This window comes from Agelaius tricolor, unplaced genomic scaffold (assembly GCF_023055355.1).
Source record: "Agelaius tricolor isolate 1412-34295 unplaced genomic scaffold, bAgeTri1.0.p SCAF_8, whole genome shotgun sequence".
NCBI classification, from domain to species: domain Eukaryota; kingdom Metazoa; phylum Chordata; class Aves; order Passeriformes; family Icteridae; genus Agelaius; species Agelaius tricolor.
The window spans coordinates 36,822,437-36,966,615 of record NW_027269268.1 but is presented as its reverse complement, the minus strand read 5'-3'; the positions used below and the strand labels follow the sequence as shown (position 1 = coordinate 36,966,615).

General features: G+C 41.5%; 1 protein-coding gene across 1 annotated transcript; it reads left to right on the top strand.

Moving 5' to 3' along the window:
• The first annotated feature begins 67,900 nt into the window (after nt 1-67,900).
• Nucleotides 67,901-124,489, top strand: KIT (KIT proto-oncogene, receptor tyrosine kinase). The gene is made up of 21 exons (XM_071432377.1): nt 67,901-68,042; nt 86,110-86,349; nt 89,862-90,140; nt 92,678-92,814; nt 95,490-95,649; nt 98,479-98,668; nt 99,348-99,463; nt 104,682-104,796; nt 105,975-106,168; nt 108,621-108,727; nt 108,820-108,946; nt 109,205-109,309; nt 109,397-109,507; nt 111,163-111,313; nt 113,114-113,202; nt 113,556-113,683; nt 116,407-116,529; nt 120,109-120,220; nt 120,314-120,413; nt 121,050-121,155; nt 122,238-124,489. Exons 1-21 carry the CDS (start codon nt 67,970-67,972, stop codon nt 122,361-122,363), a joined length of 2,889 nt encoding a protein of 962 aa, XP_071288478.1. The 5' UTR covers nt 67,901-67,969; the 3' UTR covers nt 122,364-124,489.
• Nucleotides 124,490-144,179: the final 19,690 nt, after the last annotated feature.

The following is a 144,179-nucleotide window of genomic DNA, read 5'->3' as shown; positions in this document are numbered from 1 at the left end:
TGCCAAGCTTGAAGCTCTGTGGAGCTCCCCTTTGGGTGTGGAAACTTCTCCAGTCTCTGAGCTGTGCAAAGGACCATGAAAAGTGCTCAAGAAGCCTGAGCCTGCAGGCAACATTTTAAATCCTTTGTACTAGCATCCTCACCTGGCAACTTTGGGGAAATTCAGCTAATCAGAAGAGCTGGAAACAAGTGGAGAGATGCTGAAGTAAAGGGCTGCCACACTCTGCAGAAGAATTAAACCAAGACTAGCTGCATTCTCTTTTGGCTTTTATCAGTTCAGGTGAGATGCATTCAAGTATTGCTGAGGTCTAAAAATTGCCCCACTCAACAACACAACTGCAGAACTGATTCTTTCCTTCAAAATTTCACAGGCCATAGTAGGTAAATATAGTTCAGACACAAATACGTTTTTAGATGAAGAGTGTTTCAAATCTTTTTTTCTCTCTTCTGAGAGTGCCAAGTAGCACCAGTTTTGAAGTAATTTCTGAAATGTGGACATCTGTCTTCCAGGATTTGTACTGAAAACACCATCCTTTTTCATATGGCTTACCAAACAAGTAATTCATTAGTAACTAGTTTCAATTTTAATGACTTTGGGTCTGAGTATTGGTTGTAACTCCTGAACTTTGTGACACTGTCAGTGAGGTCTGCATGAACATACATCTGGGTGTGGAATTGAATCTGTCCCTCTTTATGGTCAGACTAATTATGTTTATGTGATGTTTCACAGTTCTTCATTGATCTCCAGAGCACTTCTAATGTCTGAGAAAGAAAAAAGTTGCAGAAGAACAAATATGCCATTAAATTACTCTAAAAGTAACAGTTAATCTCCTGTTTGAGATGTTAATTTATAGAAGGAAATATTTTAGAATATACCCTGAATCTTGTAATTAAGTGACTTGCTGTTTTCTTGAGGTGCTTAAGCAATCTTCTTAGCTGAGAAAGTATGTGTTCTACACCCAGGTCTTTTTGCAGTAGTTGAAAGGTATTTCACATCAGTCCACATGTAAGAAAAAGTATTTCATCAGTCTGAAGTAAGGTATAAACAACCTCAGGAAGTTTGGAATATGTTATTAAAACTGTTCTCTAGTATCCTTCTTACAGTGTGTTTTGGCATCTCATCCTTTAATGTAAACTTATTATGTAAGTCACTTGTTGGCTTGCCTCTGGTCTGTCCCATGATCTCTCATTAGAAAATCACATTGTTTTGTAAGTGGGGTATGGAAAGAGAGACTGCTGTGTGCTGCTATTCATTTAATGATTCATCTGACTTGCTTTCCCCCTCTTCTAGACGCACTCTGTATCTGAATTTCAATCTATCTGTGTCCCAGGCATTTCTTGTGACTTTCTCTTTCCCACGTTTTGGGCACATCTGTACTCGAAGGTGTCCGACTTGCCTTTGGTCACTGCCCTGAGCAGGGTGCCAGGGATGTGCTGGCCCTCAGGCCCTGCTGCAGCCAGGGGAGAGACCTTTTGTGGCACCCAGTGCACACAAAAGCCAGCTTTAGAATGTAAAGGACACTGAGGAGGAGCCCCTTTGCTCCCCTGTTGTAGGGCTGGAGCTGAGCCTTCCCAGGAGATGGCTCTCTCTAAGCCCCGTACACCATCCCATAGCAGGCATGCTGCCACATTCAGGCTTTGCAAAGAGAGGTGATGGGATCCCTAAACCTCTGCAGAAACCAAGAGCTCTTTAAACCTCTTTAAAAAGGGAAATGGGGCACCCAGATGTTTGTGTTTCCCGCTTCCAGTCAGTGCCTTTGCCTCTTACCTCATATTTGATGTATTAAACTAAAGGATGCCACAGACAGATCCTGTACCTAGAGGATTTTGAAGATCAACCAAAATATCACTCTTTGAAAAAACTTTGAGGCCCTGTAGCTGTGCAACAAGAGCTGTTCATTAGTGTTAAGGAGTTATAACTATATGTGGTCACAGGAAAATATGAAACATGAATATGAAATATTTACAGCACTGAGCAAGGAAAAGCATCAGGTAGTTAATTTTCTTTGACAGCATCTCTTGAAATGAATAGGTCAATGTGTTCCTAGGATGACATCTGATACCTCAGAGTCTTCAGAAGTCTTCAGGGCTGTAATCATCTGTCTCTTTAAAAGACCCTTGACCCCATCCTTTTATTGGTCCAGCTCCTCATGCTGAATAAAGTTTTTAGATCACCCTGCAAATCAAGTAACAGACCTGAAAACAGCTGAGCAATGGGGGCTGCTGAGCACCACCAAAGAAAAGTCACCTCGAGCTTGTGGTGAGGTTATCTGAGCTGCCCAGAAGCCCCAGAATGAGTATGAGCCCCCCAGGGCTCCCTGCACTGCCTATCAGACCATCAGGAACCGCTGGCACCAGGGCCACAGGTGTCGCAGCTCACAGGGCACCGGGCGTGGAAGGAGGAGGAGGATGAAGGCAGGCATAAAGCAAACCTTCAGAAATATTTCTGCACTTTCTGAGGCATTACCAAAATTTGATTCCATGCAGGAATATCTGGAGGAAATACTTTGGTGGCAATGAGTCCAAAAAAAATCCCATTAAGTGAGCATTGCCAGGGTTTGCAGATACTTCTTCCAAAATTGCTTTGGAGGTGGAACCAACCCTGAATATTTCTTTGTTTATCTTTATACAAAGGTATCTTTAAGATACCATCTTGAAAAGGTTATCAAGTGGCTGCAAGTGATATATTCGGGATTTTTTTAACAGAGTTGTGAGGTGATGGATGAGCAGCAGGATCAGAGAAACCCAAACCTTGTGGTGGTAGGGTGGTGTGGCTGGGGAGCAGAGTGGGTGGCTGCAGTGGCCAGGAGGGAGGGCAGCAGCCTTCCTGTGGGAAGTGGAAAAAGCCTAGGAGAATGTGCTTGCAGAGGGAGAAAATACACAGCAGCTGGTTTCCTAGTCTGTCCTTGTGGCAAGTTGAAGCCCATCAGTAGAAGCTGCTATGGTTGTCATACACTATAGTTATGATATATAACAATAGTTACATCTATTGTCCCTCAGGAATTAATAATGTGTTAATAATACCTTATCTATTAATAAGTACTATAATGTAGGTAACACAGAATTCTTTTCATTCTCTGTCTCTACATTTTACTCCCTCTAAAAAAGGTAGGTCTGTATCTACTTATTTGCTTATCTGAATTGCTTTTGCTGCTTTTGCTACCACTGCTATAAATTTCCTAGGAAACCACCCTGCAAAGCCACAGTAGGAATTCAAAATTTCTTCAAGGTCACTCACATCAGAGGTTTTTGTTCAAAGCTTTTAAAATAGCTAGCCTGGTGCTGAGTCAAACATATTTTTCTTGACTTGGTTTGTATTAAAGTCCTGAGCTACAAACCTTACTCAGGCAAAACTTTATTTTCACCAGGTCTTTGGCTCCTGTTGTGTCCTGGCTTTGCTTGCTTTAGTAGAAATCAACTTGCATGACACCCTGACCCACACATATATTTGGACACTAACCTTCTTTGACCAAGGCATCCTTGGTCATCCTGTGCAGGCAGATATGTTATCACAACAGATATGGACATAACAGTGAGGGAGGGTTTGGACAAACCACTGGGACACAGCCATTTCCTGAACCTCAGGCACAGCTGGGTAAGGCCATCGTGGAGACCTGTCCATTCCTCTGGGACAGCAGTCAGATCTTTGCAAAATATTTCCCCTCAACTTGAAATGTTCTTTCAGGGGCCAGGAGAGTGAGGTGAGGCAGTAGTAACTGAGTAGGAAATGAAGGTGGCCTGTTCATGCAGCACAGATGTTCCCAGGAGTTCCACTGGCTCCTGGAGCTGCTCTGGGTGTGGGGCTGGCCTCTGCGACTGCATGGAAAGAGCAGAGTATCTGGCTTGACTCTCAGATTGGTGTTTACAAGGAAGGCAGAGGAAAAATGGATGTTTTACTTGAAATGTTATGGAAATCGTTCAGAAATAATGCCTGCAGAAGGCAGTTCTCAGAGTCTATTTCTGTTCGCGAAAGGCGTGCACCAGAATCAGAAATTCTGCAAATCCATTTCCTTTTGTTTTATCACTGCTAAGTTCATGAACTAAAAGAGGAGTCTGAGCAATTTGACTCAGTTTCCAAGGGGAATTATCAGGTTTAACTTTTTAAAAAATATATATATGCTCAGAACTATTGTTTTTTTAAGATAAGCTGGGATTTTTCCCTCCATACAACAATAGTTAAATGTGATACTCAGTTGCTTGACTAAGAGACTGATAGGATTAAAACCTAAAAATACAAAAGATAGAAACCAGATTGTGTTATCTAAAATATACATCCTCTCCTGTCGTGCTGGTAACTTAAGTTCACACAGTGTAAACAGAGAACTAACAAGCTCTGGTATTGTCATTTGGGCTAGGGATTTTTTTCTTTTTTTAACATAAACTAGATCCAAGCAGCTTACAGAGCTCTCTCAGAGAGCAGGTACATAGGTTTCAATGTGTCTTCAGTCCACAAATGTTTGATTGATATAGTACAGTACTCCTGTTCGCATAAATATTTGAAGTTTGGAAAACCTTCTGGTTTTAATTCTGTTAGAAAAACCCAAGAGTTTAAGCTAATTTCCCATGGCAGAACAGTACTTTCACATGTGCAGCTCTGTTTCTTGTGTGTAGATCCCCACCAAGAACAATGGGCTTCATGTAACCGCTTGGCTCTCGTTGTTTCTTACAAACCAGCAGGAAGGTACCAGGGGCCTGATCCAAAGCCAGCTGATTTTTCATATTCCTCATTGACTTTGGAGGACACTGGATTAAACAGAGTTTTAGGGCTACTTGCTTTCTGGGTTTCATGTGTTTCTGGGAATTCCAGCTGTTCTGCTCACCCCTCATGCAGGCTGCAGTCCCAGCACAGCAGTTACAGAGGTAACTGTCCTCACAATAAAAGGCTTGGACACCTCACACACAGATCTACTGGTCTGGATGTTCAATTCATATGGAAGCCTTTTTGTTCACAGCTTTCTGAAAACATAATGCTACATTTTTATTATGCTGTCATGAGAAAAAAAAATGTTACCAACTAGATAGATCCCTCATAAATGAGTATCTGAGAGAAGGGAAATGAGAACACTGCAGATTCTTGTCATCCTGGGACATGGGCAAAAACTGTGAGTAAGGAAACCTGGAAGAGAATGGTCAACAAAAAAGAAATTGCAACTGACATTAAAAAAGATTTCTGAGATGCTTTGCTTGACAAGTTCAGAGCTGGAAACCATGTGTAAGAATCCTCAAACAAGGAAAATAACAACTAAATGTCAGAAAAACCAAGAGGCTGATTCCATAATCAATGAAGGCAAAAGACACAGCAAAGTCAAAGGCACGAGACAAAACTAGACTCCTGTGCTCTGGGTTTGCCTGTTCTCAAGTTGTTTTTTTTTCCTTCTAGATTCTCAGTTTCTCTACTAGGACTTCTCCTTCCTTACAATCTAACACTGAAAATACCCTTCTCCGGGTTGCCAGTGTGGATCACGGCATTGACGAGCCCAGTTATCCCAGATGGGGAGGAGATGCCTGACATACTCCCGTTCCAGCCTTGGAAGGACTTTCAATCAACACTAATAAGCCCAAGCACCAGCAGAAGTCAGAAGCAATCTTTCAGATGCTGCTCATGTGTGCAGGGATGTCTGTGGCAGCTGGTGACGAGAGTGACTCACCGAGCACAACGCTGCTCCCAGCACAGCCGGGGAAGGCTCCGAGGGGCCTCCATCACGAGATGCACATCCTCCAGATCATGCCAAGTGTGTTGGGAGCCACAGTCTGGCTCCCAGTGAGGAGGGAGCTTCAAGGCTTTGCCACTTAACTAGCCTAGTTCCTCCATGAGTTGGTGTGGCTTTGCCCATAGTTCTTTCAGGGAATTAGAGATGCAGTGACAGTATTTTTAATTTTAGGCAGGATTGTTAACATTTTTGCACTGAGTATCTACCCAGCTGGGAAGTAGGAGCCTACAAGCACAGTCAAAATATTGAGAGCCATCTGCACTGGTTTCATTGTCAGGGTGGCCTTTGTCCTTCATCCTACATAGAATCATGGAATAGTTTGGTTTGGAAGGGACCTTAAATCTTCTAATCCAACTTCCTGCTGTGGACAGGAACACTTTCACAAGACCAGGTTGCTCAAAGCCCCATTCAGCCTGGCCTTGAACACTTACAGGAATAAGGCATCCACAATTTCTCTGAGCAATTTACTCCAGTGTCTCACCACCCTCATTGTCAAATTTTCTTCCTTATATCCAATCAAAACTTATCCTCTTTTAGTTTAAAACTGTTGTCCCTTGTCCTGTGACTGCAGACTCTGGCAAAAAGTTTTTTCTCTGCTTTCTTATCTGCTTGTGCCCACACAAAGTCTGTGATGCATGGAGGAGCTAACAAATGTGTGTCAGCAGGGGAAGAGGCAGAACCTTGTTGTGAAAACTGGGGTGAAGCAAGGTCACTTGTAGTGTTTATTCAAAGCTGTCCAGACCAGGTCAGCTCTATATCCCTGCAGGTTGCTTTCCTAGAGGAGCTGCCTGGAAACCTGCAATTAGCAGCTTCCCTGAGTCTTAAACCATTGTAAGAGACACCACTTTTCTGGGAGAAGTTATTTCAGAGTCAGGAAGCCTGTGGAAGGAATAAGAGGCTGCCTCTAATATGGTGTGAGCTCAAAAGCCTATACAGTGCATTGTCCTGTGCTTCTTGATACTTGGAATTGAATACAATTGCAATGTTTAAGAAGGTAGGCTGCCTGATTTAGTTTCACCTTTGTAACTTTTAATTTGTTTGCTGTGCTGGTGGTACTTTTTTCTTTTTCTTTTTTTCTTAATTCTGGCTTATACAGGTGGAGCCAATCTATGCATTAGCTTGTTCCTGTCTTCCTGTGGCTTAGCCATGTATTTTAAGACTGTTTTCCTTTACAGGAAATGGGAAGCTGTGGAATGCAAAGTATCATTTTAGTGAAAATAATACTGCCTAACAAACCCCAAATGATTTAGTGTATGCAAAAAAGCCAGATATACCAGAGAGACTCACTTGGAAAGTGTATTTTGTGTTTAACTTTTTTTTTCCACACTGCACTTTTTAAAGTTAGTTGGATACATCTAGAGAGGCTGACTTGAGTAGGTGGTTTGTTATTCATCACTTATTTTTCAGCTAATTCTGCAAGCATACACAAAATACAAACATATTCATTCTGCACCCGTGTCCCCAGCAACATTTCTGCCTCTAACACAGTCAATCTGAAGCCATTATCATATAGAATACAGAATTATCACTGACAACAGGAAGTCCAAGGAAAGTGGGCAGCTAGTTAACCTTTGGGATGAGTTACTGGTTAAGAAGCAAATATGAATGTATCAGAGATTCCTTATTCATTGATGAAAAATCTTCTAAAATAATAGAATGCTGCTACTTTTAGTGTTATACTTGGGACTGAGAACTTAATCAAAAAGGTGATAGTGAGTGTTTCTAATTACCTAAAAGACAGATGAGTGCTGGGGTGACCAGTGGCCTGCAGGACATGGCTAAGTGCAGAGCCTTGCAGGGAAAAATCTGCTTTAAATAATTTCACCTCCTCAATGACCTGGCTGCTATTCCTTTCCTCCCTGTTTCCTCACACATGCACATGTGAAGCAGATCAGCCAATTAAGTAGAAGATGAGCCAATTTGTGAATATTTTCCATGGGCAGAGGGGAAAATGAGGACAGCCCCTTCAGTTTGACCTCGGGTGTGGGGCATGGGTAGAGCCCCCGAGTCCTTTGCACTTGCAGGTGCTGAAGGCTCATGGCTCTCATTGCAATTTGCCATTTGCAGCCTTCACACTCCAGGCACCAGGAGCTGAGGTGTTGGTAGCTTGGCAGAGTTGGTGGGTGTTGGAAGGGGTCTGTGGCTTAGCTGCCCACCAGCCAAGACGCTGTGCCCAGCAAATCCTTATGTGCCAGAATGTCTTCAAGAATAGCAGGGAATCAGCTTGCAAGCTATTAATTTATTTAAGCTGGAATTTGTTGTACACACTAAATTTTTTTTGCACTGAATGGTTAGTTTTGTTTGTGGATGGACTGCAGGAATGAACACAGACTTTCCAGCATCTGTAACTCAGTTTTGACCATGAAGAGTAATTACAGAAAATATATTAAATGAAGTATGCTTTAGCTTGCATGTTGCAGAGGCGTCCCTTGGCAGCTCCAATTACTTTCAAATGCAGTGACAGGGTGCCATTGTTCTGGCAGAAACTCTCCACAGCAGTGTTACCAGAACAACTTTCAGCAGGCACACGTGGACAGGAAAGTCAGCCCAGGTTCCATGGAACTGGGACCATCCCTGAGAGCCCTAAGAGCTCTGTTTTGCTTGCCAGGGAAATGAGGGAGGATGTGCATGGTGCCACAGCCGAAAACAAATTAAAAAGAAGCTGTGAATCCACTGACAAGCAAGGTAACCATACCAAGCATATCTCTGCCATGCAGCTGTGTCAATTTGGTTAAAATATTTACATTTTATACATGTCAAAAATACAAAGCATGCTACTGTGTCTTTCTTAGAAAAAAGATAGGATGCTTAATAGTGTAAGTAAGAGAGAGAAGCCCTTATTTTATAAAAAAAATTTCTACAGGTATTTTTCTTCTTTTATATGACTGCTTATAATAAAACATAAGTGGGAAAACATAGGCCATTGCTTTAGCAGGTCATCCTTCATGCTGACCACAGCATCAGGCAAGTACAGCTTCCTGAGACACCATTTGGCATCATGATTTTGTTTCTCCTGGACATCATCCTTTTGTTTTGAAAGAGGGGAGAAGAAAACAACATTCACCTGCTGTTGTCTCATGGATGCCTCATGCCTATTCATTTCATTTAGTTGTTTTTCATATTCCAAAGTAAACACATTCTTCCTCACAATGTTTGGTGTTTGCCATGTGCTGGAAAACAGATTACTGCTGTCTGGTACCTTCTCTTCTGTTGAAAGGAGTCCAAACCAGCAAGGTCTCCAACCTGTGAGTAATACTTACTCAAATAATGGGACACTGCATAGAAATTGCTAACTTGAGCAAAGATTGGAAAGTCAGTTTTGCTCTTAAGAAAACACTACTGAACATGAACAGAAAAAGGCAGAATTAAAAGCTGAGAGAAGGAAAAGAAACAACAACAACAAGAAGAAAAAGACAAAAACCTGAAGGCCAGACCTTCAAGTCCTAGAATATACCTCCTGCACAGTATTTGCAGGTAAGCAAGTTGCAGGCAAAAAAGTTCTGTCCACAATTAAGTGTTAGGGAGTTAATTCCATTTAGGTTCTCCAGTGTTTGATATGTGGGTACCATCAGATGATTGATGGTTACTTATATCAATCACACCAGGTCATAAATACTGGCTGTGAAAATTGTATCTCAGTGCTTAAAAGCCCAAAAGCAAATCAGATGCTAACATCAGGGCAGCCCAAATAGCAGGCCTCATCTCTATCAAAGAATTACAAGTGAGAAAAACCCCATCAGTGCCAATGTTTCTGGCTTGCAGTGGACTTGGGTCAAATCATCACCAAGAGGATTAAACACTGTAAATGGAAGCATCCAAATGCAAGCTGGAGTTTTAAAGTGATATTTACTGCAAAAAACATCACATAAAGCCTGAAACTTCTCCTGTGATGTGGTTAAAACTCACACTAAGGTCACTGAGGAAAGGAACAACTCAAAAAAATGGGTCCACAGGTAGTGATGGCAATTTGAATGTTGTAAAGAGGGAGCTCTTAGATCTAGGGATGCTCTCCCAATCCTCCAAGTGCCCCCCACTCCCAGCTGGGAGCAGTGCCCTTGTTCAGGAGGGCTGGCTCTGATTATCAGGGAAGCCTTTGCTCATTTGCTGGGCTAGCCCTATTTTGATGAGACTGCCTGTGCCATGCTAGTTTGAATAACTGGCTTTCTATATAACTCACAAACAAAATGAGGCTTTTTAAAAACCAGAACCACAAGGGTAGATACAGGCTATCCAGTAGAATGTATTTGCACTATCAAACTATTCAGAGTTGATTCCCATCTCTCTGCAATGTCTTTCCAGTTATTAAATGCAAAATTTTTGTTTAAGGCAAAGTGGGAAAAACAAAAATTTGCTTCTGCCCTTTTGTTCCTCAGCTATTAGGCCATGGTGCCATTTCAGTGGTCCAGTGTGTTGGAAATAGGTGAAGATAAGGCCATTTCCAGAGTAACTCTGGGTTCCTCTCACCCTGTTACCTCATTGTGAGATTGATGAAGGTTTTTTTACTAAGTTGTAGGTCCAGCAGCTGAAATGCTGCTTTAAGATGTATTTCTGAGTTGTTCTGCTGGGCCCAGCTGTAGAACAGAGAACTGGGAATACTTTTTTGTTAGCTAGAAAAGGCCTTTAACAGATATTTTATTCAGTGCAGATCAGTCTAGCTTTGATATCCTAACTTTCAGTGTACTTTTTTCATGAAAAAATATATTTCTTTTATAATAATATCACACTTGCAATTGGTGATATTTATTCTTACTCTTGAAGGGACAAGTTTGCTGCCTTATTTGAGCAGTATAGTTGTAACAATGTAATTCTAAGATCATAGTGCAAAGGAGTTTTCCTTCTCTGTGTTCAATTTCACTTCTTGAAGTCTCTATACCTAATATATGTATGTATGAAAAGTGCTGCTATGGAAGATTCAATTTCTTGAGAAGCATAGCCATTGATTTGTCACTCTTTTCCTCTGCTGTAGTCTCATCTATTGAATTAATGCTAATCAAATAATTTTCTTTGTGAAACAATAGCTTTTATACGTGTGTGCAGCATTTTTATTACAGCTCCAGCTCATAAAAGGTATAGATTTACCTTAAAAATTCAACTTCTAGGCTTCTTCGATTTGTTTTTGTTTTTAATTTTAATTTTTTTTTTTTTTTTTTTAGTAATGAAGAGTTTAGCCCCAAACTAATATTTTTCCAGACTATTCTTGTTAGGCCTGGATACTTTTTAAGTTGCTTAAATGTTAGGTATTAGAAAAATTCAGTTCATGAGAACCCTTTTACCAGTGCTGGTAGCTTTGGTCCAGGTCTCCATTATTGCAATACTCCAAAAAAGATGATGTCAGTATATGAACTTGTGCATGTGCTGGGTGTTGCTCAAAAGAGATTTGTTTCTCTGTCTTCATGGAAGTCCAAAATTTTGAAGCCTTTGTTTTCAGCAAATATCCTGTGCACTATTTAATGATTGCCAGCCTTTGAATTGCTCTCCTTTTGGCTGACTCCAAAGTTTCCATGACACTGGATTAGGGAACCATAAGAAGCATGCCTTACAGATTCAATTACAGCCTGAGAGAAGAAAGGTGAATAAGATGGAAACTTGCAGCCAGAGCAAAAAGCTTCTCTCTCTAAAGGGAATCCAGAATAATATGCTTAGGAAAGGAGGGGGTTTACCTTAAATACTGTGAAAAAATGGAACAGCAGTTTCCTGAAAATAAAATGAGGCTGATGTGTATTCTCTTGTGTGTGTCACTCTTGTAAAGTGTATCTTTCTCACAAGCTGGTTGGAGTTGAGATGATAATTTGCATGTCAAGCAAACTGTCTTAATTTCCTTGTTCTTGCTTCCCTCCTAGGATGACACTGCCTGATATGTGTTCTAACAAACATGTTTGTCAATGAAGAAATCACAGCAAATGCACAAGGTAATGACAGTGTTAGCTGCTCTCTGACTTCATTGTCAAATCTTCTGGTAAAGATAGCCAGCAACACACTCAGGTACACACAAACCAGCTCAGGAAATCTGTAAAATACATTATAGTCCAATATTTCTCCTCACAGTCAAATAAACTTAGAATTTAAAGTGTTTTAGCAGTTCTGATGGGACTCTGTACCTGCATACACTCCTGGTCTGAAATGCATAAAAAGCCCAGTCATACAGCTCTAATTTAAATTAGCTTTATCCTTTGTAGCATTAGCATTAATTTTGTGAAACTAAATGCACTGTAATTACAATAAATCCATTGGGTTTTCTAGTCCATTAAAAACACGAATGAGGAAAAAGTTCTTTTTCCCCTCCCCAGAAAGCAATGGTTTTGAACTGGGAGACAAACAGACATTCCAGGAAGTCTAGGTGTTAATGTGAATGACTTTATTGTTTCTGCTTCAAAGCATCCTATTGTGACAAGTACAAAAATAGGAATGCAGACATTCAAAATCAATAATTCCACATTGATAAGGAAATACCTTTGTCAAGTACAGTGTTAATTACTGGCACAATGATATTACTAAAATGAGAAAAACCTTAGGGGGCAAAAAGGAAAAAGAAAAAGAAATTCAAAAGGAAAGGGAAAGTGTTATAAGGGAAAGCCATGCTACCATCTCAGAAAGAGATTGTAAACTAGGTAATATCTTCTCATTTCAGGGTTCACTGGAGTTAATAATCTTGCATGTTCTGCCCATTCCTGAATCTTCATGGTCAAGTAGCAAATATCTAGCCAGGGCCCTTTGATGTGGAGCAATATTAAAATGCATTCTATGCACCAATAATAATAATACCAGCTCTCACTTATGGCCAGGAAGCCTCGGTCACGTTTTCACACTGGACACTGCAATAAGAGCACACTGGCTGAACTGCTGCACTCTTTCAGCACAAAGCTTCTGGCTTATCAGAAATTATCTTTAGAGATCAGCTTTTGTGTTAATTAAAACAAATTCAACATTTGTGAATTTTGGTTGCTTGTCTTGACAATGACAATCTTCTGATAATAATATCTCACTGTCCTGGGATTTATGGCAAACACTCCTGCTTTTGGGTTGCTGGGCTGCTTCTTTGCCTTTTGTCCAACTGTGTGTACCCTTCCCAGGTACAGCAGGTTCCTCTTAACCTGGTGTGGTCAGCAGTGTGATCCAAGAAGGGCTGGTGGTGCCCCCACCTCTGCAGTGGGGTGTCCCTTTGCTCAATCCAAAACCTCCCTGCTGTGCCCCCTCCTAGGCAGGAAATGCAGCAGGGCCCTGCAGAGCCTGGGGGCCAGACCCTTCAAAGGGTGGGAGGCCAGGGCCTTGCAGGGCTCAGCAGGGCTGGGGAGGCTGGTTAATGGAGGCTCTGTATCTTCTCCTTTCTGAGCTACACCTCTTTGCAGGGTCACACCATAGGGCATGATCTACCACGAAATTGTGCACGGTAACAGCTCTGGTGCTTCATGCAGCATTCACCTCCTGGCAAAGCTTTCCCTTTGTGAGCAGAAGCCAAAGGATTTTGGAGGCTGTGTCATGTTGCACATGGCAAAACCACTCAATGTAAGCACTGAGGCTCCTGCACAGGATCTTAGCCTCAGTAGGCATCCACTAGAATACACCACATACTGCATGAATAGTCAGTGCCACTGAAAAGAGAGGTGCACCTTGAGTGGCTTTTGAGGCAGAGCTTGAAAGGGCCAGACTTACATAGAAAAAAAGCAAAGGCTGGCCTTCATGTATAGATGGCCTACACATGTAGTTTCAAAACATTCCTGTACTGGCAAATCTAACTCCTGCTTCCATGAGAACCACCCAGCTTAACTCAGCATCCAGGTCTACAGGTGACTGTTCTCAAAAATAGAAGGCATTAAAGGAATTAATTAGAGATGAAAAGGATATATATAGTATTGCCTGCTAAGCAAACCAGCTGTATTTTTTATTTACTTGAAATAGGAAGATCCTATATTCCTGAGAGTGATAATATTTTACCACACACACTTCAGGTAAAATTGAAATACTCTACTTGAAAGTCTCTGAGGACATTTTTATTGAAAATTCACCTTCCAAGAGAGTATCAGTGGCTTTTCATGGTGTCAGAAAGCAATTTTGTAATTTTATAATCCCACTGGTTACTTATTAACAAAAACCTGTCCTGCAGACAGTCAGCACCAAAATATTAATATTCTATACATCTGTCTTGGGGAGGAGGTACCTTAGCAATTACAGTCACTTGCAGATGTGTGTTCTATAGTGTGTTGTAAAGATTTTTTTTTCCTGAACATCCTTTTGCTCTGCAGCATGTGTCAACTGAACTGAATGAATTTCTCAGTGTTTTCCTGGGCTCAGCCATTGAGAGCAAAGGCTCTTCCTCTGTCTTCACTGATGCTTGTGCATTGAGCATTGTTGCTGCATTTCTATCGTTCACAGATGGATTGCTAGGAAATGTGTGAAACTGCCTTGGGCACCAAGAAAGCAGGGGCATCAAGCCAGGACGTTAAAAGACTATTTCCAACAACTGCAGCTGCAGTGTGCCTTACTCCACACTGAGCTCCACTCTCCTCCCCTGGCTGGTTGGCTTCCTCTTTATGAAAGAAAGAGGGCATGTTTCAAGTGCAAGCATGTTGGGGAATTACAGTAAAAATGAACAGATAATCTCCTTTAAAGCATGTGTAAATTCTTTCTTTGGTGCTCTAAATCTGCACATTCCCACATATGAGATGAGCTATGGAAGTGCTTTGACCTGAGCATCTTTCATCAGATCCCTCCCTGTTTGTGCAAAAGTGAAGACAATGCAAAGAGCAGTACATAAGCACTGTGATATGATTTAAAATTTTAATTTAAAGCCCTATTTTGTCACTTTTTTTTTTTCTCATCATTTGATGAGAGTGATGATCCCCAGAACAATTTGAGAGGAGAAACTGGGAGCAGGAGGGAAGGTGAGCAAGCTCAGCATCAAGCTGTAAGGAAAAGATAGGAATTACCCTCCCATCTCAGTGCCCAGCAGACCTGAGGCACATCACAAGCAGAAGAGAGCAGTTGAAATTTGGCTGTAAATTAGAAGTGTGGGAGGCTGCAAAATCAGCAAATAACAGGCTCGAAGAGGGGAACCTGTCCCTGGAGAACAACAGAACTCAGGGACAAAAGAAATCTTGCAAAATTTTGGCTAAGTGACAAAATTGCAGATACTACTTGAGCTTTTGAGGAGTGTCTAAGAGGAAAAAAAATCAAAAAGGATATATTTGATACCAATAAAAAGGACATAAATGTAACCTACACCAGTATAGATTATACTATGGCAAGTCCAGGGCATCATTTTTCTGTGTTACAATATCATCATAACTGTATTCTCTGCATATTGCAGTTCATTTCATCATTCTGCATCTGGAATGCAAAATACCCAAGGATACCAAACTGGAAACAGATGGCATTCCCTCCACCTAGATTAATATTTACATTTCTAGACACCTAATCTCAAAGAAAAACCAGAAATGGAAGGGACATAGGGAAGTGAAAAAAATGAGAAGAATACAGGGAAAGCTGCCCTGGTGAGAGAGCTGGATTGTAGAGGAAGGAAAAAAAAAAGGAAAATAAACTGATAAATCCTGTTTCATATTACAAGGACAAGAGAGGGAGCCAATGGAACTGGAAATCAGTAATCAGAAAACTAATTAAATCACCCTGCTTTGTCTTTACACAATGCATAATTAATCTATGTCACAGATGTTCTAGAGTCAAGAGAGATTAGATGATTGTATATATAATATGAACATCTGCAGCCATGTGATATAGGATGGAAGCCCTCATGTTGTACATATGACCCAGGTACTCACTGATGGAGTTTTGGATCAAACTTCTCTTACTAACAGGCCAGTTCCTATGGGCTGGCATTATATTTAAAGCAACTGGCAAGAGAGCTGTAACTCTGAGTTCCTGACATGTTAAACTATTTGGCCTTTTCTGACATGTGTCATTCATTCCACACTGAATTAAAGACAAATATGTGCCCATATATCAACCTCACATAATAAAAATCTCTCCTGAAAGAAAAATAAATATACCTTATTTCTTCACATGGCTTAAAGCAAAGATTGTGTCTTAAACACTTTGATTAAAAAATATATATTAATCCTGCATATATTATACAGAATTAATCATATGGATGCAGATCTCTTCCATCAGAAGGCTGGCTGCCTTTAAGCAGCTTTTCCCTTTGAAAACCCTGAACTCTGGATGTGACAAAATCATTAGTATTTTAAAAGAATTACAATGAGTGCTAAAGAGAGACCCCCACTTCCCACATACAAACTTTCTGGCAATAAAGAGCCTTTTCAGACTGTATAATCCTATTTACTGTTCTTAATTGGAGAACTGTGTTTGTCAAAAAGTACAGAAGTCTTCAGTTATTTGGAAGTGAGTCTGGCTCATCAGCTCCTAGGGGAAGAAAAGAACTATTTATTTTAACTGTTAAACCTAAATGCAAACCACACAATAAATTTGTCTATCCAAATACTGACCTATTTCATGTAATGTCAGGATGACGCTGGCCTTGCTCTATAAGGCTATTGTGGCAGGTAAAAAAAAATAAAACCCAAACCCTATTACTGAGCCCTGGAAGCAGCTTCTAGGAGGTGGCAGGGTGAATGACTGCCAACCCCACCGCCTCCCTCAGCCCCCCCAGACCCCTCTGCCTGCCGGGAGGCTGGCAATGAACCTCAATGACCCAGCTCCATCTAGTGTTTGGGAAACAGATCATTCCCTGCCACCCTCCCTGCCCGGCAAATGCCGCCGCGTTTCTGCTCCCTCGAGAAGGAAGCGTGTTGCAGATCCTGGGATTTATGGCGAACACTCCTGCTCTCCTGCTTTTGGGTTGCTGGGCTGCTTCTTTGCCTTTTGTCCAACTGTGTGTACTCTTGCCACAGCAGGTCCTTCTTAACCTGGTGTAGTCAGCAGTGTGATCCCAGAAGAGCTGGTGGTGCCCCCACCTCTGCAGTGGGGTGTCCCTTTGCTCAATCCAAAACCTCCCTCCTGAATGGCAGTGCTGCCATGGATATGGGTGCTCACACACCCATGAGCATGGCCACAACACCGAGTTTCTGTGCTGAGGAGCTTCTTCTATAGCCGTGGGTCTTGCTTGGATCTGTGCACTGCAGGATATTGGTAAACACTTCCAAGATGAGCAGGTAAAGGAGCAAACTGTACTGGGTATGCTTGGCTTGTTAATCTGAATTTCCCCTTGAAGATTTACCAGGGTCAACCACAGAAACCCACTGTTCCTCATCCAAAAGTGGTGGCCAGGAGGAGATGGTTTTGAAGCTCTTCAGGAATGCACCAAGGTGTGGCATTCAAAATGAAAATGCCTCTGGATTTCTAGACAGAAGCAAAAGCACCTAAGCCACTCTTATCTCCCTTTAAATGCCCTAAAATAGACAAGCCTGTAGAAAGCAGAACCCAAAGAAATTGCAAGAGAAAAGGTTGTCTTTGTGGCCTTCCAAAGATCCCCTTTCTGGAACTGCTGACAGTTGCCCTCTGCTCACTTTCTCTGGCTCACAGGTGACTTCTCTTTGGCAGCCAGTAACTGAGCTCCTAGGAAAACGTGCGACAGCTCAGCTGCCAGTCACATTTCTCAAGTCTGACATGTTTCAACTCTATTTCCTTAAGAAGGAAATAAATTTACAGCTCTGGAAATAGGAAACCATGGCACTTTACTTCCAGTACTTCAGTTTGAGCATTTTGAATAGTGCTGAGATAGAGCAGTTTAAATAAACAACATGACGGAGTTTTCAAGAATGAACCCACCATAAGGACTTTCCAGGAAATACTTGTAAAATTTCATTAAAGATCTCCATTTAAAGCCAGCTGGTTTTCTTTCTGGTCAGCTCAGAATCAAAGTTTCTTGCTTTTCTCTCTCCTTAATAATTTTAAGTGATTTGATTGGCAATGCACTCCAGCCAAATTTCCTGGGTGATTCACAGTTTGGTCCAAGAGAATGGGGATTATTCCTGCTCAGGCTCTGCAGATCAAAAAGCTATCAAGCTGCTTCTTCTGAACAGGCTGAATTATAAACTTCAATCAAACCTTGCCCTCATACTGCAATGGGGTTGCTTTACTGAATGTGCAGAAGGCTCTTTTCCTGAGCTGTAACAATAGTTGTAACTCTACAACAGCACTGTACTCTTTGCTTCGGGCTATCTGATTTGCATCATAACTAGAGAGATGGTTATTGTGGAAAAACATGGCTATATGCAAATTCTTACACTGTGGGAGGATGGCAGCCTTGGGAACCAGTTAGAGAGGAGAGATTTGAGCAACTCCTTCAGATTTGTTTTTGTAGGGGTATGTTGCCCGTGAGTTATTTTAAGGTGGTGCAGCTACAGGCCACCAATTCTCCAGCCCTCTGCTGCCTTCACAGCCTGCCTTGCTGGCCCTACCCTCACACTGTTGAGGGAATACCAAGGAATCTCAGATTGCTTGCCAGGGCACAGTTGGCTCCTGCACCAGGTGAGCCTGGGTGTCTCCTTGCCCCATGGAAGAGCATCTCAGCTGCAATTCCCAAACCCAAGCAGTGCCATGTACCTGCCACCTCCAGGTTTCCCCACAATATTGCAGGACTATCAATGCACAAGCCTTTTGCCACAGCAACATGTTACTCAGCTCTCCTGCAGCATGACTGGATCAGCAGCACCTCCTCCTCTACCTCATCCTAACTCCTGTTTCCTCCTTCTCTATAGTTTCCTTTAATCAGCCTGAAGCTAATCCCATCCATGCCTAAATAAATGAAAGGTAGTATAAGCTTCTTAGATTTACTTAATGGCCCATACCTCCTCCTCCCAGCTTCCTTCAAACTCTCTGAGCTAAAATATAATTCTCTTCAAGGTAATCCATAAAACAAAACACATTTGTAGTTCTTCAGCAGTCCATTTTGCAGATTTCCAGAGTGAACACTTTGCCTCTGAAGAGTGACAATCAAAAGGGAACATGCTTTAAAATCATAATTTTGCACTCCTTTTCTGCTTCTCTCTAGGACTAAAGTAGCAGACAATATTTGGTCTGATTAGAAAGTAGAATGGGACATTTTAGAAAGGAATTTTTTGGGGCAGAGAATGCAGAACAAATTGCAGATATTGGTAACTGGACTTGGATTTAGCTTTATAATGACCTGCAATGAGCTTAAGCAATGCAGAACTGAAGGAAAGTCAGCATTGCTAAGCCTTCCTACTATGCTATCTTTCTGCAGACATTAGCATCTGTATATTGCTTTATCTAGGGAGCTGCTGTAGGTATCATGAGACCTATTGACTCATGATTATTAGTAAAGTCATAAACCCACAGTTACATTTATCTACAGTAAAACATTTTGCCATCTATGCTATCAAAATAGAGCAGAAGTCAAAAGAAAACACATAAGTCTTTATCAGGATCTAAAATGTTTTGGAGTAATTACAGCTCAGTGAAATCCACACTGGAAAACAGCTCACACATCCTTAGGTTATTGGGATTTTACTTGCTTACACAGAAGATGTCGGTGCACCATTTTAACGTGGCATCTGATAATTTTTGAGGACAAGTTTTCTTGAGGACAACTTTCTGCAAATTTGTAAAACATAGCAAAAAACTAAATGCAGGAATAAATCTGAACCTCTGATGAGAATGTATCCAGAAGTTTACCTTTCACTGTCCCCACACTGCAATTTTCTCATTTCTGCACTTCTTGGGAAGAGAAGTGGTTTTTTTGGTATTTTGTTCAGAACAGACCAGGAAGTATCAGAATTCTAGATTTAAAAAAAAAAGTCTGAATATAAGAGATTTTCAGACAGATTTGTCAAGCTCAAAGTTTCAGATCAGTGTGGCTAAACTTGGGATAAGTATTTCAGCTTGTCTTAAAAGTTCCATACCTGTATCCTTTAAAATTTAATGAAGTGTTTTGGATTGGACTCTAGACTGGAGAATAATGAGTGGAAAAATCTCTTTGTTGTATAAATAATTATGATGGGGACATTTGTTGCTATTGTACAAATATTTCCTAAGATCTCTGCTTTTGTATAGAAGAATGTTGAAATAATTCAATTAGTTTCAAATGAAATGTTTAAGCAGAACATGTTATTGTCCTGTGAATGAGAAAAGTAAGACCATATTGTGGCTGCTCAGGTGCCAGCTGATCTCCTGGGGGGCTGCTGGCCCTCCCACCTGTCCCAGTAAGCCCCCAAGGCAGAGGCACAGCATCACTGTTGAGGCAGGGGCAACCTCCCAACCCCAGACTACCCAACACCCCAAGCACAGATCTCAAAGTAAAGCAGCTTTTGCAGCATTCAAAAGAAAACTGAGGTGTTTCTAGACACCCTGAGGGGCTTAGTCACACTCCCAGAATCCTCCAGGGAAATCCTTCCAATTCCGGCATATGGCACCATTTCCCAGGATATTTCTTTAAGCAGAGAGGAGGGGAGGGTTCTGTTCTTCTTTTCTCCTTGGCAGGATTGGTCATAGCTAGAGATGAGGAAAAGCATCACCAAACCATAGGAAACAGCATTGCAGTAACATCTGGAGAGTATGCCTATAAAGGAAAGAGCAATTGAAATCATGCAAGTAGGGGCAACCACTGAATGACATTTCCCTTCTGACACCTAAAAACTCTGGGTGCAGGTCTGATTATTAATATCCCCTGGGTGGGCACTAGAAACACTTGATGGGGTGAAGTTTTCTGCCATGTCAGTGAGAAGGATCAGCAGCTGATGCCAAAAGGCAGGAAGAGAGGTTACCACATTCCCAGATGGCTTAGCCCAGACCTTGTTTTACCCTCCTTCTCCCAGCATGCTGTTCTCCTGGCTACTCCAGGAAATTACTGAAGCAGTATGTGATGTGGAAGTCACCAATGAATGCTCTGCTGGCATCATGCATTAGCAAAAGCACTGCAGTTTTAGCTACTACCACTCCTAAGCTCTGTCAGAACAAAAACCTTCAGTGGAAATTGTGGGTGGTCTCTGAGTTTTCCCATTGCCAGCAGGTCTGGGAGATACTTGGCAGACTTTCCAATGCAAGACTGATTTCCATTGGACTGGCTGAATTGCACTGGCCATGAGAGGATGTTTTTCTGTAAACAATAATTTCAACCTTTTCAGGGCTCCTGTAATTCCTCCTCTTATACAGATGGCAGAGGGTCAAAATAACCCCCTGTGCACTTGAGGATCAACAGAAGTTATCCATTGTGTTGCATCATGTTCATTTTGTCCTCATTCCCCATACCCTCATAGCCCATGTGAGAAGCCAAATGAAATACTTGAGAACATTCAGAGCAGCAGCAGAATATGACTTTGAGAAGCTACAAGGAAACTGGAGGTGTCTGCTCCATGACTAATGTGCTGATTATAATATCTGCTGAATTTTGCATAGTACATGGGAGAGAACGACAGAAAAGGAAGTCAATAGCCTTGGATCACTCTGCATGCAAACATCTCTGCTGTGATCTGCTGCTGCTGCTGAACTCACACAGGATTGGTCAAGATGAGGGAGCTGTAGTGCTAAGCTGGGCTGGTTCTCTGCATGTGTTTTCAGATCAGTGCTGGAGAACTGGAAATAGATGAGTGAAATTAAGGTTATATTTGGTTTAAATGTAATTATATGTTGCTGGCTTGATCTGTGCTTTACAAATGTGCGTTTATGAATTTTTTCTCATGATTTGCAATTTCTATTTGAAAGGGTGAGGAAGTGCTTGGAAGAGTGAATTACTGCTCACCGCTGCTGCCAAGTCTCATGTTTTAATTTCAAGTTTCATGATTTTTGATGCATTTCTTAAAACTTAACATTCTTGGAATAAAGATTCTATAACATTTCCAGCTTTTTTAAAATGTAAAACTTGAAGAGATTTTACCTAGGAGATTTGATCTAAAAGGCAAATAGAAAGAATCCAAAATGTGTTACTTTAAGCATGCTTTATGATGTTATGTTAATCTGGTGGGACCTGGGAGGCCTGATTCCTGAGGGTTTAAGGAAATTCTGTGCTTTACTTCTACGAAAAATAATATGCCAATGATACAATTATATTTTTTCAAAATCAGTTGCAATAGCCAAATGAAAAGAAACATTTGCCATGACAAGTACAATGGAGATGTTGTTTGTTTTACATTTTCATACAGTCCCTTTCAGTTAGCTCTCCATTTTCCTCCTCTTTGTATGGTAACTATCAGAAGAAAAGGACACGAGATTTTCAGAGAACAGCAGCTCAAGAAGCACAGTTCTGTACTTGAGCAAGTGATACAAGACATGTTGGGGAGAGAAGTTTTATTTTTCATTTAAAATACCTTTGGTATTCTGGAATTTTTGATTCTGGAAGCCTTTCTTAGCTGGTTCCTTCTATTCTGTCTCAAGCTCTGTGCACTTGCAAAAGTGGCTTATTCAGAGAGCTACCTTTGATCTGAGCTCAGGTTCACCCTGTCAATGCATAGACAGAAATTAGGCTTTTATATTCCTGGGATTTGAGAATTCTATTCTCCTCCTGCCACAGATCCAATTTTCCCACTCCAACCAAGTCTATTTGTCAGTGATTGCTACAATGCATCAGCCATTACCATGTAACTGAAGAAATTAATGCAGATTAAAGAGTACATTGCCATAGGAATATCCCATTCAGTCCTAGAAAGACTAAAAGAGTGTAATTGAGGCCAGTCCCAGTTTCTTGCAGCTTTCTTTCCCATTTCACTAATTCGAAGCTTATTTAGTGTGGAATATGCAAGAGTGTTAGAAGAGGTTTGCAAAAAACAAGATGAAAGGAATGAATTAAAAGAACAAACAAGATGGGGGAGACTGCTCCTATCTGGGCTGATTGTGTGAACACAGCATGGTGTGTTATAGGAGTCAAATGACTGTAAGTGTTGCAAATTTCTGCATGGCATGTCAGATCGAGGTCAAATCCTCGCTTTCTAACAGACAGTTTACTCTTGATCAGCATTGATTCTTCATGCAAACAAGATCAGATTTGTTTTCTTATTCATAAAGGTCAAACATATATTCTGTAAGCTTTGCTTCTCTTTGTCCTTAGTATAAAAAGAGGCTCTTCTGAACTTCTCCCCTGCCATATCTCTCTCAGTGATCTTTTCCTCTAACTTCACAACATTTTTTTCCATAGCAATACTGTGCTAGCCCTCAGCTGGATGCAGTACTAGCACATATTCTAACAGGATTCTTGTTCTCAAAAGCTTACAGTGTAGGTAAAGTGGAATTATGGCACAAGAAATACATTTTGAGAGCAGTTATAAAAAAGCAAACTTCAAGTCCTCCTTCAGTGAGGCATGACTGAAGTAAAAAGAAGACTGTGTGGACAGATTTGGCCCCTAAAATACATCTGTCCCTTTTTTGCTGTCTCTTTTCTCAGAAGAGAGGTCACTCAATGTTTACAGGGCTCTATTTTGTCATGTTGTTGGGTATGTTCTGGAGGCTTCAAGTTTAAAGCTTTTCTTATGAAACCCAGCTCTGATCTTTGAAATTTAGGACCTGAAAGAAAGGAGATACGTGTGCAATAAGGAAATTCTGGTGAAATACTGTAAATGTTTGGATTAGGACACATAAGGTTCAAGATCACACAAGAAGAAAGATGATTCCACCAGAACTTGATGTAATGGTTTCTGCCCTGTTTACAGCAAGTCACCAAATCGTGGCTCTTATCTTGGAAAAAAAGGTCCTCAATTCTACTGTTATTTAAAGATCTGTGTCATGAAAGCAGTAGGGAGATTAAAACAAACAGATTTTAAGCTTGTTAGCTTCTCATCTCCTTTTGAACCCCTCTGTTATGTTGTGAGGCTCTGTATTTTCCATTCTTTAAAGTCTCTTTTCAGCTGCTTTTTCTGTTCTGTAAAAGACCCACGCCAGATAAGGGATATACAAATAACACTATCTGATGCACAGACATAAAAAAAATTATCTTTTTTATCATTTCTCAGAATAACCTAAGCTTCATCAGCAGAGTGACGTTTCTTAGAGGTCCCAGGAGGTGCTTTGAAGGCAGCCAGAGGAGCAGAGCTACTTCTCCTCTTGTCTTCTTGCCATCAGAGTAGCAAAGAGGATGTTTGAGCTACCAAGTCCTTCCCCTAATTTCTCAGCTCCAGCAGCAACAGTACAATGAGAGGCAAAGGAAAGGGCCATAATATGGTTTGATAGTCTTAACAGAGAGCTTTTACAGCCAGTGAAAAAACATATCACAGAGCAAAGGAATAAAAAGAAATTAAAGCTTCACACCTGTCTCTTTGAACACTATATTCTGTGACCTTGGGCCGCTGCTTTTTTCATTCCCAGCATAACTTTCCAGACTATAACTTACCCTGTTAAGTGTATAATTACTACTGTGACCACAAATAAAAGCTTTTGATGCATGTAATCTGGAACTGAGCACCATTTTCTTTTTGAGCTTTAGTACCTATGTGTGCTGGGGTATGCATTGAGCTTTTGAGACAGGGAAGAGGAGATCACAATTCCTGTATGGTAGGATTCTCTGTCATGTTTACACTGATATTCTTGTCTGCAGTTTGCTTTACACTAGGGTGCAATAGCAACAGTTAAACTTAAAGGTCACTCTGCACAAAAAAAAAAAAAGGAAATACAACAGAAAAAATTCTAACCTAAGACATCAACCCTATCTGAGAATCCTGTGGTTTAAATTCCCAAGACAAGTGGACTTGGGAGGAAGAAAGCAATTTCTGAAGAATACATTTTTAAATCAGTGAAATGGCAGAACATTTTCTTGTTCTAAGATGTATTTGACCCATATTTTGCAAAGTGGTTCTCTGTTGATCCCGTGGAGTATCAATAGAGTGACACATTAGATAAAACTGGTTTTCACAAGGTAGCAATGCTCAGAGTAGCTTAAATAAATCTCCAGGTGAGCATCTGAAATAGCTCAGCTTGTCCCACCAGTGTTTTGATGTCTACCAGCTCTGAATGCATTTCTCCCATGTCTTACACTAGTACTTACAGTACTAATATTTTACTGGGCTGGGCAAAGTTCAGCTTGTTTGGTCTAAACTGCACTTGCAAGCTGCTGTCAGTAATGTGAAAAACAATCATATCCTAACTTAGGCATGCTGCTGAAAACTCTACAGTACCTATAAATCCACATTAAAACAGTTCTTTTGCTAGTGCAGCTTATTTTAATTGGCAAAATGGTATGACCTGGACTGATAGAAGACTTTTGTTTGAACATAAGCTGACTCACAACAAGGAAGATGTACTGGTCTTATAAAACAAAATTAAACATTTTCTAACATAAACAGAGTTTGGAGGTCAAATGCATAAAGATGTCCAGGTATTCAACTCCACTGAAATTAGGTGGGAGAATTGTTTAGCCAAGTTTCTATCTGCAAAGAAGCCAAAGAAGGCATGCCAAAGGTTATTTCTCCAACCAGAAAATACTGTTAAAATAAAAATTGCAGCACACACAGAAGTTTAAGGACATTCATTAGGAGACCTTAAATCTTCTCACAACATCTATTTTTTGAACTTGCAATATCCTTGCAGGATCCATGTATGTTTCTTTGCACCCTATTAAAGCATCACAAACTGCATCTGCCTGATGGGAATAATATTGTGGGTATCTGTGTAACCTTACCACAGTCCTGCTGTTTCCCCTGCCTGTTCCTGCCCTAAGACTGCAGAACCTTTCTCTGTAACTGCAGGTCATGCTTCCTTCAGGCATGAATTTCAGGCAAAAACCCCACCCCCAAACCAGCATAACCAGCAAACAGGGTAAGAAGAGGCAGTGCTTGTAGGCTTGTAACTCTAAGTCCAGCTAGGTGAGGATCAGTGGGCTGAGTGGAAATGCCACGTCTGCTGATTTCTGAATGCAGACAAGCATTTCCCCAGAATGGCTCCTGCAGCCACATCTGCTTTGTCAGCCATGTCACCAAAACTGCCTGCACACCTCGAGAGACAATAAACTCCAAACTAAGCAGGAAGGACTTAAGCAGAGAAATGAGAGTAATCACGCACAGTGGCTAGGAAATCCTGGCTGAAGTTAGATCTGAGTTTATCTGATGACTCTCTGTTTTCAGTGTTCAAATGTAATTTAAATGGGGAAATGCAGGTAGCTAAACATAATGCTTTTGGAGATGATGGCAGTTGCTGGAGTCATCTAATGTGTTGGCAGCTTTGACACAGGATTTATGGCAGGATTTGTGCCCTGCTGGAGCAGCAGCTGCAAGCCAGACGGGCTTCTTGGAGCATCTAAAATGACATTAGACAGCTCTTCTTATATTTAGGCACCTGAATCTCTTTAAATGTTCCTTTCTTGGAAGTAAGTGTTTTAGCATCCATTCAATGCTACCTCTAAATTACAGGAATGGTACAGTTGTGTAATCAAATACAGAACAGAAAATTACTGAAAGAAGGGGCCTCAGGCAGTCTCAACATGTCTTCTTGCAAGTACACATCTTGACACAGTCTGTAGGATATTGGATAATTTTTTCTGTAAAACCCACAATGCATTCAGTTTTTGGAAGGTCGATACTTATGCAAAACTTTCCACCTTTTAATTACTGTGTACCTTTCAGACTCTGAAGTGAATATGAAATTATTAATTTCCTCATGGCAAACTAATAATGAATACTAATGAATGCAACTTTACAGTACCTTTCCCTGAAGAAAAAAATACCTCAATTCCCAGTTTACTGTGGTAGATATGATGTCAAAATCTTAAAGTGAGAAAGGGTGGACAGGCAGTGTGGCAAAACGTCTTCATGCTCCACCTGGGTTGTGTCCACACAGCTCTCTCTCAGAATACTCTGGGGTTCATAGATTAATATAAGGCTGTCCAGTTAATATGATTCACAGTTATATGCCACATGCTATTACAACTTAATGGTGGTTTCAAAATGTGTTTTATGTCACCTTATCCGAGAGAGGGGTACAGTGAAAAGGAATGATAAAGTTCAAGTCATTACATTTACACTTGCAGTGTGAGCAAATTAGGAGTGACAAGAAAAAATAGTGTGATATAAGAGTAAGGAGGGGGATAAGTGATTCAGATGAGAAGAGGTAGGTAAAGAAAGGGGAGGACAGTGGATGAGTTGCTGTGGGAATGCTTACTACCCATCTCCATAGCCACACTGGAGGACTTTGTGGTGACACACACTGAAATGGTACAGAGAGAACGTTCTGAAGTGTAGAACAGTGCTCTGTTTAACCTCTGATTAGAATCTCTGTTTCCAATATTAAAATGATTACTCCTAAAAGCCTAGCCTTAGGTCCAAAATGTGTCATATACATAGGCAGGAGGAGCCTCAAGGGAAACTGGAGATGTTGAGGTGCAATCTCACAGCAGCAGCAGCAGCGAATCAGCAGAGAGGGAACCTGAAGTGCCCACTCCTGGCAAAACAGGAAATCCTGCCTAGGATGGATGTTCCTGTGTTGTCCTTGCTGCCACCAGCATGAGGCCTGGAGATGTTCTGCAAGGCCCTGAGTGAACCCCGAGATGCCCCAAAAAAAGGGTCCAAGGATGGCAGACAAGCTTAGTAGACACAAGTCTTAAATCCTTTGTAGACTCAGTCCCAGTCCTCTGGGGCCACATTCAATATAAGCCTGTCCTATTTGCCTGTAAATCACTGTCTCCTTCATTATATGTCTTTACGGTATCTTTAGAGAATGAAATGGGCCCCAAGGGATTAAAAGAAAGTGTTGAAGAGACCAAGCAATAAAGTATGTGTGTAAAGGAAGTCAAATGAAGGCTGTACAGGAAGTCTTAATTTTCTCATTTCTTAATTTCTTCACTTTTTTTCCTAATGTAGTACTTGAAAAAAAATAAATCTATCTCCTACTGTCACTCAAAACCAAATCCAAACCACAGAAAAAAAAAAATCCATTATGTGACTCAGACTTTACTCTTACCAGTGTGGTTGGCACCTTTTTAGGTCCATAGCAAGTCCTCTTCTGTTTTTACATTAAGGTGAAGTGTTTTGTCTGCCATCTACACACCTCAGAGGCAGGAGGGCTGGAGGCTTTGCAAGGTGCCAGGGCCATTTACACCACCTGTAACTGTGCAGACAGAGAGAGACATCACAGATTGGTCCTGGAAATGTTCATGCTGCTTCCTGCTTTTAAAAAAGAACAGTGCTGGAGATGTATTTCCTGATGGCTTTTATCAGACTCCTCTTCACAAGCTTAAAGAGCAAACGAGTTCTTTAAAGCTACTGTGCACAGTGTTTGATACCTGCCTTAGCAATTTTTCACTTGGCCATGTGCTTCAGTGATTGCTGAGGACCTCCAGAGCTACTGCCAAGAGGACCTAGGAGCTAAACCACCTCCCAGTGCTTGCCTCAGCATCACAATATATATGAAATGATAGCTGCAGCTGCAAGGCTTGGCACACGCATCCCTGAGCAGTTGTGGGAACCCTTGATGCTAGGACCTGAGCCAGCTTCCTCACCAGAGGCTGCAGCCTCACCATGGGGCTGCACATCCCTCTGGATCACATTACAGCCCTTCTGGTGGGGGAGGCTGAGCAAAGCCTGCTCCAGTCACCCTCTGCTCATGGTTAGTGTGGAGAGGTGGGTCTACATTTCCCACCCAAAACAGGGTGGGGCTTTGATGATAGAGATTCACTGACCCAGGGGTGCAAATAAAGTTCCATTCCTTGCTGTCAGTTATGGATCAATGAAATCTAAAAGACAAGGTAGGAGAGGCTCTGTAGAAACTCTTCTTGGGCATTTCCTGTGAACTAGGGTTATAGGCAACTTCTGGCAATTTATACATGACCACTGAGAAAACTGGCACTGGCAAAAGCTGAATGTGGCTTTTGACATATAAACTTGTATATGTTTATATACAAGTTTCAAATCTTGAAATGTGGAGATTTTTAAAGGTGTACGTGACTAATCCCTAGAAAACCTTGTCAGAGGACTGGTGAAACCAAGCATAAGATTTTTAATTTCATTTTTAGTCAGGACTACCTGTTTTCTGAAAGGGATTCCCTAGTTCAAACTAAAAATTACTTGAAAACATCTGGTAGTTTGCTGTGGTAAGTTCCACAAGACACCAAGTCAGGTGATCAGAACTGATCCTTTTTACCCTATGATTGTTTCAGAAATGCACATTGCATACTTTAATATCTCTGCTGGGTTACAGACTAGCTGTTCTTTGCACCTTAAATGTTACTATGTGAACTCAGAGAGTGATTTGAATATAAGCATGCAAATTGTGCTTGTATTTTCCTGGAAATTCTTTAGCACTTCCTTTTGAATGTCCTTCCCTTAAGACAAAAGGCTATCAGCTCCCACCTATTACATGTAAATTCCACTCAGTTCTTGATAGTCAAAGTCCATCTCAATTAATGACAATAGACAAGAATTTCTTCCTCTAAAAGGAAGTCACAAAAACTAATACTGGAGAGCTCATGGCTTTAGGTAAAAAATGAGCAGACGGATTTCTAAATCTGATATGTTCCCCAACTTTGTAATTCTTCCTTAGATTGCAAAACTGAAATATCTCTGTGAGCAAAGATGATTGTGTAATAGCTAAATTTGCTATAGATCAACTGATCAGACATCCATGTGTCATCATGTGAACCCATGAGGAATTTCCTGAGTATGAAAGATACCATATCAACCCACATTTATTATTTTGGTGAAATATAAGTGTGATATATTTAGATACCTCTTTTTTTTTTCCAGTAATGTAGTCCTGAAGTTTATTATATGAAATGTCATTTTTAATTGCAACTGAACAGATAAATTTTTATTTTCTCTTTCCCTTTCTCCTTCAGTTCAAGTAATGGGTTACTGCACATGCACAGTCTTTGTTACTTAGCAAAATTGTACTCTATAATATTTGTAGTTCCATCTCTAAAATTAAAGCAAACTCCCATAATTTTTTGTGACATTTTTCATTACACTAATGAACAGCTGCACCATACCTGTTAATGTGTTAAATTCCACAGACCACACCTTCTCTCACATTAGAAACTGTCCTACTTATTTTCAGTCAGCCAGGTTTTCTTATCTACATCCAGTACACTTCCAGGCCACATGATAATTTCCATAGAGATCTATGCAACATCTTTTTTTTTTTTTGTAGGACTGCTGTTTATTTGAACCAAATAGTAAAAAAACAAATTGTAGCTCATGATAAAGCACAGTTTAGGAAATAGAAAATATCCACTGACCCCTGGCTAATAAGTGGCCATCATGGCTTATCAAAGAAAGTGCAAATTCCCAGCAGGCAATACTAGCACAATCAGCTGATCATACTGGTTCTGTTTGGTGTTGGTGCACACCCCAATGCAGGATACACAGTAGAAAGAAATGTCTAAACCATTTGATCAGTTTTCTTGCAATCATGAAATGGCATTCAGAAATGTACAAAGTTCCATCCTAAAATCCTTTTCCTCTTTCACATCAACTCAGTTGCCGGTAGAGGCTGCTGGAGAACCTGTCTCTGCCAATGATCAGCTTTTCTTACCTCTTTTAGCATCTCCACTGGCCGTGTTTGCCTAGTAAAATTCAGCGTGAATACTCTGATTGTTCCCATTTATTTTGTGTCGCTTTGGTTCCTCAAAGGAACCAAAAGCATGAGGAGGAAGTGATACATGAGAAGGAACTTAAAGGACAAACTCTGTTACAAATGTATTGTAACACTTATGCATGGTTGGTCCAAGGTGCAAATATGAACATACAGCACCATGGCATCCTCTAGGAGGCAAGCCTTTGCAGTTTCTGCAAGCTGACACCACAAGGACCAAGAGCCACAGGCAGTTTCCATGCTGCTGACTGCTAGACATCAGCTCTTTACTGTAATTGGGCTCTCTCTGTCACACTGCAAACAAACAGAGCACCTAAGAGAACACCTGTTCTGCACCATGCCAGATTGCTGTGTGGGGTACAATGGCATGTAGGCAGAGTTTAAATCAACAGCTTCCAGTTGGCTCTCCAGTAACGGGGCGGGCTGTTGCATATGGTGAGATTCTGTCACCATTCCCAGCCCCCAGGCCAGCAGCACAGCAGGGTGAGATGCACAGCAGATACAGTGGGGTGTCCCTGCTGTGCTCAGAGACTCCATCCACTGCACTGCAGCATGAGAAGCAACAGGAGATTCTTGACTTCTTCATAAGTGCTAAAGAAAAGGACCAGTGTTGCCAAGGAGGCATCTCTCCATCCTCCCTATGTAGCCTCATATCTCCCCTTTCCTTCCTTCCTTCCTTGGACAGTCCTGAACAACCATTCCTTCCACATTCCACCCTGAGTTCCCTGCCAAGCAGAAGAGACAGTTTTGTCATCTTGGTACAGAAAGAATATACCACATCCTAGAGAGTTTTCCTTTTCACAGCTGGACTTTCCCCCCAGTCTTGGCAAAAAAATATGTTTTCCCACTAATCCTACAGAAAACTCTGTCCTTGACCACCTAGAGACACACTGGGGGTGGCTGCTGGCAAGGCATCATACAGGGGCAGGACTGCTGAGTTTGTCTGTCTGTCCTCTATGAAGAAGAGCAGGCTGCAGAAACTTTTCCACCCCTCTGGACAGGCTGCATAATCTCTTCTGCCCCTATACCACCCCCCTCCCCCCCACACTGCAGTAGGCATGACACAGGGACACCTAGAAGTCCATCCTGGAGGGAGCACTGCTGGAGTGAGAGGTGTTTTAGAGGAGAAGAAGCTGGAGGAGAGAGGCTAGGGAAACTGAGGCAGAAAAGGATCCTGTTTCTGTAGGGCTGACAGCACCTCCTGCCTGCCTGCTGACAGACCAGCAAAAGCCTGGAGAGGAGGTGTGAGGAGCTGCTCTTCCCCTGTTTCTCAGTTTATAGCCTGTGTTGCCTTCTAAAATTGTCTCCCTGACCTTAGGAGCTATGAACTACAGTGGCCAAGGATATTGACTTTTTCCATTTAAGCATTCATGGATGTAAAGAAAATTGGATGAGAAGGCCACTCACTTCTCGATGGTCTCCTGTTTTCACATGTGGGACAGGTGCACAGATTGTGTTCAAGCCAATTTTGGGAAGCTAGTCCCTGATTTTTACTGTAACAGTTTTCTTCCATACATGTTCCTCTTTCTTTCATGCATCTGGGAAATCTTTTGCTGTGTTTTTTAATATCCTTCATAAGTCTGACTCAGCTTGACTTTTGGCAATACTCCTTTTATTGAACACAGATTTCTTTGCTGATCAAATGCTTTTGCAATATTTCTGAGCTCTCTGCTACTCTTCATGTGACTTCTGAGATGCTGACTCAGCTTGCTTAGTCTGGAGACCTTTCTGACAGATTTTCTGGTTTTGCTTGGAATATAAGCTGAAGATATTATGGCACTTTTGGCTTTAATGCATTTCTTTCCATTCATGCCTTCTATTTCTTCAGCTGTTAGAATTTGTTTCATGATACAAAATCACCCTTTAGAAAATGAAAAACTTTAGTCTTCCAATGAATTTAAGCAGAATCAGGTTGTAATAACAAACAATTTCATAACCAGAGAATATAGAAGATACTTTCTTCTTTTTTCTGAGAATTTCTGTATTATATAAGCCCCTTTCCTGAGCAAAATACTCCAGAGTCCCTTTCCTCCCTTCCTTCTTCCATTGCAAGTGGTCCAGGCTCCCGTGTGTTTCACTCCTCAAGAGTGTCCCATGATTCTTTGCTTTTCACAGAAAATCCTGCCCATCAAAAATCCTGACAAACAACCAGCTGTCCTTTCCCTGGCTGTAAGCTGTGAGATCTCTCATCTGTATGATGTCTCTCCATAGCACATTTCCCAGCTGCAGGCACCAGCTGCAATCCATACTTGCCTGCAGACCTGAGCCCCTTGGTCTTGGAGCACTGAGCTGCAGGAGCTGCCTTGTTCCTCCCTGCAGGTCTCCAACCCAAACATACCCTTACCCTGGCTTTTTCTGCTTGTTTACTATAGTCCAGTCCAGCACAGCTAGGTACAGCTCTGAGGCAGGGCTGGAGCCAGGGCTGGGAAGAATTAAGGACAAGCACTCCAGCTGTAAGACAATGCTGAGGGCTCAGGACATTTTTATCTTATTTCCTGATGCATTTACTAAGTCTCAACGGAAGATTGTGATTCTGAGGATGATGTCTCATCATTAGCAAATTAGATGCTGTAATCTGCTTCTAAATGAATCTTCTTAGGGGGTATTACTCAGGGTCAGATTAAAATTAAGTGAGAGAAAGACTGATTAAAATGTAAGGTGAGCTTCCGTTCTCTGCTTCTGGCGGGTGCAACATGAAACCCTTGAAAGGGCAAAAGTATTCTTAAACCTTTTTTTTTTTTTTGGTGCCCTACTCTGGAACTGTCTCTAAGTCCTGATGGCTCACAGATCCCATGGAGATGTACATTTCCTTCTCTCTTCTAGGTGCCAGTGGGTGTCAGAGAAGGAGACCAGGTCTTCACTGCTGAATGGGTACTTTAACAGCTGCAGTAAACTCTTGTCCTGGGAGTGCAATCAGCAGGAGTCCTTCCCATACTTGTCTAGCCACTCTGGCATGCAGGGTTGTGGGAACTTGGGCTAGCAAAGGTTGTGGCTACACTAGCAGTGTTTCCTTCAAAATACAGGATCCCAAGTTATATGCTTAGGGAGGAACAGCCCCAAATGTCTTCTTGGCCTAGTTGTTAATTTGTACAGTCCTGCTCTGATTTCTGAGAGGGAAATAACCAAAACCAGCAAACAAGAGTCTGTGAGAGACCAGTTGCATTTTACCAGGGACCCAGATTACCTGGTAGTGTTTAATGGCCATTTTTTTGGTCCTTGGTTACATTAACCTTTATTTACCTTTTGTCATATCAGATTAACTCTGTCCAGATTCAGATGTCATGCCGATGCCATTAGGGTAATATGGAGATCTGCAAATGGACCAATATAATGTATTTTGTTTTAATTTTTACTGAAATAAATGACTTAGCAAGCTACTACATATCAAAGCTTTGCTATGGCAGATCAAAACTGTCCTGTTAATTAGCTGCCATGTTAATTAATTGGACGTGTGTGAGCTGATGTTAGGTTCAGTCAAATAGCAGCGTATTTATTTTTCTCATGGTGTATAAATGGCATCAGCATTTTTAGTTTCTCATCTCAGAGTGGCTGCCTAATTTCATGACTGAACATGAAGGCTGTTTATGATGAATAGTGCTTTAAACTTTTCTGACATGCTCTTCTTTCTTCTTATTTTCCATCCAGGAGCACCAGGTACACAGGCTTCTTCTGCCCCACACCCACTGCCTGCTCATGTGGCCCCAGTGCCACTGGACAGCCTCACTGAGGGAGCATACCAAAGGGGAGCATCTCCAAATGCCTGCATACAGCCTCCTTTGCCCAAGGCACTCCCCTCAGCGCTAAACTTTGCACTGAACAGTTTCATGTCTTGTGTTCCAGCGGCTAAAGCTCCTTGTAGTCTTGGTAACTGCAGGGGACATTGCCCTTCCTCACTGCCGACTGGTCTGCACCGGGCTCTCCCGGCTGGTTACCACGGTCTTATTCAAAGCCCTCCTAATCTAATTAGGTGTCTCTTGTGAACATACTAACAACAAAGGCCACACATCCAGAACTATTATTTGATTCACAGAATAAAGTCCATTTGGTATTTTTTCTGTCAGGGCTTCTAATAGCCAAGCTCCATGTTTACTGTGTAATATATTTTAGGTGTTCACGCATGAGCCAATTCCTACTGGCGTCCATAAAAAGGCCCCTGCTGACATTTGGCTGGGGCTCAAGACCTACATCTTTATCAGAAGGCTTTGTTGTCTGCCAGCATTTTTGAGCCTAATGCACAAATACAGCCAAAAGCAGGGACAGCTGTGAGAACCATGCTAGTGAAACCAGACAGGTACATCCATAACCCAGCTTCAGTCTTTTTACCTGAATATCTGACACAAGAGATTTTAGCCTTTTCTTTGAAATATCTGAAAAACAGATTTAAAGTCTGGCCAATTTTCTAGATAGCACGACAAAATTATCATTTATTTTCAGGCCAGAGACTAATGCTGTCACAGATAAGAAAAGACAAATTCTTAAACAATTTGTGTGTTGTCACTAGGTCTGAAGTGAGGCATTAGAAAACAAAAGCAAGATCTTGACAAGAAATGGTGATAGCTACTCAGAATGCAGTGTTTTCTTCTCAGTTTTGTGGAAGTATTTATCTCCACTGGGAAGTGCCCAACAGCTTCTGACATTTCTGTTGCCTTTCTTTATGAAGTTTACTGTATCATGCACATATATACATAAAGTACCCATAAGATGGGATCAAACATGAAACCAGCAGATGTAGAGGTGTGTGTGTGTGTAAGGGTGGGTTTGGTGTTGAGTGTTGGACATAAGTCTCTCTACAGCTCATTCTGAAGCATGAAAAAACACCACAGGGATATCAACTATCAGGATAGGAGGAGGGCAGTTTCAGATGAGCCTGTGCTCATGAAAGTGGAGAACAAACAGAGCGGTCCAAGAGAGGCTGGACTCAAAAAGCAGAAAAGTAGTACTTGTTAATAATTTTAAACACATGAAGACCCCTAAAAGCATAGCCACCAAACAATTGGCTAGATAATAAGGGTTCCTTCCATCTATTGTTAAAAGATAAAGAGGAAAGATAAAAACTACTAGGCTGACACATTCAAAATCTTAAGAGACGGTAGGAAATAAAGACTTTAGAAGGACACACTTTGGGACAGTGGCAAATGAAGTCCAGAGTGGGCAGTTACATCCTGCCAGCTCTATGCAAAATGAATGTAGCTTTGAAAAAAATCTTGTTTCAGATATTTTTTTAATCCTAAATTTTTGTGAGTCTATTGAAGAAGGCATTTGGAGAAAACATGCATGAGGCTTTCATGATCAGATAATAAATGGTCCAGGATGAATTAATTCTGGTAAATGATTGGAAGGAGTTATGGATTGGCTCATCTCTGATTTCCACTGCTACAAAGTAAGAATTACTGCACAATTGTCAGCGGGATACATTAGTGAGAAAGGGAGAATTAACACCTCAAAAATGTTTTTCAGTTTCAACATCCTACTACATTTTAGCAGTGCTTTGGGATCCAGTGAGATAAAATGTGCCGTACAAATGTAGATGTGTCTTATTAAGAGTCTTCTAATTTTATTCAGGGAAATAACCCTTGCTGCTCTGAGTTCAGCAGAGATTTGCATAATCTCAGGTAAGTGAATCAAAAATGTCTTTTAAAAAGGAGGCTCAACCCTAAAGAATTTAAAACTAGAAAGGACATTAAACTGTTCAAACTCATCTGAATTTCTAGGTGATTTTTTTATATTTTATCTTTCCAGGGGTATCTCAATCCAGCTGCATGAAAGAAATGGAGGAGAGGGGAAGGTAACAGACATAAACAAAACCCAGAACATTTGAAGGAGAAGTGGCATAAATGAAGATTGAAGAACTACAAAGTAAAAAACCTATGAGAAAAAGCATTTCTCAATGAGTGTTTTAGTCTGTCACAGGAAATTACATTTACAGTGTCATAGATAGATGGAGAATTCTTTTTAGACGCTAAAAATACAATCCTTGAGCTCCATTCTAATGCCATCATTTTTGCTTTGGAATGTTTTACTTTTTTTTTTAGCATAAATATTCCTTGACCATCCTTCCAAGTTCTGCCTCTTTCTCTGAGATGTGTTAACAAACAAGCATGAATGCATAAAAGTCAGAACACTGAAAAAAAAACCTTTGAAATCAAGGATGATATTCACCTTAACTTCATGAAGCTAAGATTTCATCCAGAGAGTAAGATTGTTGAACTCAGCACAAACCTTCATGTAACCTGGGTGTTTTTGCCATCAACTAGTTTCTTCGTATTGGTTTCTGCAAACTTTACAAATGACAAATATGAGCCATGAGAAACCAGAAAAGAATTGTCTGGCTTCAAGTTTTTCTTCAATGGTCTTCTAGCCAAAAACTCTCAAGAATTTGGGGTTTCGGTTAAGAAAGGTGTCTCTGTCTGGATGGTTGAAATAAGCAAGCCTGCTCTTTTGGGTTAGTTATTCCATCATTGACAAAGACCTTTTTGTCAACAAAATGTTTAATTTCCTTTTTGCCTATATTATTTTAAAAAGCAAATGCAGGATACACTGGGAAGCTGACTACTGTCATTTAGTCACAACAAGCTCATTTTAAAATCCTTAGACAATTTGCTTCCTTACTCCAATCAGATAGGGCATTGGAGGATGAGAACTTACTTTTAATTCCCATTCCAAATTATTCATTGTCACTTTCCTCTCATTTGTCCTTGTGCCAGTGTTGTCATCTTACTTAAATAACTTTTAATTCTTTAATGACTACCTGGTGATTAGCCATTTAACAGATATATACAGAGCGATCGTAACTCTGTGTTCTAGTCTAAACCACCCACGCTCTTTTTTTCTGTTCTTGGGAAATGAGAGCTCCACTTCTCCTTTCTTTTTAATGACTCTTTTTTGCCCTTCTTCCACCTGGAATTCACATTTTTGAGTTTGTACAGATGGGATTCTAACAGTCCTTTTACAATGGCATGCACGCACCTCCCAACTACAAGAAACACGGAGCTGATGTACCTCACAATTATGTCTTTATTTTCCTGACTGCATTACATTGATTGATTGATTGATTGATTTCATCCTGTGATGCCTAAATACCCAGGATCTTTTTTCTCAGTCTCTTTACCCTGAAAGTTTTGTTTTTCCATGCCCAGCCATTTAATCAGGAATGACACGAGGTGTAAGCACAGTGTGCACTCAGTGAGTTAGATCCTTTCACACTCATCACCCCCCAGTAATCTGAGTCTTAAAAGCTGAACCCAGCCTCAGAAGGAGCTCACCATGGAATATGGTGTTTCCTGGAGCTTTACATGGAGGAATCACACAACAGAAGAAAGTTTCTATGCTGGCTATTCCAGTTCTTCTTCCAGCCAGTGCAGTAGTGTCTCCTGATGCTTTTCTTTTTGACTGCACAGCAAGTGTCTGGGGGGGCCCCTTTGCAAGTGTTCCTTGATTATTTTGGCTCCTACTCTGCTAGACATGTAGCTTCACCAGAAAAACATCCATCTCCTGCACTTGCAATCATCCTTCCCCACTGAAAACCTCCTGTCCATCTAGCTTTGAGTAGTCTTGTCCCTCACCTGTTTTTGTGGCTTTGGGTCCTAATGTAACTCCAAGAGGAGTTTGATTTTATGACTGAAAAATACCTATTATGGGAAACTGTAGAGGTCAGCTAGAGCTACAATGCTCTACCAAACCACATGTAGCTAGACAGGTTTCAGCACAAGACCATGAAGAACTGAACAGGATGTACTATCAGGGTCTGCTGGTTGTTTTAGAAGTTTGAGTGCCGACACTCAACCTGCCATTGTGGAAGCCTGTGGGGGACTCTGGAGATGAATTCTGCCCTCAGACTAAGAAATAGGAGGAGGTTCTTGACTGTAAGACACTAGCAATGAGGATGCTGTTTGTATGGGTATCTCTGGGTCCTGCTGCCTGTTCACAGAGGTCAACCAAGTGCCTACTTACTTTGGGAGTGTTCTCATTGTTTAAAACCACATACATGTAGTGCCTGCATGCTGTGCCAGTTAAAATTCCATGGCAGTGCCCCTGGGGCTGCAAGATACTTGGTTGCTCAAATATGTTTGAGAAGATTTCCTGTTATCATCCTCCCTTGCTCCTGCTGTTTTGCTACCATGTTCTTAAGACACAGGAGGTTTCAGTTTTTAAAAAATTGAGGAAACCGTTATTAAACTTTGGAAAATGTCCAGCATCACTTCAATGAATGTTATTTAGAGCAAGCTTCAGGAATCCATTCCAATTGTAGTGTAAGTCAAGGGAAAGTCAGATCTAGCTGATGTACCCATGCAAAAACAAAACAGTAACTTGTAGTTAACGGCACACATGGTGAAGGTTGCAAAACATTGATGAAAAAGATAAGCTTGAGTTTCTTTAGCATAAATCTCAGTAAATGACAACCTAAGGAGCCACAGCCCAAAGCACAAATCTCAAAGGAATAGCTGCTGTTTTTTACAATATCTTTTATTTATCCAGCCACTATATGGACAGTAATGACAAAACAGAAATGATAATGCCTTCCACCTGCAGCAATGCCAAGCATGAGTAAATGATAATGAATCTGATGGGAAGGCCATTTTGAAAGGAGCTAATGGATGGACAGGCCCATCTTGGAGCCTTTCCATCCGTATGGAAAGATGAGGTCTAGAGTACCTTCCAGATCAGAAATGAGTCCTCTGGTATGGATTTTATGTGATCAGATGTAGATAGCTACAATGGAAACACCTATGGCTGAGCTGGTTGTTGGAAGAAAATAATCCTTTGGGTATATGAGCTTTTTTAATATTAGGCAGATGTATACAATGTTTCTGATTAATTACTCCTAAAAATCCCTGGTTTTCCTGGTCAACTCTTAGGGGTTCCTAGACTGGTTGCCAGAGGGAACAAACTTATCTGTGCTGGAGAAATCAAGATACATGAGATACATCAGCTCACCCTGGTGCCTGCAGCTCAATAACCTAAAGTAGTTATTGCCATTCTACAGGTAATCTGCACTGTCTGCTTGGTGAACATGACCATGGGATGTGTGCAAGATCCTTCCACTGTTCCTGCTTCTCCTGCAAAAGGACTGATGAGCTACAAGTCATCAGATATCATGACTTAATTTATTAGTGCATTGTATCAAACACACTTTTCCACCACCCACTAAGACAGTAATTTAAATTTTGCACTGGGGCAAAAGGAACAGACAATATGGGAAAGGCAAAAAGGAGTTTATGCAGCTTGTAATCAAACCAGATCAACAGTATTTTGCATTTAAGATGTGCATTTTTTCAAAGGCTGTTATGCTTTTTAAAAACAGCATATTAAGTGTAATTTAATTTAAGGAAACTGAGGTTAAAGATGTGATTCCACAGTATGTCAGGTTGAGTACTGCATGGAGAGGACGTGCTGCAGTGGGGTCACAGAGGCATGTTCCTGGGTGATGGTGTCAGTGCAAATCCACCATAAAACTTGCAGGGAAAGACCAAGTTACTCTCCTGCAGCAGAAATCACAGAAATAGTTACACTCTTCAGCAGGCCACAGTCAACTGTTACATCGAAGTCCAAAAACACAGGTAACACAGGTATTGCAACTGCTTGGATTTGTAGTGCCTGTCTCCATGAAGTAGCAGAGGAAAAAGAACCCACATGTCCTACCAAAACCAATGTCATTAAGTGCTAATGGGAAAAGCAACTCACCACAAGAGAAATCCATACTGAAAAATACTGACTACGGCTGAACAAGGGTCCAAATGGTACCTGCACATACATGATTTGGGCACAGGGGAAGCTACTATACTGTGAATAAACCTAAGAGAAAACAAAACAGGTCTGTTTTTTCTCATTTGTTACAGATGCTGCAGGTAATGAAAGATACTTGTCTCTGAGCATGTTGTTTACTTTCCTTGCCTCGTGTTCCTTTTTGCCTGGATTTCCACCACATTTCAGAGTATATTTCCTCAAAGCACAGCAATATTGGAGAAGTGTCCCTTGAAACTTTAAGCATAGAAAGAGAAGTGGGAATTTTTTGTACATCTGGAATGGCACCACCTCAAAGACAGATCACCAGCTAGAAAAGAGATGCTGCCCTTGCAAGAACAACATTGCGAGGGAGTCTTGGCAAAACTCGCTTCAGATGGTGAACAAACAGGTCTCCTATCAGCTGAACACACTCACTCACTTGTCAGGAATGGACCAGCAGCAGAAGCAGGTGCTTGTAAACAGTGAGTATGGTGCCAAATCTTACCATCAAAAAAAAATCAACAACAAAAAATTATAAAAATCCACATACTGAGAGAAAAACAGTTGCTATAAAGAAAAAGAAGTGATGTTGAGAGGATGACTTCCCAGTACCAGCAAAGCAGTGACATGTTTTTGACCAATGGTGTGCTAGGTCACACAGGACAAACATTACCTATTCCCAAGTGCTACAGAGACACGAGGACCAAACTGACTCCAGCAGCCTTTGCCCCAGAATTCAGGGTTCACTCACATGTCCCATAGGCAGGACTGAGGCCCCACCAGGGGTACCTCTCCAGCTGTCCCATCAACCCCAGAAGATGAGAATGGCCTCATTTTCTGTGCTGTACGTGCTGAGGAAGCAACCCACAAACTGAGGGATTGCAAATAATCAGCTAAAAAATGACAAGCAATCACTGATCTACCAGGAGCTATAAAATTAGGGCTCCTGTTTGTTATCTTCTTCTTTCTACTCTTTGAGGATTACTGTATATGCACAGCCGGTATCTGAGCTTTTATCTACAGCCATTAGGACTGGAACTTTCCTTTTTTAATGAATGCTGAGATTCTAACATAATGACAAGAGCTGTGGAAAGCATCAAATATCATGAGACATGTGAAAAACATCTTAAGTTGGCAGTACTGCACATAAAAAGAAACAGCTCTTGTCTCACAGAGCTACAGTCTAAATACAAGACAAAGAGTAATAGAAAGTAGCACTACCACAATTTTACACATACAGCAAGATTAAGGAAAAATTTGTCAAAGGAGAAACCGAGGAAAAATCTTACACGTCTGTTTTTAGAGCCCTGGTAACAGGGATACATTTCTTCTTCAATATACAGCCTTAATTTTCATGGGGAAAATAAAATATTTTGCATGTTGCCAGAGGATTATGTTTTCCTTCCTAAAACAGGCAAATTAGGCTATTGTTGTGACAAATCATACTAACATATTGCTTCAGCAGGCCATAAGCTTTGCAAATAGAATTTGCTGTGCTCTGGCATATTTGTATTTTTCAATGAAATGAATGAAAACAATGTTATGGCACCCATAAAAAGCAACTTTGAAATATATTCAGTGAGGATGTCTTGGATTATTTGTGCAAGTGTATGTATGTGTGCAAAAGCAAACAAAATCTCACCCCCTGCAATTCCTCAAAGCATGAGGAAAGTGACAGACTGTGACACCTCTCCTTGCATTGCTCTGCAGAATATTATCACAGCACTGACCACAGAATTTCATATAGTAAATAAATTTTACCCATCAAAGCGACGGCATCAGTTTTACTACAGGGTTAATTTGCTTCTGTTTGACAGATTATTTTAATCAGAAACCTAGCCAGTTCTCAGCTGTAGCTTATTTTGACAGTTAGTGCCAACAGAGTGTTCTTTCAAGTTGTGGGCACATTGATTATGGTGGTTATGAGATGAGCTAAAGCTATATTCCCTTGTTCTCTAATATTTAATGAGTCATTGAAATTAATAACTACCATCTTCTTATCTTACATTACAGTTGAGAAACATACTGGTTTTAGTCAGAAATAAGTTGAAAAGCTGGTTGTTTTGTTATTGGATCTGCTGCACTTGTGCACTGTATAGTTTTCATTCAGTTCCCAGAATTTTACTTTGTGTTCTTTAAAAATTTCCCAGTACCCAGAGGCTATTTCATAAATACTAGCTCATACCTTGCTTCAAGTTAATGGAAGCATATGCATCTGTGCTAGTATTAACATAATTCAATTAATCATATTTAAATCTATTTGCTGGTATTTGCATGAAATAATGAATTGATTAACATGGCAGCATATGCCTTATTCATAAATTATTGACTTAAAAAATAAAACCAATACTGAAGTGAGACTTTGAAGCTTTAATTCAGCAAAAATGTCTGAACATTTTATTGAACAACGATCTTGCAATAAAACTATTGAATCAAATACAACCTAACACTAATTCTACTGTAGCCCTTCATAACACTTGTAATTCTGGATTTTGTTGCATTCTGACCCTCTTCCACTTAAGCTTTTATTTTAAACATCAAATGATGAGTGTGTGAACTAAAACTATATAATAATTACTTTGTGCTGCTTACCTTGTTCACATTGAAAAATTGCCTCTTAGTGAATGGGTTGACGGTGTCAGAGCCTGTGCTGTGGTGTATGAAATGCAGGGAATCTCCACTCCACCAGAAGCTTAGCCTGGGTGACACTAAGTCTGCTTTGATGTCTTCATTCAGGGGAATTTGATATTTTGAAACAGTCCATTGCCATATCTTTCCTTCATGTACTACCCTGCATGAGCAGGACTCATGGCTCCACTCTAGAGTCTCTGATAAAAGCATGTAGAGAAAGACTTTCAAAAATGATGGAGCACTTTTAAGTCCTTACTGAAGCTGGCTTTGTCTTTCTTTTTACATTTACTAGATAAGTACTTCTGAAAATTGTCTCCTCAGTTGCCATAGAAAAGTGCCATAAAAGATGTCCCACAGGTAAAGATAAGCTCATACCAGTGTTCACTTGCCCTCCCAATTTGTTCAGCCCATAGCTATTCCCTCCTCCCTGTACACACAGCAATACTCTGGTCAGCCAGGAAATTTCCTTGCTACAAGTAGGCCAAAGAACTCACTTCCCTCAAGTTGTCAATCTGATTGATTTTCCTTTCAGTGTCTACTGATGACAAACCTTCAAGAACATTGCTGTTTCCATAGATGCCTCAACAAGGGAAGACGTAAGGGAGATGTAATAACAGTCTTCAGATGTGTGAGAAGAAGGTGGGAAGAAGACAGAGCAAACTCTTCCTCTCCTCCCAGGTGGACAGAGCAAGAGTTTAGGGCTTACATAGAAACAAAAGTGATTTTTGTTAGGCAATAGGAAAACTGTTCTCAGTGTTGAAGCATTAGAATACATTGCTGAAGGAGGCAAGGGATCCCTAAAAATGCCCTTGGAAAAACTCCACTGGTAAATTGTTTAGGGAAAGCTATACGTGCCTTAGCACAGAAGAATGGTATAAATGACCTTTCAGCTTTTTTCCAAGCACTGGTGCCCAGTGGAAGACAGACTTTATTCTTAGACTCTCCTGAGGTTCCACTACAACTTGATGTCAAAATGGACATGACTCACTTTCATCACCTGAGATCAAATTAATTTTGCTGAGGTGCCACTATTGATGGCTACAGCAAGCAGCAGTACTGGTGGCAGTCAGAGAGCATGGCAGGAGGGCAAGGAGGTGGCTGCAAGAATGTTTACAGGCCCCCCAGCTTCTCCTTTCCTGTGGACAGACAATCTGCTCCTTCCACAGCACCTCTGCACTACATGTCCCACCGCCCGCACACCCAAGTGCAGGATCATGACCACTGCCCTAGCTCCAAACCTTCAATGCAGCCACTCTGCTTCCCATATTGGTTGTTACTGACTTCCACAGACACTGGACAAGGAATCTAGTGGAATTCATTATATCTGTGGTCTGAAAGACAGAAAGGTTGCTTTCTGCAATGGACCATCTCAGCCCTCTGAGGCAGCATCAGAACTCACTCTGAATTTTCCACTCTGCTTTACAGCTGGGGAGACCTCAGCACTTCTGTGGCTGATGGCATTGGCACAGCCCCATGGACAACATCAGCTGGCAGCCAGGCACCCTCTCCTTTCCTGAGTGCAGTGCTTTCCCACACCTGCAGCATCAATGCTAACATTTTTCCATGTTAGACTGCAGGTCGGATGTTTTCATCTTCGAGGTGTCCTGGTTCTGGCAGTGGGAGTAGCTTAGACTGGGCTGGTGCAGTGGCTGTTGTCAGATGTCTCCACGCTGTGTGCTGAAATGACATCTCATCATCACATGCAGACAGGAAGCAGCAAGCAGGCGAGAAAGAAAATACAACAGAAAGAATTTCTCTGTCTGCCAAGGGAACAGTCCACGCACAAAATCCTGGCTGCTAAAAAGGTAGAGAGCAGTGTTACTAAATGATAGCTTTGGATTTTTAGTGCCATCTTCTTACTTGAATTTTATTGCACATCTATTAACTAATCACATGTAGTTGAATGAAAATGTCATGTGAATATTTTTATAGGTTTCCACTGGTTTGTTCTTCCTAAACATTATAATATTTTTACTTCTATTTATGCATCTGGGTTTTAGTTACCTCTATCCCATTCAAAGTACATCATAGCTTTACTCTGTTTTTCAACAGATATATTTTTTAAAAACTAGGTACATTAAAAATCACTCCTTTTTTACAAGTGATATAAAAATTCTTCTCCATTTATGTTTCACCCCTGGATCTAAATTCACACATTCCTCTTTTGCTCTTAAAAAAAAAAAATCCATAAATTTATTTTGTGGCAGTTGTAGTAAACTGTAGCACTTTAGAAAAGACCTTCTGTGGTTTCTTTTAACATGGATCCTGTTCCCAGTAAGATTTATGCAGAGGCTAAAAAGAAAATCATGCTGGTTTTTTTTTTTTTTTTTTTTTTGTTAAAATTTCCCTCTGATTTTAAGCACTAAAGTGTTCATAGCCTGGAAACTTCTGAAAAATGAAAATCTCATGAGTTTTATCCAATTTACAGCCTTCTAAAAAATGTTGGCATTTTTTTTAAGCAGCCACTTCTGAAAAAAAAATCTACGTAAAACTCCATTTTCTTGATGAAAAAGACTTGGAAGTTATGCTTTCACATGCTTATCCAGCTCCTCAGGCACATTAGAAAATTATTCCCTTTAGAGAGAAACACGGAGGGTTTGGGACAGGAATAAGCAATCCCATTGCAGAACACACTCAATGTGCTGGGCTCAAGATTTTTCTCTAAGGAACGCTTTGTGGTGTTATGTTGCTGTCTTCTCTATCTCTACTCTCTATCTCCCTCATCTTATTTCAAGATTTATTTGAAGAGGACATTTTAGTCCAAATAGATTGGTTTGGGTTTTTTCTTTTAAGTTTTGGGAGGGGTTGGGGGGGGAGGTGTTTTATTTTTTTTGGTAGTGTGGGCATACTTCTCTTTCTTCTCTTTCAGCTCCAGCTGGAAGACAGAAAATGCCATTTTTTTAAACAGAGAGACATTCAGACATGATGAACACCCTAAGCTGGTGTTTGGCCCGGGAGTATTTCTGCAGCAGCAGCCATGCATCACAGCAAGAGTGAGCTGCAAAGCAAATCAGTTCGGGCAGAGGACCTGATGTTTGTGATACACAAGTTTTTGAAGGTTTCACTTCAGACTAGCTGTAGTAGTACCATCCCTTTTGTGGATGGAAGATCAGGAAGACCTGATCTGCAGTGTCTGGTTTAGGTTAATCCCAGCAGAACCTAGCTTGTGTTTTCCAGCAGTGCTTCCCAAAGCATGCTAAACTGGGACATGCAGTTGAAGAACTCCTGATCCAAATAGAAACACTAGTGAAGATCCATCCTGAGCTGCCCTGGGTTATACCTCAGTGCAGAACTACTGGGACCACCAGAGGAGTCTGGCTAGAATAGATCATTTTATTAATTTCAGTGATCCTGGGAAAAAGCACTCTCTCTTCCAAATTAAGCTGTGCCTCTCTTCCTAGAGTTCATTAATACACGTGTGCCTCTGTTAGTGGCCTTACTTTCTTATGTTAGGAAAGATGCTCAGCAATCAGTGGTTTGTCTCCATCTCCAGCCTCCAGGGATACCCATGGGAAGCTGATATAAGTGCCCAAGTACCTTTGCAGATCTCAGACATGCACCCTTTGGCTGGTGTTAGGCGCTGGCAGGCAGTGGTTAGAGAACTAGAGATGTAACCAATCCTAAACCTGGGCTTTTCAGACACGTGAAAAGTAAAATAAACTCCACATCTACCACCTTCATGGTGGCACCTCTCAGTCAAGGAGCAGAGCCTTTTTAGGCACCTTTGATCTTTTGTGTCCATTTGACTGTGGTTCTATTTCATGGAATCATCCACAACAGGAAACAAAGGTATCAGCTAGTGAAAACTCTCAGCTGAGTCTGAGGGGGTGATTGCTACACCCACATGTGAATTAAATACAAATGCAATAAAACCAGTTTCATTCCACATGGGAAAGTCCACACAGGATGAACTAGAATTCATCCCCTTTTCTCAATTTACAGGTCTGGTGAGTTTGGACCAATGTAAACCCAACATCTCTATGAATGCATGAACACGGGCTTTCTCCTATCCTCTTCAGTGAGGCTGTGCTCATGCTAATTTCCTCTGCTTTCTCTGGCAGTGGGGAAATGCAGCCATTCTGCCACAAATTAAATGAATCCTTCACAGATAAGATAGTCATTGGAGCTTCCTGCATAGAGCCCAACATTTTCATCCTGTTTAATAATCAGACACTGTAAAATGGCATTTTAAATGTGTTCACAGCTCTCAAACATCTGGTGCATACTGCTGGTGTGCAGCAGATTACTAACTTGTATTTCTTTTTGAGCATAAGGCCATGAACTATTTAAGACAGAATATATGAGAAAGAGCATCTCAGAGAAAGGATTGTTAGTGAACTTACCTGCCACTGCCCTTTACTCATTTGTTGGAACAGTATTTGCATAGTTCCATAACTTGAGCTGCTCAGCAGCAAGCAAAGCCATCACTATCCTACTATCATTAGTTTTTGTGTCATTTATCCATTTGCATGGGTGAGCAATATGGGTATTACCTTTTCCCGTGTTTCAAAATTATTAGCAGAGGAGGGAAGGTTTTGCCAGAAGTGTTCAGTCTTTTTGGAACCCTTTCTCTAGGTTTTGGCTAAGCAATTTGAATATTTATTTAGATTTTACAGTCTCAAGCTAAACATGAAATTTCTGATGATGTAGAGTTTCTGCAAAAGTAGTAGTACCATGTCGTCTCCCTTTACTTTAATAACTTGTCTCCAGCACTGGTCAGTCTCATTACAAAAATACATTTTAATTTGACAAGGTTTGTTTTCCATTAATGAATTTTGATTTGAAACAGCTTTCTTTCTATGCTTAAAATCAAGTCCTAAAATCACAATTCAACATTTTGTTTTGCTTCCAAATAGTTCTGATATGCTTGTAATACCCAAGCTTCCTGCTATGGGTTTGTAAAATACTGACATGCCATTGACTTTCTTCCAGTCTTCTGGACACTGCTGGAAGTTTTCCGGTATGCAGAAAATCACCATCTTTGCTCCTTGGTTAGCTGTCTTAAAAATCACAGGTGCAGATTATCCAGACCTGCTGATTTAAAATGTTTAATCTTTGTAGATGCTGTTCAACATCATCTAGATCCATGCTTGGAATGACGTTCTACAGAGAGAGCTGTGATATAATCAGATTTTAAGTAGCACAAATTTGAACACACATTGGCCCAAAAGGCTTTACCAGAGGCAGTCTGGTTTCAAGATAAAAGGCTTAGTGGTATTTCTGAGTGCTTAGACTAGGCTGGTACACTGACCTGCAGAATATATATATATATATATATATATATATATATATATATATATATATATATATATGCATCTCAAAATATATCTAGTCTTTCATTTTTATCAATAAGTAAGGCTTTTGCTGTAAGAGCTGAAAAAAATTCTTGTGAACACGAAATGGTTGAATGCCTGAAGCTAAAGGTAGCCTTGGACAACTACTTGGAGAAGCCAGAGGTATTTTTCTGTCATACAATGTGAACTATGATGATGAGGGACGCTAATCCTTATCTCAGCATGTATAATGAACTTGCTCTGGAAGAGGAAAGCCTACTTGACTTCTGTCAGAGTATTATTGAGAACTCTCTTGGCAGTACTTTCTATGAAGATAAGCCATGTACGAGTTATGTCCCCAATGTACTTGACACAAAGCCCTGTCTCCCCTGGCACATTGTCCAGCTGCCTACCAGCAAAGCAGTGACTTTGAGCAGACATAGCTGAACAATTTCAAATGTTGGGATTTGGAGAGGGTACCTCACTTTGACAAACTATTTTTGATGGTGGTGTGTTTTCACCTCCTCTTCCTGCTCCTCTTGGCAGGTTGTCCTAGTTCTGGCCAGGACAGTGCTAATTTTTGCAGTAGGCAGGAGGGGGCATAGGTAGGATCTGGTTATTATGTACCATCTCACTCATTTTCTGGGGACAGGGGACGGGGTAGCCTGGTGAAAGGGGCAGTCAGTTGTTGGTGAGACCTCACGTGCAAACTGTTCATTTCTTGCACATGCTTTTATTAGTATTGTTGCTGTAATTCTTTATTTTCTTATCTCATTGCTGTTTCCAGTAAATTTTTCTTTTCTCAACCCAAAATCTTTACCTTTTGTGCCTCCAATTTGGCTTTTCATCCCACCATAGGAGGTGGAGAGAAGGGAGCAAGTGAGTAGTGCATGGTTTGGGGTGTGTCAGTGGGAACGCTAAACTGGGGAATGCCATTCCTAAATCAGGATGCAGGTGCATTTGCCTACAAGAGAATGCAGAAAATTGCACATGGCTGTCTTTGCCTCTCCAGGGGCCAGACCTCTACTTCCAACACAACATGGGAGTCGGCATGTGCCCAGAACAAGATGTTTCCAGGTTTCCAGACTGAGATAAACACACTAACAATCCAGCATGTCAACACCACACACAAACACACACACTTTTTTTATTTGCAAGCAAGTACAGGGAGTTTAGTAAGTATATGGGTTTAAACACTACTCTAGACAGTCCACACTTTGATGACACCACAGTTTATGATGAGAAAAAAAAAATGGCTCTGGGTCACAGTTCAGGCAGTGCTAAATCTTACATACTGTTGATGCTTTTCTAGTTTAATGTGGTTTACCCATACTTAATGCTGGGCATTATGTGCTGTGTACAACCCACCCCCCCAGAATGACTCCTTTTAACATTTGAGACAAGACATCTGACTTAGAAATTTCCCAGCATGCAGGTCTTTGGCACAGTGCTTGCCTTTGAAGTGAAAGAAAACTGCAGCTGACAGGGAATGCTTTGATGAAACAGTTTCTCATGAGAAAATGTGGACTCATAAACATGGAAAATTTTCATGGAAACACATGAGGCAAGAAGATAGCTTAGAGTGAGGATACATTCTGGGGTAGAGGGATACTCCCACAACGGTTGAAATGTTGGCTGGGATGGGAGGGATGAGTGTCTTTCAGGTACTATTCTCAAGTGTATCTCAGGCAGTAAATATGCTCAGGCAGAGTCAGAGCAGACAAGTGCTCATTCAGTGCTTGAAAATGGCTGTTAAAATGTCAGATGGAAAGTTTTTCAGCACAGAATTGGCTTTAGGTGTTGCTGATCAGCAGTGGGTAAATTTGTGGGTCTCAAAGCTGACGTCTAGTGAGGGTATTATTGAGCATTTCCCATGGGTAAGTTGTTGTCCCCATTCTGTCCAGAGGAATTTGCCATGTCAGGGAATGTTTGTCACCTGCAACAAAGCAGGAATGCATTCCTTGTCCATGTTTGCAAGTCATGCAATCACACATCATATCAAAAAGGCTGCATATTATGGAACTGAAGACCATCAACCAGAATCAGTGGAGCATGATTAAGGTGTTCATGGAAAAACCTACAAATTAAGAGCACCAAAGGTGTTGTGGAAAGCAAGGTGGGAAGAAAGGTCTTTGGATTTTGTCTTGCTCATCAAAATAAGTTTCTCCTCCAGCCAGGCTGCTGTCATACATGCTGGCTCAGCCCATGAGCTGCTTACTTGTAGCCATAGAGGTGGCTCAGCCTCAGAAGCGTGGCCAGGACTGCAGCAGAGCAAATGAGACTATTTGAAAGTCTAGCAGACAGCTGAATGACCTCTGTAGTTGAGTTTGGTTCTGTCCTGCCAGCCCTGGGTGCAGATGCAGCTAGTGTGTGTCTGTGCTCAGCAAGATGGTATGCCCACAGGCATCTGTGCAATGAGATCCTTCTGATAAATGCCAGAGTCACAGAAAAGTCCATCTGCAAAGCTCTCCTCCAAGCCTTGTATCAATGAGAATCAAAATAGGAGCACCCAAGGGTGCACATTTGTGGAATCTCGGTTAGAACAAGTCTTAGACTTCATAAAACAGTCATAAAGCATATTGGTAACTTTTCTTACGGTTGGCTTTTATTCGCATGAGATCTCACTGCTGAACAAACTTCAAACGGGTACTAATAAATGTCTGTCCACATTTGAAAATCCATTGGTCACAGCAAACTCTCATTTCCTGAGACATGTCTATTCCCTGAGATGTTCCTGAGCAACATCCCTAATCTAAGCAGCCTGAGTTGGCTCACAGTGAGATTTCCAGGTGGGCAGAGGGGGTGAATGCAGCTTCATGTCCAGCCCCACCAAACTTGTCCTATATCTTAAGGATGGGCTCTCAGACAAGCTTAAAAGATTGAGCTGTTTCTGGAGGTGAAAAAGTCAGTCCCCAGACTCAGGAAGAGTTGACCCTTTTGGTCTCTGGGCCGTACAATATAAAGGCAAAAGTATTGTCCTCCTGACAGCTTCCTTTCCTCTTTTATTTCCCAAGAGGATGCTTGTTTAAGAACACTGTTTTCTCACCTCCCAAGACAAGGCAATTAGCCTTCTCTAGGTAAAGCCTCTTTAATTGGAAGCAGTTAATGTCAATCATTGTAACACTGTGAGAAACCACCTTGCCTTTACCTGGCATTGGGAATTCTGTCCTGTTACAGCCTGTACCAGAATGGAGTGCCCACAATCCATATAACCTCTTGCCTTATTTATTTACATTACAGAAGGGACTGAATACTTCTGAAAACATTTCAAAGATGAGGAATATCCCTTTTATTTGCAGAAGTTGTGACTACTGTGCTGCAATGTATCACTGTCCAAAACAGTGACACTTGAAAACACATATCTAATTTGATATATGTTCATAATAAAGTGTATTTAACTACAAAGATATATGTGTCTGAAGGTATACTTGCTATTGGAAGAACATCTAATCCTTATTGCCACAGGCTCTAGAAATGCAGAAAATGCTCAACAGTGACATAATATTGATTAATAATACCTTCATTTCTAAAGTACCTTTAGCATACTTCAAAGGGGGTTGCTGCAAAGGTTCTTCCTTTGAAAATTAGGGCTCCTCTTCCATCATGCAGACTGGAATAGAGGGGAGCATGTCTAAATACTTGGCACCCCATGCACAAAACTTATTTATTTATAGTAATCATAAATGGTATCAAAAATAATTCTATGCAATTAAAACAGGATCAAGCAAAGGAATATTGTGTAGTGGATTTTGAAGAGGCAAGGAAAATTAATGAAAAAAAGCTGCATGTCTGTCAGGGAGCTGAAGACACTCCAAATAACAGAATCCTGGCAAGCCTAGAACTCCCAAGGGGTCAGGCAATATTGATCTGGCCGAATTTCATCATATAGGAAACCTTACTGGGCTGTATGTCCTGAACAGTTACAGAGCCGACAACATTTTCTAAGAAGACTTGAGTTCTCATGTCTGGACCACAGCTCTATGAACAAAGATTTACTGTGTTTTGGAAAGTTTTTCCCATGGAGGACGAAAGGCTTTCTGGTTGTGAAAACTTTATAGATGTCCAGTTCGGTTATGCTTAAGGCTCACATTTTTCAAATTGCATAGCAATTTTTATGGCCAAGCTATTATAAATTAATTTTAAGAGCAAGGCTTTTCAAGGCACTCTATCAAATGTTGTTGCTGTTTTTAATTTAAATTACCCCTACCATGATTTTTTCAGTTGCTAATTTATCAAAAGAATTAAAAGCCAACAAAGAAAAGCTATCAGGTTTCTCAAGCGAGATTTGATCTTTATGAGAAAATGCCTGCATAAGTTTCATTCTTATTAAACACTTGTGAGCATCCAAAGATAATGAAAATTAGGCTATGTCTTCCTGATTTCAAATGTGTAACTCAGAGGCGAAAGGCGCTTTGAGGATGTATCACAGAGAGACTAGATCTGTGCGCTTGACATTAATCGTATTTTTCATGTCATGCTTCACGGCTGTTGTATTGCTACATTATTTGCATTATGCAGTAAGCCTCAGTCATAAACAAATATATCTGAAAATCTGTATTGTGAAGGTTCAAGAACTGCTTCAAGACATAGTTCATACTGCAACACTCAGGTATATTGAAAACTGCTGGTAATTGCAGGAAACATTTTGAACTTTTTGGTAATCTCACTTTCCCCCCACCTTTTCACTTTCCCTTCTCTTTGATTGAAACTCTTAATATTTTTGACTTAATATTTTTGCATTCTGCAAAACCATCTAATGAAGTTTTCCTACCAAACTAGGTTTGCTGGAAGCATACAACATATGCTGAGGAAAAGTTAAATTACAATCTGAATCCAAATACAACAGGTAGTGCCTGAAGAAGCTATGAATGCCAGCGGGATCTTTCCCAGCACATTATGATGCTGGACATGTTTGAATCAGAAGTTCAGTGCCTTTTCCAGACAAGTGGAGAAGAAAGATAACTTTAAGTTTCTTCAGGAATATTTCTGGAAGAATTAGATGCTGCAGAATCAAGCCGCCCCAGTCATATGACCTCTCAATTGGCAGGAAAATAAAGGAATTTGGAAGCTAACCAAGCTTTTCTCAGGTCCTGTGTTATGCTGGACTTGGGGCTTGCTACTTGCTGACAAGACCCAGAGAGCCAGAGGTCAGCCTTGAACAGCATCACATGCATCTACCAGAGCTGAATCTCCAAGAAGCACTTTTGGGAAGAGTCCCTCCTCACTTTTTTCTCTCCAGGAATTATGAAAAGTCTTTCAAAACATGGCCTTTTTTGGTGCAGGAGTTACTAGAAAAATGAGGGAAGACCCTGCATGGTTCCCATGTACAAAGTATTGCCACCTTCCTGTGGATGCATCTCTACCATGGGCAGCAGCCACTGGCCTGTCTCGTTAAAGAGACACTGTAAAATTTAAATCAGAGAAAGGGACATAAAAGCAATGTGCCTGCCCACAGGCTCCACTATCACATCTGGAGAAAAAGATGCAATTATTAGCTTCCTTTATTCCAACCTTTCACCAGGGCTATCAAAGGCCAGGACAAATGATCAGCAAGCCATCTACAGGACAGCACTGCTTTCCAAGCTCGAGTGAGCTTGCAGCAGCTCTTTGCAGGGTCACCAAACCTGGCAGAAACTCAGCTGTTTATGCTAATATTTGGGATTGCAGCAGGATTCTCAAGGGAATCCTTGAGAAGCTCCCTCAGCTCTGTCATATGATAGTAACAATGAAACAAAAGCTGCTGTAGTGCATCGGCAAGAACAGCAGCTGCTAGAACAGTGATTTCTATAATCTGACACCAGTTTTAGTAAACTTTGTATGTCTAATGTGCCCAGTGTGATTTTACAGAGGTCAAACCCTTCTCACAAAAAACTGCAGCCTTGGGCTTTGCTTGCAATTAAAAAAAGTGGGACTAATGTAATATTTTTTTACCAACTGCCTCCTAAACATATGAGCAGAAATTGCACCAGATACAGGTCTGTATTAGTATGATTGCAATTTTATTTTGTTAATAAATTTGTTTTGGTTCTTTTCATCCAATTTGTGTGTTACCATTTTAAAATGTGTGTTATTAGTAGGCAACTTAATCTTTAGCACATTATCCATAAGATTTAAACACAATGCATGCTCTCTTAAGTTTGGTTATATCTTCTGTGATATTTATATTTACTTTCCCTTTTTCCTATGCTGATAAGTTAAAGATGCCCTCAAGCATTTTTAGTTTGTATCTGTGTATTTGTTTCCAAGGAATTACACATTTCATGTTGCACAAAAATATGCTTATCTGGAGACTGGGTTTTTGTTTCTTTTCATCTTACAGATATCAATAAAACCAAATCTCTCTGTTTCTCTTCTAGGTTAATAAAAAAAAAAAGTAATTCTCTTCCTGTTAATGAAGGTTATTAGTGATGTTTTCAGTTTCCCAATTTAATAGTCACCTCCTGTGTTGACAACTCTTTCTTTCTTCACAGAACAAGGGCACAAAGCATCTCATATAGGGAGAGCCTATGACAGATTGCCCCTTTGCTAATGGGGGCTCCAGATACATGACTGAAACATTTACATCAGAAATGGATTGCCTGGACCTAAATTTTTCCCACTTCAAAGCCTGAGGGTGACCAGATCAATTCACAAATACATCTTTCTTCTTTCATTTCCTTACTGTGTCATCATCATGTGAAAGTCTTAAAGGGTTAGATCAGAAATAATTAGGAAATTTTTATTTATAATGGAGTATAGAAGCCAAAGGGAAAAAAAAAAAAGAAAAGAAAAGATGAAAGAGACCAAAAGGAAACTGGGGGAAGTCCCAGTAAGTCTGCTTAATAGATAGGAAAGAGGTCAAACAAAGAAGGTAATTTGTGTGTGTCTGGGCGAGACTTCCTAGGGTTAGCTGAGATGCAATTTCCTTGGCATATTAGGAAAAGTGGGATTTACTTTCTCCTACTTGGATGCTCACAGTCTGGGTGGGAAGCAGTGTCTCACCTTCAGCTCAGTGTAACATCCCATCCTGAATACCTGCAGAGATGTTCCTGATTATCAAAACTTGAAATAACTACTCACTATTTTAGCTTTCAGAAGTCATTATTGTCAGTGAGGCAGAAGGGGCTGGAGAGGTGGATGGGAGGGTAGGAATGAGAAAGGATAGGCTGGAAACAAAAAAAAAAAGTCACAATAGCATGAGGCAGTTGGTGGAGGAGAGGAATTCATTGCTCATAATCATCAGTGACATCAAAGTCTGAGCTCAGGTCATGCCCCACCATGGAGCATGTCTCTCCATGACAGATGTGGGAAAAGACATCTTCCTGCAGCAGGAGCTGAGGAGACCCAGTGCAATGCAAGAGAGAGCTGAATGACCTTGTGAGTCTCCCCATGAGCCATAGAGAGTATTAAAGGTAGAGATCTAAGACTATAGTTTAAGGCTTTGAATATTTGACTCTTTCTATAGCTAACCAAGCACACTCATATGCCTCTCATTTAGCTCAAAGCCAGATTTTAATCAACACTGACATCAAAGTTCCAGATACTACAGCCTTCCCCTGGGCCACAGGTAATGCTCCAGCTCTTTACAATTGTCTGGGAGAGGAATTTTACACTTGGTCTTCTTGCATGCTGAGCATCATTCTGAAGACAATACATTTCCAGGGGCAGAGATTCTGTCCTGAGCCATCAGTAGCTAAAAAATCTTCACAGTTTCTTGAGAACTTTAGTTAAATGAAGTTTAACCTTTGTTGCCAGCTGGGTGTAAAAAACTGCAGTGCTGGTTGCATCAAGAGCCACTGGTCATACACCATTTCTATGCCTAGAAAATTTATTTTCAAAGTTGCTTTCAAAAAACTTCGTATTTTGCCATGGGCTTTATTCTCAGAGAACAAAGATATGTTTGAAGAAATGACAAAGGCAGATATATATATATATATATATGCAGTGTGTGTCTCCTTAAAGGTATACTGCAATGGAATTTAGGCCCAGCGTGTAGTTGGAACATTTGTCTATTTACAAACTTAATATTCTATAAGGAAAATATACTTGTTGCATATTTTCTGCATACTGTTTCCATGTATAAAATGGAATGTCACTTCTGTGCTAGTTCTCTTGGTTTATGCTCCTAATCACAGCTTTAGCTGGGTCCAAAATTTTTGGTGAAATAATGATGTCAAGGAGGAGTCAGTAATACACAGCTCTCAAAAACACATTTGGGCTTGCAAATGCTGCTGGGACAACAAAATTGTTTTTGGTATTGCTGCTTCTCTTCAGAAAACTGGAACAAGCTCTAGTGGGAAATCACTTTATTTTGGTGCAAGCAGTGATTCTTCATGAGGGTTTGCCAGGATTTCTTTAGAAATAAAAGCTCTCTTCTAGTGTAGACAAAGACTTTGCAGTTGATTTTTTTTTCTTTTTTGGCAGAGATGTCTTACAATTCCGCGTTGTATTTGCATGTCTTGACTCTAATGACATTCTAGTTAAAAGTAAAAACATTTCTTGTTGCCTGGTTTGATTTAGCACAGAAATTAGATACAGTTTGTTTAAAAAAGAACTTTTAATTGTAGCTCAAAATAGAGTGAAATGGCATAAAAACTGATGTCACGGTCCAAAAATACTATTCTATTTTGAACATCTAAAAGATGTCTGGTCTTATAAATGTTCAGATTATCATAAAAGTAAAAGGAAAGAGTAAAAGTAAAAAGAAAACTGAAAGTGCTCTTTTATAGATTGGGAAAATCTATAATTTGCGTAACAAAAAGATGCCCTCTAAAGATACGCTTGCTGTTAAAACTGAGATACTGATGCATTCTTGTTTAAAAAGGAGTTAGCAAACATTTTCCTTTTTATCCAGCTGCAGTCAATCAAATAGTGCAAGCAGGCCATGAATGAATATGAATTAAAGTTGTTTGTGGGAAATACAACATGTAAATTGAGCATTTAGTTCCAGAGAATGTACCCAGGTCTACCAGCAACTTGTGCACAAAGACTTTGTTTCCAAGGTCCTTTCAACACGGGTATATTTCTGCCAGTGCTGTTTAATGTAGTGACATCAGGGATGTAACAGTTATGTCACAAACTGGGGCTATCAGCTTTCTGGTAGTACCCCTTGCAAAGGGGACCATGTGGACAAGGCACAAGTAGCCCAAATCCTCTGCTCCCAGCCTGCCAGTGAACTGACACAGGTGAGAGAGCTCTGGGTGTGAGTTGGAGAGCACTCAGAGCTAGTGCCAGGAGGAAATCCATTTTTGAAACATAATAGTGCAGAGCTTCCTGAGTTCAGACCCTTGCTGCCACTGCAGGAAAGGTAATCCCATACTATCTCTGACTACCTGGGGAGCCTTCTCCACCCCTTCACTTCTCCTGCCCCAAAGTGCATACTGCTTGATGATGCTCCACAACTGGACAACAGATTCAGTGCAGATGAACTCAGAAGAGCATTCCCTGTCTGCTCTTTAGTTTGTCTGTGAAAAAGCAGATGCAATTTATCTCAAACATCTTCTGCAGAAGGAAATTAAATCTATATGAAACCACAGCCTAGCTAAAGTGGCTGAAAACAGAGGCAGTGGTCAGAATTTGCCAGCACAGGGAAACAACAAAGACCTAGAATACAACTGCTGGGGCTGCAGTCCACAGTGCTCCTCATTGACAATGATGTAAATTTAACCAACCCTGTTCTCTACCTCCCTTTTTGTATCACAGCAATACTTCAGCTCAGCTAGTTCCCTGCCTAGATCCACAATGTGGCCCCACAGAGCTCTGCCTAGCACAAGGGAGGGGAGATAGCCAAGTCACAGACAAGGTAGCAGCAGCTTACTGACACCCAGCTATGCCCTGTCTCACTGGGTTACAAGCACTCCTAGACAACTGTGACAGTGTGCACCAGTGGAGGAATTTACCTACAAATAGAGTTGCTAGGCTTGCTGCCTCCATCAGGACATTCTATTCAACCCACATCACTGTTAATGGAAGGATGACTACTTTGGGAAGTACAGTGGGATGTTGCAGTGAGAAGGGCATCTACAACCCTCAGTCTTTGTGCTGTGTTGGTTTAGATGCATAGAAGGCAGAGCAGCTTCAGAGAGGAGTATGTATCACCCAGCTGAGGAGGCCCTCTGGAAATGCATCAGGCATACTGGAAATGAATGTAGCACACTGGAGATGCTCAAAAACTGTTCTGGGAGGCTAACACCTAGCTCTACATTGCCCTACCAGTCACAAAACACAAAGAAGGTCAGTACACTTTATAGCTGGACACAGTGTGGCACAGAGAAACTTCACCAAATTTCTCCAGTGGGGCAGGGCAAGTGGGGTCCAAAATCCCACTGCCATGTGGCATTTGCAGGTTCCTTTTTTTTTCCCACTGAGAAAGGAGACTCACAGACCTGTTTAAGACCATGCTGGTCACAGCTGAAAATAGCAAAGGGGACTGAAATGTAGTGATAAAGATCTGGACAGATCTGTGCTAGTAACTGAGTCTCCATGTCCAAATATTTGGTAGGTTTTGATTTAGATTTATTTACAGGGAAAATTCATTGCTTTTTTTTGTCCACCTAATTGGTTTTAAGACATTTAAAGGAAATGCCTGTTAACCTTTAAGACTATACAGCATATACAACTTTCACATAATTTCAGACACCTGAAAGTGAGATATCTCTCTAAACCAGCTGTCTACATTCCCTTTGAGGAGGAGAAAGACATCTCCAGAGGACAGTTCATCCCACCTGCAACAGGTCGGGTGATTGTCACTCCAGAGGCGCCTGCATTTCTGCACGAGATACAGACAGCAACAAGTTGTCTAACATAGACACAGGTGAATCTAAGCCTCAGCTGGCTCATTTCAGTAGAGCTCTTGTCTTCATTAAGTAACCAAGAGAAGCAAAACTCAATGAGCTTTGAATCAATGACCTTTTACCCACTGTAGCACAGAGCAATATGACATGAATACAAAACAAATGTGACGCCAAATTGATTTTTGCCTTTTTTCTTTTATATATTTTCTATATTCTTTACACATAAATTTGTAGCTCTGTAGCCTATCATACCGTTAGTTAGCATTTTACCTATTCTATCAGACAGAAAGACAAGATAAATTCCCCAGTGGCTCCAAGGTTAGATTCTCAGGGAAGGTTGAAACTAGCTCTCTGAGACACATTTTTATAAACAAAGATAAGTTCCTATCTAAAAGAGGGAGAATTCAAAGAGGGATGAACTGGGGGGAATTACCTCACCACTTATGTGTCCAGCTGGGGATTTTTGTAAGAAATGCTAATGTGTTAAACATAGAAAATTTGTGTATGAGTTATGCTATGGGTGCACCTTCTATGTTTCCCACCCGGTGAATTGTGCACCTAAGGATCCTTATAAAGGTAACCCCTTTTTATCACCTAACTGTGTCTGGCTCATGATCTTAGGACCAGCAAAAAGGCATCAAATAGACAGTTGATTTGCTGATCCAAGACCCTGTTATTGCTTTGAACATAGGCTGCAGTTTTCTCCTGCATCAGCGACTGAGAGTATAACGGGTTAGTTAGCCAAACTAACCCAAGGACTGTGATGTGTTGCAAGGTCTGGATATACCCAGTGTTTGCTTGCAGGATTTCTGAAGTGATTGAAAGGAACTTGACATGTTCATGCTCTTCCAGGCTTTTAAGGGTCAAAATGACACATCCTTGATCATATGATTATGTTAGAGAAACCAAGAAATCATCTGTTAAAGAAGATGAAAGAAAACTTCTAAATATTGTTTACATTTTGTGCATGTTTCTGCTTATCAGCTGAACAGTGGCTGTGCAGCAAGGATTATTAACATGGCATCAAAGTTCTACAGATAAAAATGCCCCAAGACTTGATCACAGGCTGAGACTCTGACTCAGATTCAGCTAACAGCCCCTCTTAAATTTGCCTTTGAAAGGAGCTACCCTACCGTGTTATTTTGATTTCTTGTCACTGTCATAAATCCAGTGCATGTTGTCATAGACTATTGAGTGGGCATTTGCCACAGCCACATCCTAATTGCTATACTAATTTCATCTCCAAAGCCCCAACCCAAATGATCCACTTCTGACACAGGAACTTGAGCAAAATCTGGGAGGGAATTGCTGCCTGCTCTCTGAGGTGTAGCAAGAAAAGCAAGCTGCTCCTGGGCTGACATCTGTGTTAACAATGGGCCATATGCAGGCTGTACAGGGAGAGCTGGTAACACACCCAGGATCATGCATTTCACAGATTGTACCTATTACTGACATCCTGTATAATATTTAGTGTATGGATAAATAGAGGCAGCAGCCACTCAGACTGGGCACAAAACAATGAGCCAGCCAACCTGAGTCAAGGGAAACAGCACCAAGATAACCAAAATAACCATTCCTAGGAGGAGCTGTCTTAGGGGACCATACAGCAGGTATGTATGTATTTAGGCTTTCATTACTATCTGCCTTCACAGTTCTTGGTAACCAAAAGTCTCTAAGAGATTATTTTCCTATCAGTCTTATTCCATTTTCCTACAGCTATCTTGTACTGCCAGAGGCTCTGAGGTCTTTTTATTTTTTTTTTCATCTCTGTGTATTTGTGAATGCAGTATATATTATAAACCCCATGCCCACAGTGTTGGTAGACATACACAACACTGGAAGAGGTAAGGGTTGTCAAAAATGCCTCCTCATTAAGAAAGTCATGCCCATCACACTTATCATCCAGTCCTCTCTTTTTTCACCTGAAGAAGGTTTTTCAGTCTTTTTGATAAGAGTTTTCAAAATGGGATGGTGCAATGAGATGGAAATTTCAGTCAACAGTCTGTTATGTAGCCTAAGTGAGCTTTTGCAGACACTTTGCTCCACAATGAATGCTTGCTGCCCAACACCTGGAAAGGCCTGCACCCAGGGATTGCACCTTGATAAATCTGCATTTTGATGACTTAGTTTGTCTGGATAACCAAAGGGAAAAAAAGAGCTAGTGAAGATGCTCAGCAGTAAAAATGGTATTTGTCCCTGTGGAGGGACAGGTGGTATTAAAGCCTGCTGATACTAATGAAATTCTCTAGATTTAGAAGGCTTGTGAATTTGGATATACTGTTAAATAGGATGGCTACTCATAATTTTTTCTCCTCCGCTTCTGAGTTTAAGGGTATTTACTAGGGTCATATCAATTCAGACAAATGAGTTTCAGGATATGTTTTCTGTGATCCTTTTCCTATTTTATTTCAGTTTTTTTACGGAGTTGACATTAAAATGATGGTTACTTAGGTGTTCAATTTATCTAGATGTTTCTAAACATTTCCTCCCTACAAATCTGTCTGATATGCAATATAAACGCCTGCATAAGTGTAAAAAAAATTCTGAAGAATTCTGTTTTTGTCATGGTATGTTAAGTTGGTTCCCTCTTGTGTGCTGTTTCTGCTTTTGAATTTGAGAGCATTGCTGGAAAGCCCCTGATCCCAGCTGTGGACACCATGCCAGGCTACAAATTGTGTATAGGTTCCCACACTCAGCTATTAGGAGGTGACCTCCATCAGCTGTACCAAGCTGTGTTTTCAGAGCTCACCAGCCTTTTGTACCTGCGGTGGAAAAGTTGTGATTTCGCTTTTGCCTGATATAAATCTAACAGACATTTATATCTGAAAGTCAGGGCCCCTAATTAACTGCCTGTACAGCCATCCCCTGCTGAAAGGCAGCTGCCTTTGAGGAGGGAGCTGTTGTCACCTGGCAGCACACAGCACTGATTTAGGACTCAAAACTGCCCAACTAAAATGGAGATTATGGATTCTTTAGGGTTCAGATGGAAATTACAGAGCATCCCTTTGCCATCTGCTCCTTTTTGGAAATAATGCAAATGTAAATGTCAGCTTTGCATCCTATGAGCCCATTAGCCCTCCAGGCCTTTCTTGCTGAGGGGAGATGCATCCACTGGGACTGGGTTTTCACAGCTGATGGCATGGTTTCTGTGTTTGTGTCCATCCCAAACTACTCCTGTGTCATTCAGGCCTGTGTTTGTTACATTGGTTTGTGAGACACTGGCCATTAAATAGGCTTAGGAAGTTCCTGACCCTTCTTGCCCTATTTCTGTCCCCTTTTGAGGTACTTTAACTTGCTAGCTCTTTGTTTTGTTTTTGCTGTCTCTGATATTTTGAGGAACCACAGAAAAGGCTATTTTCCACCCTAATCTAGTTTGTGATCTGGTTTACTGTGTGGCTTTGTGAACAAGTCTACTGCCAAACGGAGGGAGGAAAAGCAATGAGAACAAGCAGTGAGAAGGAAATTACACTGGCTTGCTGCTAAAGGTTGCATCTCATACAAGCAAACACTTTTTTTCTACTGGAGCCAAAGTACCAAAATAAATGCAATAATTCCTCTATCTGAAGCCGTGTGAAGGCACTTGCAGGTGATTTTCCCCATTGTAGGTGCACACCTAAATAGCCAGAGTGGTTGAAACAATGGAAGGCAGCCATTGTGTATGTCTACCAACACTGTGGGCATGGGGTTTATAATATATACTGCATTCACAAATACACAGAGATGAAAAAAAATAAATAAAAAGACCTCAGAGCCTCTGGCAGTACAAGATAGCTGTAGGAAACTGGAATAAGACTGATAGGAAAATAATCTCTTAGAGACTTTTGGTTACCAAGAACTGTGAAGGCAGATAGTAATGAAAGCCTAAATACATACATACCTGCTGTATGATCCCCTAAGACACCACAGCACTGCCTTGGTAAGGGTCAGCTACTCCAGAGAGAGAGGCAACAGCATTTACAGCATTTTAATTTAACAGGGATTACTTAGAAAGGTTGCAGGCACAGAAGTGAGAGGCAAAGTTAGCTCTGTGGATACATCTGTAGCAAGCTGCAAGGCCAGCTCTCTCAATGATGGGAGTTACCCTCCCAGAGATGGAGATGCTACCTAGTAAGTGTCTTGCTCTCTAATTAGTTCAGCCGCCCATAGTCATCCTGGGAATGGAAGAAAACTGAACAGAAACTGAGACAAGCTTTGGGAAGAGGCAGCCAAGAAGACCAGGCTTCTGGGTCTTTCTATGAAAAACAGTAAATAGGTCACGTGTAGAGTCTGTTTGCTACTCTAAGAACTGTCTTATCTGAAATAAATACCAGCTGTTTTTAAGGCCAAACACTGATATCCTTGTTCCAGACAAGGTGGTAGCATTGTGACAAATCTACCTTGCTTTGTACGAGGAGGCAGAGCAGGCACTGCAGATGGGGTGAGCACAGAGCAGGAGGCTCATATGACGCTCTTCTGACAAAGGCTGAAGGCTCCATAACAGACATGTGAGAGCTGCACTAACAAGGGGAGTCAAAACAGGCTGCTTGCCTATAAAGTGCAACCCAAGTTAGTAACAAATTTTAAAGCTGAATATGGGGGAACTGAGACATTTCTTCAAACTACACAAAGCTATAAACAAAATGGTACTGAAAGAGCTTTGAAGATACTTTGCAGACCTATAAAGGAGCCAAGCAATTTATCATACATCTAAAGAATGGTAAATTAAAATACGTTAAAATAAACAAAGATACTTTGAGAGTCAAGGTGACAAACAAGACATGATAAAAATCCAAGCTTTTTAGTTCATCTACTCAGGGAACACAGGCAAGAGAAATACCCTCTTCTCCACATCATGCTTTTGACATATATTATCTCAATCGAGGCAGTTCCTTTGCTTTTATTTTAGTGATCTTCTTATTTGACCCCCAGATTTATAAGCAAAATAGTGCAATTTAGCAACTATGTCAAAGCAGTCAACTGGATCTCATGTGGCTTTAATCACCTCAGAGAAAAATGCCTGACAAGCCTCTCTCTAGCCATTTATTTAGACTGCAGATATGGCAAAGCACTGCAAGAAAACACAGAAGGACTCTTTATAAAGTGAAAAGCAAAGTTAGTTCTTGTCACGAGATTCAGAGCCTGGATATGGTTTCAGCAGACAAGGCATTAATATCCTGTGGGGAGCAGGCAGAGAGGGCAAGGACAAGGCTCTGTGGGTCTGCTGCCCAAAGCTGCTGTATATGAGCAGGCAGGGAAGAATGGGTAGGGCAGCAAGCTGGGAAAGGAGAATGCATTTGAGGAAGCCACATCAGCTGTTTCTCCACAATTATTTTGATATGCTCAACTCATGAAAAAAAACAAACAACCCAACAACAACCCAGCAATAAAATTAAGTAAGAAAAAAGAACACTTGGAAAGACCTAGGTTGCTGCACAGAGTCAATTCTCAACAGTGGCCTGTGCAAATAAAGCTGCAAGTGATAAAGGCAAGAACTACACTTGGCAGTTCATAAAGACAAATCTCTTTTCTTAGTAAGATTGCAGGCTATAAACTAACAAAAAAATACTATCAAGAAGATTAGAGCCTTTATATTCCACTTAAGCTTAGACTGATAAAACAGTGTTTACAATAGTGTGCTATGCATGTGATAACACAAGATGTCTTCAAAACCAGCATATATTTCAAGCTTCAATGACGACTATATCTGGGCTCTCATTGACATTCAATGCTGGAAAAATCTTTAATTAACTAGGATGACAATGCTAGTTTAAGATCACAGGCACAATGGGATTTAGTGAGTATTCTCCACAATTGGATTAAAAGGGGATAAGATACACCTCTCACTTTAGTAATACTGAATGGATTCAGTTTGAAGATTCATATTCCAGGGGGAATGAGATAAAGATGTCCACTTTATCTGAATTTATTTTAGTGTCATCCCTCTAAAATATCAGATGTTTCATCAGTTAAACTGCATGAAGACATTATAATCCTGCCATCTTCAGATGAAGTCTTAAGACATATGCCTATCAAATGATACCAGTTTTCTCCACTTACCCACCCTAACATGTCAGCGTGAAGAGCAGAAGACTAGAGATTAATAAAAACAATGCAATGGGATGTCCCAAAACTCAAGGTTTCTAGAAAACAGGTCCAGCTGGATTATACCTTCCTGTACCAACAGTTTAGACCAGCAGACTTAACACACTTTTTTTTTTAATTAATAAAGCAAGAGGCTGAGAAAATTCACAGCTACAGTTTTGCTGATTAGGATCAAGATACAACAGAGTGCTGAGTATATATTTTTGCACAATGGTCATATGACATTCCTAACAGTAACTCTTCAGAAATTATGTTTTAGATGAATGCACAAGGCAGAAATTTAACCACTTTTTACTTCTTAAAAGCTTAACAAACTTTTATGCCTGTGATTAGATAGGCTTTACAGCAACATTGGTAAATCAATATGTTTTTCAAACTCTTGTAATTTCTCAAAGCCTTCAGGAATCACAGAGGAGTTAATTCTGGAGCTGTCTGGTTTGCTGGGGCTGCCAGTTTATAAGAAAGAGCCATGTTCCAGCCTAAAGTCTGTCAATCTGCAATTTAGAAAAAGGAAACTACAGCCTTATAGAAGAAGTTGTTATCATGGGCTATCGGGAAGGATTCTAGCCAGCATTGATTGGCTGTATCAGAAGAGTATAGATACATTTTGTCACAGATAAAAAGATTCTAAGATTATTTATGCAGTAAAAAAGGTTTTCATAGCTCTGACAAATAAATTGTTTTAAACCATCAAACTCGCTCATTTCCAAATGCATTTCCATTCAGATGCAGAAATAACAAGCCCTTCACTAGAGCAGCAGTTTTTTTGATGGCATTAGCTTAATCTTACCAATATTATTGACCTATTCAATGTTTACTTCAGCAAGCATTCCCATGGATATCTAAAAGCAATATTTTGAATTGACTTTTCAAAGGAGCTCATCCACAAATTTTAAATCACTTTCAGGCTTTCAAGCTGAAGTGAACTTCTTAAATATAATTTCAAATATTTCTCCAAGCTTATCACTCTTATCTCCAAATCTGTATCGTGTCCAAAGGCTGTAGATCTCTCTTGTCTCTCTCTTCATTCTACACTCCCAAATGTCAACCTTCAGTTGTCAAACTGAAGAGAGGAACATATGAGGCTGGCTGCAAAGCCAAAGAAGAACCTTTCTGGTTTATGCTCACATATTTTGGACAAAGGTAGGAAAAGGACATAAGAGAAACCTCCACTGCTTAAGAAACTTTCTTTTGCTTCTATAATGCAAACAGGTTATAGACAACAGAATTTACAGCATTTAGTGCAATCCACTGAAAAGGGCAACTGCATTCCTCATTATAATTATTAAAAATAAATGAAGGGGAAAGGTTAAAAGCAATTCACCTTTGTTTCCCACTTACTGTTGCTATTTATAGTCAGTCAAAGCACGTGGAGAATACTGTTGTCACTTTGATTTTGAGATCCAACATTGAGCTAATGTTTGTGAAATTGAGGCATATGATGCAGAGCCACGCGGAGTTTGGATTCATGTGATCAGGGATGTGCAGGACCTAAAGGCAGGCCACTAACTGAAGGAGCACTAATCAAGGAGAACAGGGAAAAACCTGCCACAAAAACAACATCAAATGTTCCTTGATAATGCTTTAGTGAAAACCTCTTACAGTGTACAGTGCCCTGCCTTTGCATCTTTAAGAAATTAAACACTCCAAGTGTTTACATTAAAAAATTCCAGCTCAATTCTTTTCTCCTACAGAAACACCTGGAAAATGAGGGGGACACTAATAAATTAAGTATGTCAGTAAATTTTTCCTCCCTAAGATTAATTTGATGAGGCTAGCACCTAGTAAGAAATATGATTTTAGGACGCTATTTGATTTTGAAATTGTTGGTGTGCTAACAAAAAGTATTCCATTTTGCAGCAGAGGAAGGATTCGCCTATCAAAAGAGACTGGCTGTCAGAGATGAAAGAGAGTAAAGAAATGGAGAGAGCCATTTTAAACATGTAAGACAAGACTTTCATCTCATGCTGGACCATGTGGGACAGCGCTATTAACCTTGGGAAAAAATCTGACAGGAGTGAAAAAGAAAGGAAGATGAAGAAAAAAGAAGGAATATTTTACCTTCAATAATTTTTCTGATCTGTACCGACACATTTCAAGAAGTCTAGATTTATGCTTTTCCAGGGGTGAAAGTTTTGCCATATGTCCTCTACATGTTTCTGTACATCCAGAAGTGTTGTTATGGGTTTTCTGATAGTCTGTGTGTCCTCTGCCCACCTGCCTGTTCAGGTGCTGCTACCTTGGGCAGAGCATGGCTGGGGAATGCATGCATGACTCCTTTGCCTGGGTCACTTGTATACCTTTCTTCCACCTCAACAGTGTGACACTAACTGCTAAAGCAGTGTTAAAGCTGGAAATTTGTGTAGTTTGTGTTATTTATGCCTGCAGAGCAGCTCCACTCCAGTTCTGCGGCTACAGAAGTCAGTGCTCCCAGATCCTCGTCAGTGGTCTCATCGGTGCTTAAAAAACTCCCTCTGTGGGATTCCACAACCCCTTCTTGCAATACATTTGAAGTCTAAATCCTCCTTGCTCTTTGCAATTGCCTTCCTTACATATAAGCGATTTTTTCCCCTGAGAACTAAGAGGATAACTTTTTATCTTGCCCTTGAGGAACATGAAAAACAATCGCTCACAATCCTTTTCTTAAGGACCCTTTCCACGTTTAAGCTCCCTGTCAGTTTTCTCCTTTCCATACCAAACCAGCCACTTCTTTCAAGTCTTCGCTTTGTGCCACAGCACACACTTTTAAGTCTCACTCTAGGTGCTCTGGCCCTTAGTAGGTGGTGGCCCACAGCGGGCTGAGTAGATCCCAGCAGTGCGAGGCAGGGCGGAGGCGATACCTTTGGTGCCTCCAGAACCTGCTGTTAACACCTCCAGGAGCGATCAGTGAGGATTTCAAAGCTAGGCAAATGGCTTTGTATCTGCCCTTTAAGGGATGCTCTCTCCGTTTCCAGCTCCCGTGCCCAGCCCGGCCGCTCCCCCCCACCTTTCTCCGGTCCACGTTCCACTCGGGCTTACGCAGCCCCGATCCCTGGGGTGCTCGGCACGGCAGAACGCTGCCCGTGAGGAGGGCGAGCTCTCCCCCACGACAGCACCGTGCGCACGTTCAGCCACTGGGCTCTGCCTTTTTTTCTTAAACCCTTCTGTTGAGGGGCTTCACGGTGAGCCCGCGGGGGGCTCCCGGCGCGCTGCCCTTCCCGGGGGCGGGGGAGCTCCTCGCTCACCTGCGCCCATCCCCGTGGCGGCGGGGCGGGGGCCGGGGCGGGGCGGGGCCGGCTTTACTCCGCTCCTTCCCGCGGGGCTCGGGCATCTCCGCGCCGGGCGCTGCGAGCGGCAGCCGCGCCGGGATGGAGGGCGCGATCCTCGCCCGGGAGCCGGCGCACACCGTGCTGCTGTTGCTGCTGAGCCTCTTCCCCGCAGGTGGGAGCCGCGGGCGCGGGCGGGCGCGGAGCCCCGCGGGGCCGGGATTGGCACGGGCGGTGGCGGCGGGGAAAACTTCGGCGCTGGCGGCCCCTTCCACGGGGCAGCGCCGCGGCGGGGGTCGGGCGGCAGCCCGCGGTGTGCCCGGCATCGCCCCGCGCTGCCCTTGTGGGACGCCCCGCCGGGGAAATAAAGTCCTTTGTTTGCCGTGCGCGGCTATCCGGGGCTGGGAGAGGGGCCGGCAGGGAACCCCTCCACCCCCCTCCAGCTCCCCGGCCGGGCTGTTTTGACAATAAACTGTCCGGGGATCAGTACAAAATGTCCCCGCGGTTAAGTGCTCGTTGAACAATGGGCAGGAACGAGCAGCCGGCGTCAGGTGTCCAGCGCTGTGCAGCGGGGTGCAGCCTCCCGGGGCGAGCAGGCGGGCTCGGTGCCCTCTGCGGCCGCCGGTGCAGCCCCGGTGCAGGGCTCGCCGCGGGACAGGGCATCAGGGCTTGTCTCTTGCGGCACTGACGGACCTTCGCGGTGAAAAGGAGGGCGATAGGAACCTCTCCGGCCTTCGGGGGATCAGCTGGTGCTAAAACTTTGATGTGTTGTACGTTCCTTTCCACTCGTTTCTAAAAAGGGAGTTTATTTGTTGACCTCTCAGCCCTGGAGCACAGGTCTAACGGTTTAAATACTGTATCTGGCTGCAGAGCTGGGCAACTTCGTACACGGCTTTCAGAGCCGCCGTGCATCTCCTTTCGTGGTTTGTGGGCTTAGGAGGCGTTTGGCTGTGTCCAGCGATGGTGCTGGAAGGAGGTCGCTGCTAGACCTGGGGAGGAATTTGGCCCTGGGCACTAAAGTCTGAAAGGAGATAACATGAAAGGTTCTTTTGCTGCTTATCTAAGAACGAGCTTGGGTTCCAGGGAAGCGATGCACAGCGATAGGTGTTTAACGTCTGCTGCCACCACCAGAGAGGAGCCTCGCAGAGCACCCTCTGTGACACAGACGGGGAGGGTTCCGCCGGCCTCTGCCCAGGGCAGCAAACACCGCTAAAACGCCAGAAACCAAGAGCAGTGACAATTTACACTTCTTCGTTGTCAAACACTTTAGGATGCCTTAATGGTTTTGTTTAGGTAACTTTTTCTGTTTGCTGCCTTTTGTTTATTGGTAATCTGAGTAAGTGTGGCATCTGGCAATTTGGGCTTTCCTATTTAGAAGTACTCACATAAGGCTGCAAAATTCTGTGGCCACAGGAATGGAAAAGTCTCCTACCCATGAGTCATTCCTTGAAAGAAATTTTAAAAATGTTGAAATGATTAATACCTGCCAGCTTTCTTTACTCCATTAATTTCTTGCCTGCACTTTAAGGCTACCCTTCATCATATAGTTAGGCTGTCTTTAAGGAAAGCTTGGGAAACAGGTCCCACTGACAGCATGTCCTGGAAGACAGAGGTGCAATTTCCAGAGTACTGGAGAACCAAGGAGAATCAAGGAGAACCTTTCTCATGATTGTTCTTCTCGTTCTGGGTTTGTACACTTAACTTCAGGGAGACTTCAGGGACGCATCAGACAAAAACTTGTGTGAGCAAAACCACACCATGTTGTAAGAAATAACTTGCTACTGCAAAAGACAGCTGTCCTTGGGTATGAATGTGCATCATCTGTGTATCACACAGATGTAGGAGTATTCTGGGCTGGTTTTGTGGTGCTGGGCGAGGTATCAGTGTGATGGTCCGAGTCCTGGCAGTAGCATAGGAGCATCAGAAGTGACAGGCAGGACAGAGCTGGTGTGCTGTTCTGGATTGCTCCAGAGCTAGTTTGGCCCTGTGCTACTTTTGGTTTTGTCTCAGTGTAGACACTTGGCTGGGATGATCTCCCTGTTGAGACCTATCCTGTTTATCAGTGTACAGGTTTATAGGATGTATCTTTTTTTGGCTGTTGGTCAAGAGCGTCTTCCTTTGGTTGCAAACTGGGAAGGAGGATGTAGAAAACAGCTCAATGTAGCTTCTCAAAGGGTAAACCATTCATCTTTTCTGTCCATAGTCCCTTCCTACTTTTTGTTTTACTTGCAAACTAACATGCTTCCATACTTCCTTCCATTTGGGACTTGCCTCGTCCTTATTTTGATGCAATATTCTGGAATGATCTTTTCTCTTTTCTTCTCCTGTCCTCCCTCAAGGCTTGCTTTGTCCCCCATCATCCAGTACTCTGCCAGAGTCCCTTGTGTTTCTGTCTTGTGGTCATGAAAGACTGGACATGGTTCCCTTCAGCATCCATCCATCAATGCAACCTTTTTTTCCCCCCCAATCAGCTGCAGAGTAATAGGAGACTCTCCCTGTGCCCAGAGGGAAGAATGTCTGTTTTTATCATGTTCCCTGCTACCTATCAGCCATGAGGGAGGAAGCTTGAAGAAGGAAGATTGAATTTGATGAGGATTCTGATTGCTGTCATTCAGTCACTGCCTTGACCCCCCTCAAGCCATCTGAGTATCCTGCCCTCCCTACTCACATTTCCATCTCTGCTCTCTCCTCCTTTTCCTCCCTCCCCTGTGGCAGTGCAAAGTCTTGAGGGCAGAAATGTAGCCTAAGGCCACTGCCAGGAGCAGAATGGAAATGTCAAAGATTGCTCAATATTCAACTCTTTTTCCCTGCACTGCCACTGGGAACCTTTTCCCTGCAAGTGCGTGAGTGATTTTTGTTCGGGCTTTATAATAAAGAATGTGACAAATTTGGCAAGAAGTGAGATTCCCATTTACATCCTGTTTAAATACCATTCATAGAGACTGAAGGCATTTCCATGTGCTTATTTTGCCAGAGAGAGCCTCTTGTCAACAGATGACTGCAGCTGTAGTACCATTGGGTTGTATTGGCTCTCTGTGGGTTTCCCATCTCACTCCAGCTCTCCCAGCAATTGTCCAAACGGTAGCGCTTCTTTGCAGGTGCCTGAATTAAGCAAAGGATCCTGAGTCACCTCCAGAAGGGACATGCTGCACCAGGATGCAGGTGGAATTGGAAGGGATATGTCTTTAGCACGTGTAAACATGAGCTAGGACAGGTCTTGGGAGAAACATTTGGGTCGTATTCCAGTCAGTAGGAGGTTCTCCTAGTGAAGCTTGTCCTTTTTGCTCTCTGGTCTGTTCTGAGACACTAATGGTATCTCTGTAGTATTTAGATTTCTGTCTGAACTATAATTTATTGTTACTGCAAGCTATTAGAAAGATTTTAAAGGACTATCTGGAGCTGCCAAACTAAATGTCAAATACTAGGCATTTGTAGTTTGAAGGAAAGCTGCTTTCTAGTCCAAACACTAAACAGTCTGATGGAATCTTAAGGTAAGGAACAACAAATTCTGGATAAAACAAGAACCACGCAGCATCCAAGAGTTTCAACAACATATATGTTTATCTACAATACACAATGACTGATACAATCTCATATCAGTCTTGTAGAAGAGAGGCAGTAATTGCTCAAGGTTAAGCCACTTTTCAGCTTTTTTTTTCTCTCTCCCCATGAAGATCAATGCCATTGCAGAGATCGAGTGTTACACATTGTCCTGCTCTATGGATGTGACACATGATTTTACAGATGTTGTTTTCTTTTTCATCTAGTACAAACATCTTCCAGGATTTTGACTCATTTCCTTAAGTCTCTTTCAGCTGTTCAGAGAATGGCTAGAGGAAATGAGGTCTGATAGCCTAATGCATTGCATTTACTCTAAGTACCTTCTCACTTGAAGTACATAACTTTACCTTTCTAAAATTTCTGAATGTCTTTCTGACTGTTCCCATGCACAAGAAGCAAGTTGCAGATGTTTCTGTCCCTTGGAAACTCAGCTTCCCTAGTTGGGGCTTCTCAGCTGTTACAGAGCTTAAGGTGTTCATTGTAACTTTAGGCGGGAGAGAAGAGCTGATGCTGCCCTGCCTAAGGAAAGTGTGTTACATCTTTTGGTCATTTATTTCAAACAATCTGAAGAGAATGCACACAGAAATTATGAGAACTTGGCATAAAAGCAATTTTAAAATTACTAGTATTCTTCTATATTACTGTATTCTATAGTACTGTGGTTGTCTTTTTCAGTGACTTTTAGGAAACTAGGAGGTGTTTTTTTTCCAGTAGGACCCTGTTTGACAATGAATCCTGCAAACAGTCATAAATGAACGTAATTTTACGCGTGTGAGCAGTCTCCTTGGCTGGCTGCCAAACCTAATGACAACTGAAGTGTATTGTTTGTCCACTGGCCAAGATTGCTGCCGTTAGTGATAAAAGCATAAGGAGAGTGTAAACATCTGTGTTTGAGGGGAGAACGTGACTCCTATTTTCTAGGGGATACCAATTAGAAAGCTCAGTAAATGTTATTTTCTCAGTGGATTTCCTCTTGGGGATTATATTGATTTATTCTGAAAACACCGGTTTTCAGATTTAATGGATTTTTAATGATATTTTTCACGTTGCAAAAGGGTTTTTTTTACAGCATGTCAGGCTCTTGACTTTACCAGCAAAGAGACATGTAAATAACAGAAAAAATTTCTAATGTTGCTACCATGCTATGCAACTTCTGGGCTGCTCCATAGGGATCATTTCTGGAAATTGAACTAAAATGAAGCATCAATGGGTACCATTAAGAGCTACAGGGTTTTTTGTCACTGGGGGAGCTGACTGCATTCAGTGTCTATAATTTTAAATGTCATCTTGGCAGTTGAATCTGTAATCACGTAACACAATCGAATATCTGATATGGAGAAGAATTCTCAGGTCAACTAGGCACTGGCAGTTGTAAATCTAAGTGATAAAGAGGATGCATGGGCTGATTTAAGTTAAGAAGAGATGAACACTGTGGCAGGCAAATGTGAAAATCAGAGAGATGCATCTCTTAGAGGTTCTTTGGAAGCATGGCAAATGCCAGGTTAGTCCTACATCTCCTGTCTCTTCCTGTCAGTCCTAAGCAGTTGTCCCCTGCTCTTGCTGGGTGACCGTGCTCCTCATGAGGGACCAGAGGGCTGCAGCCAGTCTCCTGTGAGGACAGGCTGAGAGAGCTGGGGCTGTTCAGTCTGGAGAAGAGAAGGCTGGAGTGGATTTGTTTTACAGAAAGGCATTGTGCAAAAGCCATACAGGAAAAAGAAATCAAGCTTGGTTGATTATAACCTGTCATTGAGAGCCTGCGTGCTTTGAAGGGGTGGAAAATCCCAGTGAGCTGTGTAATAGAAATGTTTTGGGTGTTCACATACCTAGGCCATTCAGAACTAACCAGATTCCTGCTGACAGGTATCATGAGATTTAAAACTTGCTCTTGGCTCTCTTACTTAATCTGTTTTTTGTTCAGGAGTTAATGGCTGCACTGGATGTCACATGTTGAAGGTTTTGTCTGCAGGCCTCAGGACTGGAAACTTCATTCTTTGCTGTGTGAAATCTGACTTTCTCATGCATTCATCTTCTTCCTGCAGCTGGGTTTTTAAGAGACACAGCGTCTTTGGAAGCTCCCATAGAACTCTGAGTAAGGCTGGAGGAGACCTGCAGAGATCTGCTCTGTCCCCAGCTCTTCCTTGTAGTCAGATGGAGCAGATCTCCCCACACAGACTTTTGTTCTAACCTGCTCTAAGGCAGATTTGTGCTGCAGACTCTTACCACCTGTTTTTTCTAGTAAATAGGTATTAAAGGTCAAAAGCTTCTGATACCTAATCGCCCTTGCTGGTTGCCTAATTCCATCCTTTTATTCTCATGGTCTTTTGGATCTATGAACTACTCATCACCATCCTTGTTATAATAATATTTTACACATCGATGATATAAACCCTTTGGCTTCTCTTTTCTATGATAAACCTTTTCAGACATTTTCTTTTGGAGTGTCTTTTGTAACTCCTCCTTCTCCTGCGCTTCTCAGCCCTCTCAGACTTGTTTGCATTTCTTCCAGATATGATCTTAAAACTGACATCTGACTGTAGATGAGAAATGCAGTGTTTCCAGGTTCAATAAAATGGTCACCTCCCCCTGTACTATGTGCTTCAATTTGATTCAAAGCATTGTAAATCTGATTTTAATCATGATTTAAATCAGCCAACAGTAAGCCTCATTTTAACTGTTTTGCATTTGTACTTAATCATTTTGCAAAGAAAGGTTTAACCTCCTTTATTACCATTGAGATAGAGTTTTAATTAAATATAGCCTTTGCAGTTAATGTTATACTTACTTTGATTAATCACTGTGCCTGTATTTAAGCAATTATGTAGCTTGTTATATATACACTGATCCTGATTCTTCATGTGTATGTTTTAGTATGAAAATAGAAAATGTTGACATTTCTTGTATTAGATAATTGATTTTTGCTGATGATTTGCATCGATTACAATGACGGAAACAAGAATTCTGAAATGTTCTTCCGTTAGATAAAAAATAGCACCACATAGAAGCCAGCCAATTCAGAAGAAAAAACTCATTGAGAAATGTTTTGAAAAAAAGAATTAATGCCTGAAAGGCCTATCTGTAGTCAAAACTGGTGGCTTCTAATCACTATGCTACAAAAATTTTAGAACTAGTCCATGTCATTCTCTCCTTATTCTTAGAATAGTAATGGAAAGAAACATCCATGTTTTTTTTTCAGCTCCAGATCAGTAGCTCTTCTTTGAATGGACTAGATGCTTAATTGAGTTGTACTGAATGAACTGAAATAAAGAAAATATTTTCTCTGCACCTGCTAGGAAACTCCACATGTCAAAGGCTGGTTTATTGCTGCAGCACAACCTGCGTGAAGGTGCTCAGGGGCTGACTTTGATGAATCCAGTAGTTATATTATCTTTAAAATGTTGACAGCAAATTTACAGCTTGAATAAATTTTTGCTTTTATTTTTTTAATGATTAGAGGAGCTGTAAGTTTAAATTTATGTTGTTGTATTTTCAAAATCACTGTTGAGTATTTTTACCTTTATAAGACAAATGTACATTATAAAACTGCCATGGGTTTACTTTTTCATGTAATATTAAATTAAATATGCAGCTTAATATGGGATATTTTCACCTGAAATGGTTCTGTTTGTATGCCTCATATACAATTCTGTGCTAGGACCTGATCCAGAAGCATTCATTTTTTGCTGCTCAGTGGCTGGCTGATTCTCTTCTTCACTTTTGATGCTTGTTTGCTATTGTCTATACCATGGAAGTGCTTTCTATGCCTGGGTGAGCATAACTTTTATATTTTGAAAAGAAATTATGTTACCTTCCACAAAATAAAAGCTTCCTCCCATTAGAGTTGAATTTTAACACAAGCTGTTGAAGTTTCCTATTCCATAGCATGTCTGACTTCCAGGTATTATACATAAAATTGCTGACTTTGCAGGAGTATTAATGTTATCATACCTAGGATTTGAGGTATGCAGCACAATAAAAGAGGTCAAATGGAAGGAGCAGAAGCAAGACCTGTATTTCTGGTCTCCTCCTATAATCTAGATCTATTCAGAAGAGATGATGGAATGGGATTCCCTGTTTAAGCAGGCACTTGGGCTGCACTCACATTAAGTAGTCCCCTGTGTATCTTTCCTGGAGCAGGAAGGACTGCTTTTCAGTAAGCAGTTACCTGTATATATGTCATGTATGTGCAATTTCTGATAAGGCTTATAAGTAAACTAGAAAATAAAGTGCAATTTAAAAGCAAAAACTACAAGTTGGACTTCTGTGATATTGGAGAGTTATTTATCTCATTGCTAGAGGACTGAGGAAATGAAGCTGAATTGTCAGAAATATATCCAAGTCTCTGTATTCAAAGCACTTCTGTCTAAGACAACATCAGTGACAGATGTTGCTGGGTGTTGGTGTGATTGTCTGAGGTGAGATTTTTCACCTGAGGGTGTTCTGAGAAATGTGCCAATGACTCCTCCTGAAACTGTCCCAGTCATGGTTTAAGAAGGCATAGGCAAAGATACTTATCTAATATACTGGGTACCTCACTAAAAATGACTTAATAGATTTGGTATTTTCTGTAAAACAATGCTTTTACAATCATTTTTTACCAACATCTTAATAGAAAAGTTTAAGTGTTATTTAGACAGGGGAAATCTAAGTTCTTGCAGGCTTATTAAAAATCTCTGAATCGATACACTTAATTTATATGGACAAATGTGGAAACATCCTAAAACCTGCCTCTTAAATCCTGGATCCTGTGCCATGTGCCTGTATGACATGATGCAGTGACTTGTGTTTTGGAAACACAACTATATAAATACTCTATCTTATTATTATACCCAGAATTTTTCTCATTAATCTGTCAGTTCTTTCAGTGAAAGAAAAGAGAATACAAAGTATTATGGACATAAAAGATAGCTGTGTCTTTTCTGCAAAATTTGGTGAACATGTTAATCTGAAAGTCTTGTTTATTGCTGTAATCTTCTAGGAAAATGTACTGAACTAAATACCTAGAGAAAGTAAAAAGCAGTGTTCCTCTTTGTGGTATTTAATGTGGTCCATCATAAGAGCAGTGATAACGTAATTATGCAATTATTGGTATATTTTCCCCTCTGGAGGCCTTATGTAGATGATTACCAGTGCACCTTTTAATGAAATTGCTACTATTTGATAAAATTACTGCCAAGACTTGAAATAATTAGAATTCGCATTGCCAAAAGTCTTACATCTCCTTCCTCAGTTGAGCCTTTTCCAAATAGGCATTAATTCAGATTGCAAAGCGATTTACTGTTCTGCAGTTTTCTCGTTTCCCTTCATTAAAATTACCTTTTCACTGCATTTCAGAAAACATGCTTTCAAGCCTATGTTGCTCATTACAAGGAACATTCATTCAAAATGGAAGTTGAAAGAAACTGCACCTTTTAATGTAAATGTCAGCAAAGAGAAGTGAGAAGAAAGAGCCATTAAAGGAATAGATGGGGCACATGACAGCTGAATATGAATACACTATGCATTAGTGTGCTTTTTCATTCCTTCTAATCATTCTCCATACTTACTTCATAATTTGTTTATTTTTGTGTCTAACAGCTGACAAAACTAACCATGGGGACATCTGGTTAATAAGTAATTTTGGAAATTAGAGGAAAGAAGGCAATAATTCAGTAGGAGTAAGAATCAGTCTAAATGTATAAATCTCAATGCTGACAATCACTGTGGCATACAGTTGCTCTGTTTTTTTGCAAGTCTACTTGTGTGTGTACATACATACATATTTAGCTGTACTGTGTTTCTCTCTGAATAAGAATTATCAGGTAGTTGTTGTAAGCATAGACTATTCTATGTTTAAAAAAAACCCAAAACTGGCAGGTCAATCATGCATTGGGTTTGGTTTTATTCATTAATACATTGCCTGTAGATTCCTTCCATGGTGGGAAGTTCAGGTATAAGAGACCACAGTGTGTCAATGTAATATAATGAAATGAATTAATCACCTAGGGTAGGTTGTCACACACAGTGCTTCAAGATAAGTGCCTGGGCTAATGTAGTGCATGTGGTACTCCTTCAAAAAACAAATCCCAAAACAACAGAAAAAGCCCCAAAGCCATGTCTTCTCAAACAAGGAGGATTGAGGGAGGTACTGTACTCAGCCTTAGAAGGAAACATGGTGTTTGATCCTGCTGTAGTCATTTAGTATGTGTGCTAAACTAGAATTATATTCAGCTACATGTCTGCCTTTGACAAATGGCTCTATTTGCAGAGTGAGGGATGCCTGTCAGAAAGGGCAAGCTGCTCAGCAGGCAGGAACAATAGCCTGCTTGCATGGCTGCATTTTCCTCACCCCAGCAAGGGAAGTAAAGCCAGCAGGGAAGAGGAAGGTGTGTCTCTGTCTCTGGAAGGTCCCGTTGCTTCCCCCAGCCCCTGGCCTTGAGTGAGTGTTGTGCTTGCATGCATAGGGCAGCTCTCACATGGTTGTGGAGGTCATGTGAGGGATCTGCTCTGCTAAGCCTGCTTCTGAAGTACTGAAGCAAAGTGCTGTTGGCTGCATGGCTAATTGGTGTGACAAGACCCCCTGCAGGAGGACCTGCTGGCTTCCACCCACAAGCCAGGCATTGTCCCAGGTGCTCATGTTTAGCCTGCCTGAAGATTCTGTGAATGTTTCTCCCAGAGGCTGTGGTGTACAGGGTCTGTAGAGCTGGCTGGATTTGGCTTCTTGCTACCTGTCTCTGATACTGGCTCTTCCTGATTCACCACATCTTGTTCTAGGGGGTGCATAACCTCTCTCCAGGTGTAGCTGGGTGTCCCCTCAGTCTCCTGAGCTCTTTTCTCTGCAAGTGCTAAGCACCAAGTGCCTTTTACTTGTTCTGTTCTCGTGCCAGGGCATGAGGTGTGTTGTGGGGCAGGTCCGTGTAGGTGCAAGCCCAGACTATGGAGCTGAAAGGTTACTATGGGGCCTCACTGCAAAGGGGGGTGCCTCGCAGCCTCTGTAGTTCCTCATGCCCATGCCTCCACAGATGATAAAGACAACCTTTGTGCTAACCTCCTGCCACTTCCTCTCTTGGGTTTGCCATGGGTGGGAATCAGCTGGCTGGTTCCACACTTGCTCTTTGTGTGGGAGATGTTCATTTCTCCTTGATGCTGTTTGCAGATGGAGTCAGCTTGGCTGTGCCTTTGAGCGCTGTGCTGGTGAGCTCCCGCCTCCCGCTCTCCACAGTGCCCTTCCTCTGCCCCCTTCCCTTTGGGGGTGAGGGGGCAAGCAGGGCTGGCTGGGAAGACAGGGGTTGCCCTCATGCAGCTGGGTAAAAGTCAAAGCCCTCATTAATCCTCTGCACTGGTCTACTGCTCAGTAATATATAGCTTCCAAGAATCCTAAACATCAGAGTGGGCACAAGCTTGTGAGCTCTTTGTTTCTGCTTGGGAAACACGGCATTGAAGAGTCTGTTGGTCAGCAGATAGCACCGACCCTGGAGATGGGTTAGAAACAAACTGCTTAGTTCTGCAGGGAAGCCTAATCAGCCTAGACTTAAGTATGTGTCCAGTGACAGATAATTTTTCAGTCTCTGAAAAGCAGTTGGGGCAGAGGAGCAGTCAGCAAGGATTTGTGTTGTTCAGATATGCTGAGAGTCCGTAACACTTGCAGGGACAATCAATCATGTGTTGGGTATTTTTTGGTTTATGTCTTTGAGGAAGATGGTTGGTATGGATGGTTTCTTTTGCTAGCCACCTTTATCCCCAGAGCCTGGCTGGAACAGGATCTGATGTAGCTTTCAGATCAAATAATTTAAAACTGACATTTGCCATTGCTAAACTTTTCATATAGCATAAGGGAGAGTGTCTGTTTAGTGAAATGGAACAAAACAAGTAAGCATATGATACCATCTCTCCTTTGAAAAATCTGGGAGATTTTATACATCAGAGTAAATTCAAGTTGTTTCAGTGCAATTAACATGAAAGTTTGACACTTTATATTTTTCCTTGGGGCATGAAATGGCAAGACAAAGAAAATGTAATTGAAAGGATCTTACATTCATGTCCATCATAGCTTATGTCAACTGTCATAGTGGCTTCAACAAATACGAAACAGAGTTGGAAAGGTGATATTCCTCAATTAGACCTGTGTGTAAATACTCTAGAGAGGATTGAGCAGGCTTCTGGCTAGGACCTCTGCACTTGTGTAAAATGGTTGGTTTTGCTTCTGCTCTTCTTTCAGACCTACAGGGGACTTGTATGTCTGAAAACACGTTCATTTTTTCCAGCAGTGCTGGGTATGCTGAAAGAGGATATTACTTCCCTGCAAGCCATGTGTTGCTGATATCCCTGGACCATTGCATCTACAGCAGTGCCACTACTTTAACTGATAAAGCATATCTCTTGTTTCTGCTCTCTTATGTTGTTGTAGATGAAAAACCACAGTGAGTGAGGTCTGTGTGATAGCCCTTGAAATGAAGCCAGTGCCCAGAATGTAGAGGCACTGAAAAAAAATAGCCTCTCCAATTGTATCCAATCCTCACAATCTTACACAAAAGTTGTGGACATTTTGTCTCTTGAAGTTTAGCTCCTCTGTGCATTTATGATAGAAAAACGTTAACTACTTCAGAAATCATGGTCAGGATCAGGTCACGGTCAGGTCACTGTTTTCGTTGTGCAGTGTTTGTACAGCTCAAATGATGATGACTGTGAAGGTTATGGACAACTGCAGGGGGAAAAGGCAGAAGCTCAGAAGAGCCTGCCATGCCCTTTCAGTGTGTCCCAGCCCTTGGGGAGGCAGGGTGAGGGATTTGCCCTTGCTGAGCAGCAATGAACCTGTTGGCAGTGCCATGGGCTGGGCAGAGAGGCTGGTACTGGGTGTGAGCAGGTTGTGACTGCAGTGGGAAGCTGCACTGTGCCTCTGCCCAGGGAGATGTTCCACACAACTTGAAAATGGAAGGACGTGGGATAAGGCACAGGGTTTTTTGTTTTATTTTTCTTTGGAAGCAATCTGTTGTGCTATAGAGCTGCCACAAACTTCTTGTTCCTTTTAATGTTTAGATAAGAGTTGAAAGAGGAAGTGGCTACAGAGAGAGACTAACCTGTTGGCCTAAGGTTGTGCAGGAAATGTGTGGCAGAGCTGGGAATAAAATCCACAGTATTTGACTCTTTGTCTTAGTCCATGGCAGTCCCACATCCTTTGTTTGCTTGGCAGCTGGAAATGGTTTCCAGTTGCTTGTGAGCTTGATGTGGACTTGCACCTGATGTGCTCTTCCATGCTACACCAGTGTTGTGCTGAGGCTGAAAAGCTCCAACATAAACTGTATTTTTTTCACAGGATGGTTCACTCCTTAGCCAGAGCTTTTGTTGTTTGCACATCCCTTAATTGTTACAGGAACATTCTGCTGTCCTTAATCATATCCCTGCAATTTGACCTGCATTTCCTATCAGTATTATCTAGAGCTGTTTGATTTTCTAATTCCTCCAGCTTGGTTTTCCAGATGTTCCTTCTGCATGCAGAATTCACAACTGCTGTACTCCTCCTCTTTCCTCCCTCTCCCTTCATTTTAATATATTTATATCTTCTTTTTTTTTTTTTTCAGTTACACAGCCTTGTTCTCAAGTGATTGTTCCCAGCACTGTAGTTTTTAACCCAAGTTTTTTATTTAACAAAGAGAAGTTAGGGTTGTGGAAGTGAAGCTCTTCAGCTGTAGGACTCAAATTTAGTACATCCAAAATGGAACTTGGATTGTCCAACTCTGAGCTTATTAGTTTATTTTAGTTTTTTTTAAACTGTGACTTATTTGCCATTATTAGTGTATTTTTGTTAGCCTATAGCAACTACATCCTCTGGTTGCCCTTGAGGAGAACTCTAGAGGGTCATGCAGAATGCCAGTGTGGTACTCTGGCTATGCAGTGTGTGGGGAGTGTTGAATGTGTCACAGTGGGATCCACAGTCTGTGATCAACAGTGGGATCATCTGCACCACTTGAGACCAAAGGACCCATGTGGGCAGAAGACAGGTTTCCTCCCTTCTTGTCCTGCATTGTTCCTGTGGTCAGGTGGGCCTCACTGGGATGGGGACACTCAGCTGAATATTGACATAGTGCTCCACCTCCTTTTCAAAGGTGTGAAAAGGTGGAGAGAGGGTGGGGGCATGCCTAGGTGTGGGGTAGGTAACAAAGTAAGGATGCATACCCACACCTGGAAGACTTCCTGCATCCCATTGCTCAGAAAGGTTGCAGTCCTACTAGTGACTGGTAAAGCCAGGATCCCACATGGGATCATGGGCACAGAGCTCTGGGAGGAGACAGCAGACACTGTATCCCGTGGGGTTTGGCACTTGGAGATCCCTTACTACCTCTAGCATCTATACTGCCAACAGGACTGATTCCTGAATTATGGGTCTTGGTGTCATGGCTGTGATTACATGGTTAATGTTGCTGGAGCCCCCAAGAGCGACAGGGGGCCTGGAAAGAGCCCCATCACTCAGGTGCCATACAAATGGAGCAGTTGCAGACATGAATCTGAGAAAAGATGAGCAGAGAGCAGATGGACACATGCTGTGGGGATTAGTGCACCGGATTACAAGTTGTTAGTTAAACTCTCAGATTTCTGTCACTTAATTATTCCTCCAAAAAGAAGACACAAAGTCATTCTCATCTTTCTAAACACCATTTTAATTCTCTTTTTTAAAGACAGATGATATTTTGGTGCATAATACGAAGCAAATCTAATAGTCATTCTGTTTACAACTGGCTGTCCCTACACTGTCATAGTATTTTTTAAGAGACATTATTTTCAGAAGTTAAGAGAAAAAAACCCTTTACACTCTGGGAATCCTTTGCACAAGGTATCATTGAATTTGTAAGTTTTGCTGAGAATTCACAGACTGCACAAAAGGAACCATAGCAAAATAATCTTGAAATATGAGTGATACTTCACCATATTGTGCTAGTTCCCTCATTTTTTTTTCTCCAGCTCTGCTCCATAATGTATTTCTTGTGCCTCTGGACAGGTCAGTCTCTGCTGTGTTGTTTACTACCTCTAAAAACTTACCAGTAAGCTGCTAGATAGTCCTGCTAGTAAGTGTTGGAAAGACTTGAACTCCTAACCAGAATGGATAGGATGCGGGCTAGGGGAAAGAGTAGATAAGAGTCATAAATGTTCCATAAGAATATGGAATGATGTTTTTCTAATCTTTCTGGCAATTATTTTTTGTGGGATACTTTTTTATCTGTTCAGTCACGTGAGTTTATATAGGGGATTAGAATTCATGGAAAATTTCTGGTGGTGCTGGAAAAACAGGCACTGGTGGACTTGTCTATTGGGTTTAGCATTCGTAAATCTTCATTGGAGGGAGATGGGGAGAGAAGAAGGGCTTCCTCCAAAACCCAGGCCAAAAAGTAATTAGTCCCTGCAGGTGGTCTAGCCAGCCTTTGCTTCCTACTCTGTGGTGGATTTGTCAGGAAGAGGAGCAGTTACCTGACCTGGTCTTAATCCAGCATGTACCTTAAGAGCGACTAAAGCTGTGAGATGAGTGAATTAAGTCTGGAGTGTATAACCTCATCCCAAGTAATTATCCGATTGTTTTTCCTGAACGTCTGTTGTTATCTGTGTGGGTAGGGAAATTCAGCCTCTGAATGGAGCTGCAGAGTGTGTTTTTGCATGCAAGTGGAGTTGGGTTTTTAGAAATGTCCCCCTGGCTCGGACATGGCTGTTACATGTCTAGTCCAGCTGCGCAAAGCTGTGCTGTGCATGAGAGGGACATGGCTGTATTTGTAGGACTATTGAGCCTGCCTTCATGAGAGGAAGGGTTTGTTACTGCAGAACCTGTCAGCATTTACACACAACACAGTGATGTGCATGGTTTGACAAATCCATCCTCAGGTCACAAATCAATTATGACATTAATATTTCCACTGCTACCACGACTAGGTCCTTTTTTCCTCTACAAACCTGTTGGTGATACCCTACCCTTGACCTTCTCACAGCCTCTGCCCTAGGGTTGGGTGTGTAGGTGGATTTGGGAAGCAGGAGAAGCCTTATGTCTGTCCACCAGACTTCACAGGCCGGTTTTGTCTGGGCAGTTTGGAGCCCACACTTACCCCGTGTGTCATTGCTGGGCTGGGGAGATACCCAGGAGGGAGGGAGAGGGAGCAGTTCAGCCAGGCTGGCTTGGCATTTCCTCAGGGGCCAGTAAATGAGTTTGTTCTCCGTGTAGCTGTGGACACTTGGAATGAAGCCACTCCTGCTGCAGCTGAGGCTGCTGCCGAAAGAGGGGGAGTACGGCTCGGGACAGCAGGCTGCTGTGCTCATCCCGCTGCCTGTGCCTGCCAGGGCTGGGAGCTGAGGCCAGGCCACAGCAGCAGCACATGCCTTGGGCTGGTGAGAGAGGCTGCCCTGTGCTGGCATGAGGGCACACACATGCTGGTGTTTGCTCCATGGCAGGGCCTGTGTGACTTGCCAGGACTGTGCTCCTCGAGACACTGGGCACTGGGGCCCATCCCAGGCCAGCACCTCCCTGGCAGGGCCCAAGCTGAGACCTTGCTGGCTGCAGGATGGAGTGATGACAGTCAAGGTCGTCCGTATCTTCTGCTTTCTCAGTGCTCCCTGACTGGTCTGTTAAGCTAGTGCTGGGATAGCTACACCATGCTGTATTCTGCTGTTTTATGCAGCTCCTGTGTTTTGTCACTTGAACTGCCCTGTGGTCTGTGGGGACCGAACAGAGTAGTCTTCAAAGAGGTGCCCATGAAGGACCTGTATGGTTGTTCAGGAGCCCTTCTCAGAGGTCTTTGCCCTCTGTCTTCTCACATGCCAGAAGTTCCTGGCTCTGAACTGAGGGGTTTGAAAATCGGAGGTCTTCTTGCAGATGTTAGGCATCTCTTTGCCCAGAGTAAAGGATTTTCACTTTACTCTGGGCAAAGAGATGTTAAAAATCCTTTACTCTTTGCCCAGAGTAAAGGATTTTAAACAGCTTTTCTGTTTACCATTCCACTGCTGGCTGGGACTTATTCTTTTGAGATCTTGGACTTCCACTCTTCTTGTTTGAGCTACTGTACACAGCTCAGACACACACCTGCACTTTGAGGTAGCAGATCTGAAATTAAAAGTTGATTTTTCTGCCTTTTTCTGGCAAATTTTATTTCTAGGATGCTTGCTTATGCATTCAGTCATGGAAGCATATATATGCAGGATTAGTAGACCTCATGTGGAAAATTGCTTGGTGACACTGGAAGAATGAGTGCCAGTTGAGTTTAATACTGATAAATTCTAATTCCAAGGAGGGCTCCTTTCAGACTGGAAACAAACAAAGTAATTAGTCTCTGCAGGTGGTCTGGCCAGCCTTTGCTTCCTACTCTGTGGTGGATTTGTCAGGAAGAGGAGCAGTTACCTGACCTGGTCTTAATCCAGCATATACTTTAAGAGCGACTAAAGCTGTGAGATGAGTGAATTAAGTCTGGAGTGTATAACCTCATCCCAAGTAATTATCCGATTGTTTTTCCTGAACGTCTGTTGTTATCTGTGTGGGTAGGGAAATTCAGCCTCTGAATGGAGCTGCAGAGTGTGTTTTTGCATGCAAGTAGCATTTTCACTGGTATGACTCTGCTACTACACACGGATGTTGTGCAGTCTTGTACAACTGTGTGGCATGAGCTAACAGCACAGTTATTGTAAGCTAAGGATTACTCATAGCAATGAAGAGCTACTCCGAAAGGGGAAGGGTTTGTTACTGCAAGATCACCTCAATACTTGCCTATGTTCTTCTGATACTCAAATAGGTCCAAAACAGGGAGAATTTCTCTGGATTTTTGACTATGAACTCCATTTTTGTAGGCTCACTAAGACTTTCAAATCATGGGTATGCTAACTCAGCAACCCCCTGATTGGCTTGCCCCAACAGGAGTGCCAAGGAAGCCTAGATGTGCTTCTTTCTCTGTGTAGACAGTTGGGGAGTGGTTGGGAACTGTGAACTGGGGCTGCTAATTTTACAGAGGTTTATTTTGTGAAAACATTTAAAACATTGTGTTAGGGCGTGTTCAGTGACAAAGAAGCTAAATAGTCAATTAGAGCAGCTTTGGTGACTGGGAGATTGGAGCCTCAGTGAAACTAATTTGGTAGCATTGGGATGGAAACTTGAAGAATAATTTGCATGGGTTTTTTTTATGTAAGAAATGTTGAATTGGCACGTCAGGTAAAGAAACAAGCAAGTATGGAAAACATGTTCTGATGCCTTCATTAAACTGGACACTTCTAATTCAAGAGTATGAGTGGAGCATCTGAATATATGAGAGAGCAGTTATAAAAAGATAACTGTTGAGCAAGGAAACTTTAGTTCTTGGCAACATACTGAGTAAATGACAAAGAATGATTAAAAGTGCTGCCATGTAGGATCAGACTCATATGTTCTTGAATTTAATTTTTAAATAGCTTGGGTCTGTTCCCATTCAAAAGCCAAAACATTGCAGAAAGTGGTGCATCTGAAACTTTAGTTTCCAAAGGTTTTTTAGAGGCCAGTTTCCACCTGCACTGGTTATTTTCTCTGTGTGCCAAAGGCCTTACTAGCCAAAAGGTGTCTGTAAAATTGCACAGTTCAGCTTAGTATTTTTAAGAAATAAATCCCAAAAATATTAGTTGTACATATACAGCTATAAATAATAATTTTGCTGCAGAAAAAAAAGAGAGTGTTGTATTGACAGACATTCTATTTTGCGCTTTTTTTTTTCCAGGTGGTACACTGTCCCATGTGGAGTCTTTACGGGTTGTGAATAAAGGGGAGGAATTAAGGCTGACGTGCAACGAGGAGGGACCTGTGACATGGAATTTCCAGAACTCGGACCCATCGGCAAAAGCAAAGAGTTCCAACGAGAAGGAGTGGTACACCAAAAATGCAACAGTCAGAGACATAGGCAGATACACATGTAGAAGCAAAGGGAGTATTGTCTCCTCTTACTATGTTTTTGTTAAAGGTAAATATCAATGAAGGCATTATTTTTGCTTCCCACCCCTCCCCTTCCCCCCCCCACCCCCCTTCCACAATAAATCTTGGAGGACGGACTGAATTTGAAGTACAGTGGGAGAACACAATTCCTCCCTGTCCAGTAGGAAGAAACCTCATTCTCTGCTTTGCTTGCAATGGCCTTTGTCAGCAGCACAAAGTTCTGGATGAGTTCCTCTTTACATCCCCATTTGTGGTAAAGTTTATCCAAGCTCCCTTTCTGGATAAGCGACCTGATTCTGTTGCATGAGTCAGTTTTACCATGAAGAAGCAAGAAATACATAAAAATATCTTTTTAATTCTATGCCATCCATCAGTATGGAGTCACGTAAAATTTGGACTCAGGTTTTTAATTTACTGAGGCAGTCAGCCTAAAGGGTTTGGTCTTTTGAGACTGTGCTCCCAGGCCTAAGCCAACAAACATTGATGATTCCTCTGCATTCAGCCTCTGATGTACCTTGTGACTGATCAGAAATGTCTCAGACAGGGAAAAAAGTGCTTCTGCTCTGACACATTTCTCAATCCTTTATTGCTCTTCTTTGTGCAGTGTTTTCTTCAGATTTCTTCTCTGCTGATATGTGTCTACATCAGCTGCCCCTGAGCTCACAGTTTACCATGCCTGGCACTTTCCCAAAAAAATGGTTATTTTGCTTCTCCTTCACATAGCTCTCGTGGTCTTCCTAACCTGTTGATGGAAAAGAGTCCTACGGCATCAATGTTGAAGACAGCATTCCTTGACCAGCAGGTGTTGTCTCAAAGAGCCCCCTCTGAACCCTGCTAGTCCTTTGAGAATTACTGCAAGGTTGTTTTCCAAGACAGGGATATACCAACACAGCAAAGAACTGCACAGCAAAGTTTATTTTCATGAGGGAAGATGTCTGGCATAGTGGCCACACAATTTAGAGTGCTCCTTTAACTGCTCCTGAGTTCTCCAAATAGCCATGCAGCTACCATGGATAAGTTTTCTTAACTTTCTGTTTTTCTCTGAGACTGTAACTAAAGGAAATCTGAATGTGATAAACAATCTTCATTTTACCTACTCTGATTTTTTTTCCTGAAGGTTATGGTAATTATCTCAGACAGGTATGATCATAGAGATGCTCTTGCCTTCCGTTACATGAGTGACTCCTTCACCTCAGTATCACAGGCAGCTCCCCTGAGCATGAAAGCATCAGTGAAGTTGTTGGCCCTCATGCAACACGTTATTATCTTTTTTCTCAGTTGTGTGCAAAATGTGCAACCTTAACTTTGGCAAGTTCCTGGCTGTAAAATAAGTATGTTTGTGAGGTTGACCATCATTTTGGATCAGGCATGGTTTAATGACATCACCTGTAAGATGCTGCCATATGCTCTGCTGTTTGTGGGGTTGCCACAAACACCCCATTATACTTTTCTGCTTGTAAAGTGGAGTGAAGAGAGAATAAGACCAAGAACCTTGATCCTGCATAGTGACACCTAAAATGGTGTCATCTGTTGATGTCTTATGTTCTTCTGAACACACTAAATCCAATCCATTTCTGTGACCAAGACTGACACAGCATTGACAGACTGTGTATGTGTACCTGCATCACCTTTCTCTTTTGGCAGAAAGTACTTGTGTTTTATCTAAAAAGCATATTTTTTCCTGATCCAAGCAAGCCTAGTTCAAACTCCTGCGTAAGAGAGAAAAATTTCTTGATTTTGATCTCAAGTTTTTTCAGATGGAAGCACTGATAAGCACTGTCATATCTTGTGTTGGAAACTGTGTTCTGCAGTATGCCCAGAAGGCAAGTGCAGCCCAAGATGTCCATGGGGTAGAAGGCCATGAAAGGAAGAACATGACCATGAGCAGTCTTGTTTGTGTCTGGATACGCTGTAGGGAGTCCTTTCATGTCTTTTCACTCTGCTGTTCCCTTCCAGATGGGGATTGAAGATGCAAGGGGAGCACCTCGGCAATTCTGCTTGCTCCAGTCAAGGTCTTGCCTGCAATTTCAGCTATTAGTGAAACATGTCTTTGTTCCTGCTATTTTCAAAAATTTCTTTCATTTTTTGGTAGTTGCTGGGAGCCATACTTTCTGCCTAATGAAGATATCTTGGTTCTGTCCACATTGGAGGAAGGGGACTGAGTAGAAAGCAATCAGTTATGTCTGTTAGCAGGGACATTTAGATGAGCACTTTTAATCCATCTTCTTCCTGCTCAGAAGTGACAGCTAGTCATAGCATTTCTTTTAAGATCTCTGTGTGCAAAATGTCACATTTTGGTTCTGTTCAGAAATTATTTAGGTTTTTTTTTTTCATTTCTTAGTAGTCTCCATCCTCTAATTCTAGACTGATGCTTCAAAACCTGTAGTTTGTGGGGGCTTCTTGGGTGGTAATGTCAAATTCAGCTAAAGCTACACCCTCATGCTAGGCTAGAAACCAGCCAGTAACTTCTCTGTTTGATGATGAATAACCCCTGATGTAGTGAATTGCTTCCATAAACCTCCCAGGCTTCATTTTCAGTCTGGTACTTTTTGTCTTAAACCAGATGCACATTGTCCATCATCTTAAACAAATTCTCTCAGTCTTCCTTGGTAAGCCATGGTTTGTTGATCTATAATCATTCAAGTCGTAAGTATGTTTGCAAAAAAGAAAGAAAACTTTTCTCTCTGTTTTTGGTTTTCAAATTCATTCTACTCTGTAGAGAGGGCAGATGGAATCTCAAATAAACTTTTACAGAGTGCTTGTCATCACACATTCCTTTATTTGTGTGTTTGCCAGCTTCTTAGCCTTTCAAGGTCATGACATATCATGGGCTTCAACTTTGGTTGTAGAAGTGTTTAAAGTACTATATGTTTATGTGTTGTGGTTGGCTGAGATGAAATGCTATAAGAAAATTACCTTGTGAAAGATTGCATGATTATTTTTCAATCAGATGTGCTGTTTGTATGCCCAGTTTTTCTTCTAAGGAGGCTAAAAATAATCTCTGCTTTCAGGGAGTGGAGAAAAAGAGAGAAGTTGTTTGCTGCTTCCCCTGGTAGCAACATGTGTTCATTTAGATTATGTATTTTACAGAAGTGAAAACCATAATTTAGGTGCTTTTCAACTTCCATTTGCTCATAAATTTCTTTCAAATCCTCCTGTGGGCATGAAACCTTACAGCCCTGCCACTAGCTAAAAGCAAATTACTTCTAGTGGTCTGTGAAAATCTGTTTACTGCTGTGGGGATATTTTGGACCTAAGCAAGGCAAAAAAATGCCCTTCATCTCCAAATAAAAAAGCAGTAAGATTATTTTTAGTGCACATGATTCTTTAGTGTATCTGGTATGGAATGCTACTGCACGTCTCCTGTCATGCTGCTCTTTTAGGAGAAAATTTTATGTCTCTTGGTAAACATGAATTAGGCAATGCTCAGTTTACCTGGCTGAAAGTAAAAATTTCTTTGACAAGTGCCCAATTGTAGAGTTAGGGTGATCAGAAGTTCCCATGCCAGCTTATCTGACAGATCTTTGTGTTTCTTCACAGATCCAAATGTGCTCTTCCTTGTTGATGCTCTGATCTATGGAAAAGAAGACAGTGACATCCTGCTAGTGTGTCCACTAACAGATCCAAATGTTACAAATTTCACACTGAAAAGGTGTGATGGCAAACGTCTCCCCAAAAATATGACGTTCATTCCCAATCCCCAGAAAGGCATCGTTATAAAGAACGTGCAGAGGTCGTTCAAGGGCTGCTACCAGTGCTTGGCCAAGCACAATGGAGTTGAGAAGATATCAGAGAAGATTTTTTTGAATGTGAGACCAGGTAACACAGGATTTTTGCCTTCTTGTAGAGAACCTGATTCCCAGGAGGTATAGAGAAGGGCTGTGAAGCCCCACTGCTGTCCAAAGCAAAGTGGTGAGCTCAGAAAATTTGTTTTGGGCAAATTGTGTCAGGGCACAGATTGATCTCGTGACAGCTGTGCCTGGAAGGTTTGGCCATGATGAGCTTTATTTTCTGTTCCTGGGGATTTCCAGGCATTTTTTAATCATTATAAGAAACTTGGATTGTGCTGTTAAATTCTGAGGGCAAACTAGCACCCTGAGGTTTGTACAGGTTTGCACAGGCAAAATTATTTCAGTGCGTGACTCCTGTGTCTGTTGCCCACAAGTGACAGTAGCAGGAACTGATTGATGGCATTGAAGAAGAGAGATTTGGTGGATAGGCAGAGCTTATGGAAGGAGAAGGTCTTTGTGTTCATGATATTGAGTGAACATGGTCACAACAGCAGCCATGTGCACAGATGATGATGGGGAATGCATTGTGGCTGAGCTGCTACATGCAGCACTACGCTTGGCAAACCTGTTGGTGATACCCTACACTTGACCTTGCCACAGCCTAGAGTGCCCTAGGCTTGGGTGGTTAGGTGGGTTTAGGAAGCAGGAGAAGCCTGATGTCTGTCCACCAAACTTCACAGGCCGGTTTTGTCTGGGCAGTTTGGAGGCCACACTTACCCCGTGTGTCATTGCTGGGCTGGGGAGATACCCAGGAGGGAAGGAGAGGGAGCAGTTCAGCCAGCCAGTTCAGCCAGGCTGGCTTGGCATTTCCTCAGGGGCCAGTAAATGAGTTAGTTCTCCGTGTAGCTGTGGACACTTGGAATGAAGCCACTCCTGCTGCAGCTGGGGCTGCTGCCGAAAGAGGGGGAGCACGGCTCGGGCCAGCAGGCTGCTGTGCTCATCCCGCTGCCTGTGCCTGCCAGGGCTGGGAGCTGAGGCCAGGCCACAGCAGCAGCACATGCCTTGGGCCGGTGAGAGAGGCTGAGGGCACACACACGCTGGGCCTGTGTGATCCGCCCATTCTGTTTGGAGGTGGGGCAAGAGGTCGAGGAGTGAGGGCCATCTCAAGCGTGGAGCTTGCAGTGGCAAGTTTAAGTCCTTTTTTTCTGATGATTTGGAAATTCAGCATTGTCCCTCTCAGTATTGTAATTACTGTGCTGTAGAGTTTGGTCCTTACTGAGTTCACCAAGTAAAACTCCCACTTTCTCCTTGGCTCAACTTTTAAATGCATTGGAGATGCTTTGGTGGGTAATGTTTTTGTAATTATAACCGCGGCACTCAGACCCTCAGATGTGAGCTTCTGGTACAGAAAGACTGAAGAGGCATCTGGGAAACAGGGAGCTCTGCAGGAGTACTCAGACACACAACAGCTATGATAGCACAGGGAGTGTTTATGTACAGCCCTTCTCAAAACAATGAGGGGCTTTATGGACATAGGGCTTTTTTTTGGATGTCCAGAGATGTTTCTGGCAGATGAGAACACAGAATGCCTTCTGCACTGGCATCCTTCTGTCACTTGGGTACTGCCGAGGGGGATTTTTGTGTGAGCCTTTATATCTAAAGAGAGCAAACACGTTTCTTTGTTCTCTTCTGTAGCTTCTTGAAGCAACATGAGGAAAACATTATTGTTAAAGTACGAATGGCTGAGAAGCATGGGGTTTTCCGAAGTTTTGTACAGTTTACCTAAGATAACTACAAAAGTTATGTCAGAGGCAGAAAGAGAGTCTGGAAGACCTTGTTTAATACAAGCTACAGTCTGATACATTCACAGTCTGTCTTCCTGTGTAAAAGCCCTAGAGCAAAGTTAACTGGAGTATAATAAAAGAGAAAGATTTGAAGAAAGGATAAAGAAAATAGAAAAACAAGCCACGAAAGGAACACAGGAAGCGTTGAAGAGCTTTGCATAAACAGGAGACACATAGTCCTTAGATTCACCTGACTGTTGCAAAAGACATCCTGAAACAGAGCAGGGTACAGCTACCCCACATCTGCATGTCACCACCTGCTTCTTGGGTGACAAACTGAGCCACCCTGTAGAGCAGAGGTTGTGATGCTTTCAGGCAAAAATGTTCAGAATTCCTTGAGCTGTACCTGTCCTTCTTAGGCTGTCCATCAGGGACCTGTCAGACAGTACTTTCTGTAATGTTTTGTAATTAAAATCTGCAGTTAGTGCTGGGCTGCTGTTCTTCAGTGACTGATCCTCACCGTGTTTTCAGTTCCAGAGTGCTACTTTTTAATCATTGTTGCAAAATTAATCATCTCATTGATGGTTCAACATCATTCAGGTTTCTTCATGCAAGTTGCTATGCTCTAACAAGTATTATCTAACTTTTAAGTGTAATTCGAAGCAAAGTTGAAGCAGAAATTTGCTTGTTGTAAAGGAACAACTGTGTAATATGTTAAAAATTTTGAATACATCTCAGAGCCTTGATTTTATTGGAAAGTTAATTAATGACTGTAAATTTTTATCCCCCCCAGAAAAGCTGAGACTAATGAAAAGTAATAAACTTCTAAATTGTTTTCCAGTTCACAAAACTCTTCCTGTCATCACCTTATCAAAAAGCTATGAGCTTCTCAAAGAAGGGGAAGATTTTGAAGTTACATGTATAATCACGGATGTGGATAGCAGTGTACAATCTAGTTGGATTCCTCTCAAAAGTGGCGTAAGTTCCTTTAATTCATGTATCATGTGTGCCTGAGCACAGTACACAGACTCTCTGTAGGCATTCACATGCTTGTCTTGGGTACCTGATGCTGTGTTGATTTGGATTTGTTGTATTTACAAAGATTTAGTATCCCACAGACTGGTGAGAGGGTAGCAACAGTCCTGTGCCCTTGAGGATGGCTGGGAGGAAAAGCATCTGCATGGGTTTCTCTTCCCAAAAAGAAATTAAAGTTAGGCTCTTCAATGTGAAGTTCAGGTGACCTCTGTTGGGCTTCCTAAATACGGAAGCGTGGAGTGCCTACACATCACATTGCAATCAATGGGAGCTGCAAATATCAACACATGGACTGTAAATTACATATTCTAGTTGTTATCATTAACAGTGAAATACCTGCTAATTAGCATGGGGTTGTGCGTGACAGGAATGGTAGTAGGCATTCATAGGAATGATTAATTCATTTAAATTACACAGTGTGCCTCACTAACTGGAAAAGCTCTGAAAAATGAACCAGTGAACTGGCTTCTGTCTGCCAGTGATAGATGAAGTTACTGACTGGCATCACCAAGTTAAATTATTGAGAGGCTCAGTGCTCCAGGAGTTTGATACTGGCAGTGCAACTATTCTGCAGAAAAGGGGCAGAGAGATGCCCTTCCCTGGTAAGCCAGTGTGCTGCCAGCTGTGCCTTTGAAATGAGCAGCAGGCATTGGGTTGTTCTTGAGAATGCTTCTTGATCTTCTGGGTATACCTTGAAATTTAAATTAATTAAAAGCCCTTGTGAAGACTTCTAGTAACTCCTACCATATACTTTCCCATGCTAATTGACTGATCTTTTACTGCTAATGTTAGTGCCCAGAATACATAATTTTCAGCCCATGTATATGGAAGACTCCTGTGGTATTTGGATAAATCGCATCTCCTTGGGCACATAACAAACAGGAGTCCTGTTCCTTGGGGCTGGGCATGCTGTGCTTAGTGAATCCACTAGCTCTGGCAAAGCTGTTCCTGCTAAGTGCTCGCTGCTCCAGATATCCCACCCCACAGCTCTGAATGTTGAGAAGGTCTAAGTGATATGAAGGTGGCCTGGGACATGTCGGTCTGCTTTGGTTCCTGTGCAGACCTTCATCTGAGAATTTCATTTCTTCTCTCATTCCACTCCCTTTCCTGTGTTACAGATTGCTGAAATTGAATTGAATTGAAATTCTCTTCATTTTTTGTGCTTTATAACTTTTTATTTAATGTGTAAAAGCCACAAGGAAAGCATTTTCTCAATCAGTTTGATTTTTCTGTCCTTTTTAGTAAATAGTAGGAGCTGCTGTCTTTGAAATAGTGCTATCAAATTAAATTTTGTATTGAAAGAGAATGCATAAATCTCATCTTTAAGTAGATTCAGAATTACATTTTGTCCTGAATAGATGAGAGGAAAAAAAAAGCAAAATGTTTTTTCCATGTATGACTGAAGTTATCACCACTTCGGAAAATTGGGAGACTGGCTATTAGCAAGCACATCCATACTGAATATACTTCTCTTGTGATTTTTGTAAGTCAGGAGGAATCAAAATTGCATTGTGAAGCTTTAATTTGTCTAGAAGCTCTTGGAACATCCAATAATTGCAATAATTCAATTAGAAAATCATAACAAGTCCAAGTCTGCATTTGGTTTGATCAGTGTAAATTTTATCAGTCTTTCCAACCATGCCAAAAATTCTCACAGAGACTAAAGTCAGCGTCCCAAAGCATTTATTTTTTTCTATATGTAAGTATAGAATCATGACATATTTAAGAGAATAAAGTTTCCAGTTTCCTTTAAGACCAACAAATTTATATTGCTGTGGACCAAGAATCAGAGTGGGTACCAGTGGGAGGATGCTGTGTATAGCCTGCTGCCAGCAGGGCTCTCTGCAGCATGCCTGCAATCAGGAGATGCTGTGGCCTTGGAACATAGAGCAACATGGTTAAAATGAAGCCTCAGGATGTTAAATTCTCTCTTGTCATTTGCTGGGAAGCATTGCAACCATTAGAGAGTTGCTGAACTTCAGGCATCATTTGAGGGCTGCAGTGACTTCATACATGAATTTCAGCTTCTGAGCATGAGGAAAGTCAGGACCCAGTGGTCATTTTGCATCAAGCCCTACAGTTAGAAGTGCTGTTTGTGCAAATAAAACTTTCAGTTGGTTACTCGCCCTCTCACCAATACTCACCTTTTGTATTGGAAATCTGGCCAGAATGAGCTGGGTCTGACCTTGGGCACGACAGCCTTGTCGTCAGGTAATGGGAACATTTGAAGAAGCTAGAGGTCTAGTTCTTTTTGTCTTGGGTTGGTCTCCTCTGTTCGGCTCTCTTGCAGCAGGTGAGCATAGTCCCAAATTCACCCCACCCTCACCCCATGTCCCTCCACATTCTTGCCTTAGAAGGGAGCTTGAGAAGAAAAGAAAAAATAAAAAGAAGGGGAGGGGATAGGACTTAGGAGAGGACATTATCTCCTAAAGGCAGCTGATCACACACTTGTTTTGCATGAAGAGATTCTAGTGACAGGTTTGCCGTGCTGGCTTACTATTCCAGTTTAAAGTTATGAATATTAATATGGCAAAGTTATAATTACTTCTATTTTTAATTTATCTAGGAAAGATGATGCATACACAGTGTTTTAGATGTTAATTGTTTTTTACCGACAGATTGTTACAAGCAAAAGCAGAAATTTGCGTGATTATGGATACGAAAGGAAATTAACATTGAACATCCGTTCAGTGGGAGTTAATGATTCTGGAGAATTCACGTGCCAAGCAGAAAACCCTTTTGGAAAAACCAATGCCACAGTAACCTTGAAAGCTCTAGGTAAATACTTCTTGTAAAAATCTTAACATTTCTAAGAGCAGGAGATGAAAAGTGAGAACACTGGGGAGTCTTTCCTTCCTTCTCTCTCCTTTTCCCCAGAGCTCAGCAAGTTAAGTCGGTTTTCTGTAAAGGTTATTGCTGACTGGTATAATATAGGATGGCTCAGGAAGTTGTGGTGTGTATGACTGCTTTAATTTCCATAACCCTTTGCTAGTTTTTGGAAAGTGATACTAGAACAACCACCCAACAGTGTTTCTGCCCCTCTGGTTTGTCTCATCCTTCCTGGTTTAATCTAAAATTTAAACCAGTTTTAACAAAGCATCTAATTTACCCGCTCCTGGTACTGTCCCTATGCCCAATTTGGCAGCACAAGTGCAAAGCACATCTTCAATACCTGCCTTCCAAGCATGGGGAATCTCACTGACAGTGTGTCAGTGTGTTTTATGTAGAAGCTGTAGTTGTAGCTCTGTTTAAAATAATGATGTGAGCAACATCATGGTGCACAAAGACAGCATGAAATTGTTCCGGAGGTCACCCCCTTGTTAAACCCACTATCCATCACTTCTACATGTTTTGGATCATGTCCCTAAACAGTGAGCAAACTCCCTTCCTCCTCTTGTTTAATAACAGATGTGTTTAGAGTCTGCTATATATTAACTTGGGTGACACACAGTGCCTTTTGAATTTTAAAGCTGCTGAAACCTGCTCATTTGATAAATTGAGTACAATTAAAGATATATTGGTATAGTTAATAAGATCATTCTGGTCTGTGTAGTTGCTACAACTGTTTCAGTTCCATTCAAGGGTGTAGTAACTAAGGGAAGTGTAGCCCTGGATTCTTTTTTTCCTTTTCAAATCTGTTTTTCTGTTGCACAGACATGCACTTCAGCCACACTGCTTGTTTTGCTTTCCCTGGTAACGTAAAGAAAACAGGAGTGTTTGACCTGTGTGGGTCAGATCTTCAGCAAACAGGCAGAGGTTTGAGTGCCCTTAACCTTGCTGTGCCAGTCGAGGGGGTAGGGCTCACAATGAAAGGGATGTTTTCCTCTTTTTTTTACAGGAGAGACTACATTCATATGTAAAAGAGTGAAACAGTGTGAAGTATGAAAGAAAATCTTCTCCCCAAGGGATCAGTGTGAAAGCTTTTATTATAAGAGGAGGGAAGTTCTTCACTACAGAAATTCTTAGTACTACTACATATGCAAATGCAGCTTTAGAAAGGATTGACTTGGGAAAGTCTGGGGTTTAAAATAAAGCATGGCATTATAAAAAGTAGGAAATAAAATTTTTGTTTAGTAAAATACAAAGTTTGTATTTAATAGAAAATGCCAGAGAAAAGGTGGACTCTTTCCTTTTTGAGATAGTTTTCTCTTTCCACCCTCTCAAATTTGACTTAAATAAGCTCCAACTTTTGGATACCTTTCACCATTTATTGTCAAACTGACTATATTTACCTGAACTGTGCCAGCTCCCAGGGTCCTGGGAAGTGGTGTATGGTGTGTAAAAACAGAGAGAGATCTGGGATGGCAGTATTTACTAAATCAATGTGGCATTAACATTATCCAAAAATTTTACAAGAAATAATACGTACTTTTTGTAAAATTCCTAATTGCTTTTTCTGTTGGGTAATTTATCTAACTGTATAAGGTACTAGAACTGCATTACAGGGACTGATAACATTATAATAAAATTTTATTTGAGGGGAGTTGGGTCTGATTTTGAATATAGCTTGCATAGGGAATCCTGTGTTTATACAGAAAACTGAAAAAAGCACTGCAAAGGAACTGCAAACCTTCAGTTTCCAGATTTGAAATCTTTTCCGCTCTTCTAATGATGGAGACCATTTTAGAGCATCCTTGCCTGCTGTGAATTTACTTCATCCTTTCTTCTTCAAAGCATCTGTCAAGCGCTCTGGCAGATCCATATGCTTTCACCAAGCCCCACTGGCTCTGGCTTTCCCAAGCTCGGGTGCCCAGCTGGCCACAGCAGTTTGATTACTAGAAAGTGGGAAGAAGCAGAGCTCTGAGATTGACTTTAGGTCTAAATTCAAGCTCTCAGTAAATGTGTTTCCTTGTAATTGCAATCTGCCTGTCAAACTGATGATTCCCTTATGAATTTCTGTAATAGGACTAAAAACTTGTCTTTTTAAAGTGAATCCTCAATCTGATGAGTTTATTAATGAAATTAAAACCACTACAGCAAGGATGTTGTTAGACATGATATTTTGGAACGGAACTGCGCAGTGATAAATGGTATCTGCCAAATGAAAGATTAAGACCCAGCAGCAGATGTACAGAAATGCCTTAGTTTAAGATGATTGGTATCCAGGCCTGTGGACTTAGCACATTTTTCTCTAATTACAGCTTTTAATAGCTTCATTTGTAATGTTGTTCTTAATTACACTTGACAAAGAAACCTCTCATACTCTAGTATGCTGTAATAAATGATTTTAGCTTGCTTTTTTCATAATGTTTCTTTCACACCAAACAGTTAGCAAGTCAAATTTTTGGAAAAATAGAAATCCCTGAGTAGAATCAAACACATGCTTGCATTTTTCCAAATGTATATAGAAGGTATTTGTCACCAGAAGATAGAATTATTGGTATTAAGGCACTCAAGGTTGCTTTAAGTTCTGTGCCTCATGCTATATATAGCTAGTAATGTTGGTTTTGGCAGGTGAGGGTTTATGTACTGATTTGCAGATAAGGTCTCCTGTTTCATACATGGATGTTTGATCACCAATCTTGAAGTCATCTGAGTGTGATTAGAGTACTCACAAACTTCAACATGGCCCTGACGTTGTTTTTCTTCTCCTCTTATGACCATCAGCTAAAGGATTTGTCCGCTTGTTTGCAACAATGAATACCACAATAGACATAAATGCAGGACAAAATGGAAACTTAACAGTTGAATATGAGGCATATCCAAAACCAAAAGAAGAAGTCTGGATGTACATGAACGAAACATTACAGAATTCCTCAGACCATGATGTCAAGTTCAAGACTGTGGGCAATAACAGGTAATAAGCTTGGCTGTAGTGTCGATTTCACTCTGAAACAGCAGACTGGAGTCTGCTCTGGAAAGAGGAAAGCGGGGATGGTGAGAAAATTGTGACAATAAAAGATGTAGTACGTGTGGCTTGCCACGGTAACTGGTGCAGTCTGCAGACCTACATTTGGAGCAGCATCGAGCTAACCGCACCATCTGAGGACCAGCATGCTGTTTATTCACAACTCACCTTCATTCCTCTCCAATAAGCAAAAAAGAGAATTAAGGTTGGTCGTGTGCAGAAACTTCCTTCACTCCCACAGCAGACCCCAGTACTCTGGGAAAAAGCTTATGTTTTTATTTCTGCGGGGCCTGTTCTCTCCTAATCCTTTGTCTTCCAAAAATCCGGTGAAGCACCTAGAACATGTGGCCTAGGTTGTGAATGCGTGTTCCTTCCTCAGTGAGAAGAGGAGCAGGTGGTGATGCATGGATGGTCTGTGCCTGAGGCTCAGCTGCCACACAGGCACACATCTGGGTGTTAGAAGTGGCCAAATTTATGGATGTTGGAAGTGCAATGGCAATCATAATGTAAGATAAGAGTGTTTGCATGGATGATGTCTGCAGAAAATTCCCTCCTTATTTTCCATGCAGCAGTTGCCTGTTCAGAGCAAGTTGTGTGTGTTAGTAATGCCTAAGTTTTTTCTTTGCAGTTACACAAGTGAACTTCACCTTACACGCTTAAAAGGAACAGAAGGAGGCATTTACACATTTTTTGTGTCCAACTCTGATGCCAGCTCCTCTGTAACATTTAATGTCTATGTGAAAAGTAAGTGAAGTGAACAGTCTGAAATATTTCATTATCATAGTCATTGTATTTTATACAACATAATGTATGCACAAGATGTCACAGTGTGGTTCAGCATATGAGAGGCTTTCTGAAGTGAAGCACATGCTGGAAAACTAAATGTCAAGATATAAAAGTGCAGAGTACTCACACAAATCCACCTACTATCCAGCATGACCTTATATTCTAGCGAATGTATTCCAGAGATTACCAGAGAGCAGCTAGGTTGTTTATACAGAAAAAAAAAAACCTGTAGCGCCTGGAAACATGATCTCAAAAATAAGTATGTATCATAAACCTTTTATAATTTGAGGTGGAGCAGGATACACAGGGATTATAATTTGCATTTTTGGCAACCAAGTTAAGCTTTTAATTGTTCTTAATTTGTTTGAGTTGGATGCAGAGTTTGAAAGCTTGTCAGGAGAATTACTCACATTTAGATGCCTTTTGGCATCTAAGTACTTCTGTATAATAGTATAAATCACCATTGTTTTAGAGAAATCTGCATAGCTTTACAAATGTGTTTGTTGTCATCTTTGGGACATGCTTGTTAAGACAGAGCACTGGCCTCAGTTCCAAATAGCATTCTTCAAGACAAAAGCTGAACTTCAAAATTAATTCAATGAAACCTTCAGAAAACCCTGTGCTTAGCAGAGCCATCCTCTAAGAACATTTCATGCGCTCAGCTGACAAATATTGGCTGCTGCTAAAGGCCAGACTTAAGGAAAATTAAACCAAGAGGGACTTTGAGCCCAGCAGGAAGAACTGTATTGAAAGTAAGTGGATGTGCTGCAAATGCAGTTTTGTGTTGCTGCTATGCTTAGGCAGCAATGTGTCCCTTTTCAAGCACAGTTTTATGCAGAGGATTGTCAAGCCTTCCACAAATGCATCAAGTCCTTGCTGTTAATTTCTGAATTCTTCTCATTTATCATTGAAGATCAACATTTGTAGCATCTCTATTAGCAGTAGTTTGGATCTAGAAATGTCACTTGGGCTCCTTTCAGAACATGTTATTTCTTCCTTCATTATGAATGTTGACACTTGCATTGTGCCTTCTGTTTCCTAGCTCTGAGATGAGGCCACTGGTGATCTCAGATCTCCTTTGTTTCAGTGAGTGAGCATGGGTCACAGTCATGAGGGATACTTCTAGTGTTTCAAAGATTAATGGAACAAAACGTTGAGCCAGAAGTTTTGATTTCTCTGAAGGAATGGGAGAAATTGCAGGTTGCCTATAGTCTGGGCACAAGAACTAAAAACCCACTATTTCACAGTTTTGGCATCGTCAGGTGTCAGTTCTCAATGCAGATCTCCATGTTGCTGCTTTTGAGGCATGTGCTACTTAATAAAAGCTGAAAATTCCTGTGGTTTATGGTTAGGAAACCAGACCAGGAAGAGAGAATAGAGAAGTGGAATGGACAAGGCAAGAAGGAGTACAGACGCTTTTGTTCTTCTAAATGGTTTGTCCATACAACTGGCAGCCTTCTAGTCTTTTTCCTTCTTTAACTACTGGTCTTCTAAGTAGCAAGATCAGTCTTGGGATGCTGTGAGGACATGTAAGCAGTCCCATAGAGCCCACGCTGTTGTGCACTGTGGCCCTGGGTGGATTGCAGCCATGGCTGGAGCAATTGGATTTGATGCACTTGACTCAAAAAGTTTCTTTTGGCATTTTGACTAAGCTCCTGTAAACATTTCTTCATTTTGAAAAAGAGAGAGCAATATATTGGTCTTTCTAGGGGTTGTTTTTAACAACAGCAATCCCTAGAAAAGGAGATTTTGCTGGCTTGTAAAATGCTCATCATTTAGCTGTGAAACACAAACTGCATGACAACGTACCATATTATTTGACATATCAGAGTAACTGCCAAAGGTGAGTCATGTGTGGGTGGGTCAGATCCTGATCTAATGATGTGTCCTCACCTGACATTGTTGTCAGAGATTTTGCATAAATTGCTTAGATGTAGCTCGTGATGTTTACATGTCTGGCTTGGGCATGTAATCAGCAGAAAATAACCAAACAGGTAAAACAGGATTCATAATCAGGAGAATGTCTTCACGTAAACAAATACAGATGCTGAAGCATTTGCTAAAAGAAATGATAAACCCAGTGCAGAAGTACTTGGCTTGGATTTAAACATATTTACCAATTGCATATGCCAATCTGAAACAATACTAAATTGCTTTTAAAATTGTGTAGTAATTCATAATAAATGCATAGAGGTAAGCAGCTCTAAAATTAGGAGCCAAAAAGAAAATTACAGCTTGACAAGCAGCATACTGTACTCAATTACAATTAAGAAACTGGAAATCTCCAGAGTGGCAAGGTATTGTGTATCTAGCAATTAGCAGGGGGATCTTCCAACTATTAACTGAATTTAGTGCAAAATAATATCTCAGCTTCATTATAGTCAACAAAACATTATCTATGCAGTTAGAGCTCCTGCTGCAAAGAGAAAACTGGTCATGGTATTATACATCCCATGAAGCCATGCTCAGTTGTTTTCCTGTCATTGGACTATGCAGTGAACCATGAGGAATCACCATGATGTTGTAAAAAGATTTGTTACAATCCAGAAAATGTAGCTCCAGCAGGAAAAAGTTCTCTTTTTGTCTGGGATGACTGACAATACCTATTTAGTGTTACTTTTTAGACATTTACTTCATTAACAATGAAGGAAGGGAAACTGGCAATAGAAAGCAATTAAGTGCAGAATTCCATTATACAGAACATTGAATTAAAATAGAAGTGACCTCTTATAAGTCGTCTTTGATATATTCAGAATCAACACTAATAGAAATTGAAAAGCAATTAATAAACTTAGTGAAATTAGATGTTTAAGACATTTAATGCCTGATTACAGAAGGCAGTATGTATATATGCTGAGCAATATAATAAAATGTTAAATATTTAAGGGGTTAAAGTCAGAACAGTTAGCAGCATCTAGTCATTAGGAGTCTGATAGCAGGCAGGGTAATTAGGCAGTGCAAGTCATAAAATCTAGCACAGTAAAATCCCTTTTAAAAAGAAGATGCGTGGTGACAGCGTGGCATGCATCTGTTTGCAAAAGCCAGTCCATCTTTGCTCCAGCATCCCCTGAAGTACTTACACTGGTGCTTGAGGAAGGTTCTCTGGCTGCCAGAAGGGGCTGCAGGTGCTGAGATGCATGGCCTGAGCTGGCAAAGGAGCAGCCAGTGGTGATTGCGGTAGCAGCTGTCTCAGTCCCCTTGGGTACTGGTGTGAGGGGCTCTTTGCTGCCTCAAGTGAAATGCATCCCTTAATATCTCTAAGCCAGAGGGGCTTGGGAGCCCTCAATGCTGGTGGGGAGAGGCTGATCGTGCTAATTGCCACATCAAAGTGCTTCACTAGGCACATGACAGGCAGAGCTTCTCTTAGGTCAGCACTTCCCAGAGGCTGCTGCGGCTCAGCTTCCCATGGCAGCAAGGCTGGACTGCTCTGCCTGGGCTGCAGAGTCTCTCATCTCCTCACTCTTGCAGGGTGAGTCCATGTGGGCTCGTGGCCATGTAGACAGGCTTTTATTGTGCTAGGTTTTTACAGTGGAAAGAGCCTAACTAGTATGGGCACTTTTGTTTCCCTCATTCAGCTTCAGATGTTACATGGAGACCAACTCTGGCACAGTACTTTTTCCATGGCTTAATGCACAGATGCCTCTTATATTTGACTTCTCATTTCTCTCATTTCTTGAGTTACATTGTGCTGTAATGTTGCCTAAAACACAGCATATACCTAAACAAAGAGCACATGGGTTGTAGTTTACTAACTACAATTTCACAGTCCAGCCATTTTGATTGGAACTTCAGAAATGTGAATTACATGTGTTCTGTGAGCACTGAGGCTGGGTGAGATGCTGTGTGCTTTTAGAAAGTTCTTCACCAAATGAGTAATGCTGAAAATCAGTCTCAACATTTTGCAACAATGTTTGGTTCTTGGTGTTTTGTATAAAACACAACATGCGGATTTAGAAATGAAAGAACATTCAGTTCTTGTAACATGAGTCACGAGGAGGTGGTATGTGATTGAGAATATACGTGTGCTTTGTTGACTCCAATTTAATCAGAGAGTAGAATATTCATTAAAAACTAACGCTGTGCAGTCTTTGTGCATGGGTATCATCTGAAATAAATCTGTGTTTTCCCACTGCAGCCTATACAGCTTCACTACTTCCTAGAATTAGGAGTTCATCTTACATTTCTGTAAAGCCATATTAACTGATAATGAGCTCTTTAACTTGTATCTGTCAGGTGAGCAGAATCATTGCAATGTAATCTTTCATAGTTTCTTTCATTAACTTCTGTTTGGGTGATTTTGCAAGGAAGCTAAGGTTGTTAAGGGAAGTAAGGTTTCAGTTTCATCAGGAGAAAAAACCTTGCTGTGTTGGTGGTACTCTTAGCTGAAGCCTATGACACTGGACTAATGACTCTGAAGTCCACCTGACTGCACTGGTTTCCTGCCATACTTGAAACAGGGGCTCCTAAACCAACTGCAGGACTAACTCCTGTGCAGGATGTGACAGAAGGCATTGGCTGGATTAATTGCTTTCTAAACTACCAGAGCAATCACAAATTCTCATTTGGAAAGGTAATACCTTCAGCCCAGTGTTGGCTTCCTCTACCTGCAGTGTTTCAGGAATCAGGCAGTTGGGCAGTTCAGTGTCTTAGAGGGATGCATGTCCTCTGTTGGGAGGTTTGCACTGGTTGCCTTGCATTGTATTTCCTTTCCTGGATGCAGTGGTAATATTGAATACACAGGGCAGATGTAAGAGGGATGTGGTTTGACAGATTTAGTACACTTTTAACTGTGGAGAAACTGTCCTTTTTACAGACGGGTAAAGTCACACTGTGCAGGAATGGGAACTTTACTGTTGTTCTAAGCACACACTTCTTTGGGTTGTTTAAGCTCTTAGCTTTGGTGGTTTAGGATCCTTCATCAAATCAAATACTCAGGGGAGATGAGGTATTCTTCTAATGTCCAGCCCAAGCATTCAGTGTAAGAGTTAATATTTTCACAGATGTTAGATTTTTGCAGGACAGCAGTCCAGACCCAGACAGCCTTGAGCATAAGAAGGTCTTGCTCACCTGAGTGATTGCATGGATTACGAGGCACACAGGTTGCTGGTGGAAGAGCAAATAACAGTGTATATTCTGTGTTCCCCTGGTGGATGACTATTGCTTTTCTTTATTGCAGCAAAGCCTGAGATTCTCACTCTGGATATACTTAGCAATGGTGTTCTCCAGTGTGTAGCTGCTGGATTCCCAGCCCCTACCATATACTGGTATTTTTGCCCAGGAACTGAGCAGAGGTAAGTTAAGTAAACAAAAGTCTCCAAAGGTTGTTTTAGGTGCAACACATCCAATTGCTAACTACAAATTAAGAAAATGAAATGACTTGGTTACATTCAAATGTTGCATCGTGGTTTTCATCCTTTTTGGCATTGCATTATTTGCAGAATTTTGCAAGAATGCAGGGATACATTTCATTTTTCTCCTTTTTATTCTGTCCTTGAAAGGGGAATAACCAACACTTGCTGTGTAAAAGTAAAAGATAAAGTTTCTGCTGCAAGCTAGCTATGGCTTTTATCAGCTTGGCCCCAGATGACACATGTTCTATATGCAATTTCACAGAATGGCAATCACAGAATCACTTCTGAATATGGCTGTTATAATTTGTTTTACTGTGTAATGAAGTAATTTTTCCAGGCATAATGTAATTAGATTTCTGTTCACATGAAACATATGACAAGTAAACAAGTCCAGTGTTGTTATGAATGAAGTTGGATATTTTTAAAACCGGGTGTTTATAAGAAGATTGTAGAATTTCACTGTGAAGTGAGTGAGCATTTGTGAAGCAAGTTTTAAGGTTTTGCTTGACTTGCCCCATGGTTATATCATACTAGCAAGTAATGGGTCTCCTTCCCACTGGTGTAATTTTTTTAATGTCTGAAATAATTGTTATTTCCTTAATGATTTCAAATAGTTCATTTTTTTAAAATCTTAAATGTGTGTTCATGTAGTAAATATGTGACATATGAAGGAGAAGCAACACCTTGAGAGAAAAGAACTGGCTGTTTTCTGACTACATATAAGCTTCATGGTGTTCATGTATATCATGGACTTCTTTTGTGCTGTAATAAGATGATTCTTGGGGAACATTTTCAGAAGTGGGTAATAGACCACAACTGCTTGATAATGAAATTGAAAATGTATGTTGAATGGTATAAAACCCATAGAGAAGTTACAGACCTGTAGGTATGTCTAACCAAAAGCAAATGCAAAGACCTCATGGTCTCCAGTTGGGCCAGGCTAAGTGTATGTATCCATTTCTCCCGCTACATACAAGACACGAGTCACCGTGAGAAGGCTGTTTCAGGGTTTAGATCTTCAGCTGAAACTCTTTGTGGACCAGAGTTGTTCAGTTCTCTGTTGGTCTGGCACTCAGGTAGCAATCCATTGCAGGTAACTATCAGTATTGTTTCTCCAGGTGTTTTGATTCACCGACAATATCCCCCATGGATGTCAAAATTGGTTACACGAACTCGTCAGCCCCGTCATTTGAGCGGATCCTGGTTGAAAGCACCATTAACGCCAGCATGTTCAGGAGCACCGGCACCGTGTGCTGTGAGGCCTCCAGCAACGGGGACAGGAGCTCTGCTTTCTTCAACTTTGCTATTAAAGGTAACGGCCACAGAACCGCTGGGTCATGTGTGACTCTTTCTGGAAAAGGATTTTAAGTGGTTTAGCTGTAAGAAGGTTACAGTACTGTGGCTGAGGACATGATAACATACTACAGTGCATGTTCTGCCTGTCCAAGTCTTCCTTTAATTTCTCAGTGGCTATTGTGGTACTTTTTATGGCACCTGTTCTGCAGTGCAGTAGGTATGTGGTTTTTTCTGTCTGTGCAACACAGAGGAAAACCACCTACAGCATTACCTTGGCTTTCCCCCTCTCTCTCCCTTTTTCCTGTTTTCCTGTTTTTCTGTTTTGACTATTTAGGCCATCGCTTCTTTTTTCAAAGAAAGATTGCATTTTATTTTAGGTTTTTACAATGTCTCAGGAAAAATGCAGTCCCCAACTCGCCTGGAGCCTTAGTGTCCTGCTGCTATAAAAGAAGTAACAACAACATACTGCAAAAGGGCTTATGAGTTTTGTAGTGGTATTTGTAGGTTTGTGGGGGAGAAGAAAAACCCACTAGAACATAGATGATTTGAAATGTGTTTGTAAAGCTGTACTCTTCTTTGCAAAACCAAATGTTCTGCTTCTTTTTTTTTTTTTCTATTATACCCAGATATAACATACAAATAAATTGTGGTGGTTTGACAGGAAATGTGTTTTTTGGGATGCTGTGTTTTGGGCCAATGGATATTCAGGCTTTAATATTGGCATTTAACCTGGCCATTTAGGACATGGACACGCCTCTGAGAACACGGGGTTAAAAGCAGAGCTCTCCCCTGGGAGGGTCCTTTTGGGTTTCCGGCGGGAAAGAGTTCGGGTCTCTCCCCAGGCCCAGCTGCTGGCTGGGCAGGGGGAGGGGAAAAGCCATGTGGCCGGGAGAGGTAGGGCTGAGCCCCGGGGTGGAAGGGTGGAAGAGAGAGAGAGACACCGGGAGCCATCGGGCAGCCCCCCCTGAGAGACACAGAGAGAGAGAGAGAGAGAGAGAGGGAGAGGGAGAGGGAGAGCGAGAGAGCCGCTGCCTGGGGCTGTAACCTTGAAACTGGATAAACATGGGCCTGTGCCGGCAGCACGGCTGGGACGGAGAAGAAGGGGGAGTTCAGCCGGCCAGTTGTAGGAGCTTTTAACCTCTTTTTGGAGAATGAGAACTTTACAGATCATTGACCTCTCCTAGAAGATAGAGTGGAAGATGAGGAAGGAATGTGCAAGTGTGAGAGAGGTCTGGGTGAGTGAGAAATAGTGGAAGAGTAGAGAAGAATCATAGTGGGAAGAGATGATGGAGTGGCTTTTGCTGGACTCTTTTTGTATAGCCATGGACAGAACCATGTTCCTTGTGATACGGAGACTGCATTCTAGGGGGAGGCAATGGCCTCAGAACCAAGAGGGTTCAGTGTTGATGCCCCTCGGCCCCAGGGGGTGAAAAATATGGGGGGGACAGGTGTCCCAAAGGAGAGATTGTGGGGACAGGTGTCCCAAAGGAGAGACTGTGCCTTTTTTGGATCGGGACAGAGCATCCTTAAAAAAGACAACCCTAGAAGCAGCTCTGGTCCGTGTTCAGTGGTGAGAGCACTGGACATGAAAAGGAAGAGGTCACGATGGCAGATGTACTCCGGGTGGTGCCACGAGTGACACAGAAACACACGAGGCTTCAGCTGTGTTTCCAGGGGAAGCCCATGGTACAAGAAGGACTCCTCTCCTCTTGATGAACTGAGGATTGATTGTTTGAAGAGTGGTGCTGGACTAAGAGTTGGTGATTTGAGGAATAGATGCATTGTATTGGAAATTTGGTGGGGGGAGGAGGAAATGTATTTGTAAGGTTTTCATTTTCCCTGTGTGTGTTCCTTTTATCTCTAGTTGTAGAGTAGTTAATAAAGTTTTGTTTTCTTTCTTCCCTAAGTAAGAGCCTGCTTTGCTTATTCCTGGTCACATCTCACAGCAGCTACCAGGGAGAAGGTATCTTCATGGGGGCACTGGCATTGTGCCAGTGTCAAACCATGACATAAATACACCAGATTTGGGGCAGATGGGTTGTAGTAGAATGGTATTTCTTCACTACTTGGCACAACCTCTCCTTGTAAAGACTGTGCTGTAGTGATCATGCTTAGGTGGGGGGCAAAGGGGAGGAGAAGAAATTAGGACTTCAGATAAAAGCTTCTTTCTTTAACCTAACTTCATTGAGATCATGCAAACCCCTTGCATTAACTGATCTTAGTGCCAAACCTCCTGAATGAATGAATCTGAGACTCCAAAGGCATCGAACTGCATGGTTTCTGTGCCAGCTCCGTCTCCCACAGCTCATTCAGGAAAGACATGCTGATAAACCTGGAGCACATCTGGGAAAGTCAAAACCCCAAACCGTATTTCAAAAAGAAGAGACAATGAAAGGTTTTCACCTGCATCTTTTTAATTTAGTTTTTCTTGTCCAGTATTTTTAGGAGAATTTTCTGTTTCTTTTCAGAGCAAATCCGTACACATACCCTTTTCACCCCTTTACTAACTGCATTTGGAGTTGCTGCAGGACTGATGTGCATCATAGTCATGATTTTGGTGTACATATATTTGCAGGTAAAATCAGAAGCCCCTTTGCCCAAATTAAAAAAGTGTGTGAGCTACTTGCTGAGTCTTCAGTAGTAACATCAGTTCTCTTTCTTTTCCAGAAACCCAAGTACGAAGTTCAGTGGAAAGTTGTTGAAGAAATAAATGGGAACAACTATGTTTACATAGATCCAACACAACTTCCTTATGATCACAAGTGGGAATTTCCTAGAAACCGTTTAAGTTTTGGTTAGTTTAGATTTATTTAACTTCATCTGCAAGGTGGAACCTTCAGGTCTCATATGAGACCTTGGTAAAACACAGCAGGGTTTTGTCACAAAGTTGTTGCACAATAATGCAGATAGTGATAATTGCTCATTCTTGCCTTGGGACAAAAGGCAAGCAGGCATGTCTGCAATAGCTTCCTTGATACAATAAAATAAAATGTTGAGCCGTACAGGAGGAAGTACTCAAAGTTGTTACAGAGTATTTTGTTTGCTTTATTAGGTAAAACCCTTGGTGCTGGAGCTTTTGGGAAAGTTGTTGAAGCCACTGCTTATGGTTTATTTAAGTCAGATGCTGCTATGACAGTAGCAGTAAAGATGTTGAAAAGTAAGTTGCTGTAGTATATTACACCGTGTTTTCTCTCTTCCATCTGGTTGGTGTGTTGTGTACTGAGCGCTGTGCTTTGCCTTGCAGCCAGTGCCCATTTAACAGAGAGAGAAGCCTTGATGTCAGAGCTCAAAGTGCTGAGTTACCTTGGAAACCACATTAATATCGTGAATCTGCTTGGAGCTTGCACTATTGGAGGTGGGGTTATCTGCAGATTATTGATTATTTCTGTTCTTTTTTAATTGCCAGGAGGGTGAACTTTTTGAGGAAGAATCCCAGGTGCAGTTATAAGTGTAGAAATTATAAATTTCATCTTAAAATCTTACATTTCATGCTTAGATGGGTTGCAGATCATCATGATTATCACCTGTGATTTACTGAATCTAGATTTTAGGCTCATCATAAAAACAGTAATAAGACCAATGTAGCTGCAGCTAAACAGGAAGGTTGCTTTTATTCTCTTTCATGTGAACCGTTGGGTGCTTTCTTCTTGAGAGATAACAAAGTGTACGGTATAAATTTTCACCTCCACCACACTGTTCCTCATTAATGAGAAGTGGTTCCTTGTTGGTATCCAAGGTGAAGTCAACAGGCTTGTCTTGTCTAGTCTTCCAGCCTTCTGTTTAAACTGCAAATGTATCTGTCAAGGCACCACTAAAAGTACAAATTCTAAGCAACAGAAAGTTGAGAAAAGTAATTTTCCAAAAAAAGCGTTGCACAACTACAATGTTTTATATTTAGTATTAACTTCATAAGTTTGTTTTCTTACACAATAAAACTACAAAACTTACAGCTATAAAACCTCCTGAAGTGTCAATAGAGTGATAGAAACTTGTATATTTATTTTGTATGCATTTTAATATGAAAGATGGCATTGATTCTTACACATTTTTCAAAGAAAAGAATCTTGTAAAAATTCATAGTTTTAGACAAAGGCAAAACATTTCTCACAATTAATGATTTAAAAACAGGATGAAACAGTTTTGTTCAAGCATCCAACTAAGCCGACTCATGGGCCCGAATGCATATCTCTCTTAGTGGAAAAAAATGTGGTGTCTGTAAGAAAATCACACCACAAACACTTCTTTTGCTATTGTGAAAGCTGTAATTTTTAACTGCAGAAAAATGGAAATAAGCCAGTGAGGTTAGGAAACGATGGTACAGAGTAAACTTAGAGATGAAATAACATGCAGTGTAATTACATATTCAAGGTCCGTAGCTGGAGTCATTCACTCAAAAGACATATATTTGATCTATAAACATCGATGCTGAAGATGACTTGATTCCCTTTTCTGATTTCATTTTAATATTCTAAGACCTTGTGCAATGTAGTTTTCTGTGGCAGCGGGCTGTTCTGTTTGAATGATTTTTCCTATTATACTGCAGAATATAACACTCTACATCATTTCCAAAACATTACTGAAGGAGTGTGAAGCTCTACTGTAAACAGAAGTGAATCAAAAGGATTAATGTTTGAAGCTTGAGTTACTCTTAACGTTTGGAACAAATAACTTCCTTCAGGAAGTGAGCAAAATCAAACAGATGTGTCTGGCCAGAAACATTATCACATGAAAAAAGAGAAAAAGACTTATTTGTTTAATTTTTATACAATCCTATGCTGTTGAGGGGCAGAACATTAATTGGGACACAGCTTTAGCTGGACCATAGTTGTTCATCTGTGAAAGGGAGGATGCTGGGTTACTTTTCTATAACTTTTCAAGTCTAGACAGTGCTAGACAGTGTGATTTTTTAATAGTCCAGCCTGTGTGCTTCACTGAATGCTAGCTTTATGTAAGGTTTTCTGCTTTAAAAACAATACTCACCAGCTTTCTAAACCTTACATGCATCTACAGGGCCCACTCTGGTCATTACAGAATATTGCTGTTATGGTGATCTTTTGAATTTTCTGAGACGGAAACGAGATTCATTTATTTGTCCAAAACATGAAGAACATGCAAATGCAGCTGTTTATGAGAACCTTTTGCATCAGTCAGAGCCTGCAGCGTAAGTATGACCTGCTGAAATGTACTTGTGTTTTTAGAAGATAGGGAAGGAGGAGAACTCAAAGTTTATTAGGGATAAGAGGTGTGGAGAAACATTTAATGCAGTAGGCTTTGAAGATTCTCTGCTGCACAAGAAAACAATTTAATTAAGAGGCTATTTGTTCAGGGGGTGGTTTATTCCAACAGAGTGTCATTATATACAGAGTGGATTGTATGTGCTCTTTGTTTTTCTTCTTTATCAAATTTTCTGCAGTTATTTCATGCACCTCCTTGGCTCCAATTTTTTGTACATATTTATGTTTATTGCTATTAAACTTTGGTAGTGCTTATTTGGCACTTTGAATGACAATTTCCCCAGTGTCAGGCCATTAGTATCCTGAGTTCTCCCAAATTCCTGCCTTCAGAAATGACTTTTTAAAAAATCAAACCAGTGTCTTAAAATGTCAGTAGCAGGCTGCCACTGACAGCTCACTGCGTTTTGTGGTGAAACAACCTGTGTCATGGCTCTGAGATTGCTCTTGTACTTAATTCTCCTGTATATTTTTAACTGCTGTGTTTTATATACCATCCCAGAGTTCTTTCCAAGGGCGTTTCCAAGCAGATTTCCTTCCGTTTGCAAAGTGAGAGACAGCTTACCAAAACCCTCGGGCCATTAAAATATCTGCCCATTCTAAATTTTAGTCTTTTTATTGCCCCAGTGGGCCCGTTACTTTGTGTTGGCAGTCGCAAAAGAAGCAGGCGGACCCAAGGAGCTGGAAAAGTTCTTTATCCCAGCAAGGCATAGTACTGGTGAAGCTGTTTGTGCCATGGCAATAAATGGGTAGCTGGGGATGCCCTAGAGAGGTTGAGACCACTGGGGTGATGAACATAAGGCTGTAATTTGCCATTGGAGGTGTGCTCTCTGTTCAGTGAAGGGATTGTGCTGTTTAAGCATATTGAGTTATTGTAAAATGAGTTTACAAGTGGCAAATTGTAAACTGAGTTATTAACAGCAGAGTATTTACAAGATTCTCGTGTTAGTATTTACTGCTGCTGAATGTGTCAGATGTGTTTCTGGTGGTAATTAAAGCTATTGGTGATCTCATTGCTCCTTCCCATGTTAGCTCTGTGGTTGCATTTACTGTCCTTAAACTAAGCAGATGTTTCAGGCTAAGGAAGTATATGAATTCTAATGGTAATGAAGTGAAAAATGCCAAAGTACATCCATCATTTCCAAAGGTGCCTAAACCGTATTTATAAACCATATAGTAATGAAAATCTGTATACATTTGAATTATATATAGCAATAAGAAAATTTAAACTTAAAAGAATCTAGCAGATGGCGGTCCCAAGACTTGGCTGATCTTTTGAAATACATATGAATCCCCTATGGAACTTGGGAATTTCTGAATTTAACATTTTTTACCTTTTGTCTTCTGCATTTCAATTGCCAATTGAACTGCTGAAATAGTCTGGTAGAAGTTGGCCTAAGCAGAAAAAGGAAGCACTAGCAGGTCCTGTGAAACATCTGGATGGTAATATAAAGAGAATGAAGTCTGTATAAACAGTATTTATGTGAATGGTTTTGTTTACTCACCTGAGCCAAACTCCAAACTTTGAGGTGTGCCATTAACTGTACCAACAAACCTCTCTTTCTGTACAGGCATTTCCTCATTTTTTTCACACATCCACAAATTTCCAGTCAACTGATCATCTGTAAATCAGTTATTCAGAAGGTTGGCCTGATGTTGGCTTTTTGTTTAGAAAGCTTTTGAGATCTTTATCACTAAACTATGTTTCTTTTGTTCTGCTGCCTCTACAGTGATGTTGCCAATGAGTACATGGACATGAAACCAGGAGTGTCATATGCAGTCCCACCAAAGGCTGACAAAAAACGACCTGTGAAGTCTGGTGAGTTCAGTGACAAGGAATTCTGTTTGCTGATAGGAGTGCAGGAAGACAGACTTCATGGATTTGTTCAGTTTTAGCATATTTGTCTTTTGTGAATGGGGACACTTAAAACTCAGTAATTGATGTGAGAAGGCTTGAAAAAGAACAATATGCTAAATTACAGTGTCCTGTATTTCTTCACACTTAAATGGAGTATCAGGATTATTTTTCCTTTTTGGTGATGGGCTATTTCTGTGATTCTAGACTGGTACTTACTAAAATTACTGTTTTGTTTAATGTCAAAACAACTCTGCGTGATTTCTACATGATTACACTCGCTTAACTCAAAAGCTGTTGTTGTTTACTTTGTGTAGGATCCTACACTGATCAGGATGTTACCCTTTCTATGCCGGAAGATGATGAACTTGCTTTAGATGTAGAAGATCTGCTAAGTTTTTCTTACCAGGTGGCAAAGGGCATGAGCTTCCTTGCCTCCAAAAATGTAAGTTAAGAATTTTTCAGAGATGGACAGAATCAGTAGATTTTTTTTGTCACTTTCAGTGTTTTAATGTGATCTGCGTGTTTAAATGTTGAATATTTCTATGGTCTTTTCAACAAGCACTGCAAACTGATAGGCTCCCTCTCATACCTGAAGCTTTACATGGTGTTGGAGTTATGTACAGTGCTTATTGGCCAAAAGTGATGTTTTATACCCCCTAAAACAGAGGTCAATGTGAAGCAGTGTTGTTGTATATCCACTGCTGAGGGTAGTAGAATGAGTGCAAAGGTATCTATTTGCATGAGTTTTAAACAGCACTGCACTTGCTGCTTCTCTCATGCAGAATACTGCCTTAAACAGGGGAGGTATCACATTGTGTGCTCTTTTTGTAAGCATGGCTTAATTCACAGGAGATGTCTTGATTTTTAGTTTTCTGGAAAGATAAGATCAGCTTAGAGACCCCCAAAAAATCTTCATTGTCTACACTGAACATAATAGACATTCCTCTGGGTTTCATAGGAGAGGTATTGCATAATAGAAGGGGATTTATAAAGAAGTCTTAAGCACAGCATAATTAGTATCTCCCTGTGGTTATTCTTGCATTTTATTGCAAAAGTGCCATTTAACATGTAAACATTATAACTAATGTAGCTACTACAGATGCACCTTAAATAAAGTGCAAAACCAAACTTAGGCAATTCAAGGAAAGGAGGACAATCCTGGAGTCCTGTGTTACTATTGGGAAATGTATCTCAAATTCTGCTCTGAGGAAAGTGCACGTTAAAACTTGCTTTTGCACTTGTTGTTTTTCTCCCACTGCTCCTTCTTCCAAACCAAAGCATAAGCTTCCCTTAGTTTATTTTTCATCTATCAACACATTCAAAACAGGCCTGACATGCAAACATATTACAGATGAAACACAGATTCACCACACTCCTGCATCCTTCACTGTTGAGGACATGCAGTGCTTAGCACACTCATTTTGTATTCTGTTTTCCTAAAGAGTAGCCTCTGGATCCACCTTGTATCATTCCTGGTGACTTTTTCTTTATAGTCCTTCCATTTTTACGGACACAGTGGCATCAAATAGCAAAGGCAGTAAAGAATGTAACATCACCTCACCTTGAGGATGGGAGGTAATGTGCAGTATCGCTTTGGCAGTGCTGAGTTAACACCTATATCACAGAATTAAACTGCAGTGCACTAATGTGTTACTGGTCTCTTTAGTTGTTGTATACTTACACTCTTTGGGCTCCAGCAGTTAAATTAGTTAATGCAGACTGCTGTGGGCTGGTAGATAAGGTGCCTCAGGTTGCCTCACATCCTTGAGGCAGGAGGGTCCATGAGCACCAGCACGCAGAGTGCCCAGCTGCTCTTCCACAAGTTCTGAAGGCTGTGCAGGAGTCAGGATAGGAGCTTGTTCTGGGAGGGCAACTGCCTTAAGCACTCGGGTGCCTTCGTCAGAGCTTCCTCCCTTGGACAAAGTCTCTATTCAATGCAAACTGCACTGGTTGTGGAGGAACAAGGCAGAGCCATACTGACTCTTGGCAGCTCCTTTGCCTTACTGCTTCAGTACTGAATGACAGCTTCACATATGCAAAGTGCAGAAGGCATTGTACACAGAGGTGAACAAGAGTCTACCAAAACAGTGAACTATTAAAAGTCATTCTTCATGTAAGCATGCTAAAGAGAGAGAAATTAAGTTACTTGTGCAATCTGCGGTTACTTTCTCAGCTTATTTTTCATAACTTTTGATATTTTTGGTCATTTTTTGGCTAGAAATTCCAAAAGTTCTGTATTTCGAAGAAAAAGAGAAAAATTGAACTGTCTTCAGTTATATTTTAGACAGCTGTGGCCTGCATGGTAAATACCATGAGTAAAGCTGAAGCTTAATACTCTTCTTTCCAGATGAAAGAAGAAATCATTTAGTTAGAGAATCACCTCCATTCTCTAACCAAACACATGGGCTCCACAGTTTTATACAAAAAAACATAATTTTCTGTGAACACAGGATGCTGTGAAACTCAGGCATCCTTCTGGAAGTGCAGTCACCAACACATGCCCACTTCTAAAGTAAAAATTGGAATATAAGGTGGTTAGGTCACTGAATGCATGACCATCCATTGAAAGATAGTGGCATGTGAGAATTTCCACTATTTTAAAATACTTAAGTCTGCTTAACCTCTTGTAGGTACTTAATAATTCAGCTTTTCCAGATGAGTATTTCTGTTATAGGGTTCAGTTTCTGTGTTTGTGTGCTTTGAAGTTGTTACCATAATTTCCCCTATTTTCAGATTTTCAGCACTTTTATATTAATGACAATAGCTACTTAAGAGAATATTGGGAATATTTTGGAAAAAAAACACATTTTCCCCTCTATTTTGTCCTGTATTAGGAAACAAGCCAGTGATGATTTTGATAAATCAGAAAAAAGTATATTAAATTTTAGCTGAGAATGTGAAACACTGCAAAATTCAATGACTGTGACTGGTATTTTCTAGACTAAATGCATAGACAGCCTTATTACTGTGGATTGATGTAATTATTGTAAAGATAAGAGATCAGAATGTTTATTCATCTGAGTAAGCTTATTAGCACATGACTTCATTGTGATTTACAGCTTGCCTTAAAATGCATAATACAGTAAGTTACATAGCAAAGTAAACATGTAACCAAGCCTGTTAGGGATATTATCAACTAGTTTTGTTTGTTTGTTTATTATTTAGTGCATTCATAGGGATCTGGCCGCAAGAAATATTCTTCTAACTCATGGTCGAATTACAAAAATCTGTGACTTTGGCCTGGCAAGAGATATAAGGAATGACTCAAATTACGTGGTCAAAGGAAATGTAAGTATTTATGATACTTAATACATTTAAGTTAAGCAAGTTCCTGTTGTCTTGCTGTGCAAGTAAAAGTCTTTTTTAGTTAGATGGAAATCTGGATTTTCCAGTTCTGGTGTGTGTATATATATATATATCTATCTGTGTTGGCTAGGCGGGGAAAATTCTGACATAGATGTATGTGCTGACAAAATTTTTAGTTTATACTTGTTATACTGGAAAATATGTGCTCATAGCTGAATGCATGTTGTAGTGAAAGAAATGTTTTTGCTGCACCAATATAATGTCCAGTCTTCTTATTATACATGAATGTACTCAAAAGTACTGCTCTGTAAGTAATTACTAGTTTTGACATGGAAATACTCTAGTATCAGAGTCCTAAATGTTGGAATTATTTGGAAACATTTTCCCTGGGCATTGCACTATTTGTCAGTTATTGAAATAGTTTATTTTAAAAATATCTAAATAATCAGGGTTTTGCAGCTTCTCCTTTTCTGTAAGGGAGCACTCAGAGAATGAAAACTGAAGTGTGAATTTACTGATTAGAGCATCAATGGGAGGCAAAAACATCTTGGTTTTCTCTGATTCAATAGAGACATCCTAACCTCCCTCGTATGTGTAACAAACACAGCTTTAGCTTGCAGCTGTAGTTCAAACCCTGTAATAGGGTTGGAACAAGACACTGTATTTTGATGAGAAAAGTTTAAAACCTCCCATGTAGAGGAGTACCAACCTCACAAGCACCTATTAAACCTCTGGAGGGGTACAAAGGCACTTTGAAGTGATGCAGATTACCTTGGCAGCACTTGCAGTCCCCTTTAAAGTGCCAGAGCAGTAAAAAGAGCCCTACTACAAAAGAAAATCTAGCTTCTCTGTGGTTAAGCTGGGGAGGTGTTTATGAAGTATAGGTATTTTGCATCTCAAACTGATTTATGCTGCCTGGCTTAGTGTTCTAAGTCTGTGTCAGATAGGTGCAGCCAGCTGCTGCCTTCAGAGTATGTATGCTTTCACTTGCACAGTTTTTCAAAGAGGATCCCTGTTCAGCAAGGCAGCCCTTGTCCCCATTTCAGCTGAGGGCTCCATGATCTTAATGATGAGGGGCTGGTCATTACTTAGGGGCTTGACAACACATGAACTAAAGCTTACCTGTCCTGCCTTTGGCAAGCTGATAAAGAGAGAAAATGCCATACCTGAGCATCTCTCACCAAAGGGGTTTGCCACTCACTTAGCTTCAGTCAATCCATGGTACCTCAGGTATGACATAACTCTGCTGCTGTGCTGTTACCCAGCAGGCCTTGATGTCTCAGGTACCTACAGCATCCTTACTTTAGGCTGTGAGATAGGTTTATTGGTTTTCTTCAAAACAATGTCAGTACCAGCCACTGGTTCAGGTTAGGGAGCAGTAGGAACTGAAATAATTCACGAGTGCCTGCTGTGACAAAATATTGAGTAGTGCTTAGTGTAACCAAGCTACTTTCAGGCTCAAGGTCAGGTCAAGAACTGCCTGATCATAAAGGGTCCTGGGAGTAGGAAGTTTAGACCAGCACCTTAGGAGGGAAGTGTGCAACTGAGTTTTATTTGTCTAGGTTATCCTTTAAGTTTCCTGAGTTCATAGAATCACAGAATCATAGAATGGTTTGGGTTGGAAGGACCTTCTAACATCATCTGGTCCAACCCCTCTGCCATGGGCAAGGACATCTTTCACTAGATCAGGTTGCTTAGAGCACCATCCAGTCTGACCTTGAACATCTCCAGTGTTGGAAATGTTGCCCAGATGAAGTATTCACAACCTCTCTGGACTACCTGTTCCAGTGTCTCACCATCCTCATCATCATTTTTTTCCTTGTTTCCAATCTAAATCCATGCCCTTTCAATTTAAAACCATTTTTCCTTGTTCAGTCATCACAGGCCCCAGTAAAAAGCCTCTCTCCCATCTTTGTTGTAAGTCCTCTTTATGTAAGCCACAATGAGGTCTCCCTTCTCTTCTCCAGACTGAATAACCCCAAGCTCTCTCAAACTTTCTTCATATGAGATGTGTTCAAGCCCTCTGATCATTGGAAGAAAGAGGTCTGGTTTCTTCCAAAGCAGGAAGAGTGTTTAGGACAGAGGTCTGACCAGCTCCTACAATCAGACAAGGAAAGGGCAAACCAGGGAGAGGAAGGTGGAAGCAAATGCAAAGGCTTCCTGTGTCCTTTCTTCTGCTCCATTCATAAGGGATCTTTCCATTCCCACCCAAACTTATGAAAAATCACAGAATCATAGAATTGTTCAGGTGGTAAAAGACCTTTTAGATCATTCACTCCAACTGATAACCCAGCACTATCAAGTCCTCTAAACCATTTCTCTAAGCTCTACATCTAACATGTCTTTAAATATGTCTAGGGATGGTGACTCCATCACTTCCCCAGGCAGCCTGTTCCAATGCTTGACAGCCGTTTTGGTGAAGAATTTTTCCCAATATCCAATCCAAACCTCCCCTGGCACAATTCAAGGCCATTTTCTATGCTCCTGTCACTTGTTGTGTAGAAGAGACAGATCCCCACCTTGCTACAGCCTCCTTTTGGGTAGCTGCAGAGAGCACTAAGGTCTCCCCCAGCCTCCTTTTCTTTGGGATAAAAGACTCCAGATCCCTCAGCTGCTCCCTGTAAGGCTTAATATTCCAGACTCTTCATTACCTTTGTTGTTTTTCTTTGGAAACACTCCAGTACCTAAATGTCAGTATTGTAGTGAGTGGCTCAGAACTGGACACAGCACTCAAGGTGTGTCCTCACCAGTGCTGTGCACAGGGGACAATCCCTGCCCTGGTCCTGCTGGCCACACTATTGCTGACACAGGCCAGGGTGCCATTGGCCTTCTTGGCCACCTGGGCACATCTGGCTCATGTTCAGCCACTGTCACCAGCACCCCCAGGTCCTTTTCTGCTGGGCAGCTTTCCAGACACTCTTCCCCCAGCCTGTAGCAAGGCATAGGATTGTTGGGACCCAAGGGCAGAATCCACCTCTTGGCCTTTTTGAACCTCATACAATTGGTTTGGCTCATCCAGTTTATCCAGATACCTCTGTAGAGCCTTCCAGCAGATCAACACTTCTGCCCAAAATATTTATTTATATATATTACTTTAATTTGAATTTAATTTTTTTTGCAGATAGACTGAGGAGTTAAAGCAGATGTATTGACTAAAGCCTTGAAGCGTCTTGACTATGTGAATCTTATTTGGCTGCCTGTGCCAGCCAGTCCACCAAAGTAGACTTGCTTACATGCTGAAGTAACCATGTGATGATAATTTATATTATTTTCCTCTGACTTCCTGATATCCTTTATTAACTAGACAGAAGGAGTCAAACAGTATTCAGAAAATCAGAGTGCCAGGAACAGTATTAGCTTGGTAGACCCACAGAAAGATTGATCACTAGCAATGCAGCACTTGGAGACTCTAAAATGCTAAAAGTTTCTTTTTGGTTGGATACTTCTTGATTTTAAAAATATTTAATGCACATTAAAAAAAACAGAACAAGTTGATTTTACCTTGTCAATTCTTTATTCCTTATATCTACTGTCTTAATTTATTCCCTCTTCCCTGGAAAGGCTCGTCTTCCCGTGAAGTGGATGGCACCTGAAAGTATTTTCAATTGCGTCTACACCTTTGAGAGTGACGTCTGGTCTTACGGGATATTGCTTTGGGAGCTCTTTTCTTTAGGTAAGCTCCTTCAAGATATTTACTCCATATCTGTTTCATTTTGGGTTTTACTGTCGAGGCAGAAATCATATTGCTCACCTGCTCTCTCAACAGGAAGCAGCCCCTATCCAGGGATACCTGTGGACTCCAAGTTCTATAAAATGATCAAAGAAGGATACAGGATGTTCAGCCCTGAGTGTGCACCACCTGAAATGTAAGTGAGCAACCAGCACCTCCAATCATCCAAACATCAGTAAAGATGTGAAGAAAGGGAAGCTTCTGTTCTTGCACTAAGGCTCATTGCTCTGCCCCATTGTAATTTTTTTAAGTTCTTTTCATGTTTTAAATAATTCATATACTCTTAACTAGCAGAATACACGCCTGTGTTGTTACAAGCAATGAAATACACTCATGCCTTGTGCCATCTGATCACTTTGTCATGGCACCTGCTCTCTGTCAATAAATTATTGACAGATTACAGAACATAATTAAACATTTTTACTTCAGATAAAGAAGTCAGTGAGATGTATCACCAGACTGTACAGCATCTGCATTTGTGCTTTACTTCCTGACAGCAAGAGGACTGGCTACTGATCTTCTTTATGAGACATTCCTAATTCACTATTTTGTAAATGGATTGGCATTTAACAAGCTGTCAAAGAACACTGTGTCCAGAGCCTCCCATTAGTGGTGAGTTCTCTGTTGTCACAAACACAGGTCTTAGCAGCAACATTCCTGTTCTTAAAGTCATTTAAAGAAGATGCAACGCTTTTGTTTCAAATAATAATGCAGGAGAGATAAGAACTAAGGATTTCTTCATGAGCAGTATTTAATTTTGGTGTCTTCACAGGTATGACATAATGAAGAGTTGCTGGGATGCTGATCCCTTACGGAGACCTACATTTAAACAAATTGTACAAATGATAGAGCAGCAGCTTTCAGATAATGCCCCCCGGGTAAGTTATGGATTAAGCAGTTTCAAGCAAGATGTTACACTAGAGCTGTGAGAAGGAGAGCCCAGGCACTACATTTCTGGTATTACTTATGTAGCTTTTCAGCATCAGTCTGGGTAGTAAGAATGATGTTTGGGCTATTCCATTAGACAGTATCTACCTAAGCCCATACCCAATATTTATTAGCTGCAGAACATTTTTTGCATTACTGATGTTTCTCACTTAGAATAGACCTGTCACAACAATTTTGACATTACAAAATCCAACGGTACTACATAAATTCACCTTATCCTAAACTATGAAAAAATCTGTTAATCTGGGAAACATCTCAGAAATAAATATTATTAGTTTTTATTAGGAAAGCCATTGGATGAAGGGGTGGAGCCTTTGGCACTCTTCTGTATCTTCTCACTTCCCTCCCCTAATACCATTTACATAACCTTGAAGGTAACTATTCCGTAGCAAAAGCTTATTCTGAGCAGGCAACTGGAAAAAACTGTCCAAAGAAAAACTGGAGGCACATCCTAAACTTGGATTATCTCTCTCCATAACTTTGTGTGTTACTGGGGTTTACAAAAGTACGTTTAGACCTGACTTAAAAATAAAGCTTCCTTTTACTTTCTGGATGCCTTGTTTGGGCAGAGAGTACATGGCTTCCTGACAATTTGAGAAAAGAGGAAACTGAAAGCTGCTGGTGTTCGATTGCATCCTGTAGTGTATTTTTGGCAGGTGCAGGCATTACTAAAACAAAAGCAAGAATCTGAAGGAATCATTAGTGAGATTTCTGGGGGAGCTTAGTAATAACCTGAGCTATTTCTTTTTTTTTGAGCTCAGCTGAAATTTGGCATGCAGTTGGAAGCTACAGTGTTTTTAGTAACTGAGATTGAGCTTCATGATTCTTTAAAGTAGCAGTTAAGCCCAAGACCTTTTGACACTGTTTTGATTTGCAAAGAAGCTCCTGAGCTGGAGCCCTTCCACAGCAATGTATAGTACACGGTGGGAAAAGGCTAAGAAAGGAATGCTCTCCAAGAATGTGTGAAGGGAGCAGTCTGCAGAGTATTGACACCAGTCTTTGGCTTCTGCAGGTTTATGCCAATTTCTCAACCCCACCTTCCAGTCAAGGAAATGCTCCGGATCACTCTGTGAGGATTAACTCGGTGGGCAGCAGTGCTTCCTCAACTCAGCCTCTCCTGGTACGCGAAGATGTTTGAGTGGCATGTGAAGAAGAGGAGATCAGATGTGTTAGCTGTTTGTATTGTGCAGGGGCTGAGAGAGGGACAACTTCAGTAATTTCTCTTTCTTTTACTCACTACTACCACTGTGTAGCTGAAACGTTGTTGTAATACTGTCCTTTACCATGCACTGTTATACATAAACTTAATCTGCTGAGCACGGTTACAGGCATCATTGCAGTGTTAATTGAAGCTGTATATATTTTGCTATATTGTGTGTATTTGCAGTAGAGAGCCAGATGTGAAGGAAAAAAACATCCGACAAAAGAAATCCTAAGCCAGGGTGTGGAATTAGAGGACTGTAGATCAAACCAAATCTGCAGTGATTCGTCTCTGGATCTGTGCCTAGAATGCATACAGTCATTTTCTAGTTAATCTTGTTTTTCTGAATTTATGAAATAAACAAGTATTAAGTTAATGGTTTTGTAAACCCCTTTCCACATCCAGCCAAGCCTGAAAGGCTTTCCCAGGCAGGTATTATAGTTTGGAGGCCAGTGAGGGTGCTGTATTTACCTGGGAAAAAGAGGTGAAGGAACCAAGACCCTTCCAAAGCTGATTTGCACAGCTGGAAACCCTCCTGGGAGCTCTGGGGTTTAAACCGGAGGAGAAGGGAGGAAGAACATGGATTTTAATTTTTATTTCCCACCTGTGCTGTCACCCTTGCAGACCAGCTGCACTGTTTCCATGGATATATGCACTACTTCCCACCAGGTAGTGCATTCCCTGCTAGGATGAAGCTGCCCGTTGCTGGGTCTCACTCCACCATGGAACCTGAACTGCTTCTGTGGCCCTCTGCCTGGGGTGCCCAAAGACTTTGACATTTGTTTTGCTAATAGTTGCATCTAAAGTGTTCACCAAAGATAGGTGGGCCCTGCCAAATTGGTCAGAAAAGAGGAGGAAGGCTGCTTCCAGTAAACTGTGTGTCGGGAGAGGAGGCATTTAACAAGTCATCTTATCTAAGGGAGACCAGAGAAAAATAATACTCTCCTGGGGGCCCTTTCTTTATCTTGTCCTACCCAGGTGAATCTTTCCCACAGTCTTGGATAGTGTTAACTGGAAAGGGCTATTCTCCTCCACCCCAAGTTGTTTCTCTGGTAGTCCGGAGATGATAATGAAGAAGAGTCTAACTGAGAAGTGCCAAATTTATAAATGGCATAAGGGAAAGAATCCTTTCATTCTTCTTTGAAAGACACAAAGCTTTGGGATCAGCATCTGTTGAGCCCAGGGCTGTGCTTAAAAGTGTTTTCTAACCCCCTTTTCTTCCCACCAGGAACACTGCTGGTTCTTTTCCTTCGTTTCTGACCCCTAAAAATAAGTAAAGGCATTGAGAGAAGTATTTCTCAGAGGCAGAGTACTACTTGAGTACCATATTTATTTACAATGCACTTAAGCACTCTGTTACTTACTTTACCAGGATTTTGGTTGAGTTTACATGCAATTCAAATGTGTAACTAGCTGCCCAAATACAAGGTAATTGTAAATACACACGCTGGTAGTATATTTTGGGTTACATTGAATACCGCGCTCCTTCTGTGACTGTGCATTTGGTTTGTTGTTACAGGAATCCGTCTTTCAGAGTTAAATAAAAAAAAGTAGCCATTTGCACTGAACTTACTTAGGCTGTTGCACCTTTCCAAAGTTAGCCATTTGTTTGGATGCACTCTTATGCATACTAGTTGTTGAGCATTTTCAGTTTAATGCTATAAAAGCTCTTTTGTAACGTGTTGGCTTTTGGAGCAACTGTAGACAAACTAGTTGTTATAGATGTCTCGGTACTTTACAGACACTTAGCTGAAAGAGGTTTGGGTTTTTTCGTTCTTGAAATTTATATTTTTATAATTTTGGGGGGTTTGAAACTTATTTTGCAATGGCTTGGTGTTTTGAATGGGTTTATGCATTGTTTTTGTAAATATGGAAATGTAGCAATAATGTCCTTTTGACTATTCTCAGTCCTTGAGTCTCAAAAATATTTTTTTATATATATATATGCAAAAACTATATGTATAAATATGTAAGTGTTTGAAAGTTTATGAAACACTTATGGATATGTTGCTCAGTTGTAGAATTGCAGTTAAGAAAAGTTCAAATAAATCTGTAAATATGTATTCAAATGCTAACAATGTGTATTATGTTAAAACTGAATATTTTCATGTAAGTCTTAATAAATTCCTGGGTTGAAGCAAAACCTCAGTGTCTGGCCAAACACAGGTCAAGTCTGGCATTCTGAAACACTTTTGCAAATACATGCCAAAAAATTTTATTTGCTATCTAAGTTCTTTACCTGTGAATATATGGGACTTGACAAATACTTGAAAATTCCAATGCAGCTTTGTTCTGGAAGAAAATTGCAGTTAGAAGATTGATCTTGTAGACTGTTGGTGCAGTCTATATATCATGAATAGTGTTTAAAATGAAGATCTCTCAGTATTGCTAAGGAAATGGTTGCAGAGGGAATTGGAGCCACTCAAAGGCTGAGTATTCCCCCTTGCTTTAAAAAATGTACATGCTCTTGGCCCCTCTTTCAGGCAGGCGTGAGAGCTCGTGCTGGACTGGCCGAGTGCTGGCAGGCAGCAGGAGATCCCTGGGGCTGCTGCAGTGGCAGGGGTCATGAAGGGAAAGCTGCCCTCCCTTGAGCAGGTACTCTGTGTCTGGCTGGGAGTCCCTCTGATGTAGTTACTCCAGGTTTGAAATCTGTGACTCCCCATCTCACACTTGTTCCTATGCTGCCTAAGGGTTTGCCTGCTTGGTATGTGATTTAATAGTAGTTATAGAGCATATAAATCTCTAAAATTGCCCTACTAAAACCCCTACTAACTTATATGGGAGACAGACCTCAACCGTTTTGGTCCTTAAACATTCCTGTTCTGTCAGCAGACCACCTTGAAAAGCTCCCCTTCTTCAGCTTCCTTTGTAAAACACCTTCCTTTTTTTGTCTTTTTTTTTCCTTCCACACAGGTCTTCACTTTGCTTGTTAAAACTAATTAAGGAAATTATAACCTGGTTTTGTCAGGAGCCATGAGATATGAGCTTTGTTAAAACTGGCATTGTTATTGTTTCTAATAATGCTTCAGAAGATACCAAAATGGTGTCTGATATGGAACCATTTTTTCCCTATCTTGTCCACCACCCCCAGATTCAAGCAGAGTAGAGTTTCATACTGAAGGATTCCTGCAGCTGAATTGTACAAATAATTTGGGAGTTCTCATTTAGCATCGCCAAAGGAGCTATTTTATGCATTTATTTGGTTAGCACATCATTAATTTTATTTTCCTGGAATGTTTCCCATTCTGAAACACCCTAGGATATTGCATCTCGGTTTTCTGAAAAAAATCTTGCTCCTATTTTCTTATTACAAGGCTCGCAGTGATTACCACTTCCATTCCTGCTCATGGTCAAACAGCCCGTTTCCTTCTGAATTATTTTATTGTGCCAGTTCTAAGGAATAGCTTTCAAGGAAAGGCCCCTATTGACACTTAATATGTCTTTTATCTGCCCTTCAAAGCATTGTTGTACCCAGCTATAAAGAGCAACCAGCACCATATTATCATCATGGACCATCAGGGCCATGGACTGTCGTGGACCAAGCGTCTGAAGGGAGGGTGCAGAAAACTGGTTCAGGCCAGGGGTGCCCAATGACAGGACCAGAGGCACTGGGCACAAATGGAAATGTGTAAGTCTCCCTCAACATCAGGAAACACCTTTTTTTTACTGTAAGGGTGACTAAGCACTGGCATGGATTATTCCTGAGATGATGAGGTTTCTGTGCTTGGAGATAATCAAAAACCATGTGGACATGGTCCCAGGCAAGGGGCTCTATGTGTCCCTCCTTAAGCAGGGGAGTTGGGCCAGATATCTGCCTTAAAACCTCAACCCTTCTGTGATATTGCAGTCAGCCAAGGGCACTTTGGAGAATCTCAGCTGTAACATGCACTTGGCTAGAAGCAGGAAAGAAAATCCCTCCTTTATACTGAACATTAGAGAGTGACTCGTCCTCTGTTCCCTTTACTAGCTAGAAAATACTCGTAGGCTCTGTGGGAGAGAAGAGGAAAGATCATGGAAGCACTAGGGCATACATGGAGTTAGTGATCAGTATCATACACATCATTATCACGTATTTTTTTGTTTCTGGTTCTTCTTTACCTTTCTACATAGGTCTTTGGGAAAGCAAATGGAGACATGTTTCTGGGCTAAGTCACCAGCATATGAACATTCACACCCTGGACCAAAATATTCACACTGATCACTGGAGAAGTTGGACAATAGCGCCCTTAATTCTAGTGTGTTGGAGGCTGAAATCCAGAGAGAGAAATGTTTCCATCTTCCTCTATATGGATTAGGGAGCTTCCTACTTGTTCTGTAGGGAGGTCTGAGTCTCAATAGAGGAGAAGGAACAGTTGCACAGACTTTTTAGCTTCTGGTTTAGAACCTAAGTTGTAAAAAATGTGATAATCTACTCTGCAGTTCAGTTTTGGCTTGCAGAAACTTCTGTAACTATGAGTAATGGTTAAAGATGACCTTCAATTGCCATATTTCCTGTGCACTAATTTCTTAGAAGATTATGCTGTAACTAGTCATTTTCTGTCCAGAAATTGCTCTGAAGCTGTTTCCTGAAAGATTGTCCATATTTCTTAAATTGATTATCATTCACTCTTCTTGGTGAGGATCATTATCTGTCAGTTGCCAGCCAGGCAGCAGAGATTATTTACTAGCAGCAGTAGCTCCAGTCATTTGATTTTTCTGTCTGTGCCCTAGAAATCATTTTAGCTAAGTTGTGACAGGCAGCAGAAACCAGTATAGCCCAAAGGGGCTGCTGGGCTTTGTGTGTGCTCCCCCCAAGCACTGTCAGCAACATCAGATAAGGGCTTTGCATGGCACATTTAGTGCTACCCAACCATCAGGTCCCCACGCGGAAGGCACAGCATGTAGCTTCCCTTATAGACCACTAAACATCAATGTGTAGCACAAGTTACCCCCAGGACTTTCTCCAGCTGCAGAAAGTGCCAAATTTGTACATTTTGAGATGTAGGCATGCCAGTGGCTGGCTGCTCTTCTGCAAATCATACTGCATCTATTTGTAACTGGTTCGAGCACCATTGCTGGGCAGGGGGCCTTGCTCTTAATGTGTGGTTGTGGGTGGAGCTGGTGTGGCCATCAGAACCTTCTCTATGGCCTAAAGGGTGCCCACTTAGAGACAGAGCTCCTCTCCTCCCCTCCAGGGGGGTTACCCAGCAACAGAGCCTCTCTGTGCATGTGCTGCATGTGCTGTCACTGCCAAGGCGTGTGTCCTTCTGGTACTTTTCCATTTGATAATCAAATAGCAGATTCATAACCCACAGTTCAAGGAATGAAACTAAACAATGTTGAAGCATTAATATTTTAAAATTAAATCAGTTCCTCACAGCAGTGCAATAAAAAAGGGCAATTGCAACCTCACAGATGCTGGTTTTGGCATTTTCTCTTTTGAGTTAAAATAGCAAAGCCGATTCAAACTTATTTATGAGATTAAAGCATATTTGTATTTTCCCCTTCAGCCATTCAAAAGCTGTTTGCATTTTTCTTCTTTTGCTGGGATTAAACACTAGCTAGTTACTTCCAGAAATAAGCACTATTTGAAATTTCCCATATTGTTGTGTAGCGTATTTTGGATTTAAAGTCACTGTTTGATAGGATGTCTATGAGGAAAGGACCAAGGAAGGACTTGGACTAGAAACAACAGATCAAAAGTGTCAAATGCTGCACCAAGAGCAGTAAGTAGCTGCACAGTCCCTGCTGTCTAGGGACAGCCTGGAGTTGCTGCATTGCTAAGAGAAGCAGAAACCTGTCAAGCCTCTTGGTCTGGATACCAGCACGTGGACAAACCTGGCTGCACCAGAGGAAGACATGTTGGCCTTATCCCTTCAGAAGTCAGGCCTGTAAAGGTTTCCTCTCTAATCCTGGTGTTTGCAAAGCTTCTCTTTTGAGGGAAGAGGGAGAAATGACTGGTATAATATATTCTAGCTGTTCAATCTGAGAACACCAACACTAAAAAGGGTAGTAGTGGAGAATTAAGTGTATTTTACAATACCTTTTCTTTTAATAATGAAAATGAATGTTTGTAGAGGATGTTTGTCTGCATCGTTTGAACTATATTGATGAAATAAATTAAGCAGGATAAAATCTGATAGCTTCACTACAAGCAGTTATCTAAATTTTGAAGTTTTATTTTTTCCTTTTAGAGCTTCTAGCATTATGGAGCGTGGAGGAAATAGAAAAATATAAGCAGTACTGATAATCCCTCCCTCCCCGTCAGGAAAATAATCGAACACAAGGACTATAATTACCTTTCAGAAGTTTATTGTTAAACTCCTGGAGACTTCAGAGGCCTGGGGCAATAGCAGGGAGTACCTGAGCCTGGCAGTGGGGAGTTGCCATTCAGAAGTAGAGCACTGGATCACAGGGAGGCAGCTCCCTCAGGAGCCAGAGGACACGGCTGACCAGTGCCTTGCTGCATCCCACCTGGCCATCGATTGTCAGCTCCTGAGAGATTTCCTAGCATTTCTCAGACCCCTTTGAATGGCAGCAGTTGTTCTGAGTTTCACATGTAAGGTTGCAGGAAAAAGAACCAAGCTGATTTGATTTTGGTCATTTGGGTGGAAGAAAAAAACAAAACCTTTTTTTTAAATCAAAAAAACATTCTTTCAAGATTCCTCCATTGACTGCAAGTAGCATTGCACCGCCTGCACTCTGCTATGTGGCTCCTTCTGGGAGGCATCAGCAGGACCAAGGCAGCAAGAGCAGTGAGATTCCACCATGGGGATGAGCATCCCCACCAGTGCTCACCAGACAGCTTCTCTGGGAAGCCACACATGGCACTTCTAGGGTAAAGAAGAACATCTGCACTGTATCTCATTGGCCCCTTGCAAAGATGCCACCAGCACTTGACAGGGTGCAGGAATTTCCCTAGCACTGAGAGGAGTTACCCCAGAGGATTTGCTTCCCAGGTAGTCTCTGTTACTCTGCCAGTTAATCCCAGCGGGAAGCATATTATCTGCTTCTTTACAGCCTCTGCCCCAAAAAGCTGGAATGAAAAAAAATTGTTTTAGTATCTTTGATCCTTCTTTGGTTTTGGTGGTTTTCTTTGGTTTTGTTTGTTTGTTTGGGTTTTTTGTTGGGTTTTGTTTGGTTGGTTGGTTTGATTTTTTTATTGCTCCTTTATAAAGTTGCCCTGCCACCCTCAGCTCTTGCTGGGTTCCATATTTTTGATTTTTCTGTGAAGGAGTACAATCCTGGAGAAGATCCTGGTTTTAGGCAAGCTGCTCAAGGGCTCTCTGCAGCAGGAGGAGGCTCAGCTCTCTCTTTGGGGTGTGTGTGCTGTGTAGGGCTGTAGCTGCAGCAAGCACTGTCCTGCAGGCAAACACACTGCTAGGGCAGACAGCTTGTTTGACCCAAGCCCCTCTGGTCTCTTCTTTGAATAGCTTTAGGAACAAATCTGCTTTGAACCATCTTTGTAAGCTATTGTTGCAATTATGTAGGATGCTGAGGCCATGTGATAGTCATGTGTGCCGATCACCACCCCAGCACTTTTCCAATCACAAGTAATAGATTGATCCACTTCCTTGGGATCAGAGCAGCACTGCCAGCCCTGCCCTGAGCAATGCCTCCTGAACAACCATGTGACAGTGGTTTGGACATGCTCTTGTCATTTGTGAAAAGCAAAGAGCATTCCTCCCTGAATGGAAGGAGAGGAGGGAAGGGAGCGCTGAAGAAGAACCGTGTTTTGTCATGTTTTTCATGGCAGTAAAATAACTCAGACTCAAGACATGCCTGCTTCATTACACCTTGCACTTAGTTCAGAAATAGAGGGAGAAAAATGAGGGTCTTGATAGAAAGTCAAAGTATTTTGCATTATACATTACAGGATCATGTAGTAATGTAGTTACATGTTAGTAAGGCAGTTACAAATGATGAAGAAAATATCTGTTAACCAGTTGGAAAGTAAGAATTTCAATGCTTTCATTTACCATCTAGTAACTGGACAGTCCAAGGAACCACTTATGTGACAAGAGAAATGTTTTCAGAAATAAAATCACCAAGGATGTTTTCTGGCCTGCTGCCCACACATCTTGTCGAGCAACACATGCAGCTGGTGTCACCAGCCCAGAGGATGCGTGCAGATTTGTCATCTTTTCAAGATTTTTTCTTCTGATATCAAAAGCCATGCAGAAGCAGAGCCTGATTTATGCCCAAGCCCATGGATATGCACAAATTAAAACTGTGGACAAGTATCTGCACACCTTGCCTGCCTGCCCAAGCCTTCTCCTTCCAGTCAAGAACAGATGGGAAGAAGTTGTAGTTTTATACATGTGTGCAGCTAGTTCTACAGCAAAGATGGCACAGAGAACCACAGACCCCTCTTGTGCTGTGCTATGAGATCCTTACAGTCATTTGATGAGCTATCTAGATAGTTTGGCACCCAAATTGTAGTCTGTGGTTTCATTCAAGCCTAACCACAGCAATACCTGCAAATATGGTTAAAGCTGGTCTACAGCATATCAGCTGGAGAAAAAAATGTATCTGCTCCTTTGCACAAGGAACTTCAGCACAAACTGTTTTGTTTCTTCTCCATGACAAAAAAAAACAGCCTCTGGGGCTCAGTGGAAGTTTTAGAAAACAGGCTAAAACCAGCTTTCCTATACTGAAGCATTATTATCCTCTGGGATATCTTTTCCTCCAGTAAAAACTGAAGAGCTCAACCATCAAGTAAATGATTATTTTCAATTAAAAAGAGTAATTTTTTCTGGTGGCAGAATAAACATGAATTGCTAGCACACTAGCACACATTTTTCTAGGTTCAAATTCATATCAAAATATGAAATTGCTCAATGCATCAAAAAGTGGGAAGGAGAGGTGGCAGGAAAGCCAAGCTTTGTGATGTCAGAGCTGACTGGCTGGGCTGAGCCTTGCAGGGGGCACTTGTGCCTGCTGTGAAATCCAGCGTAGCTGGAGGCCATTCCTTCAGTGGGAAGGCCAGGACAGACCTTTTGCAAACTGGCATGAAAGGGGAAGGCAAGACAGCAGCAGTTTGCAGGAGTGAAGGAGCCCTGCAGTAAGGCTGAGCTGTAAGAGCCATACTGAGATTGTGGTGTCAGACACCCAACGAAGACCCCAAACATGGGGAGATCCAGCCTCAAAGCTGATCATCTATAAAAACTTCATCTGTTTCCCTGGAAAATGATTTCTGGTATTTGGCATTGCAGTCTTGGACAACAGCTCCATCAGCTGCTTCAGGGGAGGTTGGAAACAAGTGGTCCATCACCTGCACCTTGGGAATAGCTGCCTTATGGCAGGGATGTATCTTAACCCAAAGTAGTGACCACTGTTTGGTACTCTGCACCATATTCATCAAGGCTGGATATTTCTTCTAATTTTCCATCCTCCTTATGGGGAATATTTGTGATGAATCTGTTCCACTAAATTTCTTTTTTAAGAGGCTGAAAGTAAGAAAAGCCTTCTTCAAATTAAAACAAGTCAAATTATTTCCCTACTTCCCTGAGCAGTGTTGAGCAGACTTGATGCAGTTGGTAATGAGGTTCCAGGTCATTTCTTATTTTGGGTACCATCTGCTGCAATGGGAAATAACAACCAAGTGTATTTTATAAACACCATATGAATACGGTTCATTTTGTCTAATAATGTCCAAAACCTCTCTCCTGACTAAGTATATGCTGAACTTGAAAAGACCATTCCTGAACATCCGTAAGGCTTCAGAAAGTCTGTCACTTCCAAGCAGACAGACTCAATATCATTCTTTCAAAATAGATGCTAGCATTTTACCCCAAGTGTAGAAAGCGGGCTCTACAGGACTGCTGTGACAGCCAGCTCTACGTCTATGCATCATGACTTATGCATATTATGCATATTATGACATGACTATGCATGGCAGACTAACCACGGAGACTTTACAAGAAGAAGAAATACTTTGGAATTTGAATTATTCTTTCACCTACCCTTCAGGTGCAGCATTTTTAGTCTTGCTGTAAAGAGGCCTTTTGTCGTGAAAAAAAAATCTGATTATTTTTGACAAGTCTGTCAAGTAAACTATTTCACCAAGTGCCTGCAGATACAACTTGCTAAACTAACTGTGTGCCTCTGAGGATACTGATTGTTACTAGGATAGCTCCTGCCGACGCATCTTCTTCATTACATCCCTACCAGTGCCTTCCAATTCCCACCTGCAGCCGTTGCGCAGCTGCTCTTCTCCTCCGTGCCTGCCACAGAAGCATGTGGGAAGGAGTATACAGAAAGGATAAAAGTAGATAGGCTAAATGTGTGGAAGGCATGGATTCTGTGCTACTTTGTCCACGCAATCTGAACAAGCTCCTGAAGCAGTCTGGCACAGGCAGCGCCGTCAGACGCACAGCTCTCTCGGGAGGCATTCCACAGGGCTGATGGCACCCAGCTCTGCTGCCTGGAGGAGTTGCTCCCAGGACAGGGAGAGAGAGCAATTTGGGGTAATTGCCCAAGTAATTTTGGCTGGAAGGAAAAAAAAATCTTCCTGCCAGATAAATAGTTTAACTACTGGCAGCAACATAGTATGTACCTTCCAGTTTTGTTTGTTTTTCAGATGTAATTAATTTACTACTTTGTAAAATCCTACATCATGAATTATGAACTATATTAAATAAGCCCAGGTCTAATACTGATGCTTGTGCCATTCCATTAAGGGCTTTATTGAAACAGAGGTAGTTCCCACTGTTGTTTTGCTTAAAGAAGGTTTCCGTTCATGCTTAGGCACCACACAAACCACAGTCTGGTGGTTCAGCAGGTAGGATTTTGTGCTGCATGGTAGGAAGAACCAGCTGAAATGAAGAATATCATAGCTCTTGCCTCCCGGTTTGCTCCCTAATCTGCATTTGCCTGTTGTTCAGGGAACAGTGACCTGTGGCTGTGATTGGAGGTAGATCACTCAAGGAATATTTTTTAACCATATAATTGTATTCTAAGATTCAAAATCAGATAGATAATGACTGCAAAATTACCTCTTAAATGAGGTGGTTAATAACCATGTAGATTGCCTCTATTTTCTTGTATTTAAATTTATCTTCCAAGATTTAGCATTTTTATTGTAGTCAGTGGACTGGGCAGAGGCAGCACCAGGAGGAGGCAATGCCACCAGGCTGGGACAGATGCCCACAGGAGAAGGGGTGAGAGTGTCTCCCCATTGCTTCCCACAGGAAATCTAAGGAGTCATTTCTGAGCACTGACCTCTTCCACACTGAGCACAGATTCTCTTTTTGATGCCCTTATCTTTAGTCTGCATGCCATGACCAGCTGTACCTTATGGGATGTTTTCTTCTGCTTTTCCTGACCAAGTTCCTGTTTAGAAACAGATCTTAGTTAGTCTATCACTAACCAGATTGGCCACTTCTTTCTTCTATTTTCCTCTTCAGTGTGACATTTTATTTCAATGTCTTATTTGCAAACTAACCACAGAAAAGATCATTCTCCCTCTTTTAGTTTCAGACATTACTTCATCTAATTGCAGCACCCTGAATGAGGCTCTGATATGTGGGATTGAGTAGTGGGGAGCCCATTTACACTACTGACTCCATCTGGTCACATCTCACTTCCTAATTGCCTCCTACCTCAGGCCTGGCCATAGTGAAAATGTGAACAAGGGAGAAGACAATGTACCCACATCTGTGTGAAAAATCACAGAATCATAGAATCACTAGGCTGGAAGAGACCTTCAAGATCATCAAGTCCAACCCATGCCCCAACACCTCAACTAAACCATGGCACTGAGTGCCACATCCGGTCTCTGTTTAAACACATCCAGGGATGGTGACTCCACCACCTCCCCAGGCAGGCCATTCCAGAACTTTGTCACTATTTCTATAAAAAACACTTTGCTAATATCCAACCTATATTTCCCTTGGTGCAGCTTAAGGCTGTGTCCTCTGGTTCAGTCAGTTGCTGCCTGGAGAAAGAGACCAACCCCCACCTGACTACAACCACCTTTCAGGAAGGTGTAGAGAGTGAAATAAAGCAACTTGTTGTTTAATAAAAAGTAGCTGGCAAAACCAAGAACAGGATTTTTCAGAATTCAGTAAAAAAAATCAGCAGTCCATGGTGAGATTTGATTTCCAAATAGCCTCCTCCTTGGGGCAGCAATGCCTGTAAGTGAGAGGCTCAGCTTCACCAGGTGACACACTGGCCATGCTGTCCTTTGGCATGAGAGTGGATGCCCTCTCTGTTCAGGCTTTGCCCACCAGCAGCATGCTGTCCTTGACACTCTTGCTGCATGACACCACACCAGAGGTGGGGAAGCTCCTTCTGCAGGGAGCTTTGCTCTTGGATTTGAAGAGTAAAAGGATACCTGTGTACTTAGCAAGAAAGCTGGTCTGAACAGACCTGTGAACTGGGACCTTCATGAAGCCTTGGTCATTGTGGTACTGGCAAAGGGCAACAAATCAAGGTGGAAAAGCTAATAGGCTGAGATAAAGGATGATGATCATTTACTAATTACCATCATGGCAAAGAAGACTCTGTGTGGAGACATGGTTTAGTGGTGATCTTGACAGTGCTGGCTTAATGGTTGGACTAGATAGTCTTGAAGGTCTTTTTTCAGTCTACATGACTCAGAGTCAATGAAGTTGGTGGAAACAGTCAGTTCAAAGTTTCATTTTCTTCATAAGTTTTGCTCTTTAGTATTTTTTTATCCCTAGATGTATGCTGGATTGGTTCCATTTCAGAGGCCAGGTTTTGCATAGTCTGTTACTTTCTAAAACATTACCCACCCAAACAGGTTTACAAATGCATTTGAGCCTAGCCAAGATCACAGCTTTTATTTATTAACTTTTATTTAGTTATTTATTTACTTAGATGTATTCGTTTTCCTTTATTTGTGTATCCATTTATTTATTTAATGAAATAGCCTCATACTTTAAAAAACATACATAAAATACTGTTAATTTGGGGCATAGAAGCAGGATCAACATTTAAAAACAAGGTTTGAAAGACAGCACATGTTTTTGCATGTGTGCACGTGTGAATGGGTGCTCTCTGGGTACACATTTCATCTGGATTGGAAGGGTGTGATGCTAATTGCAGTGTGCTGAGTTCTTTTGAACATGGGCTTTGTGTGTGGATTTCCCCCTCCTGAGTATAAGACTATTTAGGCTGCATGTATTTTTAAAGTAAAATTAGATATCTGTGGAAGATTTACAGTAATTCACTTTCAATTTAGGGCTGTTTTTTTGAATCAGAACAAATAGCTGAGCATCTGTTACCCTGAAAATGTTACAAAATGCAGTCACCAGGCAAAAATCAAGCATCTCTGAAAATGATTATTTTGGCTACATAATCAAGCAAGCAATTACTGCATTATCTACAAAGTATGATCATACATTATTAATATATTTTCAGAGAAAAAGGTTTCAGTAAATGCAGTTTTTCTAGCTTTTATGATACTCAAGACCCAGACGTAATTCTAGCTGACTGAAAATACTTCATGGCTTTTTCATTTTCCAATTTAAGGTGCAGTTTGGTTGGACATGAGAGACAGTAAGGAGGGAGCAGGAAGAACAGAAGGATATGGACATTTGTGTAAGTGATTACAGACATCCTTCCTATGTGTCATGCATATCCAAAGCCAGAGAGCCAATTTTCCAGTGGAAAAGGATTTAATAAGTGCAAACAGTATAGTGTGCTGTGCTATATACAGAACTTTTTATTTACATGTTCAGATATACAACCGGGAAGGCATTTTTCACAGAGCACCAGAGTTTCATGTGATACAGAGAGAATATTTTCAGAGCTGAGAGAAGAGCCCAAGAGAAGTGCTCACTCACCTTTGATGTTCTAGGTTGCCATGACTTTACAAACTAATTCCCATTTTCAAAAGCATCTTAAAGCAGGATTAATTTCAGTTAATTTTGGCTGTCTGAACATTAGGCATCCTAGCCAAGCTCCTGCCCCGGTTTATTTCTGCAGCCAGCAGAGAGACTGCTTCACCTGTCTTGGATGCTTACCCTGTGGCAGGATGAATCACTCAGGCTTACAAAGAAGGCATTTATACTGCTGAGGCTGTGGGAGGTGAATCCGTTAAACATTAACAGTTTCAGTCAGTTTGTAAATTACTTTTGGAAATGGAAATTAGTTTTCCAATTGACCTGGGGAACTGAATGTTACCTCAGGCCTGACATGACGGAGCCATACGCTCTTACTGAGCTGCATGCCATAACCTAATGTCACCAGCCAGAACAGAAAGATTCACAACCTGGTTTTGGACAGGTTCTCTCTGGATTCCTTTTCTAAAAGATGGCTGAAAGTGTATCCTGAAATGTCACCAGGAAATACTTTTGCCTTATGGAAAAACAGCCCAGGTTGCTTGGGAACTCATCTGTCAAGACTGTTTTAAAGATAAAGAAAACATAAGTGAGACCTAGCTGGGAAAGATCTGCTCAGAACTTGTGCTAGTGCCAAGAAGTCTTCTAGAAGGAAGTTGGTATAGAGGGGGGTGTGTGGGGGGGTGTGTGTGTGTGTGTGAAAACATTGGCAGGCAAGCAGGCATCACAATAATTAGTTATACAAATTACCACTAATGGGTGGCAGCACTGAATGCCATGGGATAAATTTATCCTTGGCATGAAGAGGAGTAATTAATCCTAAATGCACCCTTGTGATATAGGTAAGTATTACTATTAGCCCAGTTTGACAGATGCAGAGAGGTGATGTTTTGCCTGTGGCAATTCAGCTTTCCAGAAGACTGACTAAGATAATTTATGGTGGAGGATTACGTTATGCTCTTTAGATGACATTTCTTATAGCATTGCAACACTACCCCTTAAAGAAATGCATGGGGTAGTCAGAGATTTTGGAAGCTGATCTACAGCCAGAAAATTCAGCAAGCAGGTTCATGTTGGGGTGATCTGGAAAACCTCTAAATACACAACACAGCAGTGTTTATGCTGGCACACATGCGTCAGTAAGGAAAACTTGCTTTTCAGCAATGGAAACTTTCTGAGTGTCTTTTTTCCTTTGAAAATTCACACTTTCAGTAGGTAAACAACAGCTCTGCTCAGCTTTTGAGGTTTTCCATAAAACAGTCCTTGATTGGGCTATAGGCCTTTTCCTGCAGCAGGTAAATCATCCTAAGGCAGTGCTTGAGCCTGCTCCCCTCCCCAGTTTATTTGCTGGTAAAGGCTCGATGACCATCGGCTCAAAGAGCTCTGCTGCACATTGGTAAATCCCCCAAGCAAAGGAACATTTTAAAGTCACTCCTTCAAAGATGTGCTATCCATAGCATGAGGAGACTTCAACCATATACCATATGTTTAGCATATAAAGGTTTCAACACATAGCAAGTCACAGCTGGACAGACAGATTGCATGTTGAATTTCCTCCATACTGATCTGTAAAGCCCACAAGCTATTTGCATTTCCTGTATGTTTTCATTCAGTGCAAATAATTTTGATAATAAAAATCAAAATCTACTAGGGCACAGAAATCTAGCTTTCTTGATTGAGAATGAAGCTTTGGAACAAACAACAACAAGCAATCTAGATTGGCTGGAATTTAAGCAATACTTTGGGCATATGCTTCTAATGCTAGGATGCTGGGGGAAAGAAAAGCATCTTATTATAAGACAAAAGCACAGTCAGGCTGAATTATGGCTGCATGATGTTTACTTCATTACACAGGGAAAAAAATTGAAAACATCTATATTTCTTATGTCTATTTCACCTTTTAGTTTATCCCTTAAGTTTTGCACTTCCTTAAGTTATAAAAATAAAAAAATGTTAAAAATACAAATTTCTGGTTTCTTTCTCAGAGAACTGCTGCTTAGGACCATTATGAAACTCTCAAAGGAAAATAGTATTTGAATGCCTTCTTAATTTTGAAACTCCAGGTACAGGACACCAGTTTTTTGAACTAATATGCATTAGTAGAAAATGTCTTACCAAAAATTATTTGAGACACCACAAGAGCAGCTCATCATAACATTCTCATGAGTATGTTCCTTCTGTGAAACATATGATCACCTTCATGTGCAATGCAAAAAAGTTTTAAGTTAGTCTTTGGAGAAATCTTAGTAGCTGTGAGCATTTCAATAAATATTAAAATATATTAAAGTAAAATGCCTTTTTAAACATATAGGTATCCTAACAACCTAAACCCTGGCGTTTACCATTTGGACAAATGCCCATGTCTAAAAACACTGTCCCTAGGCAGTGCCCCCTGCCCACTAGGCCCTCCTCTCTTCTCAGAAGGGCAGGAGGCTGAGGGGCTCAAGTTCAGGCTGGGGCAGATGAGTGTGATGAGCAAGTGCCAGGGGCCATTGAAGATGCCCCCTGTGGCCCCATCAAACACGTGGCTGCCAGCAGGAGTGCCCAGGCTGGGCACATTCTCCCGTGAGGGGCGAGGCAGGAACTGGTGCCCAGAGACCACATCAGGCTTCAGAGATAAAGCTGTCCCTTAAACTTCTCCTTAAATAAGCTGGAAAAGAGGCTTTACCTGCCAGGAATGAGCACCTGATAGAAAGCAGTCAGGCTTTCCCATGTCTGGCTGGGGTGTCACTGCCAGCTGCTTTCCAGGGCAAGGTAAAAGAGCTCTGTGTTGAGAGCCTGAGCACCAAAAGGTAGCCCAGCTTTGGCTTCTGTGGTCCCCTCTCTGAGCTCCCTTAAATCCCAGGGAACAGAGCCACTAGAGTGCCATTTCTGTCCCTTTCTGAGTCTCTGTGGTCCATTCGTGGGACATTTTGCAGCCTGCAATATCAAAGACTCCAAAAATGTTGGCTCTCCATCCACGCTCAGAAAAAGCCAGGATGCAAATCATTCAAATGTCTTTAGAAACCCTTGGGAGCAAAATAATGTAGAGTTACTGCTTCTCTCATGGAGGCACTCTGGTTAAAGTTTGAGCTGTGCTGTACAGTGAGGAAAGAATAAAGGTCTGAAATGTCTGGTAAAGAGAATTACAAGAGATTTCAAACTGAGAAAAAACGGTGTAGAAATTGGACTATCTCTTCTCAAAATTATGTCCCACCACTGGGAAAATCACCGCCACAGTGCGCTCTTTGGAGTGCACTTGTGCGCGTACACACACACACGCACACACACACACACACACACACACGTGTGTGTGTGCACAAGGAGAGAGGAAGAAGAGAAACCCCCCGAAGCAGGCGGTTTCAGTTTAGCCCCATTGCAAAATGTAGGTGGTTTATGATATTTTTGTCCGGGTGGAAAGGAAGCAAACGGCGCTGGCTGGGAAGGCGCTGGGGCAGCCTGTGCCGTGAGCCGCAGATGCTCAGGAAGCCCAGGCCCTGGTGCAGCTCCTGCATAGGAAGCGCTGCCCTGGCCGAGCCCCGAGCCCACCGGCCCCGCCGCCAACCCCCGCCCTTATCTAAGGTACAGCGGCTTCCTCGCAGCCCGCCGGCTGCTGTGTGGCAACCTGCTGCTGTTTATTGCATAACAACGCGGTTGCATGAGAGGATCTTAAGAAAGGATCAAATAATTAACAGTGAGTAACTGCCACTGCGTGTTTTTGACAATCTGAACCCGGACAATAGTTAGGGGCAAAATAAAGCAGCATGAGAGAATCTGTTTCCTGGAACGGTGCACGGCTGATTTAAATCCAATGTCACTTTTTCCAGATTTAATTAGTCCAGACCAAACCAGCTGGGGCTTAATCACTAGCCTATATATCTAATGTTGGTTATCTTTCTCAATCCCAAGGAAAAACACAGATCCTTGCTCTTATGACCTCTTACACATCCTCTGGGTTCTAGCCCAGCACAGCCTGATGTGCCCCAGTGTCATCCCTTGCCACAGCACCAAAGTGATGCTTAGCTGGTCCACTGTGAATTATTGCACTAAGGGTACCCAACCATGACTTGGTCAAGTACAGCTTTCTACAAAGCAAGAAGTACAGAAACTTGCCCAGAGATGGGATAGGTGGCATCAGGAGGGTCTTCTCCCACTGAAGCAGCTGCAGACAAGAGCTCCCCTGTAGCTGCTGAGGGCATGTATGAACACAGGGGACATTTTGCAGAAATCCTTACTTTGCAGGTAAAGTACTGGCGGGGGGGGGGATGAGCAAGCAAAGATTCTCTGTGAGTCCCCACCCAGATGATAGAACTGGAGACAATTTCATTTTTTTGTTCACTGTTGTATCACCATATTCCAATTCTGTAAGAAAGATCATAACATCTCCAAACTTTGTGAAATTAGGCAGGTGAGTGTGCAGGCAGTCACAGAAGAGTTAGAAACCCTAGAATAGATAACAAAGTGGAAATAAGATACCTCATACGTGGGCATTCATAAAGACTTGTCCACTACCACATTACAGCAACTTTTATTTGCAAACTAAAAAGAGATTTCTCATTGAAGAAAGCGGTCTAAGTCCTTGGACAAGGAGCTTTAGCTTACAGTTCTTGATAAGCACTGCTAACTTACAGCACAGAGGAGAAACCCTCTTTTCTGCTAATGAATTCCAAGTCTTTGGATGAGATGGTCAATGAGGCCTACTGGTAAGAGCCTGAAATGGCACTACCTGGGACCTCATGTATCAGTCAAGAACCTCCCAACCATTGTTTTACTCATAACATTTAGCAGCTGAAGCTCTGGCAGAGGATAAGCAGAGGTTTGAGAGCCTCCTTCAGCCTTTTGGCAAAGGCAGGGATGACTCTATCAAAAATGTATGCAGAATACTGCCCTTGCCTCAGTGCAAGGTGGCAGATGTGTGCAGGGTGCTGGGCAGGATGAGTATTCCTTCCTTGGTATCCTAAGGCAGTGCTCAGGCTTATAAAGAAAATTATCTGTTATTATTCATCATCCATAATAAAATGGTATTAAGTCAGAATCTGCTATTAACTCTTTAGTTAGACTTAGATTCTTCCAGCATGAGTTACACACTAATGCAAAATGCATTATGCTTTTATGGCAAAATCCCACTAACTGCACCAAGAGGTTAATTAAACTGGAAAGAAAAAAAAAAAAGAAAAAAAAAGGCTTTTAGAATGAATTATTCAGAAGGTCATTAACAATGAGACACACATGAGAAGCATGATACTTAGAAATCCTAAATGTAAACACACATTCCTGGATTAATGTGAGATTAAGAAGATAAAGAGAAGTTGTGTTGCTGCTAACTATTGTTAAACAGCAGAGTTAGCCTGCATGACTTTAAGAACCACTTAATTGAGAACATTTCTGGTACAGAGGGCTTTGGAGGGTGAGATGGATGCTCTAAGGGGAGAAGTATCAGACCTCAGAAGGCTCGCTCATTCTGTCTCTTGGGTTTCCTTTTGTCATGGACTTCCTTGTCCCTGCTTCAGGTAGCACAGGTAGGGCACAGTGACTGCAAATACATCCTAACTCTACTGACACTAAATCACCAAGGGCCACGATCCCTTACACCTGGCAGAGCCCTTGTGGGGTGTCAGCAGTCAGTGCCCCTCTTTGCCAGCCACTGGTCCCTGGATGTGCAGGCTCAGGGGTTCACAATGGCACTCACTGCTCCTCAGTGGAGGAAACCAAAACATTTGGAGCCCAGGATTTCTAGGGGGAGGCAAAAAAAGTGGCAGTAGCCTTCCTGCCGCCTTAGCCCCAGCATGGACACGACTCTAACAATGGGCCATTCTTCTTTCTTCCCACTCATGTGTCTGCTCCAAGAGATGATTTTGACCAAAGCTGGCCAGCTTAACTCTACACCAGTCCCCCCATCCCACGGTGTGTGAGTCACCTCCTGAGTTGTCAGATGTATGAGAAGTCTCAAACACAGATGCTTTTTCTCTGAGGAGACTTTGCTTGATGAATGATGTGATGATCAGCAGATTCACCAAGACAGGCCCTTGCAATATTTTCTGAACACTGAATGCTTTCTTTGTCTCCCATTATGAAGCTACAGTGCAGCCACTGGTAATTTCAGCTACACAACTGCCATTTTACACTTTGAAGAAACAACAAATTGATGAAATAATGTGAGCTTTCTGGGCCTGAGTCTCATAGTTAGCAAGTCTCCACTGAGGCAATGAAAAGTGAGCCTATATAGGCTATATAATATAAATTATACCTATGCTGCATTTGTGGTTCCTTTTTTACAGTCAGAAAGACACCAAAAGGTACATGAACATTAAGCTCCCAGTCTAGATTACATCTATTTAAGTCAAGGGGACCAAAGGAGTTTGCAGTGATCAAACATGGTGCTTATCTCTGGCTCTGTGAGGCCTTTGTCTTAAGCTCTCTTGAGGTGCAGTCTGCAGATCATTTTAAGAGGGGGAATAGGAATAATACTATATTACCATCCCAGCCTGGAGCTGTACTCCATTACTCGTCCCTCTCTATGCTTAATAGAAGGATTTGATAATGCAAATTCTTCAATGTAATTTCTTTTCATCGTTAACCAGCTGAAAACAATCTATTCCTTTACCTTAAAAGTAACTCCCTTGTATTTCCATTGAGAAATGGCTACTGTGAAGATTAAAAGATCCAGCTTTCCTCAAGCCAGTTCAAATATTTGACAATAAATACTGCAAAACAAGCACTTGAATTCTTCTGAACAGACTGGATTTCAGGTTGAAGAGCAAATAGAGAACAAGGCTTGGGAATGCAGTGTCCCAGTGCAGTCGTTCAAAATGACAAATGTTTTGCAAGTTCAAGGATGTATGTCAAGTCTCTGCCTCAGTAAAGGGGCATTCTTGTAAGGTCAGCTGCTGTCACGAGATGTTTGCTGTGATCCTTCCTCTTAAATAGATTGACATGGGCATTTCTTCAGCCTGGGTTTGGCCTGGTTAAAGAGCCAGAGGTATAAATTTCTAGGGGAAGCTTGAACCCAAGTGTTTCATGATGTTTCACAAAACATATACTCTACAGAAGAATAATTTCCTACAACCAAAGAAACATCCACTTCTCCATCAAGACAGAGACATGACCTTAAAGTTTTGAGGAGTCTTTCTGATCACCTTTTCTGGTTTATTTTTAACTTGCAAGATGAATGTTGTGTTTGAAGCTAGCTAATTCACAGTCCCTGATACCTTAACCAACATTGTCACCTGAGAGGCAAACCACTGAGTGCCCAATAACAACCTTGGAAAGCAGGCTCTTTGCTCCTGAGTCCAGTCTGCTTTGCTAATGGTGCCACACTGGCTGGGCAGCTGCTGCTGTGGAGCTGACAGGCTCCAGGGACTGAGCATCCTGCACAGGGTCCAGCCACCACAGAGGCCAGCTGGGCAGGCTGAGCTGCACTGGGAGGTGTGCATGGGCACTCAGAGTGACAGGGAGGCTTTATGGGAGGCATTTCTGCTGGCTGAGCTTCTCCCAGGGGCAACAGGAGGAGGGGCAACAGGGCACTGCCAAGCACTTTCTAGATTTGCAAAAGAAAATGGTGGATGAAGCAAAAGGGGACTGAGCTCACTGGGGGTGAGCTCCCCCAAAGCTACCACCCTCCCTATAGCCCTCACTTTGCATGAACAAAGTGGTTGCTTTGCCCCACCAAGACCTGCACCTCAGAGCTATTTCTGAAAAGGAGCCTGTCTCCCCTGCCAGCCTCCCTGTGTGCTGCCCAACCATTCCTCCATCAGCTCTTGCTGCCTCCCACCTTGCCCCACAGATTGCCAAATGCATCCCACTTTTACAGAGTCCCCCCCCCAAATTCTCTGGCAGGAAGGACTGCTGATTCACACACACCACCCTGGTCCTCAAAAGCATTTCCTCCATGCCATGAACAGCCAGAAAACTCACAGAGCCAATTTTAGGAGCATTCTTCCATCTCAGGTACCACTGGTTTTACTCATCTTAATTCAGAAATCTTTGT

Bases quoted from the DNA above. Each gene is read 5' to 3' on its own strand.
- KIT (XM_071432377.1), top strand. From the start codon at position 67,970: ATGGAGGGCGCGATCCTCGCCCGGGAGCCGGCGCACACCGTGCTGCTG. The intron at 98,669-99,347 runs GTAATAAGCTTG...TTTTCTTTGCAG, and splicing joins AAGACTGTGGGCAATAACAG to TTACACAAGTGAACTTCACC. The intron at 111,314-113,113 runs GTAAGTATGACC...CTGCCTCTACAG, and splicing joins CATCAGTCAGAGCCTGCAGC to TGATGTTGCCAATGAGTACA.